General features: G+C 41.0%; 1 pseudogene; it reads right to left on the bottom strand.

The window, feature by feature from the left end:
- Positions 1 to 58,592: 58,592 nt before the first annotated feature.
- On the bottom strand, positions 58,593 to 119,236 carry LOC128580426 (zinc finger protein 846-like; annotated as a pseudogene).
- Positions 119,237 to 121,896: the final 2,660 nt, after the last annotated feature.

Here is a 121,896-nt window from a genome sequence, read left to right on the forward strand (position 1 = left end):
GCTCATCATCTTTAATCATCAGAGAAATGCAAATCAAAACTACTTTGAGATATCATCTAACTACAATGAGACTAGCCTATATCACAAAATCTCAAGACCAGAGATGTTGGCGTGGATGCGGAGAAAAGGGAACACTTCTGCACTGCTGGTGGGAATGAAAATTAATTCATTCCTTTTGGAAAGATATATGGAGAACACTCAGAGATCTAAAAATAGATCTGCCATTCAATCCTGTAATTCCTCTGCTGGGCATATACCCAGAAGACCAAAAATCACAACATAACAAAGATATTTGTACCAGAATATTTATTGCAGCCCAATTCATAATAGCTAAGTCATGGAAAAAGCCCAAGTGCCCATCGATCCACGAATGGATTAATAAATTGTGGTATATGTATACCATGGAATACTATGCAGCCTTAAAGAAAGATGGAGACTTTACCTCTTTCATGTTTACATGGATGGAGCTGGAACATATTCTTCTTAGTAAAGTATCCCAAGAATGGAAGAAAAAATACCCAATGTACACAGCCCTACTATGAAACTAATTTGGGACTCTCACATGAAAGCTATAACCCAGCTACAACTTAACAATAGGGAGAAGTGGGAAAGGGGGGGGTGGGTAGAGGGAGGGGAATCGGTGGGATCACACCTGTGGTGCATATTACAGGGGTATTTGCGAAACTTGGTAAATGTAGAATGTAAATGTTTTGGCACAGTAACTGAGATAACGCCGGAAAGGCTATGTTAACCACTGTGATAAAAATGTGTCTAATGGTTTATGAAGTGAGTGTATGATGCCCCATAATCATATCATTGTATACAGTTATGATTTAATAAAAAAAAAAGAACATGCGAAACTAATCAATGGTGAAAAAAAATAAAATAAAACTTGCATTCATTTATTTTTTTATCAGATAAAAAAATAAATAAATAAATCTTTAATCCAATGAGAGTCTATCTTAGTTAATGGTGAAAGGTGTGGGTCCAATTTCAGTCTTCTGCAGGTTGCCAGCCAGTTCACCCAGCACCATTTGTTCAATAGGGAATCTTTTCCCCACTGAATGTTTTTAATTGGCTTGTCAAAGTCAAATAGCGGTAAGTAGCTGGATTCATCTCTTGGTTCTCTATTCTGTTCCAGATATCTACTTCTCTGTTTTTGTGCCAATACCATGCTGTTTTGATCACTATCGATTTGTAGTAAAGTCTGAGGTCTGGTAGTGTGATTCCTCCTGTTTTGTTTTTATTTCTGAGTAATGTCTTGGCTATTCGAGGTTTTTTCTGATTCCATAAAAAATGAAGTAATGTTTTTTCAAGATCTTTAAAATATGACAGTGGAGCTTTAATAGGGAGTGCGTTGAAATTATATATTGCTTTGGGTAGTATGGACATTTTGATAATGTTGATTCTTCCTAGCCATGAGCATGGTATGTTTTTCCATTTGTTAACATTTTCAGCTATTTCTTTACTTAGAGTTTCATAGTTCTCTTTATAGAGATCTTTCACGTCTTTTATTAGGTAAATTCCCAAATATTTCATCTTCTTTGGCACTACTGTGAATGGGATAGAGTCCTTAACTCCTTTTTCAATTTGACTGTTGTTGGTGTATATAAAGGCTACCGATTTATGAATGTTGATTTTGTAACCTGAGACACTGCTGTATTCCTTGATCACTTCTAGGAGTTTTGTAGTAGAGTCCCTAGTGTTTTCCAGATACACAATCATATCATCTGCGAAGAGCGAGAGTTTGATTTCTTCTGACCCTATATGGATACCCTTGATCGCCTTTTCTTCCCTAATTGCAGTGGCTAAAACTTCCATTACAATGTTGAAAAGCAATGGAGACAATGGGCAGCCTTGTCTGGTTCCTGATCTCAGTGGAAATGATTCCAATTTAACTCCATTCAATATGATATTGGCTGTGGGTTTGCTGTAGATGGCCTCTATCCGTTTAAGAAATGTCCATTCTAGACCAATTTTCTTAAGTGTTCTGATCATGAAGGGATGCTGGATATTATCAAAAGCTTTTCCTGCATCAATTGAGAGAATCATATGATCTTTGTTTTTTAATTTGTTTATGTGCTGAATTACATTTATAGATTTACGTATATTGAACCAGCCTTGAGACCCTGGGATAAAACCAACTTGGTCATGATGTATAATTTGTTTGATGTGTTGCTAGATTCTGTTTGTTAGGATCTTGTTGAATATTTTTGCATCTATATTCATTAGTGATATCGGTCTATAATTTTCTTTTCTTGTTGGGTCTTTTCCTGGTTTGGGGATCAGGGTGATCTTTGCTTCATAGAACGTGTTGGGTAGTCTTCCTTCTTTTTCTACATTTTGGAATAGTTTGAATACTATAGGTACTAATTCCTCATTAAAGGTTTGACAGAATTCTGACATGAAACCATCTGGTCCCGGGCTTTTCTTTTTAGGGAGGTTTTGTATAGTTGATGCTATTTCTGAACTTGATATGGGTCCGTTCAATATTTCCACTTGATTCTGGTTAAGTCTTGGAAGGTGGCGTGCTTCCAAGTATTGGTCAATTTCCTTCAGATTTTCATATTTCTCAGAATAAAGTTTCTTGTAATATTCATTAAGGATTTTTTGGATTTCTGATGAGTCTGTTGTTATTTCGTCTTTGCTGTTTCTCATTGATGATATTAAAGATTTTACTCTTTTTTTTCTGATTAGGTTGGCAGAGGTTTATCTATTTTATTGACCTTTTCAAAAAACCAACTTTTTGATTTATTGATCTGTTGTATTATTCTTTGTTTTCAGTATCATTTAATTCTGCTCTAATTTTGGTTATTTCTTTTCTTCTACTGGGTTTGGGGTTTGAGTGTTCTTCCTTTTCCAGTTGCTTGAGATGTCCCATTAAGTTGTTAACTTCCTCTCTTTCTGTTCTCTTGAGGAAGGCTTGCAGTGCTATAAATTTCCGTGTTAGAACTGCCTTTGCGGTGTCCCAGAGGTTCTGATAGTTTGTGTCTTCATTGTCGTTTTGTTCCAAAATATTGGTGATTTCTTTCTTAATCTCATCTCTGACCCAGCTATCATTCAGCATAAGGTTATTTAACTTCCATATTTCTGTATGGGTATGCAGATTCCTGTTGTTACTCAATTCAAGTTTTATTCCATGATGGTCTGAGAAGATGCATGGAATAATTTCTATTCCATTAAATTTACTGAGGTTAGACTTGTGACCTAAAATGTGGTCAATTTTGGAGTAAGTTCCGTGGGATGGTGAGAAGTATGTGTATTCAGTTTTGTTGGGATGACATGTTCTGTAGATGTCTGCTAAATCTAAATATTGGATGGTTAGGTTTAAATCTAAGATTTCTTTGCTCAGCTTCTTGCTGGAATCGGTCCAACACTGCCAAAGGAGTGTTGAAAACTCCGACGATTATGAAGCTGGAGGAAATCAAGTTACTCATGTCTGTCAGAGTTTCTGTTATAAATTGAGGTGCATTCTGGTTGGCTGCATAGATATCAATAATTGAGATCTCATCATATTGAGTATTACCCTTAACAAATATGAAGTGACCATTCTTGTCATTCCTTACTTTTGATGGTGTAAAGCCTACTGTATGTGCAAATAAAATTGCAACACCTGCTTTTTTCTAATTACCATTTGCCTGAAATATGGATGACCATCCTTTCACCCTGACTCTGTATTTGTCTTTTAAGTTAGGATGTGACTCTTGCATGCAACAAACACCTGGCTTGAGTTTTTGTATCCAGTCATCTAACCTATGCCTCTTTAGAGGACAGTTTAAGCCATTCACATTGATGGAGAGTATTGATAAGTCCGGTGGAATTTTGGGAATCGAGTTTTTCAAAGGTCCAGTGGACATTTTTAATCCTTTCGCCAGTGTGGAAGTTGGAGTTTGATCCGAAATTTCTGAGTGAGCTTACTTTTGTGGTATAGGATTGGGTTGGTCATTGTGGAGGATAGTTCTGAGAATATCCTGAAGAGCTGGTTTACTTATGGCAAATTTTTTCAACATATGAATGTCGTTGAAGTATTTAATTTCTCTGTCATAGATGAAACTCAGTTTAGCTGGATACAAGATCCTGGGTTGAAAGTTATTTCGCTTTAGGAGATTAAAAATTGATGACCACCCTCTTCTGGCTTGAAAAGTTTCAGCAGAGAGATCTGCAGTTATTCTAATATTCTTTCCTTTGTATGTAATAGTTTTCTTTCACCGGGCTGCTTTGAGAATCTTCTCTTTCATATTAACTTTAGTGAAGCTAATTATGATATGTCTGGGGGATGACTTATTGGGGTTGAATCGTGCTGGGGTTATGAAGCTGTCTGCTATCTGAATTTCAGGTTATCTAGGCATGTCTGGAAAATTTTCTTTCATAATTTCATGCAAAAGGGCCTCTGTGCCCTTCAAGGCCACTTCATCATTCTCAGAAATCCCAATAATTCGTAAATTGCTTTTTTACAAATTATCTGAGAGTTCTCTGAGTGAGTGATCCATTTTTGCTCTCCATTTCTCTTCCTCTTTGAGAGATTGGGAGCGTTCGAAGACTTTATCTTCAATGTCAGAAATCCTTTCTTCTGCTTGCTCCATTCTGTTGCTGAGGGATTCTACTGTATTTTTCATATCTTTGAGGGCTGTAAATTCTTGCTTCAGTGTTTCTAAGTCTTTGGTAGTTTTGTCTTTAAATTCGTTAAATTCTTGAGACAACTTTTGAATTTCTCCTCGAATTCCTAATTCCATTTTATTAATCTTGTCCGCAATCCAAATTCTGAGTTGGATTTCTGACATCTCAGCCAGTTGTTTATGAATGGGATCTTCAATCACATCTGCCGTATCCTTTCTTGGTGGGGTTGATCTATTCTGGTTATTCTTGTTACCAGAGTTTTTCCACTGATTCCGCCCTATGGTTATTTTACTCCCTTTGATTTTTCCCCTGGGGCTTTAATCAAGGGCCCGTACAGTGTTGTGGCCTGAGAAACTGGGGCCCTGTCTTGTGTGGCTAAGTTGTTCTGTCTTGTTTTCAGCTGGTTTCTGTTCAATCCTACTGTAGCGTTTACTCTGGTTTGAAGTCTCAGCTGTGTGGAAAAGTCAGCAATTAAGTCACCCCACCCGCCCACCTCTGGCCCCAGTTGGAAAAGGAGAATCAAACCTTCCTACAACCGCACACCTAGGGCACCACCTGAAATGTCCTCAGTCTATTAGCTCAGTTCAAACGGTCCGAATCAACTGTTTCAATCGGCACCTGTCTCGGGTGGGAGAGTTCAAGAGGTCTCTGGGAACTGGATCACAGGGGCCTGGTGACTCCTCTGACACGGCTCACCCCAGTGCAGCGTGGAGTCCGGAGGAGCCACCCAGCAAACAGAGCAGTCTGGGCAGGTTGATGTCTCCTTCCCCACTTTGCCCCTCTGTCGGACCCAGTCACTGATATCTCTGCAGATGGTTAACCCAGTTGCCCGCAGTGAACAGACACTCCAGCGGTTTGCACCTGCCTGAATCGCAAGGAAGTCTGCCAGGCCCCTGCAGTCTGCTGCTATCTAGCAGGAGGAGATGGGTCCTGACATCTTTGAGTGCTTGATGCAGGTGATGGGAAGGAGGTGTTCACTCAGGCTTAGCCCCGTCCCTGATTGATGCTGCTAACAGAACAGAACAGATGACTTTGTGGGGTTCTGTCTCTGTTCCTGCCGAAATCGCCCATAGAAGATGGGCTGTTCTGAGTTCAAACGTCTTTGCTGCTGGAGGTTTGTGTCGTCTTTGCTGCTGGAGGTTTGCGTCCGATCACCTCTCTGGGTCGGCCCCGCCCTGGAAGCTTCCCGGGTTTGTGAGGAATATCAGGAAATATCCAGCTCACCGATGGCCTCCTCTGGTTGCCCAGGGAGACAGGGTGTGTGGCCTCAGAATATCCAGGAGTGAGCCGTTCTGCCGTTAAAGAAAAAACAGCTGTTTATCTGCCTCTAGGGAACTGCCACTCTGGTGTGGGCACTCAGCCAACCCTTTTCTCCTCTGTCTTGTGCCCCAGAGTCCGCACTGAGCAGCCGCAGTTTATGCTGGGTCCACACCCCTCGAGAGATCCCCCAAGAATCCGAACTCTTGGGGGACAGGGCCCCAGACCCCAAGTGGGAGTGTGGGGGAAGCTAGAGTTTCATTCAGTTTTATGCCCGGCCGTATTTTTGCCCGGGGCGGGCTGCTGCACCGCACCGCAGGGAAGTGCCGCCAAGGCGTGACTCCCCCTTAGCCGGGTGCCCTCTCCACACTCACGTGCCTCAGAGTCAGCGCTGACCAGTCGCAACTCGGGGACGGTCCACTCCCCTTGAGAAATCACTCAAGAATCCGAACTCCTGGGGGACAGGCCTCCAGACCTCAGTGGGCGGGAGGGGAGCGCCGGGGATTCAGGGTTGCCGGCAAAGGATTCCCAAAGTTTTATTCAGCCCTATGTCCGGCAGGAGAACGCCACGGCATCCCAGTAGGGGAGGTAGGTCCAGTTTTTAGAAGGTCTCTCCCGTGGAGTGTAGTGGGAGGGCCTTTAATTTCTGCCCGTTTGTTTAATTGTGGGGCTCTTGAGCCGGTCTCATGGGGGAGGGGGACTCCCATCCGCTTGGTGGTGGATTTTGTACCTTTTGTTGGCGTCCTTGTGATCACAGCTTGCCTCAGTGATGTTGATGTGCGTTCTTCAACCTTCTCTCTTGGTGTGGCTCAAGTCCACCAGGATACTTACTAAGTCCCTGTCCCTTAACTCTCCTTCTGTACGGGAGCCTCTGTTGAAAGCTGGCTTCAGTCCGCCATCTTGTCTCTCCCTCCCTTTTCTTAGAGTTTCATAGTTCTCTTTGTAGAAATCTTTCACGTCTTTTAAATATTTCATCTTCTTTGGCAATACTGTGAATGAAATAGTGTCCTTAACTGTTTTTTCAGCTGGACTATTGTTGGTATATATAAAGGCTACCAATTTATGAATGTTAATTTTGTAACCTGAGACACTGCTGTATTCCTTGATCACATCTCAATGTTTTGTAGTAGAATCCCTGGTGTTTTCCAGATGTACAATCATATCATCTGCAAAGAGTGAAAGTTTGATCTCTTCTGACCCTATATGGATACTCTTGATCACCTTTTCTTCCCTAATTGCGATGGCTAAAACTTCCATCACAATGTTAAACAGCAGTGGAGACAAGGGACAGCCTTGCCTAGTTCCTGATCTGAGTGGAAATGATTTCAGTTTAACTCCATTCAATATTGGCTGTGGGTTTGCTGTAGATGGCCTCTATCAGTTTAAGAAATGTCCCTTCCAGACCAATTTTATTAAGTGTTCTGATCATGAAGGGATGCTGGATATTATCAAAAGCCTTTTCTGTGTCAATTGAGAGAATCATATGGTCTTTGATTTTTAATTTGTTTATGTGCTGAACTATACTTATACATTTACGTACATTAAACCAGTCTTGAGACACTGGGATAAAACTAACTTGGTCATAGTGTATAATTTGTTTGATATGTTGCTGGATTCTGTTAGGATCTTGTTGAATATTTTTGCATCTATATTCATTAGTGATATTGGTCTATAATTTTCTTTTCTTGTTGGGTCTTTTCCTGGTTTGGGGATCAGGGTGATGTTTGCTTCATAGAACGTGTTGCATAGTCTTCCTTGTTTTTCTACCTTTTGGAACAGGTTGAGTAATATGGGTACTAGTTCCCCTGTAAAGGTTTGTTAGAATTCTGACATGAAGCCACCTGCTCCTGGCCTTTTCTTTTTAGGGAGATATTGTGTGGTTCATGCTATTTCAGAACTTAATATTGGCATGTTCAACATTTCCACTTGATTCTGTCTAAGTCTTGGAAGGTGGCATGCTCCAAGTATTGGTCAATTCCTTCAGATTTTTGTATTTCTGAAAATAATGTTTCTTGTAATATTCATTAAGGGTCTTTTGAATTTCTGAGGAGTCTTTTTTGTTTCTGATTTTATGCTCTTTTTCATGGTTAGGTTAGCCAAAGTTTTGTCCTTTTTATTGACCTTTGAAAAACAACTTTTAGATTGATCTGTTACATAATTCTTTTGTATTCAATTTCATTTAATTCTGCTCTAATTTTGGTCATTTCTTTTCCTCTACTGGGTTTGGGGTTCGAATGTTCTTCCTTTTCCAGTTGTTGAGATATCCCATTAAGTTGTTAACTTCCTCTCTTTTTGTTTTCTTGAGGAAGACTTGCAGTGGTTAAATTTCCCTCTTAGGACTGCCTTTGCAGTATCCCAAAGTATCTGATAATTTGTGTCTTCATTGTCGTTTTGTTCCAAAAATTTTGCAGTTTATTACTTAATCTCATCTCTGACCCAGCTATCATTCAGCATAAGGTTATTTAACTTCCATTTTTTGTGTGAGTCTGCCACTTCCTGTTGTTACTGAGTTCAACTTTTATTACATGGTAGTATGAGAAGATGCAAGGAATAATTTCTATTCCTTTAAATTTACTGAGGTTAGACTTGTGACCTAAGATGTGATCGATTTTGGGGTATTATCCGTGGGCTGAGGAGAAATATGTGTATTCAGTTTTGTTGGGATGAAATGTTCTGTAGATGTCTCCTAAATCCAAATTTTGGATGGTGAGTTTTAAATCTAAAATTTCTTTGCTAGCTTCTTATTGGAGGATCTCTCCAGCACTGCCAAAGTAGTGTTGAAAACTCCAACTATTATGGAATTGGAGGAAATCAAGTTGATCATGTCTGTAGAGTTTCTCTTATAAATTGAGGCACATTCTGGTGGGGTGCATAAATATTTATAATTGGAATCTCATCATATTGAGTATTACCTTTAACAAATATGAAGTGACCATTCTCATTTTTCTTTACTTTTGTTGGTTTAAAGCCTATTGTGTCAGCAAATTGAATTGCAACACCTGCTTTTTCTTCAATACCATTTGCCTGAAATATGGACAACCCTTCTTTCACCCTGAGCCTTTATTTATCTTTTATGGTAAGATGTGACTCTTGTATGCAGCAAATATCTGGCCTTAGTTTTTGTATCCAGCCAGCTAGCCTGTGCCTCTTTAGAGGACAGTTTAAGGCATTGACATTAATGGAGAATATTGATAGGTCTGGTAAAATTTTGGGTATTAAGTTTTTCGTAACTCCACTGAAAATTTTAATCTTTTTGCCACTGTGGAAGTTGGAGTTTGATCTAAAGTTTCTGAGTGAGTTTATTTTTGTGGTAGAGGATTGGGGTGGTCATTATGAAGGATAGGTCTGAGAATATCCTGGAGAACTGGTTTCGTTATGGCAAATGTTTTCAACATATGAATGTCATTAAAGTATTTAATTCCTCCATCATAAATGAAACTCAGTTTAGCTGGAAGATCTGGGGTTGAAAGTTGTTTTGCTTTAGGAGATTAAAAGTCTATGACCACCCTCTTCCGGCTTGAAAGATTTCAGCACAGAGATATGCAGTCATTATAATCTTCTTCCTTTTGTAGGTAATAGATATGTTGCATCTAGCAGCTTTCAGAAGATTCTCCTTCACATTGAAACTAATGAAGTTAATTATGATATGCCTGGGGGATGTCTTATTCAGATTGAGTCATACTGGGGTCCTGAAACCCTCTGCTACCTGGATTTCAGAATCTCTTGACATATCCATAATATTTTCTTTCATACTTTCATGGAGAAGGGCCTCTGTGCCTTGCAAGGCCACTTCATCACATTCAGGGATTCCAATGAGGCAGATAATAGCCTTCTTCGAATTATCCCAGAGCTCTCTGAGAGAATGATCCCTTTTTGGTCTCCATTGCTTTTCTTCATTGAGAATTTGGGAGCGTTCAAATGCCTTGTCTTCAATGTCAGAAACCTTTCTTCTGCCTGCTCCATTCTGTTACTGACGGATTCTACTGTTTTTCAGATATTTGAGGGCTGCAAATTCTTGCTTCAGTGCATCAAAATCTTGGGTCGTTTTGTCCTTAAATCCATTAAATTCTTTTTTTTTATTAAATCAAGCTGTGTACATTAGTATGATCATGGGGCACCATACACTTGGTTCATAGACCGTTTGACACATTTTCATCACACTAGTTAACATAGCTTTCATGGCATTTTCTTAGTTATTTTGCTAAGACCTTTACATTCCACATTTCCTAGGATTCACATATACCCTAATAAGATGCACCGCAGGTGTAATCACATTAATTCCCCTCCCTCCACCGACCTCCCCCCTCCCTCCCCTCCCTTTACCCCTTCTCCCTATTCTTAGGTTGTAACTGGGTTATAGCTTTCATGTGGAGGTCCTACATTAGTTTCATAATAAGGGTGAGTACATTGGGTACTTTTCTTCCATTCTTGAGACACTTTACTAAGAAGAATATTTTCCAGCTCCATCCATGTAAACATGAAATGGTTAAGTCTCCATCTTTTTTTAAAGCTGCATGATATTCCATGGTGTACATATACCACCATTTATTATCTATTCATGGATCGATGGCACTTGGGCTATTTCCATGACTTAGCAATTATGAATAGAGCGCCAATAAATATTCTGATACAAATATCTTTGTTATGATGTGATTTTTGGTCTTCTGGGTATATGCCCAGTAAAGGGATTACAGGATTGAATGGCAGATCTATTTGTAGATCTCTAAGTTTTCTCCATATCTCTTTCCAAAAGAAATGTATTAACTTGCATTCCCACCAACAGTGCAAAAGTGTTCCCTTTTCTCCAAATCCATGCCAACATCTCTAGTCTTGGGATTTTGTGATGTAGGCTAGTCTCACTGGAGATAGATAATATCTCAAAGTAGTTTTGATTTGCATTTCTCTGATGATTAAAGATGATGAGCATTTTTTCATATGTCTGAAGGCCGTGCGCCTGTCTTCTTCAGAGAAGTTTCTCTTCAAGTCCCTTGCCCAGCCCGTGATGGGATCCCTTGTTCTTTTCTTGCTAAAGCGTTTGAGTTCTCTGTGGATTCTGGTTATTAAACTTTGTCGGAGACATAACCTGTAAATAGCTTTTCCCATTCTGAGGGCTGTTTGCTTGCTTTACTTACTGTGTTCTTGGCTGTGCAGAAGATTTTTAGTTTGATTAAGTCCCAATAGTGTATTTTTGAAGCAGCTTCAATTGCCCAGGGGACCCTTCTCAAAAAACTCACCCAATCCAATTTCTTCAAGGGTTTTCCCTGCACTCTCTTCTAGTATTTTTATAGTTTCATGTCTTAGGTTTAAATCTTTAATCCAGTGAGAGTCTATCTTGGTTAATGGTGAGAGGTGTGGGTCCAGTTTCAGTCTTCTACCGGTTGCCAGCCAGTTCACCCAGCACCATTTGTTAAATAGGGAATCTTTTCCCCATTGAATGTTTTTAATTGGCTTGCCAAAGATTAAATAATGGTAATTTGCTGGATTCATCTTCTGGTTCTCTATTCTGTTCCAGACGTCTGCTTCTCTGTTTTTGTGCCAGCACCATGCTGTTTTGATCACTATTGATTTGTAGTATAGTCCGAGGTCTGGTAGTGTGAATCGTCCTGCTTTGCTTTTATTTTTATGTAATGTCTTGGCTATTGGAGGTTTTTTCTTATTCCATATAAAACGAAGTATTATTTTTTCAGAATCTTTAAAGTATGACAGTGGAACTTTAATAGGGATTGCATTGAAATTATATATTGCTTTGGGTAGTATGGACATTTTAACAATGTTGATTCTTCCCAACCATAAGCATGATATATTTTTCCATTTGTTAACATTCTCAGCTAACTCATTTCTTAGAGTTTCATACTTCTCTTCATAGAGATCTTTTACGTCCTTTGTTAGATAAAATCACAAGTATTTCATCTTCTTTGGCACTATTGTGAATGGGATAGAGTCCTTAATTGTTTTTTCGGCTTGACTATTGTTGGTATATGTAAAGGTTACCAATTCATAAATGTTGATTTTGTAACCTGAGATGCTGCTGCATTCCTTCCTCAATTCTAAAAGTTTTATGGTAGAGTCCCTAGTATTTCCCAGATATACAATCATATCATCTGCGAAGAGAGAAAGTTTCATCTCTTCTGACCCTATGTGGATACCTTTGATCACTTTTTCTTCCCTAATTGCAGTGGCTAAAACTTCCATTACAATGTTAAACAGCAATGGAGACAATAGGCAGCCTTGTCTGGTTCCAGATCTGAGTGGAAATGATTCCAATTTAAATCCACTCAATATGATATTGGCTGTGGGTTTGCTGTAGATGGCCTCTGTCAGTTTAAGAAATGTCCATTCTATACCGATTTTCTTAAATGTTCTGATCATGAAGGGATGTTGGATGTTATCAAAAGCTTTTTCTGCATCTATTGAGAGAATCATATCGTCTTTGTTTTTTAATTTGTTTAGGTGCTGAATTACATTTATAGACTTACGTATATTGAACCAGCCTTGAGACCCTGGGATAAAACCGACTTGGTCATGAAATATGTTGGTTATTTGTTGGATATGTTGCTGGATTCTGTTTGTTAGAATCTTGTTGTATATTTTTGCATCTACATTCATTAGTGATATTGGTCTATAATTTTCTTTTCTTGTTGGGTCTTTTCCTGGTTTGGGGATCAGGGTGATGTTTGCTTCATAGAACGTGTTGGGTAGTCTTCCTTCTTTTTCTACCTTTTGGAACAGGTTGAGTAATACAGGTACTAATTCCTCATTAAAGGTTTGCTAGAATTCTGACTTATAACCATCTGGTCCCGGGCTTTTTTGGGGAGATTTTGTATGGTTGATGTTATTTCCGAACTTGATATGGGCCTGTTCCACATTTCCACTTGATTTTGGTTAAGTCTTGGAAGGTGACGTGCTTCCAAGCACCGGTCAATTTCCTTGAGATTTTCATATTTCTGAGAGTATAGTTTCTTGTAATATTCATTAAGGATTATTTGGATTTCTGAGGAGTCTGTTGTTATTTCATCTTTGTTATTTCTGATTGATGAGATTAGAGATTTTACTGTTTTTTTCCTGGTTAGCTTGGCCAAAAGTTTATCTATTTTGTTGATCTTTTAAGAAAAGCAGCTTTTTGATTTATTGATCTGTTGTATTATTCTTTTGTTTTCAATTTCATTTAGTTCTGCTCTGATTTTGGTTATTTCTTTTCTTCTACTGAGTTTGGGATTGGAGTGTTCTTCCATTTCCAGTCTCTTGAGATGTCCCATTAAGTTCCTTACTTCCTCTCTTTCCCTTCTCCTGAGGAAGGCTTGCAGTGCTATAAATTTGCCTCTTAGAACTGCCTTTGCGGTGTCCCAGAGGTTCTGGTAGTTCGTGTCTTCATTGTCATTTTGTTCCAGAAATTTGGCAATTTCCTTCTTGATCTCATCTCTTACCTAGCTATCATTCAGCATAAGGTAATTTAACTTCCATGTTTTTGTATGAGTATGCAGATTCCCGTTGTTACTCAGCTCAAGTTTTATTCCATGATGGTCCGTAAAGTTGCATGGAATAATTTCTATTCCTTTAAATTTACTGAGGTTAGACTTGTGATGTAAGATATGATCGATTTTGGAGTAAGTTATGGTTGCCGATGAGAAGTATGTGTATTCAGTTTTGTTGGGATGAAATGTTCTGTAGATGTCTGCTAAATCTAAATGCTGGATGGTTAAATTTAAATCTAGAATTTCTTTACTCAGCTTTCTGTTGGAGGATCAATCCATCACTGCCAAAGGAGTGTTAAAATCTCCAACTATTATAGAGTTGGGGGAAATCAAGTTGCTCATGTCTGATAGAGTTTTTCTTATAAATTGAGGTGCATTCTGGTTGGGTGCATAGATATTAATAATTGAAATCTCATCAAATTGAGTCTTACCCTTAACAAATACGAAGTGACCATTTTTGTCCCCCCTTACTTTTGTTCTTTCAAAGCCTATTGTATCCGCAAATAAAATTGCAACACTTGCTTTTTTCTGATTACCATTTGCCTGAAATATGGATGACCATCCTTTCACCCTGAGTCTGTATTTGTCTTTTAAGTTAAGATGTGGCTCTTGTATGCAACAAATGTCTGGCCTGAGTTTTTGTGTCCAGTCAGTTAACCTATGTCTCTTTAGAGGGCAGTTTAAGCCATTCACATTAATGGAGAGTATTGATAAGTTTCATGAAATTTTGGGTATTGAGGTTTTCGAAAGTCTAGTGGGCATTTTTAATCCTTTTGCCATTGTGGAAGTTGAAGTTTGATCAGAAGTTTCTGAGTGAGTTTACTTTTGTAGTAGAGGATTGGGTTGGTTATTATGGAGGATAGGTCTGAGAATACCATGAAGAGTTTTTTGGTTATGGCAAATTTCTTTAGCATATGAATGTCATTAAAGTATTTAATTTCTCCAACATAAATGAAACTCAGTTTAGCTGGGTACAAGATGCAGGGTTGGAAGTTACTTTGCTTGAGGAGATTAAACGTTGATGACCACCCTCTTCTTGCTTGAAAAATTTCAGCAGAGAGATCTGCAGTCATTCTAATGTTCTTCCCTTTGAAGGTAACAGTTTTCTTTCACCTGGCCTCTTTGAGAATTTTCTCCTTCACATTCACTTTAGTGAAGTTAATTATGATATGCCTTGGAGATGTCTTACTGGGGTTGAGTTGTGCTGGGGTTCTGAAGCTATCTGCTATGTGAATTTCAGGTTCTCTAGGCATGTTTGGAAAATTCTCTTTCATAATTTCATGCAGAAGGGCCTCTGTGCCCAGTGAGGTTACTTCATCTGTTTCAGGAATTCCTATGAGTCAGATATTTGCCTTCATCGAGTTATCCCAGAGTTCTCTGAGAGAGTGATCCATTTTTGCTCTCCATTTCTCTTCCTCTTTGAGAGTTTGGGAGTGTTCATAGGCTTTATCTTCAATGTCCGAGATCCTTTCTTCTGCTTGTTCCATTCTGTTGCTAAGGGATTCTACTGTATATTTCATATCTTTGAGGGCTGCAAATTCTTGTTTCACTGTGTCTAAGTCTTTGGTGGTTTTGTCTTTAAATTCATTAAATTCTTGAGACAGCTTTTGAATTTCTCCACGAATTCCTAGTTCCATTTTGTTAATCTTGTTCGCCATCCAAATTCTGAATTCGATTTCTGACATCTCAGCCAGTTGTTTGTGAATGGGATCTTCAATTACATCTGCCGTATGTTTTCTTGGGGGGGGGGTGGATCTATTCTGGTTATTCATGTTACCAGAGTTTTTCTGCTGATTCCACCCCATGATTGTTTTACTCCCTTTGATTTCTCCCCTGGTGTTTTGTCGAGGACCCATACAGTGCTGTGGCCTGAGAAACTGGGGCCCTGTTTGGTGTATAGGGGCTAAGTTGTTCTGTCTTGTTTTCAGCTGGTTTCTATTTGACCCTGGTGAAACAGTTACTCTGGGTTGAAGTCTCAGCTGTGGAGAAATTCCAGCAATTAAGTCACCCCACCCACCACAGGGAACAAATGGAAAAGGAAAATCAAACCTTCCTACAACCACACACCCAGGGCACCACCTGGATAGTCCCCAGGTGAGTGACTCAGTTCAAAATGTCCAAATCAATTGTCTCAGTCAGTAGCTGCCTCAGGTGGGAGAGTTCAAGAGGTCCCTGGGAACTGGATCACAGGGGTCTGGTGACTGCTCTAATATGGCTTGCTCCAGTGCTGCGTGGAGTCAGGGAGAGCCACCCAATAAATAGATCATTCTGGGAAGATTGAAGCTTCCTTCCCCACCTTGCAGCTCTGTCACACCCAGTCACTGCTATCCCCACAGGGCTGTTACCCAGTCAGTTGTCTGCAGTAAGCAGATACTCCAGGGGGTTGCACCTACCTAAGTCACAGGGTAGTCTGTGTCTGCTCGTCTAGGCCGCTACTCTCTGTCTTTATCCAGCAGGGGATGGTGTGTCCTGTCAACCTCAGGCACTTGATGGAGGCTGGAGGTGTTCACTCAGTTCCAGCCCCACCCTTAGTTTATGTTACTGGGTGAACAGAACAACCCTGTGGGAGTTTGTTTCTGACCCTGCTAGATTATTCTGAAGAGGAGAGGCTGATTTGAGTTTCCAGAACCTGTACCTCAGGTCCTGTCTTTAGTCCTGCGGGTTTGTATTCACAGCATGATCAGTTTTGGGCTGTAGCCTCTTGGCCTCCTTTGTCTATAGGCTGGTGATCCCCTGAGGGCCAGGTGCATGTTAGGCTCAGTAAAGTGGTCCTCTGGTTCAGCCCCACCCTGGGAGTTTCCCGGCTCTGCGGGTGTGTTTTCTAGTCCCCATGTTCCACCCAGGTCAGTGCTGCCTCAGGCAAACCCTTTACTCACGGGGCCTGTGTTTCAGTCCCAGGTCTGTTCCATGGTGGTTGCCATCTGAGAAGATGCTCGGCCTCATCTGGTTGCCCAGGAAGTCAGGAGGAGAGGCTATGGGATATCTGGGGGGTGGGCCTTGTTATTGTTGAAGATGGCTGTTGCTCTGCACCTCGGGGCACCACCGCTCCAGTGTAATTCCCTCTTAGCCGACTGTCATCTTCTCGTTCCTTTGCTATAGAGTCAGCACTGGCCAGCTGCTGTCCAGGTCCTGTCTGCAGCTCTCAAGAGTTCACCCACGAATCTGGACTCCTGGGGGTCAGGTCTCCAGATCACGGAGTGAGAGTGGAGGAGAGTGTTAGGAGCTCAGAGTTGCAGGTCGTAACAGGAAGCTCATTGAGACCAAATGAAGAAACAAACAGATACAAAGGTTACCAGGCACATGGGCTCATAGATACAGAGATAGACGGAAACACATAGACATACTGGTAACAGCCCCAACAACAGCAATATAAGAACAACTGATGGCTTGGGAGAGGTGGGCTACACGTCTGTCCTGTCCGCTATCATGCTCCGCCCCCAAATTCATTAAATTCTTGAGATAATTTTTGAATATCTCCTCGAATTTCTAATTCTGACTTTTGAATTGCTCTTCAGATTTCTAATTTCACATTTTCCTCCATTCTGTTAATCATATTTGCGATCCAAATTCTGAATTCAAATTCTGACATCTCGGCCAACTGTTTATGAATGGGATCTTCCGTTACATCTGCCATATCTTTCCTTTCAGGGGGGCTGATTTATTCTGGTTATTCATGTTACCAGAGTTTTTCTGCTGATTGCACCCATGATTATATTACACTGTTTGATTTTTCCCCTGGAGCCTTGTTCAGGACCCATGCAGTGCTACGGCCTGAGATTTTGGGGACCTGCTTGATGTGGTGGAGCTAAGTGGTTCTGTCTTGTTTTCAGCTGGTCTCTGTGCACCCCTAGTGAAACAGTTACTCTGGGTTGAAGTATCAGCTGTGGAGAAATACCAGCAATTAAGTCACCCCGCCCACCACAGGCAACAATTGGAAAAGGAAAATCAAACCTCCTACAACCACACAACCAGGGCACCACTTGAATAGTCCTCAGGTGATTGGCTCGGTTGAAAAGGTCCAAATCAGTTGTCTCAGTCTGCACCTGTCTCAGCTGGGAGAGTTTAAAAGGTCTTTGGAAACTGGAACTCAGGGGTCTGCTGACAACTCAAATATGACTTGCTCCAGTGCTCCATGAAGTCCCGAGGACCCACCCAGAAAACAGATTAGTCTGGGAAGGTTGATGCCTCCTTCCCCACCTTGCAGCTCTGTCACACCCAGTCACTGCTAGTCCCGCAGGGCTGTGACCCAGTCAGTTGTCTCCAGTGAGCAGATACTCCAGAGGTTTGCACCTGCCTATATCACAAGAAAGTCTGTATCTGCTCATCCAGGCCACTGCACTCTGCCTCTATCCATCAAGGGATTGTGAGGCCTGTCAACCTCTGGCGCTCAATGGAGGCTCGGGGGTGTTCACTCAGTTCAGCCCCGCCCTTCACTGATGTTACTGGGAGAACAGAACAATCCTGTGGGAGTTTGTTTCTGTCCCTGCTAAATTCCTCTGCAGAAGAGGGGCTGTATTGAGTTCCCAGAACCTGTGCCTCATGCCCTGTCTTTACTCCTGCAGGTTTATATTCATAGCACAGTTAGCTGTCAGTTCTAGCCTCCTGTCCTCCTTTGTCTATAGGCTGATGATCCCCTGAAGGCCAGGTGCATCTTAGGCTCAGTAAAGCGGTCCTCTGGGTCAGCCCCACCCTGGGAGTTTCCTGGCTTTGCACATGCATTTTCTAGTCCCCGCGTTCCACCCAGGCCAGTACTGCCTCAAGCATATCCTTTACTCACGGGGCCTGTGTTTCAGTCCCACATCTGTTCTGCGGTGGTTGCAATCTGAGAAGATGCCCAGCCTCCTCTGGTTGCCCCGGGTGACAGGGGGAGTGGCCTCGGTATATCTGGGGGTGGGCCTTGTTATTACTAAAGTTGGCTGCTGTTCTGCACCTAGAGGCACTGCCACTCTGGCATGATTTCCTCTCAGCCAAGCGTTGTCTCCTCACTCCCATCCTGCAGAATCAGCACTGTCCAGCTGCAGTCCAGGTCCTATCTACACCTCTGAAGAAATAACTTAAGAATCGGGACTCCTGGAGGACAGGACTCCAGACCTCAGAGTGAGAGGGGAGGGGAGTGCTGGGAGTTCAGAATTGCAGGTCATAACACTAAGCGCATTGAGACCAAATGAGCAAAAAAAAGATACAAAGGCTACCAGACACATAAGCCCATAGATGCACAGACAGACAGAGACACATAGACATACAGACAGCACCCATGACAACAACAAAAAACAACTACAATAAAAATAGTGATAATCGTGAAACAATTTAAAAAAAAAGAAAAAAGTGGTGTTCATAGAAAAGTTAAAAAAGAAGAAAGGAGAAATTAATAATAGAAAAGAATAGAAACAAAAATATATATCTATAAAAAAAAATAATAAATTGCCAATAGCTCCTCCAAGAAAATTGTGAGGAAAAGGCAGAACAAAAACAAAGGCACCAACCACAAGAATATTATTCTTGTATATATGTAGAAATATACATCTGTATGTATGATATAGGGATCAACTTTCGTAGGAATATATTTATAATTCAATATACTTTCTGGACACCAGCTGGCGCTGTGAGTGGTTCCAAGGCTTGTACCAGATTCACAGTTTATACTGTTACCATCGTAACCACCCTACCTGGCCAATCGCCATTTTGGAGTTTCTGTAAAAGTTTGTCACCTAACTATTGTGCAACCTCAGTTGCTCTCTTCCAGATGGCTCTCCGACCTCCCCACTCAGTGCAGGAGTCCATACTTCACAAACTTTCCATTCTGCTCCCACTTTCTCCTGCAGACTGGCGACTGCAATCGGCTGTAGGGGGCAGGTGCTGCTGCCGGCTTGCATGGATGCTGGTGGCTCACATGGCTGCTGGCGGTCCCACGGCTGGTGGTGGGTCCCACGGCAACAGCCGGTTCCCGTGGCTGGGGTGCTTGGGGGCCTTATTCTGTTTTGTGGTTCAGAGTTTCCCTTTTGAATTGGGACCTGCCAGGTTGCTGTGCAGCCTGAACTTCCAGCCCCCTCCAACATTCCCCATCGGGAATGCTCCGGTCTATTTAATGACTCCTGTTGTTCTGGGGGAAGGCATCCACCACTTTTGATAGTTCAAAATGTCTGTTTCCAGGAATGGATCCCTTCCCTTCGATTTTCCATCAGGTTGCCCAGCTCCCCATGGTTTTGACTGGCTCTCCTTTCAGGTGCCACCCTCAGATCAGGAATAAATTTTCATCAATTGGGTTTTGCCAGTATTTCCAAGATGCTGTCCTCTGTAAAGGAGGGGCCAGCCGGCAAGCATGGCCAATAAGATAAAAAATCTCGAAAACAGAGTCCGTGGTTTTAAATTACCACTCATATACAGCAATATGCTGTGGATGGTCAGCTGTCCATCCACACCAATAATCCACACGTGGGAAAGGTCCAGACCACTCTTTCTCTCACCTGATGATTTGAAACTTTTGATCAAACTCCAACTCCACAGTAGTGAAAGGATTAAAAGTGTCCACTGGATTTTAGATCAACTTGATAACCAAAACATTTACCAGACTTATCAATATTCTCCATTAATGTGAATGGCTTAAACTATCCTCCAAAGAGGCACAGGTTGGCTGACTGGATACAAAAACTCAGGCCAGATATTTGCTGCATACAAGAGTCACATCTTACCTAAAAGATAAAAAAGACTCAAGGTGAAAGGATGGTCGTCCATATTTCAGGCAAATGGAAATCAGAAAAAAGCAGGTGTTGCAATTGTATTTGCACATACAATAGATTTTAAACCAACAAAAGTAAGAAAGGATAAGAATGGTCACTTCAGATTTGTTAAGGGTAATACTCAATATGATGAGATTTCAATTATTAATATGTATGCATCCAACCAGAATGCACTTCAATTTATAAGAGAAACTCTAACAGACATGAGCAACTTGATTTCTCCAGCTCTGTAATAGTCGGAGATTTTTACACAATTTTAGCAATGGTGGATAGATCCTCCAAGAAAAAGATTAGCAAAGAAATTTCAGACTTAAATCTAACCATACAATATTTGAATTTAATGGACATCTACAGAACATTTCATCCCAACAAAATTGAATACACATACTTCTCGTCAGCCCACAGAACATACTCCAAAATCGATCACATCTGAGGTCACAAGTCTAACCTCAGTAAATTTAAAACAATAGAAATTATTCCTTGCATCTTTTCAGACAACCATGGAATAAAAGCCGAACTCAGTAACAACAGGAATCTGCATGCTCATACAAAAACACAGAAGTTAAATAACCTTACGCTGAATGATAGATGGGTCATAGACGAGATTAAGAAGGAAATAAAGAAATTTATGGAAGAAAACAACAAAAAAGAAATGAATTATCAGAACCTCTGACATGCCACAAAGGTAGTCCTAAGAGGGAAATTTAGGGCAGTGGAAGCCTTCCTCAAGAGAACAGAAAGAAAAAAATTTAACAACTTAAAGGGACATCTCAAGCAACTGGAAAAGGAAGAACATTCCAACCCCAAACCCAGTAGAAGAAAAAAAATAACCAAACGTAGAGCAGAATTAAATGAAATTGAAAACAAAAAAATTATAAAACATATCAATAAATCAAGAAGTTGGTTTTTGAAAATGTCAATAAAATAGATAAACGTTTGGCCAACCTAATCAGGAAAAAAAGATTAAAATCTCTAATCTCATCAATCAGAAATGACAGAAGAAGAAATAACAGACGCCTCAGAAATTCAAAAATCCTTAATGAATATTACAAGAAACTTTATTCTCAGAAATATGAAAATCTGGAGGAAATTGACCAAAACTTGGAAGCACGTCACCTTCCAAGACATAGCCAGAATCAAGTGGAAATGTTGAACAGGCCCATATAAAGTTCTGAAATAGCATCAACCATACAAAACATCCGCAAAAAGAAAAGCCAGGGACCAGATGGTTTCACGTCAGAATTCTACCGAACCTTTACAGAGGAATTAGTACCTATATTACTCAACCTGTTCCAAAACGTAGAAAAAGAAGGAAGACTACCCAACACGTTCTATAAAGCAAACATCACCCTGATACCCAAACCAGGAAAAAACCCAACATGAAAAGAAAATTATTGACCAATATCACTAATGAATATACATGCAAAAATATTCAACAAGATCCTAACAAACAGAATCCAGCAACACATCAAACAAATTATACATCATGACCAAGTTGGTTTTATCCAAGGATCTCAAGGCTGGTTCAATATCCACAAATCTATAAGTATAATTCAGCACAAAAACAAATTAAGAAACAAAGACCATACGATTCTCTCAATCGATGCAGAAAAAGCTTTTGATAATATCGACCATCCCTTCATGGTCAGAACACTTAAGAAAATTGGTATAGAAGGGACATTTCAGAAACTGATAGAGGCCATCTACAGCAAATCCACAGTCAATATCGTATTGAATGGAATTAAATTGAAATCGTTTCCACTCAGATCAGGAACCAGACAAGGCTGTCCATTGTCTCCATTGCTCTTTAATATTGTAATGGAAGTTTCAGCCACCATAATTAGGGAAAAAAAGGCGGTCAAGGGTGTCTATATGGGGTCAGAAGAGATCAAACTTTTGCTCTTCACAGATGATATGGTTGTATATCTGGAAAACACTAGAGATTCTACTGCAAAACTCTAAGAAGTGATCAAGAAATACAACAGCATCTCAGGTTACAAAAATCAAAATTCATAAATTGGTAGCCTTCATATTTATACCAACAATAGTCAAGATGAAAAAACAGTTAAGGACTCTATCCTGTTCACGGTAGTGCCAAAAAAGTTGAAATATTTGGGAGTTTATCTAACAAAGGATGTGAAACATCTCCATAAAGAGAACTATGAAACTCTAAGAAAAGAAATAGCTGAAAATGTTAACAAATGGAAAAATATACCATACTCATGGCTGGGAAGAATAAACATTGTTAAAATGTCCATACTACTCAAAGCAATTATTATAATAATGCAATCCCTATTAAAGCTCCACTGTCATACTTGAAAGATCTTGAAAAAATACTTCATTTTATGGAGTCAGAAAAAACCTCAATTAGCCAAGACATTACTCAGAAATAAAAACAAAGCAGGAGGAATTACGCTACCAGACCTCAGACTATACTACAAATCGATAGTGATCAAAACAGCATGGTACTGGCACAAAAACAGAGAAGTAGATGTCTGGAACAGAATAGAGAACCAAGAGATGAATCCAGCTACTTACCATTATTTAATCTTTGACAAGCCAATTAAAAGCATTCAGTGGAGAAAAGATTCCCTATTTCAAAAATGGTGCTGGGTGAACTGGCTGGCAACCTGTAGAAGACTGAAACTGGATGCACACCTTTCACCATTAACTAAGATAGACTCTCACTGGTTAAAAGATTTAAACTTAAGACATGAAACTATAAAAATACTAAAAGAGAGTGCAGATAATACCCTTAAAGAAATTGGTCTGCACGAGTATTTTATGAGGAGGACCCCGCGGGCAATTGAAGCAGCTTCAAAAATACACTACTGGCACCTCATCAAACTAAAAATGTCTACACATGCCAGCACACAGTCAGTAAAGTAAGAAAACAGCCCTCAGAATGGGAGAAGATATTTGCAGGTTATGTCTCTGACAAAGGTCTAATAACCAGAATCCACAGAGAACTCAAACGTATAAGCAAGAAAAGAACAAGGGATCCCATCGCAGGCTGGGCAAGGGACTTGAAGAGAAACTTCTCTGAAGAAGACAGGCTCACAGCCTACAGACATATGAAAAAATGATCATCATCCTTAATCTTCAGAGAAATGCAAATCAAAACTACTTTGAGATATCATCTAACTCCAGTAAGATTAGCCTATATCACAAAATCCCAAGACCAGAGATGTTACTGTGGATGTGGAGAAAAGGGAACACTTCTACACTGCTGGTGGGAATGCAAATTAATACATTGCTTTTGGAAAGATGTTTGGAGAACACTTAGAGATCTAAAAATAAACCTGCCATTCAATCCTATAATTTCTCTATCAGGGGAGGAAGACCCAGAATACCAAAAATCACATTAAAACAAAGATATTTGTACCAGACGTTTATTGCAGCCCTATTCATAATTGCTAAGTCATGGAAAAAGCCCAAGTTCCCATCAATCCACGAATGGATTAATAAATTGTGGCAAATGTACACCAGGGAATATTATGCAGCATTAAAGAAAGATGGGGACTTTACCTCTTTCATGTATACATGGATGGAGCTGGAACATATTTTTCTTAGTAAAGTATCTCAAGAATGGAAGAAAAAGTAACCACTGTACTCAGCCCTACTATGAAACTAATTTATGGCTTCCACATGAAAGCTATAACCCAAGAATATGGGTAAGGTGGATAAGGAGGGTAGGGAGGGGGGAGGATGGGTGGAGGAGAGGGTAATTGGTGGGATTATACCTACGGTCTGTCTTACAAGGGTACATGTGAAACTTAGTAAATGTAGAATATAAATGTCTTAACACAATAACTAAGAAAATGCCAGGAAGGTTACGTTAACCAGTGTGATGAAAATATGTCAAATGGTGTATAAAACCAGTGTATGTTACCCCATGTTCACATTAATGTACACAGCTATGATTTAATTTAAAAAAAAAGAATATTTTTGCATCAATATTCCAATAGAGATATTGGTCTATAATTTTCTTTTCTTGTTGAGTCTTTTTCTGGTTTGGGTATCAGGATGATATTTGCTTCATAGAATGTGCTGGGAAGTATTCCTTCTCTTTCTATGTTTTGAAAAACGTTAAGTAATATAGGTACTATTTCCTCTTTAAAGGTTTGGTGCAATTCTGATGTGAGGCCATCTGGTCCTGGACTTCTCTTTTTGGGGAGATTTCGTATAGTTGATGCTGTTTCAGAACTTGATACAGGCCTGTTTAACAATTCCAAATCTTTCTGGGTAAGTCTAGGAAGGTGACATGCTTCCAAGTATTGGTCTACTTTTCAATTTTCATATTTCTTTTTTTTTTATTAAATCATAGCTGTGTGCATTAATGTGATCATGGGGAACCATACCCTGGTTTCATAGACCGTTTGTCACATTTTCATTTAATTCTGCTCTAATTTTGCTTATTTCTTTTCTTCTAATGGGTTTGGGGTTGGAATTTTGCTCCTTTTCCAGTTGCTTGAGATGTCCCATTAGTTGTTTACTTCCTCTCTTTCCATTCCTTTGAGAAAGGCTTGCAGTGCTATAAATTTCCCTCTTAGGACTGCCTTTGCGGTATCCTGGAGGTTCTGATAATTCGAGTCTTCATTGTCATTTTGTTCCAAAAATTTGGCACTTTCCTTCTTATCTCATCTCTGACCCAGCTATCATTCAGCATAAGGTTATTTAACTTCCATGGTTTTGTATGAGTATGCAGATCCCTGTTGTTACTGAGCTCAACTTTTATTCCATGGTGGTCTGAGAAGATGCAAGGAATAATTTCTATTCCTTTAAATTTACTGAGGTTAGACTTGTGACCTAAGATGTGATTTATTTTGGAGTATGTTCCATGGGATGATGAGAAGTATGTGTATTCAGTTTTGTTGGGATGAAATGTTCTGTAGGTGTCTGCTAAATCCAAATGTTGGATGGTTGGGTTGAAATCTAAAATTTCTTTGCTCAGCTTCTTATTGTAGGATCAATCCAACACTGCCAAAGGAGTGTTGAAATCTCCGACTATTATGGAGCTGGAGGAAATCAAGTTGCTCATGTCTGTTAGAGTTTCTCTTATTAATTGAGGTGCATTTGGTTGGGTGAATAGATATTAATAATTGAAATCTCATATTGAGTATTACCCTTAACAAATATGAAGTTACCATACTTATCATTCCTTACTTTCATTGGTATAAAGCCTACTGTATCTGCAAATAAAATTGAAACACCTGCTTTTTTCTGATTACCATTTGCCTGAAACATGGATGACCATCCTTTCACCCTGAGTCTACATTTGTCTTTTAAGGTAAGATGTGACTTTTGTATGCAACAAATATCTGGTCTCAGTTTTTGTATCCAGTCAGCTTACCTATGCCTCTTTAGAGGACATTTTAAGCCGTTCACATTAATGGAGAATATTGATAAACCTGGTAAAATTTTGGGTTTCAAATTTTTTGAAAGTCCAGTGGACATTTTTAATCCTTTCACCACTGTGGAAGTTGGAGTTTGATCAAAAGTTTCTGAGTGAGTTTACTTTTATGGTAGAGGATTGGGTTGGTCATTATAAAAGATAGGTCTGAGAATATCCTGAAGAGCTGGTTTGGTTAAGGCAAATTTTTTCACTGTATCAATGTCATTAGAGTATTTAATTTCTCCATCATAAATGAAACTCATTTTAGCTGGATACAGGATCTGGTGTTGAAAGTTATTTTGCTTTAGGAGATTAAAAGTCTATGACCACCCTCTTCTTTTTTTTATTAATTTTTTTATTAAATCATAGCTGTGTACATTAGTATGATCATGGGGCACCATACACTTGGTTCATCTCAAACGGTCTATGGACCACCCTCTTCTCACTTGAAAAGTTCTTACAGAGAGATCTGCAGTCATTCTAATATTCTTCCCTTTGTAGGTAATGGATTTATTTCATCTGGCTGTGTTGAAAATTTTCTCCTTCATATTAACTTTAGTGAAGTTCATTATGATATGCCTGGGGGATGTCTTATTGGGATTCACTCATGCTGGGGTTCTGAAACTGTCTGCTATTCAATTTCAGAATCTCTTGATATGTCTGGAAAATTCTCTTTCATAATTCCATGGAGAAGGGCCTCTGTGCCTAGTGAAGCCACTTCATCGGATTCAGGGAATCCAATGAGGTAGATATTAGTCTTCTTCGAATTATCCCACAGTTCTCTGAGAGAATGATCCATTTTTGCTCTCCATTTCTCTTCCTCTTTGAGAGTTTGGGAGTGTTCGAAGGCTTTGTCTTCAATGTCAGAAATTTTTTCTTCTGCTTGCTCCACTCTGTTACTGAGGGATTCTACTGTATTTTACAGATCTTTGAGTTCTGCAAATTTTTGCTGCAGTGTGTCTAAATCTTTGGTGGTTTTGTCTTTAAATTCGTTAAATTCTTGAGACAGCTTTTGAATTTCTCCTCGAATTCCTAATTCCAACTTTTGAATTGCTGCTCAAATTTCTAATTCCAAATTTTCCTCCACTTTATTAATCTTGTTTGCAATCCAAATTATGAATTCGATTTCTGACATCTCGGCCAGTTGTTTATGTTTTTTCTTTTTTATTTTTTTTTATTAAATCACAGCTGTGTACATCAATATGATCATGGGGCACCATACACTTGTTTCATAGAATATTTGACACATTTTGATCTCATTAGTTGACATAGCCCTCCTGGCATTTTCTTAGTTACTTTGCCAAGACATTTACATTCCACATTTGACAAGTCTCACATGTACCCTTGTAAGGTGCACCTCAGGTGTGATCCTTTCAATCCCTCTCCCTCTACCCACATCCCCCCTCCCTCCCCATGCTTTCCCCCTTCCCCCTGTTCTTAGGTTGTAACTTGGTTATAGCTTTCATGTGAAGGTCCTAAGTTAGTTTCATAGTAGGGGTGAATACATTGCATATTTTTTCTTCCATTCTTGACACACTTTACCGAGAAGAATATGTTCCAGCTCCATCCATGTAAACATGAAAGAGGTAAAGTCTCCATCTTTCTTAAAGGATGCATAGTATTCTATGGTGTATATATACCACAATTTGCTTGTTTTTCTTTTTATTAAATCATAGCTGTGTACATTAGTATGATCATGGGGCACCATACACTTGGTTCATAGATCGTTTGACACATTTTCATCACACTAGTTAACATAGCTTTCGTAGCATTTTTTTAGTTATTTTGCTAAGACCTTTACATTCCACATTTACTAGGATTCACATATACACTTGTAAGATGCACCGCAGGTGTAATCTCATTAATCCCCGTCCCTCCACCTACCTCCCCCCTCTCTCCACTCCCTTTCCCCCTTCTTCCTATTCTTAGGTTGGGACTAGGTTATAGCTTTCATGTGAAGGTCCTACATTAGTTTCATAATAAGGGTGAGTACATTGGGTACTTTTTCTTCCATTCTTGAGACACTTTACTAAGAAGAATATGTTCCAGCTCCATCCATGTAAACATGAAAGAGGTAAAGACTCCATCTTTTTTTAAGGCTGCATAATACTCTATGGTGTACATTTACCACAATTTATTAATCCATTCATAGATCAATGGGCACTTGGGTTTTTTCCATGACTTAGCAATTATGAATAGGGCTGCAATAAAGATTCTGGTACAAATATCTTTGTTATGATGTGGTTTTTGGTCTTCTGGGTATATGCCCAGCAGAGGAATTACAGGATTGAATGGCAGATCTATTTTTAGATATCTAAGTGTTCTCCATATATCTTTCCAAAAGAATGTATTAGTAGGAGGGGAGACAAGATGGCGGACTGAAGCCAGCTTTCAACAAAGGCTCCTGTCCAGAAGGAGAGTTAAGGGACAGGAATTTAGTAAGTATCCTGGTGGACTTGAGCCTCACCAAGAGAGAAGGCTGAAGAACGCACATCAACACCGCTGAGGCAAGTTGTGATCACAAGGAAGCAAACAAAAGGTACAAAATCCACCACCAAGCGGACGGGAGTCCCCCTCCCCCATGAGACCGGCTCAAGAGCCCCACAATTGAACAAGCGGGCAGAAATTAAAGCCCCTCCCACTACACTCCACGGGAGAGACCTTCTAAAAACTGGACCTACCTCCCCTACTGGGGTGCCGTGGCGTTCTCCTGCCGGGCATAGGGCTGAATAAAACTTTGGGAATCCTTTGCCAGCAACCCTGAATCCCCGGCGCTCCCCTCCCTCCCACTGAGGTCTGGAGGCCTGTCCCCCAGGACTTCGGATCCTTGGGTGATTTCTCAAGGGGAGTGGACAGTCCCCGAGTTGCGACTGGTCAGCATTGACTCTGAGGCGCGCCGAGTGAGGAGAGGGCACCGGGCTGAGGGGGAGTCACGCCTCGCGGCAGTTCCATGCGGTGCAGTGCACCAACCCTCCCCGGGCATAGGGGACCCAAGACTGAATCAGACTCTGGCCTCCCCGCTGAGAGCTGAGAACCCCTACTCTCACTCGGGGTCTGAGGGCCTATCCCCCAGGAGTTCGGCTCCTTGGGTGATTTCTCGAGGGGAGTGCACAGTGCCTGAGCTGCGTCAGGTCAGCGCTGACTCTGGGACACGTGAGCGAGGAGAGGGCACTCCGCTGAGGGGAAATCAAGCCTTGGCGGCACTTCCCTGCAGTGCAGTGCAGGAGCCCTCCCCGGGCACAAGACTGAATAGGACTCTGGCCTACCCGCTGAGAGCTGAGAGCCCCTACTCTCACTCGGGGTCTGAGGGCCTATCCCTCCGGAGTTCGGCTCCTTGGGTGATTTCTCGATGGGAGTGCACAGTGCCTGAGCTGCGTCAGGTCAGCGCTGACTCTGGGATACGTGAGCAAGGAGAGGGCACTCTGCTGAGGGGAAATCAAGCCTTGGCGGCACTTCCCTGCGGTGCAGTACAGCAACCCTCCCCGGGCATACGGGGCCCAAGACTGAATCAGACTCTGGCCTCCCCGCTGAGAGCTGAGAACCCCTACTCTCACTTGGGGTCTGAGGGCCTATCCCCCAGGAGTTCGGCTCCTTGGGTGATTTCTCGAGGGGAATGCACAGTGCCTGAGCTGCGTCAGGTCAGCGCTGACTCTGGGACACGTGAGCGAGGAGAGGGCACTCCGCTGAGGGGAAATCAAGCCTTGGCGGCACTTCCCTGCAGTGCAGTGCAGGAGCCCTCCCCGGGCACAAGACTGAATAAGACTCTGGCCTCCCCGCTGAGAGCTGAGAGCCCCTACTCTCACTCGGGGTCTGAGGGCCTATCCCTCCGGAGTTCGGCTCCTTGGGTGATTTCTCGAGGGGAGTGCACAGTGCCTGAGCTGCGTCAGGTCAGCGCTGACTCTGGGATACGTGAGCGAGGAGAGGGCACTCTGCTGAGGGGAAATCAAGCCTTGGCGGCACTTCCCTGCAGTGCAGTGCAGGAGCCCTCCCCTGACCGTAGTATTGCGAGAAACTGAATGAAACTCTAGCTTCCCCCCGCCCCACTCCCAATCCGGGTCTGGGGGCCAATCCCCCAAGAGTTCTGATTCTTGGGGGATCTCTTAAGGGGTGTGGACCCAGCACAAACTGCGGCCGCTCAGTGCTGTCTCTGGGGCGCGGGACAGAGGAGACAAGGGTCGCCTGAGTGCCCACACCAGAGCAGCAGTTCCCTGGAGGTAGATCAACAGCCGTTTTTTCTTTAACGGCAGAACGCTCACTTCTGGATATTCTGAGGCCACACCCCCGTCTCCCTGGGCAACCAGAGGAGGCCACCGGTGACACGGCTCACAAACCCGGAAGCTTCCAGGGTGGGGCCGACCCAGAGAGGTGTTCAGACGCAATTCTCCAGCAGCAAAGACGTTTGAACTCAAAACAGCCCGTCTCCTGTAGGCGACGACAGGAACAGGGACAGAACCTCACAAAGTTGTCTGTTCTGTTCTGTTCTGTTAGCAGCATCCATCAGGGACGGGGCTAAGCCTGAGTGAACACCTCCTTCCCATCACCTGCATCAAACACTCAAAGATGTCAGGCCCCATCTCCTCCTGCTAGATAGCGGCAGTCTGCGGGGGCCTGGCAGACTTCCTCGCGATTCAGGCAGGTGCAAACCCCTGGAGTGTCTGTTCACTGCAGGCAACTGGGTTAGCCATCTGCAGAGATACCAGTGACTGGGTCCGACGGAGGGGCAAAGTGGGGAAGGAGACGTCAACCTTCCCAGACTGCTCTGTTTGCGGGGTGGCTCCTCCTGACTCCACGCTGCACTGGGGTGAGCTGTCTCAGAGGAGTCACCAGGGCCCTGTGATCCAGTTCCCAGAGACCTCTTGAACCCTTCCACCTGAGACAAGTGCCGATTGAGACAGTTGATTCGGACCTTTTCAACTGGGCTCATAGACTGAGGACTTTTCAGGTGGTGCCCTGGGTGTGCGATTGTAGGAAGGTTTGATTCTCCTTTTCCAACTGGGACCAGAGGTGGGCAGGCGGGGTGACTTAATTGCTGATTTTTCCACACAGCTGAGACTTCAAGCCAGAGTAGAAGTTGCAATAGGATCGAACAGAAACCAGCTGAAAACAAGACAGAACCACTTTGCTCCACCACACCAGACAGGGCCCCAGTTTCTCAGGCCACAACACTGTACGGGCCCTCGATAAAACCCCAGGGGAAAAACCAAAGGGAGTAAACCATGGGGCGGAATCAGCGGAAAAACTCTGGTAACATGAATAACCAGAATAGATCAACCCCCCCAAGAAAAGATACAGCAGATGTGATTGAAGATCCCATTCATAAACAACTGGCTGAGATGTCAGAAGTCGAATTCAGAATTTGGTTTGCAGACAAGATTAATAAAATGGAATTAGGAATTCGAGGAGAAATTCAAAAACTGTCTCAAGAATTTAACGAATTTAAAGACAAAACCACAAAAGACTTAGACACACTGAAACAAGAACTTACAGCCCTCAAAGATATGAAAAATACAGTAGAATCCCTCAGTAACAGAATGGAGCAAGCAGAAGAAAGGATTTCTGACATTGAAGATAAAGTCTTCGAACGCTCCCAATCTCTCAAAGAGGAAGAGAAATGGAGAGCAAAAACGGATCACTCACTCAGAGAGCTCTCAGATAATTCGAAAAAAAATAACATAAGGGTTATAGGAATTTCGGAGACTGATGACGTGGCAGCCAAGGACACAGAGGCCCTTCTACATGAAATTATGAAAGAAAATTTTCCACACATGCCTAGAGAATCTGAAATTCAGATAGCAGACAGCTTCAGAACCCCAGCACGATTCAACCCCAAAAAGCCATCTCCCAGACATATCATAATTAGCTTCACTAAAGTTAACATGAAAGAGAAGATTCTCAAAGCAGCCCGGCGAAAGAAAACTATAACGTACAAAGGTAAGAATATTAGAATAACTGCAGATCTCTCTGCTGAAACTTTTCAAGCAAGAAGAGGCTGGTCATCAACTTTTAATCTCCTAAAGCAAAAAAACTTTCAACCCAGGATCTTGTATCCAGCTAAACTGAGTTTCATCTATGATGGAGAAATTAAATACTTCAATGACATTCATATGTTGAAAAAATTTGCCATAAGTAAACCAGCTCTTCAGGATGTTCTCAGACCTATCCTCCACAATGACCAACCCAATCCTATACCACAAAAGTAAACTCACTCAGAAACTTCGTATCAAACTCCAACTTCCACATTGGCGAAAGGATTAAAAATGTCCACTGGACCTTTGAAAAACTCGATACCCAAAATTCCACCAGACTTATCCTTACTCTCCATCAATGTGAATGGCTTAAACTGTCCTCTAAAGAGGCATAGGTTAGCTGACTGGATACAAAAACTTAAGCCAGATATTTGTTGCATACAAGAGTCACATCTCAACTTAAAAGACAAATACAGACTCAGGGTAAAAGGATGGTCATCCATATTTCAGGCAAATGGTAATCAGAAAAAAGCAGGTGTTGCAATTTTATTTGCAGATACAGTAGGCTTTAAACCATCAAAAGTAAGGAAGGACAAGAATGGTCACTTCATATTTGTTAAGGGTAATACTCAATATGACGAGATCTCAATTATTAATATCTATGCACCCAACCAGAATGCACCTCAATTTATAAGAGAAACTCTAACAGACATGAGTAACTTGATTTCCTCCAGCTCCATAATCGTTGGAGATTTCAACACTCCCTTGGCAGTGTTGGATCGATCCTCCAGAAAGAAGCTGAGCAAAGAAATCTTAGATTTAAACCTAACCATCCAATATTTAGATTTAGCAGACATCTACAGAACATTTCATCCCAACAAAACTAAATACACATACTTCTCATCAGCCCACGGAACTTACTCCAAAATTGATCACATTTTAGGTCACAAGTCTAACCTCAGTAAATTTAAAGGAATAGAAATTATTCCATGCATCTTCTCGGACCATCATGGAATAAAACTTGAATTGAGTAACAACAGGAATCTGCATACCCATACAAAAACATGGAAGTTAAATAACCTTATGCTGAATGATAGCTGGGTCAGAGATGAGATTAAGAAAGAAATTGCCAATTTTTTCGAACAAAATGACAATGAAGACACAAGCTATCAGAACCTCTGGGACACTGCAAAGGCAGTTCTAAGAGGGAAATTTATAGCACTGCAAGCCTTCCTCAAGAGAACGGAAAGAGAGGAAGTTAACAACTTAATGGGACATCTCACGCAACTGGAAAAGGAAGAACATTCCAACCCCAAACCCAGTAGAAGAAAAGAAATAACCTAAATTAGAGCAGAATTAAATGAAATTGAAAACAAAAGAATAATACAACAGATCAATAAATCAAAAAGCTGGTATTTTGAAAAGGTCAATAAAATAGATAAACCTCTGGCCAACCTAATCAGGAAAAAAATAGTAAAATCTCTAATACCATCAATCAGAAACAACAAAGACAAAATAACCACAGACTCATCAGAAATCCAAAAAATCCTTAATGAATATTACAAGAAACTTATTCTCAGAAATATGAAAATCTGAAGGAAATAGACCGATACTTGGAAGCACGCCACCTTCCAAGACTTAACCAGAATCAAGTGGAAATGTTGAACAGACCCATATCAAGTTCAGAAATAGCATCAACTATACAAAACCTCCCTAAAAAGAAAAGCCCGGGACCAGATGGTTTCACGTCAGAATTCTACCAAACCTTTAAAGAGGAATTAGTACCTATATTACTCAACCTGTTCCAAAATGTAGAAAAAGAAGGAAGACTACCCAACACGTTCTATGAAGCAAATATCACCCTGATCCCCAAACCAGGAAAAGACCCAACAAGAAAAGAAAATTATAGACCAATATCACTAATGAATATAGATGCAAAAATATTCAACAAGATCCTAACAAACAGAATCCAGCAACACATCAAACAAATTATACATCATGACCAAGTTGGTTTTATCCCAGGGTCTCAAGGCTGGTTCAATATACGTAAATCTATAAATGTAATTCAGCACATAAACATATTAAAAAACAAAGACCATATGATTCTCTCAATTGATGCAGAAAAAGCTTTTGATAATATCCAGCATCCCTTCATGATCAGAACACTCAAGAAAATTGGTCTAGAAGGGACTTTTCTTAAACTGATAGAGGCTATCTACAGCAAACCCACAGCCAATATCATATTGAATGGCGTTAAATTGGAATCATTTCCACTCAGATCAGGAACCAGACAAGGCTGCCCATTGTCTCCATTGCTTTTCAACATTGTAATGGAAGTTTTAGCCACCGCAATTAGGGAAGAAAAGGCGATCAAGGGTATCCATATAGGGTCAGAAGAGATCAAACTCTCGCTCTTCGCAGATGATATGATTGTGTATCTGGAAAACACTAGGGACTCTACTACAAAACTCCTAGAAGTGATCAAGGAATACAGCAGCGTCTCAGGTTACAAAATCAACATTCATAAATCGGTAGCCTTTATATACACCAACAACAGTCAAATTGAAAAAGCAGTTAAGGACTCTATCCCATTCACAGTAGTGCCAAAGAAGTTTAAATATTTGGGAATTTACCTAACAAAAGACGTGAAAGATCTCTATAAAGAGAACTATGAAACTCTAAGAAAAGAAATAGCCGAAAATGTTAACAAATGGAAAAACATACCATGCTCATGGCTAGGAAGAATCAACATTATCAAAATGTCCATACTACCCAAAGCAATATATAATTTCAACGCACTCCCTATTAAAGCTCCACTGTCATATTTTAAAGATCTTGAAAAAACATTACTTCGTTTTATATGGAATCAGAAAAAACCTCGAATAGCCAAGACATTACTCAGAAATAAAAACAAAACAGGAGGAATCACATTACCAGACCTCAGACTTTACTACAAATCGATAGTGATCAAAACAGCATGGTATTGGCACAAAAACAGAGAAGTAGACATCTGGAATAGAATAGAGAACCAAGAGATGAATCCAGCTACTTACCGCTATTTGATTTTTGACAAGCCAATTAAAAACATTCAGTGGGGAAAAGATTCCCTATTTAACAAATGGTGCTGGGTGAACTGGCTGGCAACCTGCAGAAGACTGAAATTGGACCCACACCTTTCACCATTAACTAAGATAGACTCTCATTGGATTAAAGATTTAAACTTAAGACATGAAACTATAAAAATACTGGAGGAGAATGCAGGGAAAACCCTTGAAGAAATTGGTCTGGGTGAGTATTTCATGAGGAGAACCCCTCGGGCAATTGAAGCAGCTTCAAAAATACACTACTGGGACTTGATCAAACTAAAAATCTTCTGCACAGCTAAGAACACAGTAAGCAGAGCAAGCAGACAGCCCTCAGAATGCGAGAAGATATTTGCAGGGTATAACTCTGACAAAGGTTTAATAACCAGAATCCACAGAGAACTCAAATGCATCAGCAAGAAAAAAACAAGGGATCCCATCGCAGGCTGGGCAAGGGATTTGAAGAGAAACTTCTCTGAAGAAGACAGGCGCAAGGCCTTCAGACATATGAAAAAATGCTCATCATCTTTAATCATCAGAGAAATGCAAATCAAAACTACTTTGAGATATCATCTAACTCCAATGAGACTAGCCTACATCACAAAATCTCAAGACCAGAGATGTTGGCGTGGATGCGGAGAAAAGGGAACACTTCTGCACTGCTGGTGGGAATGCAAATTATTACATTCCTTTTGGAGGGATATATGGAGAACACTCAGAGATCTAAAAATAGATCTGCCATTCAATCCTGTAATTCCTCTGCTGGGCATATACCCAGAAGACCAAAAATCACAACATAACAAAGATATTTGTACCAGAATGTTTATTGCAGCCCAATTCATAATTGCTAAGTCATTGAAAAAGCCGAAATGCCCATTGATCTACGAATGGATTAATAAATTGTGGTATATGTATACCATGGAATACTATGCAGCCTTAAAGAAAGATGGAGACTTTACCTCTTTCATGTTTACATGGATGGAGCTGGAACATATTCTTCTTAGTAAAGTATCCCAAGAATGGAAGAAAAAATACCCAATGTACACAGCCCTACTATGAAACTAATTTGGGACTCTCACATGAAAGCTATAACCCAGCTACAACTTAACAATAGGGGGAAGTGGGAAAGGGGGGGGTGGGTAGAGGGAGGGGAATCGGTGGGATCACACCTGTGGTGCATATTACAGGGGTATTTGCGAAACTTGGTAAATGTAGAATATAAATGTTTTGGCACAGTAACTGAGATAACGCCGGAAAGGCTATGTTAACCACTGGGATAAAAATGTGTCAAATGGTTTATGAAGTGAGTGTATGATGCCCCATAATCATATCATTGTATACACTTATGATTTAATAAAAAAATTAAAAAAAAAAAAAAGAATGTATTAGTTTGCATTGCCACCAGCGGTGCAAAAGTGTACCCTTTTCTCCACATCCGCGCCAACATCTCTGGTCTTGAGATTTTGTGACAGGCTAGTCTCACTGGAGTTAGATGATATCTCAAAGTAGTTTTGATTTGCATTTCTCTGATGGTTAAAGATGATGAGCATTTTTTCATATATCAGAAGGCCGCTCACCTGTCTTCTTCAGAGAAGTTTTTTTCCAATTCTCTTGCCCAGCCTGTGATGGTATCCCTTGTTCTTTTCTTGCTAATGTGTTTGAGTTCTCTGTGGATTCTGGTTATTAAACCTTTGTCAGAGACATAACGAGCAAATATCTTCTCCCATTCTGTGGGCTGTTTGCTTGCTTTACTTACTGTGTGCTTGGGTGTGCAGAATCTTTTTAGTTTGATCAAGTCCCAGAAGTGTATTTTAGAAGCTGTTTTAATCGCTCGGGGGGTCCTTCTCATAAAAAACTCACTCAACCCAATTTCTTCAAGGGTTATCCCTGCACTCTCTTCTAGTATTTTTATAGTTTCATGTCTTAAGTTTAGGTCTTTAATCCAGTAAGAGTCTATCTTGGTTAGTGGTGAAAGGCGTGGATCCAGTTTCAGTCTTCTACAGGTTGCCAGCCTGTTCACCCAGCACCATTTGTTAAATAGGGAATCTTTTCCCCACTGGATGTTTTTAATTGGCTTGTCAAAGATCAAATAATGGTAAGTAGCTGGGTTCATCCCTTGGTTCTCTATTCTGTTCCAGACATCTACTTCTCTGTTTTTGTGCCAATACCATGCTGTTTTGACCACTATCAATTTGTAGTATAGTCTGAGGTCTGGTAGAGTAATTTCTCCTGCTTGGTTTCATTTTTGAGTAATGTCTTGGCTATTCGAGGTTCTTTCTGATTCCATATAAAACTAAGTATTGTTTTTTCAAGATCTTTAAAGTATGACAGTGGAACTTTAATACGGATTGTGTTGAAGTATATATTGCTTTGGGTAGTATGGACATTTTAACAATGTTGAGTCTTCCCAGCCATGAGCATGGTATGTTTTTCCATTTATTAACATTCTCGGCTATCTCTTTTTTGAGAGTTTCATAGTTCTCTTCATATAGATCTTTCACATCCTTTGTTAGATAAACTCCCAAATATTTCATCTTCTTTGGCATTACTATGAATGGAATAGAGTCCTTAATTGTTTTTTCAACATGACTATTGTTGGTATATATAAAGGCTACTGATTTATGAATGTTGATTTTGTAACCTGAGATGTTGCTGTATTCCTTGATTACTTCTAAGAGTTTTGTAGTAGAGTCCCTAGTGTTTTGCAGATATACAATCATATCATCTGCAAAGAGCGAAAGTTTGATCTCTTCTGACCGTACATGGATGCCCTTGATGGACCTTTCTTCCCTAATTGCGGTGGCTAAAATTTCCATTACAATGTTAAAAAGCAATGGAGACAATGGGCAGCCTTGTCTGGTTCCTGATCTGAGTGGAAATGATTCCAATTTAACTCCGTTCAATATGACATTGGCTGTGGGTTTGCTGTAGATGGCCGCTATCAGTTTAAGAAATTTCCCTTCTATACCGATTTTCTTAAGTGTTCTGATCATGAAGGGATGTTGGATGTTATCAAAAGCTTTTTCTGCTGGGCGGCGCCTGTGGCTCAGTCGGTAAGGCACCGGCCCCATATACCAAGGGTGGCAGGTTCAAACCCGGCCCTGGCGTAACTGCAACCAAAAAATAGCCGGGCGTTGTGGCGGGCGCCTGTAGTCCCAGCTCCTCGGGAGGCTGAGGCAAGAGAATCGCTGAAGCCCAGGAGTTGGAAGTTGCTGTGAGCTGTGTGATGCCATGGCACTCTACTGAGGGCTATAAAGTGAGACTCAGTCTCTATAAAAAAAAAAAAAAAAGCTTTTTCTGCATCGATTGAGAGGATCATATGATCTTTGTTTTTTACTTTGTTTATGTGCTGAATTACATTTACAGATTTACGTATATTGAACCAGCCTTGAGACCCTGGCATAAAGCCAACTTGATCATGATGTATGATTTGTTTGATATATTGCTGGATTCTGTGTGTTAGGATCTTGTTGAATATTTTTGCATCTATATTCATTAGTGATATTGCTCTATAATTTTCTTTTTGTTGGGTCTTTTCCTGGTTTGGGGATAAGGGTGATGTTTGCTTCGTAGAACATGTTGGGGAGTCTTCCTTCTTTTTCTACATTTTGGAACAGTTTGAGTAATATAGGTACTAATTCCTCTTTAAAGGTTTGGTAGAATTCTGACGTGAAACTATCTGGTCCCAGACTTTTCTTTTTGGGGAGGTTTTGTATGGTTGATGTTATTTCCAAACTTGAAATGGGCCTGTTCAACATTTCCACTTGATTCTGGTTAAGCCTTGGAAGGTGACGAGCTTCCAAGTATCGGTCCATTTCCTTCAGATTTTCATATTTCTGAGAGTAAAGTTTCTTGTAATATTTATTAAGGATTTTTTGGATTTCTGAGGAGTCTGTTGTTATTTCATCTTTGTCATTTCTGATTGATGAGATTAGAGATTTTACTCTTTTTTCTCCTGATTAGGTTGGCCAACGGTTTATCTATTTTGTTGACCTTTTCAAAAAACCAGCTTTTTGATTCATTGATCTGTTGTATTGTTCTTTTGTTTTCAATTTCATTTAGTTCTGCTCTGATTTCGGTTATTTACTTCTACTGGGTTTGGGGTTGGAGTGTTCTTCCTTTTCCAGTTGCTTGAGATGTCCCATTAAGTTGCTAACTTCCTCTCTTTCCATTCTCCTGAGGAAGGCTTGCAGCGCTATAAATTTCCCTCTTAGAACTGCCTTTGCGGTGTCCCAGAGGTTCTGATAGTTCATGTCTTCATTGTCGTTTTGTTCCAAAAATTTGTCAATTTCCTTCTTGATCTCATCTCTGACTCAGCTATCGTTCGGCATGAGGTTATTTAACTTCCATGTTTTTGTATGCATATGTAGATTCCTGTTGTTACTCAGCTCAAGTTTTATTCCAAGATAAATAATGGTGGTCCGAGAAGATGCATGGAATAACTTCTATGCCTTTAAATTTACTGAGCTTAGATTTGTGACCTAAGATGTGATCGATCTTGGAGTAAGTTCCGTGGGCTGATGAGCAGTATGTGTATTCAGTTTTGTTAGGATGAAATGTTCTGGAGCCCAGAACTGCCGGGCAGCAAACAGACTCAGCTCCACGCAGTTCCTTGCCCAGCCACACGGCATGCACTCAGGTCTCCAGACCACCAGAGCGAGGGCAGGGTGGAGCACTGGGAGCTCTGAGCCAGAAGGGGCTCCGAGCCGCAGGGATCCTGGTCAACAGCAAGTAAATTCAGTTCCTCCCAGTCGCTCGCCCGGTTGTACCACCGCAGCTCAAGTCTTCAGGCTTCAGAGTCGGGGTGGGGTTGGAGGAGCAGCTGGAGCCCAGAACCACCAAGCAGCAAACAGACTCAGCTCCACCCAGTTCCCTGCCTGGCCACACGGCAGGCGCTCAGGTCTCCAGACCACAGAGTGAGGGGGAGGCACCAGGGACCCAGAGCCAGCAAGGGCTCAGAGCTGCAGGGAGCCCCGTCAGCAGCAAGTAAAGTCAGTTTCTCGCCTGGTCATACCGCCACAGCTCAAGCCTTCAGGCTTCAGAGTGGGGGCGGGGTGGGGGAGTGGCTGGAGCCCAGAACCACAGAGCAGGGAACAGACTCGGCTCCCCCCAGTTCCCTTCCCAGCCACACTGCAGGCGCTCAGGTCTCCAGAGCACAGCGTGAGGGCGGGGGAGTGCCTGGAGCCCAGAGCCAGCAGGGGCTCTGAGCCTTAGGGAGCCAGGTCGACAGCGAGCAAATTCAGTTCCTCCCAGTCTCTCACCCGGTTGTACCGTCACAGCACAAACCTTCAGGCTTCAGAGTGGGGGCGTGGTGGAGGGAGCGGCTGGAGCCCAGAACCACCGGGCAGCAAAAAACAGACTCAGCTCCACCCTGCTCCCTGCCCAGTCACACGGCAGGTGCTCAGGTCTCCGGGCCACAGAGCCAGGGCGGGGGGAGTGCCAGGAGCTCATAGCAGCAGGGAGCTCAGAGCAGCTGGTAGCAAGTTCAACTCAGTTATATGCCTGGTTGTATTGTTGCCCAAGTAGGGCTGCTGCACCTCACCTCAGGGAAGTGCCGCCCGGGTGAGGGTCTCCCTCTGCTGAGTGTCCTCACCTCTCTCCAGTGCCCCAGAATCAGCACTGACCAGCCGCAGCTCGGGGACTGTCCTCTCCCCTTTAGGAGTCACCCAAGAATCTGAACTCCTGGGGGACAGGCTTTCAGACCTCAGAGAGAGTGGAGGGAAGTTCTGGGAGCTCAGAATTGCCAACAAAGTATATTTACAGATTTATACAGTTTTATGCCTGGCAGGAGAATGCCTAGGCATCCTAGTAAGGGAGGTAGGTCCAGTTTGTAGTAGGTCTCTCCAATGAAGTGTAGTGGGAGGGCCTTTGATTTCCGCCCTTTTTTTTGTGGGGCCCTTAAGCCGATCAGGTGGGGGAGGGTGGACTCCCGTCTGCTTGGTGATGGGTTTTGTACTTTTTGTTTGCTTCCTTGTGGTCGCGGCTCTCCTCAGCAGGGTTGATGTGCATTCTTCAACTTTCTCACTTGGTGTTGCTCGAATCCATCAGGTTACTTGCTAAATTTTCGTCCCCTAACTCTCCTTCAGGACGGGAGCCTCTATGGAAAGCTGGCTTCAGTCCGCCATCTTCCCATTATCCCCCAAGAAATTTTAGACTTACCCTTAACCATTCAATAATTGGATTTAACAGACATCAACAGAGCATTTCATCCTAACAAAAGTGAATACACATTCTTCTCATCAGCACATGGAACATCCTCCTAAAGTGATCATATCATAGGTCACAAAACTCATCAAATTTAAAACAATAGAAACTATTTCTTATGTCTTCTCAAACCATCATGGAATAAAAATTGAACTCGGTAACAACAGCAATCTGCAAACCCACACAAAGACAAGGAAACTAAATAACCTTATGCTAAATGATAGCTGGGTATCAATGAGATTACAAAGGTAATTACCAAATTTTGGAGCTAAATGATAATGAAGAAACAAACTACCAGAACCTCAGGGATACTGCAAAGGCAGTCCTAAGAGGGAAATTTATGGCCTTGCAAGCCTTCCTCAAAAGAATGGAAAAAGAGTAAATCAACAACTTAAAGGGACAGCTCAAGCAACCAGAAAAGGAAGAACATTCCAATCCCAAACCCAGCAAAAGAAAAGAAATAACCAAAATTAGAGCAGAATTAAATGAAATTGAAAACAAAAGAATTATACAACAGATCAATGAATCAAAAAGTTGGTTCTCTGAAAAGGTCAATAAAATAGATAAACCTTTGGCTAACCTAACCAGAAATAAAAGAGTAAAATCTCTAATTTCATCTATCAGAAATGACAGAGACAAGATAACCACAGACTTCGCAGAAATTCAAAAAATACTTAATGAATATTACAAAAAACTCTATTCTCAGAAATATAAAAATATGAAGGAAATTGACCAATATGTGGAGTCACGCTACCTTCCTAGACTTAGCCAGGAAGAAGTGTAGATGTTGAACAGGTCTATATCAAGTTCTGAAATAGCATCAACTATACAAAATCTTCCCAAAAAGAAAAGCCTGGAAACAGATAGCTTCACATCATAATTCTACCAAACCTTTAAAGAGAAACGAGTACCTATATTACTTAACCTTTTCTAAAACATAGAAAAAGCAGGAATACTTTCCAACACATTCTATGAAGCAAACATCACCCTGATCCCCAAACCAGGAAAATACCCAAAAAGAAATGAAAATTATAGACCAATATCTCTAATGAATTTGATGCAGAAATATTCAATAAGATTCTAACAAACAGAATCCAGCAACAGATCAAACGAATTATACACCATGACTAAGTGGGTTTTATCCCAGACTCTAAAGCTGGTTCATACGTAAATCTGTAAATATAATACATCACATAAACAAATTAAAAAGCAAAGACCATATGACTCTCTTCATTGATGCAGAAATGGCTTTTGATAATATCCAACATCCTTTTATGATCAGAACACTTAAGAAAATAGGTGTAGAAGGGACATTTCTTAAACTGATACAGGCCATCTACAGCAAACCCACAGCCAATATTACATCGAATTGAGTAAAATTGAAATCACCTCCACTCAGACAAGGAACCAGGAAATATTGTCCACTATCTCCACTGCTTTTTAACATTGTAATGGAAGATTTAGCCATTCCAATCAGGCAAGAGAAGGCACTGAAGACTATCCATTTAGGGTCAAAGGAGATCAAACTTTCACTCTTCCCAGATGATATGATCATATACCTGGAAAACCCCAGGGACTCGACTACAAAACTCTTAGAAGTGATCAAGGAATACAGCAGAGTCTTAAGCTACAAAACCAATGCTCACAAATCAGTAGCATTCATGTATACCAAGAATAGTCAAGCTGAAAAAAAAGTCATGGACTCTATTTTCTTTACAGTAGTGCCAAAGAAAATGAAATATCTGGGAGTGTACCTAACAAAGGATGTGAAAGATCTCTATGAAGAGAACTATGAAACTATGAGAAAAGGAGTAGTGGAAGATGTCAACAAATGGAAAAACATACCATGGTCATGGCTGGGAAGAATCAACATTGTTAAAATGTCCATACTGCCCAAAGCAATCTACAGGCTTAATGCAATCCCCATTAAAACACCTCTGTCATACTTTAAAGATCTGGAAAAACTAGTACTCATTTTATATGGAAATAGAAAAAAATTCAAATAACCAAGACATTACTCAGAAATAAAACAAATCAGGTGGAATCACGCTATCAGACTTCAGACTACACTATAAAACTATAGTGATCAAACACTATGGTATTGACACACAAATAGAGAGGTAGATGTATGGAACAAAATAGAGAACAAAGAGAAGAATTCAGACACTTATCATCATTTGATCATCAATAAGCCTATCAAAAACTTAAATTGGGGTAAAGACTCCCTATTTAACAAATGGTGCTGGGTGAATTGGCTGACGACTTGTAGAAGACTAAAACTGGACCATACCTTCCACCTTTAGCAAAAACTGACTTTCACTGGATAAAAGACTTAAACCTAAGGCCTGAAACCATAAAGACTCTTGGAAAGAGTTCAGGGGAAACACTTGAAGAAATTGGCCTGGGAGAAAACTTTATGAGGACCCCCCAGGGCAATTGAAGCAATACCAAAAGTACATTACTGGGATCTGATCAAACTAAAAAGCTTCTGCACAGCCAAGAACACAGTAAGTAAAGCAAGTAGACTGCCCTCAGAATTGGGAAAGGATATTTGCAAGTAACGTTTCCAACAAAGGTCTAATAACCAGAATCCACAGAGAACTCAAACGTATTAATAAGAAAAGAACAATTGATCCCATTTCACTATGGGAAAGAGACCTGAACAGAAGCTTCTCTGAAAAAGACAGGTGCATGGTCTACAGACACATGAAAAAATACTCATCATCTTTAATCATCAGAGAAATGCAAATCAAAACCACTTTGAGATATCATTTAACTCCAGTAAGTTTAGCCCACATAACAAAATTCCAAAAATACAGATGTTGGTGTGGATGTGGAGTAAAGGGAACACTTATTCACTGCTGGTGGGAATGCAAACTAATACATTCCTTTTGGAAAGGAGTTTGGAGAACACTCAGAGATCTAAAAAATGACCTGCCATTGGATCCTGCAATTTCTCTACTATGTATCCAAAAGTCCAAAAATCACTTTGCAAAAAAGATACTTGCACCAGATTATTCATTGCAGCTCAATTTGTAATAGCCAACTCATGGAAGAATCCCAAGAGCCCACCAATCCATGAATGCATTAATAAATTGTGGTATCTGTATACCATGGAATACTATGGAGCCTTAAAAAAGATGGAGCCTTTACCTCTTTGATATTTACATGGAGAGACCTGGAACATATTCTCCTGAGTAAAGCATCTCAAGAATGGAGGAAAATGTATCCCATGTACTTAGTACTTCTATGAAACCAACTTATATTTACTCACACTTACTTTTGAAAGGTAGAACACAATTATAGCTCAGGATAAGGGAGAGAAATGGATTAAGAATGGGGGTAGAGAAGTTTGATAGAGGTAGGGCAAATGGTGGGACCAGACCTATGGAGCATCTTGCAAGGGTACAAGACAAATCTGTCAAATGTAGAACATAAATGTCTTAAGACAATAATCAAGTAAATTAGGTGAAAGCTATGTTGATTGATTTGAAGAAAGCACGTCACATTGTATAAAAAAATCGAAACTTGGTAAATGTAGAATGTAAATGTTTTGGCACAGTAACTGAGATAACGCTGGAAAGGCTATGTTAACCATTGTGATAAAAATGTGTCAAATGGTCTATGAAGCGAGTGTATGATGCCCCATGATCATATCAATGTATACAGTTATGATTTAATAAAAAAAAATAATAAAACCAGAAAAAAAAATCAACACATTGTACCCCACAGATGCATGATTGTATTCATGATCTATGTGTATATTGCTTTTTTTTAAAGCATCAGAAATGGTTCACATGATGAAATAAAAAGACATCAAACTCAAATGGATGTTACAAAAGAGCTTATTATAGTACCAGGCAATGTGGTGTTCCTGAAACATTTTTTTTAATTTTAGTATAACAGTTTATTTAACTACTTTATAACAGGAAGTGAAGATTATTTTTATTACATTTTTTACTTAATTTTCATTAAATCATAACCGTATACATTTATGGGGTACAATGTGATCATCATTTGATATACAATGTGGAATGCTAAAATCAAACTAATTAACATAACCATCACTTCACTTACCTATATTTGTGGCACAACATTTATAATATACTCTGAGTTGTTTTGAAATTTACCCTTGCATTGTGCAGATTACATGAGGTCCCTCCAAATACCATCCCTCCTCCGGCCCTCTTCCTTCCCCTCCCCTTTCCCTTATCTCCCTTCCTTCTTTCTATACTATATGTGTTTTATCATTCATATGAATGTGTATGTGATTATATATTGGTTTCATAATAAAATAGTATTGAGTACATTAGATACTTTTTTGCCCCATTCTTCAAATACTTTACTAAGAAGAATATGTTCCAGCTCCATCAGGTAAACAAAAGATGTGAATTCTCCCTCTTTTTATGGCTTCATAGTATTCCATGGTATACATATACCACAATTTGTTTATCCATTCAAGGGTACGTGAGCATTTAGGCTGCTTCCATGACTTGGCTATTGTGAACTGGGCTGCAGTAAACATTATGTGCGAATGTGCTGGTTGTAAAATGATTTTTCTCCATCTGGGTAGATACCTAGTAATGATATTGAAGGATAAAATGGTAGATAAACTTTTAGGTCCTTCAGAATTCTCCATACTTCTTTCCAAAAGGCTGTGTTAGTTTGCAGTCCCACCAATAATACCAACATCTGCAGTTTGAAGATTTTGTGATGTGGGATAATCTTACTGGAGTTAGGTGATATCTCAAAGTGGTTTTGATTTGCATTTCCCTGATGATTAAAGATGATGGGGCAGAGCCTGTGGCTCAACAGGGTAGGGCGCTGGCCCCATATGCTGGAGGTGGTGGGTTCAAACCCTGCCCCAGCCAAAAAAAAAAAAAGATGATGAGCACTTTTTCTTTTTCTTTTTTTATTAAATCATACCTGTGTACATTAATGCAATCATGGGGCACCATACACTGGTTTTATAGACCATTTGACACACTTTCATCACACTGGTCAACATACCCTTCCTGGCATTTTCTTAGTTATTGTGTTAAGACAGTTATATTCTGCATTTACTAAGTTTCACATGGACCCTTGTAAAATGCACAGCAGGTGTGATCAACCAATCACCCTCCCTCCACCCATACTCAACCTCCCTCCCATTCCTCTCCCCCTTCTCCATATTCTTAAGTTATAACTGGGTTATAGCTTTCATATGAAAGCCATAAATTAGTTTCATAGTAGGGCTGAGTACATTGGATACTTTTTCTTCCATTTTGAGATACTTTACTAAGAAGAATATGTTCCAGCTCCATGCATGTAAACATGAAAGAGGTAAAGTCTCCATCTTTCTTTAAGGCTGCATAATATTCCATGGTGTACATATACCACAATTTATTAATCCATTCGTGGATCGATGTGCACTTGGGCTTTTTCCATGACTTAGCAATTATGAATTGGGCTACAATAAACATTCTGATACAAATTTCTTTGTTATAATGTGATTTTTGGTCTTCTGGGTCTTCCCCACCTAGTAGAGGAATTGTAGGATTGAATGGCAGATCTGTTTTTAGATCTCTAAGTGTTCTCCAAATATCTTTCCAAAAGGTATGTATTAATTTGCATTCCCACCAGCAGTGTAGAAGTGTTCCCTTTTCTCCACATCCATGCCAACATCTCTGCTCTTGGGATTTTGTGATACGGGCTAATATTCCTGGAGTTACATGATATCTCAAAGTAGTGTTGAGTTGCATTTCTCTGATGATTAAGGAAGATGAGCATTTTTTCATATGTCTTTAGGCTGTACACCTGTCTTCTTCAGAGAAGTTTCTCTTCAAGTCCCTTGCCCAGCCTGCGATGAGATCATTTGCTCTTTTCGTGCTTATACGTTTGAGTTGTCTGTGGATTCTGATTATTAGACCTTTGTCAGAGACATAACCTGCAAACATCTTCTCCAATTCTGAGGGCTCTCTTCTTGCTTTACTTACTGGGGTCTTGGCTGTGCAGAAGCTTTTTAGTTTGATAAGGTCCCAGTAGTGTATTTTTGAAGCTGCTTCAATTGCCTGGTGGGTCCTCCTGATAAAATACTGGACCCAGACCGATCTCTTCAATGGTTTTCCCTGCATTCTCTTCTGGAATTTTCATAGCTTCATGCCTTAAGTTTAAACCTATAATCCAGTGACAGTTTATCTTAGTTAATGGTGAAAGGTCTGGGTCCAGTTTCAGTCTTCTACAGGTTGCCAGCCAGTTCACCCAGCACCATTTGTTAAACAGGAAATCTTTTCCCCATTGAATGTTTTTATTGGTTTGTCAAAGATCAATTAACGGTAAGTAGCTCAGTTCATCTCTTGGTTCTCTATTCTGTTCCATACATCTACCTCTCTGTTTTTGTGCCAGTACCATGCTGTTTTGATCACTATCAATTTATAGTATAGTCTGAGGTCCCATAGCATTATTCCTCCTGCTTTGTTTTTATTTTTGAGTAATGTCTTGGCTATTCGAGGTTTTTTCTTATTCCATATAAAATGAAGTATTATTTTTTCAAGATCTTTAAAGTATGACAGTGGAGCTTTAATAGGAATTGCATTAAAATTGTATATTTCTTTGGGTAGTATAGATATTTTAACAATGTTGATTCTTCCCAGCCATGAGTATGGTATGTTTTTCTGTTGATTAACATTTTGAGCTATTTCTTCTCTTAGAGTTTCACGGTTGTCTTTATAGAGATTTTTCACGCCCTTGTTTAGATAAACTCCCAAATATTTCATCTTCTTTGGCACTACTGTGAATGGGATAGAGTCCTTAACTTGTTTTTTAGCTTGACTATTGTTTGTATATATAAAGGCTACCGATTTATGAATGTTGATTTTGTAACCTGAGACACTGATGTATTCCTTGATCACTTCTATGAGTTTTGTAGCAGATTCCCTAGTGTTTCCCAGATATACGATCATATCATCTGTGAAGAGCGAAAGTTTGATCTCTTCTGACCCTATATGGATACCATTGATCGCCTTTTCTTCCTAATTGTGATGGCTAAAATTTCCATTACAAGGTTAAAGAGCAGTGGAGACAATGGGAAGACTTGTCTGATTCCTTATCTGAGTGGAAATGATTTCAATTTAACTCCATTCAATACGATATTGCCTGTGGTTTGCTGTAGATGGCCTCTATCAGCTTAAGAAATGTCCTTTTTATATCAATTTTCTTAAGTGTTTTGATAATGAAGGGATGCTGGATATTATCAAAAGCTTTTTCTGCATCAATGAGAGAATCATATGATCTTTGTTTTTTAATTTGTTTATATGCTGAATTATACTTATAGATTTACGGATATTGAACCAGCCTTAAGACCCAGGGATAAAACCCACTTGGTCATAATGTATAATTTGCTTGATGTGTTGCTAGATTCTGTTTGTTAGGATCTTGTTGAATATTTTTGCATCCATATTCATTAGTGATATTGGTCTATAATATTCTTTCCTTGTTGGGTCTTTTCCTGGTTTGGGGATCAGGGCGATGTTTGCTTCATAGAACGTGTTTGGTAGTCTTCCTTCTTTTTCTACATTTTGAAACAGGTTGAGTAATATAGGTACTAGTTCCACTTTAAAGGTTTGGTAGAACTCTAATGTGAAGCAACATGGTCCCAAGCTTTTTTTTTTTTTTTTAGGAAAACTTCGTATGGTTGATTCTATTTCAGAACTTGATATTGGCCTGTTCAACATTTCCACTTCATTCTAGCTAAGTCTTGAAAGGTGACGTGCTTCCAAGTATTGGTCAATTTCCTTCAGATTTTAATATTTCTGAGAATAATGTTTCTTGTAATATTCATTAAGGATTTTTTGAATTACTGAGGAGTCTGTTGTTATTTCGTCTTTGTTGTTTCTGATTGATGAAATTAGAGATTGTACTCTTTTTTTCATGGTTATGTTAGTCAATGGTTTATCTATTTTATCCTCCTTTTCAAAAAATCAATTTTTTCATTTATTGATCTGTTGTATACTTCTTTTGTTTCAATTTCATTTAATTCTGCTCAAATTTTGGTTATTTCTTTTCTTCTACTGGGTTTGGGGTTGGAATGTTCTTCCTTTTACAGTTGCTTGAGATGTCCCATTAAGTTGTTAACTTCCTCTCTTTCCATCCTCTTGAGGAAGGCTTGCAGTGGTATGAATTTCCTCTTAGGACTGCCTTTGCACTATCCCAGAGGTTCTCATAATTCCTCTCTTCATTGTCGTTTTGTTCCAAAAATTTGGAAATTTCTTTATTAATCTCATCTATAACCCAGCTATCATTCAGCATAAGGTTATTTAACTTCCATGGTTTTGTATGAGTATGCAGATTCCTGTTGTTACTCGGCTCAAGTTTTATTCCATGGTGGTCCAAGAAGATGCATGGAATAACTTCTATTCCTTTGAATTTACTGAGGTTAGACTTGTGACCTAAGATGTGATCAATTTTGGAGTAAGTTCCATGGGCTGATGAGAAGTATGTGTATTCAGTTTTGTTGGGATGAAATGGTCTGTAGATGTCTGCTAAATCCAAAGGTTGGATGGTTAGGTTTAAATCTAAGATTTATTTGCTCAGCTTCTTCTTGGACGTTCAATCTCTTCAAGAAAATGGAAAGAGAGGAATTTAACAACGTAATGGGACATCTCAACACTGCCAAAGGAGTGTTGAAATCTCTGACTATTATGGAGCTGAAGGAAATCAAGTTGCTCATGTCTGTTAGAGTTTCTCATATAAATTGGAGTGCATTCTGGTTGGGTGCATAGATATTAATAATTGAAATCTCATCATATTGAATATTACCCTTAACAAATGTGAAGTGACCATACTTGTCCTTCCTTACTTTTTTTGGTTTAAAGCCTATTGTGTCTGCAAATAAAATTGCAACACCTGCTTTTTCCTGATTACCATTTGCCTGAAATACAGATGAGCATCCTTTTACCCTGAGTCTGTGTTTGTCTTTTAGTGAAGATGTGACTCTTGTATGCAACAAATATCTGACCTGAGTTTTTGTATCCAGTCAGCTAACCTATGCCTCTTTAGAGGATAGTTTAAGCTGTTCACATTAATGGAGAATATTGATAAGTCTGGTGAAGTTTTGGGTATCGAGTTTTTCAAAAGTCCATTGGGCATTTTTAATCCTTTCACCAGTGTGGAAATTGGAGTTTGATCAGAAGTTTCTGAGTGAGTTTACTTTTGTGGTATAGGATGGGGTTTGTCATTATGGAGGATAGGTCTGCGAATATCCTGAAGAGCTGGTTTGGTTATGGCAAATTTCTACAACATATGAATGTCATTAAAGTATTTATTTTCTCCATTATAAATGAAACTCAGCTTAGCTGGATGCAAGATCCAGGGTTGAAAGTTATTTTGCTTTAGGAGATTAAAAGTTGATGACCACCCTCTTCTGGCTTGAAAAGTTTCAGCTTAGAGATCTGCAGTCATTCTAATATTCTTCCCTTTGAAGGTAATGGTTTTCTTTCCCCTAGCAGCTTTGAGGATTTTCTCCTACATATTAACTTTAGTGAAGTTAATTATGATATGCCTAGGGGATGTCTTATTGGGGTTGAGTCGTGCTGGGGTTCTGAAGCTGTCCGCTATCTGAATTTCAGAATCTCTAGGCATGTGTGGAAAATTCTCTTTCATAATTTCATGCAGAAGGGCCTCTGTGCCCAGCAAGACCAGTTCATCTGTTTCTGGAACTCCAATGATTCGGATATTCACCTTCTTCGAATTATCCCGGAGCTCTCAGAGAGAATGATCCATTTTTGCTCTCCATTTCTCTTCCTCTTTGAGAGTTTGGGAGCATTCAAAGGCTTTATCTTCAATGTCAGAAATCCTTTCTTCTGCTTGCTCCATTCTGTTGCTGAGGGATTCTACTGTATTTTTCATATCTTTGAGGGCTGCAAATTCTTCCTTCAGTGTGTCTAAGTCTTTGGTGGTTTTGTCTTTAAATTGGTTAAATTCTTGAGACAACTTTTGAATTTTTCCTTGAATTCCTAATTCCATTTTGTTAATCTTGTCTGCAATCCAAATTCTGAATTCAATTTCTGACATCTCAGCCAGTTGTTTATGAATGGGATATTCAATTACATCTGCCATATCTTTCCTTGGGGGGTTGATCTATTCTGGTTATTCATGTTACCAGAGTTTTTACGCTGATTCCGCCCCATGGTTGTTTTACTCCCTTTGATTTTTTCCCCTGGGGCATTGTCAAGGGCCTGTACAGTGTTGTGGCCTGAGAAACTGGGGCCCTGTCTGCTGTGGTGGAGCTAAGTGGTTCTGTCTTGTTTTCAGCTGGTTTCTTTTCCACCCTAGTGAAACAGATACTCTGGATTGAAGTCTCAGCTGTGGAGAAATATCAGCAATTAAGTCACCCCACCCCCCCACCGGCAAACAATTGGAAAAGAAAAATCAAACCTTCCTACCACCGTGCACCCAGGGCACCACCTGATTTGTCCTCAGGCGATTGGTTCAGTTCAAAAAGTCCAAATCAATTGTCTCAGTCTGCACCTGTCTCAGGTGAGGGAGTTTAAGAGGTCTCTGGGAACTGGATCACAGGGGTCTGGTGACTAGTCTGGTGTGGCTTGCTCCAGTGCTACATGGAGTCAGGAGGTACCACCCAGCCAATAGATCAGTCTGGGAAGGTTGCTGCCTCCTTCCCCACCTTGCACCACAGTCAAACCCAGTCACTGATAGCCCTGCAGTTGGCTGACCCAGTTGCGTGCAGTGAATCAGTACTCCAGGAGTTTGCACCTGCCTGAATCAGAAGGAAGTCTGCCAGGCCGCTGTGCTCTGCCTCTCTCTAGCAGGAGGAGGTGAGGCCTGACAACCTCGGGCGCTTGATGAAGATTGGGGGGTTTTCAATCAGGTCCAGTCTCACCCCTGATTAATGTTACTGACAGAACAGAACAGAACAACTCTGCGGTTCCCCTGCAGAAGAGAGCTAAATTGAGTTCCAAATCAGCTTGTCTTTGCTCTTGTATTGTCTATAGGCTAACAATCCCCTGAGGGCCAGGTGCATCTTAAGTTTAGTTAAGCAGACCTCTGGGTCAGCCCCGCCCTGGGATTTTCCCTGGTTTGCAAGTTGGAGTTGCCTCAGGCAAATCCTATACTCAGAGCCTCTGGTTGCCCAGGGAGACAGGGGGTGTGGCTTCAGAATATTCGGTAGTGAGCCGTATTGCTAGCAAAAGAGGGCTGCTGTTTTATGGCTAAGGCAACCACTGCTCCTCTGTAGCTCCCTTCCGGCCAACCGTTCTCTCTCCGCTCCTGTACCCCAGAGTCTGCACCGACCGGCTGCAACCTAGCACTGTCTACACCCCTCAAGCAATCGCCCAAGAGTCTGGACCCCTTGGGGACAGGCCTCCAGACCTTGAAGTGAGAGCAGAGGGGAGTGTGGGGAGCACTGGGAGCCTGGGGTTGTGGGCAAAGAACACACACAGCTTTACACAGTTTTATGCCTGGCGTATTGTCACCAAAAGACGGCTGTTGCACTGTGCCTCAGGGAACTGCCACTCCGGTGTGGTCCCCTCTCCACCAACCGGGACTGGCCTCCAGACATCAGTGTGAGTGAAGGGGAGCGCTGGGAGCTCAGAATTCCAGGTAGAGACTATATACAGTTTATACAGTTTTATGCTTTGCAGGAGGACGCCGTGGCACCCTAGTAGGGGAGGTAGGTCCAGTTTTTAGAGGGTCTCTCCCATGGAGTGTAGTGGGAGGACCTTTGAACTCTGCCCGATTGTTTGGGGGGCACTCTGAGCCATTCTCATGGGGGAGGGGCTTTGTGATGGATTTTGTACCTTTTTTTTTGTATCCTTGTGGTCGTAACTCGCCTCAGCGGGGTTGACGTGCGTTCTTCAACCTTCTCTCTTAGTGCAACTCAAATCCACCAGGTTACTTGCTGAATTTTTGTCCTTTAACTCTCCTACTGGACGGGAGACTCTGTGGAAAGCTGGCTTCAGTCAGCCATCTTGTCTCCTCCCTTGGCAATTTCCTTCTTAATCTCATCTCTGACCCAGCTATCAATAAGCATAAGGTTGTTTAACTTCCATGTGTTTGTTTGAGTATGCAGATTCTTTTTGTTACTGAGTTCAACTTTTATTCCATGGTTGTCTGAGAAGATGCAAGGAATAATTTCTATTCCTTTAAATTTAATGAGGTTAGACTTGTGACCCAAGGTGTGATTGATTTTGGAGTATGTTCTGTGGGCTGATGAGAAGTATGTGTATTCAGTTTTCTTGGGATAAAATGTTCTGTATATGTCTGCTACATGCAAATGTTGGATGGCTGGGTTTAAATCTAAAATTTCTTTCCTCAACTTCTTATTGGAGGATCAATCCAACACTGCTAAAGCAGTGTTGAAATAATCGACTATTATGGAGCTGGAGGAAATCAAGTTGCTCATGTGTGTTAGAGTTTCTCTTATAAACTGAGGTGCATTTTGGTTGGGTGCATAGATATTAATAATTGAAATCTCATCATATTGAGATTATGAAGTGATATTAACAAATATCAAGTGACCATTGTTATCCTTCCTCACTTTTATTGGTTTAAAGCCTATTGTATCTGCAAATAGAATTGCAACACCTGCTTTTTTCTGATTACCACTTGCCAAAAATATGGATAACCATCCTTTCACCCTGAGTGTATATTTATCTTTTAAGGTAAGATGTGACACCTGTATACAGCAAATATCTGCCGTGAGTAATGTATCCAGTCAGCTAACCTGTGCATCTTTAGAGGACAGTTTAGGCCATTCACATTAATGGAGAATATTGATAAGTCTGGTAAAATTTTGTGTATCGAGTTTTTCAAAAGTCCAGTGGACATTTTGAATCCTTTTGCCACTGTGGAAGTTGGAATCTGATCAAAAGTTTCTGAGTGAGTTTACTTTTGTGGTAGAGAATAGGGCTGGTCAATATGGAGGATAGGTCTGAGAATATCCTGAAGAGCTGATTTGGTTATGGCAAATTTCTTCAACATATGAATGTCATTAAAGTATTTAATTTCTCCATCATAAATGAAACTCAGTTTAGCTGGATACAGGATCCAGGGTTGAAAGCTATTTTGCTTTAGGAGATTAAAAGTCGATGACCACCCTCTTCTAGCTTGAAAAGTTTCAGCAGAGAGATCTGCAGTCATTCTAATATTCTTCCCTTTGTACGTAATGGATTTCTTACGTCTGGAAGCTTTGAGAATTTTCTCCTTCACATTAACTTTAGTGAAGTTAATTATGATATGCCTGGGGGATGTCTTATTCAGATTGAGTCATGCTGGGGTTCTGAAACTCTCTGCTATCTGAATTTCAGAATCTCTTGGCATGTCTGGAAAATTCTCTTTCATAATTTCATGCAGAAGGGCCTCTGTGCCCTGCGAGGCGACTTCATCACTTTCAGGGATTCCAATCAGGTGGATATTAGCCTTCTTTGAATTATCCCAGACCTCTCAGAGAGAATGATCCGTTTTTGCTCTCCATTTTTCTTCCTCTTTGAGAGTTTGGGAGCGTTCAAAGGCTTTATCTTCAATGTCAGAAATCCTTTCTTCTGCTTGCTCCACTCTATTACTGAGGGCTTCTACTGCATTTTTCAGATCTTTGAGGGCTGCAAATTCTTGCTTCAGTGCATCAAATCTTTGGTGATTTTGTCTTTTAATTCATTAAATTCTTGAGACAACTTTTGAACTTCTCCTCGAATTTCTAATTCCAACTTTTGAATTATAACTCAAATTTCTGATTCCAAATTTTCCTCCATTCTATTAATCTTGTTTGCAATCCAAATTCTGAATTCAATTTCTGACATCTTGGCCAGCTGTTTATGAATAGGATCTTCAGTTACGTCTGCCATATCTTTCCTTGGGGGGTTGAACTATGCTGGTTATTCATGTTACCAGAGTTTTTCTTCTGATTCTGCCCCATGATTGTTTTACACCCTTTGATTTTTTCCCCTGGAGTTTTGTCGAGGACCTGTACAATGCTATGGCCTGAGAAACTGGGGACCTGTTTGGTGCGGTGGGACTAAGTGGTTCTGTCTTCTTTTCAGCTGGTCTCTGTTTGAGCCTAGTGAAACAGTTACTCTGAGTTGGAGTCTCAGCTGTGAAGAAATACCAGCAATTAAGTCACCCCGCCCCACACAGGCAACAATTGGAGAAGGAAAATCAAACCTTCCTACAACCACACACCCAGGGCAGCACTTGAATAGTCCTCCGGTGATTGACTCAGTTCAAAAAATCTGAATCAATTGTCTCAGTCAGCACATGTCTCACATTGTTGGGTTTAAAAGGTCTATGGTAACTGAATCACAGAGGTCTTGTGACTACTCAAAGATGGCTTGCTCCGGTGTTCCGTGGAGTCAGGTGGACCCACCCAGCAAACAGATGAGTCTGGGAAGGTTGATGCCTCCTTCCCCACCTTGCACCTCTGTCACACCCCATCCCGGATAGCCCTGCAGGGCTGTGATTCAGTTGCCTGTAGTGAACAGATACTCCAGGCATCTGCACCTGCCTGAATCACAAGGAAATATATTTCTACTCAGGCAGGCCACTGCACTCTGCCTCTATGTAGCAGGGGGAGGTGAGGCCTGACAACCTCAGGCACTTGATGGAGGCTGAGGGGTGTTGACTCAGTTCCAGCCCCACCCCTGATTGATGTTACTGACAGAACAGAACAGAACAACTTTGTGGGAATTTGTTTCTGTCACTGCTAAATTCCCCTGCAGAAGAGAAGCTGTTTTGAGTTCCCAGAGCTGCGCCTCAGGCCCTGTCTTTGCTCCTGCAGATTTGTACTCAGTTAGCTGTCAGTTCTAGCCACCCATCTTCCTTTGTCTATAGGCTGACAATCCCCTGTGGGCCAGGTGCATCTTAGGCTCAGTAAAGCGGTCCTCTGGGTCAGCTCCACCCTGGGAACTTCCCAGCTCTGCACGTGCATTTCTAGTCCCCACGCTCCACCCAGGCCAGTATCGCCTCAGGCAAACCTTTTACTCACGGGGCCTGCATTTCCATCCCAGATCTGTTCCGTGGTAGTTGCCATCTGAGTAGATGCCTGACCTCCTCTGGTTGCCCAGGGAGACAGGGGTTGTGGCTTTGGAATATCCAGGATTGAGCCCTATTGCTGCCAAAAGACAGCTGCTGCTCTGCACCTCGGGGCACCGCTGCTCTGGCATGGTTCCCTTTCAGTGTACTATCCTCTCCTCACTCCTGTGCCACAGAGTCAGCACTGTCCAGCTGCAATTTAGGCCCTGTCCACACCCCTCGAGAAATCACCCAAGAATCTGGACTCCTAGGGGACAGGCCTCTCGACCTCAGACTGAGAGTGGAGGGGAATGCTGGGAGCTCAGATTTGCAGGTAGAGAATATATACAGTTTTATATAGTTTTATGCCTGGCAGGAGAATGTCATGGCACCCTAGTAGGGGAGGTAGGTCCAGTTTTTAGAGGATCTCTCCTGTGGAGTGTAATGGGAGGACCTTTGAACTCTGCTTGTTTGTTTGTGGGGCACTCCAAGCCATTCTCATGGGGGAGGGGAGTCCCATCCACTTGGTGATGGATTTTGTACCTTTTGTTTGTATCCTTTGGGTCACAGCTGTCCTCAGCGGGGTTGATGTGCATTCTTCAACCTTCTCTCTTGGTGCAGCTCTAATCCACCAGGTTACTTGCTATATTTCTGGCCTTCAACTCTCCTTCTGAACTGGAGCCTCTTCTCATTATCTGTGTCCGACTGCCCTGGAGTCAACTCCGGATGAGAGATTGTTTCTGTCTGGTGTCCAGTCAATATGTTGAGGGCACCTGGTACTTGGAGAGAAGGACAGCGTCCTTGTCCCATTGCAGGAGTTTCTCTCTGTGTCCCCTTTCTTGTTTTTTTAACATGGACAGCTCAGTGGTCCTGGGTGTGGTAGTTTAGACACATAATCCTAGCACTCTCGGAGGCTGAGGTAGATGGATCACCTGAACTAAGGAGTTCGAGACCAGTCTGAATGACACCAAGACCCCTCTCTACTAAAAATATAAAAATCTATCCAGGTATTGTGGTACCTGTAGTCCCAACTACTTGGGAAGCTAGGCAAGAGGATCACTTGAACCTAATTGTTTGAGGTTGCTGTGAGCTAATGCCAAGTCACTCTACCCACACAGAATTTTTTTCTTTCTGTTTCATCTCCTACTTGATTTAGTTTATATCCTTTCCACCACTCTTCTGTTTGAACTGCATTTCAGAAGATCTTTGTGATCTTGTTTTTAAACTTGAGTACTTACTGCTATAAATTTCTCTCTTAGCACTACTTTCACGGTATCTGTCTTTATCCTCAGGCTGCTAAGTACATATAACAAAGTACTATAGACTGGGTGGATAATACAAAACACAAATTTATTTCTCACAGTTTTGGAGACTGGAAAGTCCAAGATCAAGACAGCATCAGATTGAGTTCCAGGGAAGGGCCCTACATAGTGCAAGTGGCAAAGAATCTCTCTGGGGTGTTTTTCACAAGGACAAGCCCACTCTGCAGAGTCCTCATGACCTTCACCTCTTAATATAATTATCCTATGTATTAATATTTCAACATATGAATATTAAGAAGACAAAAACATTTAGATAACAGCACCATCTCAGAAGTTTTTGTATGCCATGTTTTTCTTTCCATTTGTCTCCAAGTACTTTCAACTTTCCTTTGTGATTTTTTTGCTCCATTAGTTGGTCAGGAGTGTGTTTATAGTAAAACACTTGTGAATTTTCATTTTCCTTCTATTTTTCATCTCTAGTTTTGTCCTATTGTGGTGGAAAAAATACCTTTTATCTTAGTCTTCTACATTTCGTTAAATCTTATTTTGTGGCCTGACATGGGTTCTATCCTAGAGACTAATACTAAAAACATGAGGAAAATATATTCTGAGAAAAATGTATATCCCGCCGTTGTTGGGTGTTCTGAATGTTGGGTGCTAGGTCCAACTGATAAATAGTGCTTTCCCTTTTTATTATGTGTGGCTGTACTATCAACATAATTGAAAGTGGTGTATTACAGTCTCCAACTGTGAATATAGAACTATTACTCACTTGGTCAGTGTTTGCTTTATGTATTTTAGGCTCTGATGTTTGATATATGTAATTGTTACATCTTCATAATGAATTGCACCTTTTGTCAATATATACTGTTCTTATCTCTTCTAACAGACTTTTAATTCAAATTTGTCTATTTAGTATACCCAGCCAAGCTCTTTATGTTACTATTTACATGGAATATTTTTTTCCATCCTTCTGCCTCAGCCTCCATCCTTCTGCCTCAGCCTCCTGCCTCACCATGCCTAGCTAATTTTTTTCTATTTTTAGTAGAGGTGGGGGTCTTGCTTTTACTCAAGCTGGTTTCAAACTCCTAAGGTCAAAAGATCCTCCCACCTCAGCCTCCCAGAGTAGTAGGATTACAGACATGAAACACTGTTACTGACCTGGGTGAGGTCTTTTAATCCATTCCACCAAATTATGCCTTTTGATTGAGGAATTCAATCCAATCACCTTTCACATAGTCACCAATAAAAGACGTCTTTTGCAATTTTGTTACTTGTTTTCTGTCTTATTACTTTTTATTCCTTTTATTGCATTCTTTTTGCTTAGTTGACTTATTTTGTAGTGACATTGTTCTTTTCTTCTCATTTTGTGTATAGATATTTTCTCTGTGGTTACCATGGGGATTAAATATAACATCCTACCACCACTGCACAGTTCACTACTACAGTCCCAGCTCTTCTTTCATCCTGTTCTGAGTATAGTATACGAAAAATCCTGCTTAGAAGGAATTTTAAAACTTCTTAACCACAGAATACTGAGGGGCCAGGTGCCTTCACTGACAATAAGACACAATCTCATTTTCATTATCATTTATTTCTATTTCTCCTCTAATATGAATTTTCTTGGTATAGTTAGTGAAGAATAGTACCTGAAAACTTCCCCAAATTCCTGATTCAGTTTATCCTTCTAGAGTCCTTTCCAAGTCTCATATGGGCTGTGTATTTAGTAAAAACATTTCCACGTTTTTACATTCATACAGCTTCTTTGCAGTGTGGGTTTACATGTGTATAACAAGATGTGTAACACAGATGCAGGATTTTCCTCATTTCCTACAATCACAATTCCTCTAGTGCAAATTATCAATTTTACTAAAGGATGAAAGCAGAATACGTGTGTGTATTCTATATGAACATACTTCCATATTTCTAACATTGCTAACCTCTGTGAAATTACCAAATACTAACATATATATATGACACACAAGAAAGCATTCCCACATAGTTTACCTTCTAAGGTTTCTCTCCACTGTATGTTCATTGAACACCCGAAGATTTAAAAAAATTTTTTTGTTTTGTTTTTTTTGAGACAGTCTCCCTATGTCACCCTGGGTGGAGTGCTGTGGCATCACAGCGCACAGCAACCTCAAACTCTTGGGCTTAAGGGATTCTCTTGCCTCAGCCTCCCAAGTAGGTGGGACTACAGGTCAGCCAGCCAGCCACAACACCCGGCTAATTTTTGGTTGTAGTTGTCATTGTTGTTTGACAGGCCTGGGCTGGATTCAAGCCCTCCAGCTCCAGTGCATGTGGCTGGAGCTCTAACTGCTGAGCCACAGGTGCCAAGCCTTTTTTTTTTTTTTTTGAGAGTCTGGCTCTATTGCCTGGTGCCTGGGCTAGAGTGCTGTGGCATCAGCCTAGCTCACAGCATCCTCAAACTCCTGACCTCAAGAAATCTTCCTGCCTCAGCCTCCTGAGCAGCTGGGACTACAGGTACCCACCAGCACACCCAGCTAAATTTTCTATTTTTAGTAGAGAGGGGGTCTCACTGTTGCTCATGCTGGTCTTGAACTCCTATGCTCAAGCAATCCTCCCACTTCAGCCTCCCAGGGTGCTAGGATTACAGGGTAGGATTTTTTTTTGGCAGTTTTTGGCCAGGGCTGGGTTTGAACCCACCACCTCCGGCATATAGGGCCAGTGCCCTACTCCTCTGAGCCACAGGCACCACCCTAGAATTTTTTTCTTACATTCTTGAGGCTTTTTACACATAAACCTATCAGAATTTCTGAACTATGTCTTAGATTTCTTACCTTTATAGGGTATTTCTCCACTGAGAGTTCTTAAATGTTGAATTAAAAGATATAAGGAAGTGAGGATCCTGTTGTTGTCTACACTTGCAGAGTTTTATAACACTGTAAATTTTTGTATGGATACAAGACCCTACGCACTAAGTAAATGTTTGAGGACACTCCTTACAGAGGGTTTTTCTCATTTGTGGGTTATGATGTGTTAATAAGGCATGTGAAGTATTTTAAGGCTATATCTCAGTCTTCTGGCTTTTACAATAATTTTAGATATGTGAAATAAACAATGATGGAACAAAAAAGAGGGCTTTCCCATATGTTCTAGGGCCAGAAGTATTTTCCCTCAAATAAGTTTGTACACTTTGTAAGGTATAAAGAATTACTGTTTCCCCATATTCTTTATATGAATGGGCCTTCTGCCTATGGTAAATTCATTGATAGCTGTTATGTAAGAAATGAAAACTGAGTGTAGGTTTCTCATATTCTTTACACTGATTAGGGTTTTTTCCCACATCAGTTTAGTTTTAAATACTAAGGTTGAAGAAAATTTCAGGTTTTTTCACATGCTTTAGTTCTTAGATGTTTAGCAAGTGCTGAAGATTGAGTGAAGTTTTTTTCCACATTCCTTACATTCATATGGTTTTGTTCCTGTGTGAATTCACATATGAACATTCAGACATGTGGAATATCTGAAGGCTTTCCCACATTCTTTCATAGGGCTTTTCTACTGTGCGAGTTCGCATGTGCATATTAAGATTTGTTGACCGAGCAAATACTTTCCCACACTCCTTAAATTCATAAGCCAGTGAGAGTTCTTAAATGTGTACTAAGGCCTGATGATTGAGTGAAAGCTTTCCCACATTCTTTACATTCATATGGCTTCTCTCCAGTGTGAGTCCTTACATGATGATTATGCATTGAGGAATTATTAAAGGCTTTCCCACATTCTTTACACTTACAGGGTTTTTCTCCAGTGTGTGTTTGCATATGTAAAACAAGTCCTGAGGAATGAGTAAAAGTTTTCCCACATTCTTTACATAAATATGGCTTCTCTCCATTGTGAATCCTTATATGTTTTGTAAGGTATAAGAATGAATAAAAGCTTTTCCACATTCCTTACATTCATATGGTTTTTCTCCAGTGTGAATTCGTATGTGTAAAATAAGTCCTGTGGATTGAGTAAAGGCTTTCCCTCATTCCATACATAAGTAGGGTTTCTTTCCACTGTGAATTCTTATGTGATCTGTAAGGTATGAGGAATGGGTGAAGGCTTTCCCACAGTCTCCACATGTATATGGTTTTTCTTCCACATGAGTTCTGATGTGTAATTTAAGTAGTGTGGACAGAGTGAAGGCATTACCACATTCTTTACAGACATAGGGTTTCTCTCCACTGTGAATTCTTATATAAGAAGGTAAGAATTCTTTACATGTCCTATAAAGTATGAGGAATTACCGAAGGCTTTCCCACATTCCTTAAATACACAGTGTTTTTCTCCATCATGAGACCTCATAGGTACCTTAAGGTGTGACTAAGAAAAGTTCTCTGACAATCTCTGCATTCACACAGTTTCTCTTGTGTATGAGTTTTCTTCTTTAAGATTTGGAAACTGGCTAACAGCTTTTTCATATTGAACAAACTTAGAAGTTTGTTCCCCTACCTGAATTTTCTTGTAAGAGTTAAAAATGAAGTTCTTTCTTAAGGCTTTTCCACTTTGATTATCCTCACAAGTTTTCTCTCCAATGTGAGTCATAAGAAATGGGTATTCACTAAAGGCTTTTCCACAATGGTTAGGGCCACAGAGTTTCTCCGCAGTATTGCTTCTCTCCTGTTGATTAAGATATGAATGATGACTAATGATTTTCTCATATTCAGTACAGTAGCAGAATTTCTCCCCTTCACAACATTAATACATTGGAAACACAGTTAAATTTGAACATTTTGACATTTCTGTGTGTATAGCGTTCCTACCTTGTTTTTGAGATATTTTAAGTTGAATAATCCAGGAGCTTGACTATGTTCTCTATGTTGAGAGAGCTTCTTAGTGAATTTGTCTGATAATTATTTAGACTGAATTATATACCCAAAACTGAATATCTGAATCATGTATATGTGAATGTTTGTGAGATCTTTAAGAAGAAACAGGTTCAGAGAAATTTTAGAGTGTTGTCTAGATTCATGATATTCAGAGAATCCCTTCACAAACTGCTTTCTCTGGGTAAATGCCATTTTCATCATATAACTCTCCTGGATATTATGCTTCTTGTCCTAGGGTGGAAGATTTAATCCCTGGGAAATCTTACCAGTTGTATTCCATTTGAAGGATTTGTCTGCATAAATGTCTGGAGGCAGTGGGAGTCTTTCATTTTGCGTTGCAAATTCAATTCTGAAATAAAGTGAAAAATTCTGATTTAGAGTAAAACTGTGGGATAAAGTTGTTTAAAATCATAAGGTACAGGAATGGCATTACCAAATGTAATGGGCAGAGTGGGGAGCACCATGGCTCCCACCACAAGATAACAAACTCAGAAAAGCTATCAGAATCAACCATTGCAGAACTTTGAAATCTAGTCAAAAATTTACAACAATCAGGGGACATTTAAGGAAGATAAAATAGTTGTATTTCACTAGAAGAAGACTGTGGCATTTTAAATTGGAGAGTACCATCCACATTGTCCTACAGAGCTACTGCTGTGTAGACAGCAGGACAAACTCCCTGTGCAAGCTGGTAGTGCCAAAAGGAGCAATATGGGCCATTGTGTGTTTGAAGTGTCTGATCGCTTCCTCAAGTACAAATGCAAGGGCTTGCTTTTATTTCACCCAACTCAGAGTTCCCAAGACCAAAGCAGCATCTCATGCAGCTTCTGTTCAAAGTGTTATCCAATGGTAAAATGTTGCCTGTAGCAACCTGAAGAAAGGAAAAACAGTTGGGACAGACAGACTGCAAACCCTAGTAAGGAACAGGTTGGGAATGCTGACACATAGACAAATAAGTGCTTGAAAAGCTCCAGTGTTCACCTGGGAATCGAGAAGCCCACAAGCATACTCAGGGTTGGACTGCTCAGAAAGTTCTAAAAGACCCTAAGTTTTCACCTCTGGCTGACCATCAAGATCCATATAAGCAGCAAAGGAAGAGTAGGAAAAGTTGTAAGCAGCCTGGCTAGGCAATGAAGAAGTGACCCAACACACAGGCCATCAGCAAAAAACAAAAGAGTATGTTTATTTTTCATTTCTTGGCTGTAGGCATTTAAGGAAACACTGTCATTCTAATGTGATCACTAAGTTAAAGAACACAGCTCTTTGGAACTGCACTAAAAAGAATGCAGACTCTACAAAAATAATTTATGAAAGTCACTATACAAACATTAGCAAAAAACAAAAAAAGCAGCAACAATGAACCCCAAGGAGAGAGAAATAGATTTCCAAAAGTATGATGTTAAAATACTTTTTTTTTTTGGCAGTTTTTGACCAGGGCCAGGTTTGAACCTGCCACCTCTGGTATATGGGGCCAGTTCCCTACTCCTTGAGCCACAGGCACTGCCCCATTAAGATACACTTTTAGCAAAAAACTACAAAGCATCCAAAAGAACAAGGGGGGGAAACTGTACAAGGGATTCTGGGATTACTAGATAGACTTTAAATCAATTACCTTAAACATGATCAAAGAGCTAACATTAATAGAGACAAAAAACTGAACGAAGAGCTGGGCATAGTGGCTCACACCTATAATCCCACTACTTTGAAGTACAAGAGCAAAGGACTGCGTGAGGCCAGGAGTTCAAGACTAGCCTAGGCAACATAGAGACCAGATCACTATTAAAAAGTAAGAATAATTAGTTGGGCATGATGGCACATGCCTGTAGTCCCAAGTACACCAGAAGGGGGCTGAAGCAGAAAGAATACTTGAGCCCAGGAGTTGGGTAAGCTATGATCATGCCACTGTGTTCCAGCCTAGCTGATACAGCAAGACCTTGTCACTTCAAATAAATAAATTAAGGAAACCAGTAAAATGATGCCTCAACAATAGACAACACCAACAAAGACATAGATACTATTTATTCTATTTTTAGAGACAGTGTCTCACTGTCACCTGGGCTAAACTTTAGTGAGTAATGTGATCAACCCCAACTCCTAGGTTCAAATAATCCTCCTACCTTGGCTTCCCAAAATACTGGGATAACAGGCATGACCTGCTTAGCCCAGCCAAAGACATAGTTATTATTTGAAACCAAATAAAAATTCTGGAACTGAAAATTACAGTATCTAAAATGTGTGATAAAGGCATAAAGACAAAGATGGACACTGTGGTGAGTGCCTGCAGTCCCAGCTACTTGGGGACTGAAGTAAGAGGATCACTTGAGCCCAAAGACTTTGACATTGCTGTGAGCTATGAAGCCCAGCACTCTACCTAGGGCAATAGAGTAAGATTCTGGCTTGAGGGGAAAAATGCATAAGGGCAGACATATACATGAATGGAACAGAATTTAAAATTTAGAAACAGGCTCAATGCCTGTAGCTCAGCAGCTAGGGCGCCAGCCACATACACTGGAGCTGGCAGGTTCAAATCTACTCTGGGCCTGTCAAACAACTATGACAACTGCAGCAACAACAACAACAAAAAAAAATAGCCAGGTGTTGTAGCAGGCACCTATAGTCCCAGCTACTTGGGAGGCTGAGGCAAGAGAATCGCTTAAGCTCAAGAGTTTGAGGTTGCTGTGATGCCATGGCACTCTACTCAGGGCAACAGCTTAAAACTGTCTCAAAAAAAAAAAGAATTCAGAAACAAACCACCAAGATCTTAGCGCCAAGATCATTCAATGGAGAAAGAATAATCTCTTCAATAAATAATGCTGGAACAACCAAATATGCCCATGCAAAAGGATGAAGTTGGATCCCTACTTCACACCATATGTAAAAATTAATTTCAGGCAGCGCCCATAGCTCAGTGGGTAGGGTGCCAGCCACATACACCAAGGCTGGCAGGTTTGAACCCAGCCTGGGCCAGCTTAAACAACAATGACAACTGCAACAATAACAAAAAATAGCTGGGCATTGTGGCAGGCACCTATAGTCCCAGCTACATGGGAGGCTGAAGCAAAAGAATCACTTAAGCCCAAGAGTTTGAGCTATGACAAGCCCAAGTTGCTGTGAGCTATGACACCAGAGCACTCTACCGAGGGTGACGTAATAAGACTCTGTCTCAAAAAAAAATTAATTTCAAATGGATCAAAGACCTAATATAAATCTTAAAAGTATAAAACTCTTAGGAAAAAACACGGGGGTAAATCTTCATGATCTTGAAGCTGACAATGTCAAATCTATTTATTCTTAGATACCTAACCAAAACCAGACAAGAAAAAAATAGATAAACTGGACTTCGTCAACACTAAAAATGTGCATTAAAGAATGCCATCAAAAATTGAGAGGAATCAGCTGGGCGTGGTGGTGTCACACCTATAATCCTAGCAATCTGGGACAGCTAGGTAGGATGATGGCTGGAACTCAGGAGTTCAGGACCAGCCTGAGCAAAAGTGAGAGTCTATCTCTACTAAAATTAGAAAAATTAGCCATGTATTTTGGCAGGTGCCTGTAGTCCCAGCCACATGGGAGGCTGAGGCAGGAAGATTGCTTGAACCCAGGATTTGAGGTTGCTGTGAACTAGGCTGATGCTATGGCACTCTAGCCAGAGGCAACAGAGTGAGACTCTCTCAAAAAAATAAATAAATAAATAGAGAGGAAAACCCAAAAATGTGAGAAAGTATTTACAAATCATAAGGGCCAAGGGTCTACAATATAGCAGAACATCTGTAAGCTGACCACCCAAGGCACTGTAACAAAATGGTCAACATGCAGATGTGGTCAACATAAGGAATTAGGCCTTTTGCACTGACATGTACATGTCCAATCTATGAAAATTAGGTCAATTTAAGGAAGTGGTCAAGTAGGGAGGAGGTTCTATTGTATATAAAAAACACCTACAATTCAAAAACAAAATGAGAAACAATCCAATTTAAAAGACATGAATTGGCATTTCTCTAAAAAAGGTAGGGAAATGGCCAACGAGCACATGAAAAGATGCTTAACACCAATAATCAGTAGGGATATGCAAATCAAAATTACAAAAGATACCCCTTCATATCTAAGAGGAGGGCTTGTATTATTTATTTATTTATTTATTTATTTATTTATTTATTTATTTAGAGACAGATTCTCATTTGGTCACCTGCAGTAGAGTGCCATGGCATTTTAGCTCACAGCAACCTCAAACTCTTGGGTTTAAGCAATTCTCTTGCCTCAGCCTCCCACATAGCTGGAACTACAGGCACCCACCAGAATGCCCAAATGTTTTCTAGAGACAGGGTCTTGCTCTTGCTCAGGCTGCTCTCAAACCCTGAGCTCAGGCAATCCACCTGCCTTGGCCTCCCAAGTGCTGGGATTATAGGCATGAGCCACTGCAGCTGGCAGGGCTTGTATTTAAAGAAAAAGGAAATAAGTGTTGGTAAGGATCTTGAGAAATTGAAAACCTTGTACTTTGCTGGTGGGAATGTAATATGGTACAGCCAATGTGGGTAACAGTCTGGTGGTCTTTAACAAGTTAAATGTAATTACCACATAATCAAGCAATTTCACTCCTAGGTATGCAACCAAAAGAATTAAAAGCAGGTATTCAAGTATTTTTAAATATTCTTTGCAGCACTATTTGCAATAGCTAAAAGGGAGGAAAATGCCTATCCATGGGTAACAATAAATATACAATATAAACATACAACATAAAAATATCATATGTTTATGCAACTGAATATTATTGAGCCATAAAAAAGGAACACTGATATACGCTACAACATGGAAGAATTCTAAAAACATTAGGCCAAGTGAAAGAAGGCAAACATAAAAGGTCACATTGCATGATTCCATTTATAGGATACATACCGAATAGGTTAATCCATAGAGAAAGAAAGTAAATTAGCAGTTGTAGGGATTTGGGATAGGAATCCAATGACTGCTTAATGGGTACAGGGGGTTTCCTTTTGGGGTTATAAAAAATGCTTTGGGGGGGCACCTGTGGCTCAAAGGAGTAGAGTACTGGCCCCATATGCCGGAGGTGGTGGGTTCAAACCCATCCCAGCCAAAAACTGCAAAAAGAAAAATTCTTTGGAAATAAAAAGAGCTAATATTTGAACAACGCTGAATGCATTCAATGCCAATGAAGTATATTCACTAAAATAGTTAAATTTTGTGTAAAAATAAAGCTCAAATAGAGTGCCAGAGGTGGAGCATCATGGCAGATGGGACAGATGTATACCCATCTCTCCCAAGTCATCAGGTGAGAGGGAGGGGGCTCTGGATCTTTTCCCTGTGTGGATTATTGGTGTGGATAGACAGCTGGAGACATGCAGCGAATTGAGAGAATGCTGTATTTGAGGTGTAATTCAAAACCACAGACTCTGCTGTAGAGATTTCCCCTGCCCGTAGGTGGCCGGCAGCCAGCAGCCAGGCCCTCCCTTACAGTAGTTTGAAGTTTGTGGGGAAACCTAATTGATAAAAGTGAAGTGTGAAGTGTGGATTCCTCAGTGGAGATTGGTGACTAGATAGAGGTGCCGCTCAGAGCCACAGAGGGCTAGGCAGCCCAATAAAAAATTGAGGGGAGCAGGGAGACAAGATGGCGGACTGCAGCCAGCTTTCAACAGAGGCTCCCGTCCAGAAGGAGAGTTAAGGGACAGGAATTTAGTAAGTATCCTGGTGGACTTGAGCCACACCAAGAGAGAAGGTTGAAGAACGCACATCAACACCGCTGAGGAAAGCTGTGATCACAAGGACACAAACAAAAGGTACAAAATCCACCACCAAGCAGACGGGAGTCCCCCTCCCCCATGAGATCAGCTCAAGAGCCCCACAATTAAACAAACGGGCAGAAATTAAAGGCCCTCCCACTACACTCCACGGGAGAGACCTTCTAAAAACTGGACCTACCTCCCCTACTGGGATGCCGTGGCGTTCTCCTGCTGGGCATAAAACTGAATAAAACTTTAAAAATCCTTTCCTGGCAACCCTGAATCCCCAACACTCCCCTACTGCCCACTGAGGTCTGGAGGCCTGTCCCCCAGGAGTTCGGATCCTTGAGTGATTTCTCAAGGGGAGTGGACAGTCCTCGAGTTGCGACTGGTCAGCGCTGACTCTGAGGCACGCAAGTGAGGAGAGGGCACCGGGCTGAGGGGGAGTCACGCCTCGGCGGAACTTCCCTGTGGTGCGGTGCAGCAGCGCGCCCCGTGCATCAATACAGCCAGACATAAAACTGAATGAAACTCTAGCTTCCCCCCCCACTCTCACTCAGGGTCTGGGGACCTGTCCCCCAGGAGTTCGGATCCTTGGGTGATTTCTCAAGGGGAGCGCACAGTGCCCGAGCCACGACTGGTCAGTGCTGACTCTGAGACACACGAGCGAGGAGAGGGCTCCGGCTGATGGGGATTCACGCCTTGGCGGTACTTCCATGCGGTGCGGTGCAGCAGCCCGCCCCGGGCAACATTACGGCCAGGCACAAAACTGAATAAAACTCTAGCTTCCCCGCTGAGTGCCCATACTCTCACTCGGGGTCTGGAGGCCTATCCCCCAGGAGTTCGGATCCTTGGGTGATTTCTCGAGGGGAGTGCACAGTGACCGAGCTGCGTCAGGTCAGCGCTGACTCTGAGACACGTGAGCGAGAAGAGGGCACTCTGCTGAGGGGAAATCAAGCCTTGGCGGCACTTCCCTGCGGAGCGGTGCAGCAGCCCTCCCCGTGCATCAATACAGCCAGACATAAAACTGAATGAAACTCTAGCTTCCCCCCCACTCCCACACGGGGTCTGGGGGCCTGTCACCCAAGAGTTCAGATTCTTGGGGGATCTCTCGAGGGGTGTGGACCCAGCATAAACTGCGGCTGCTCAGTGCAGTCTCTGGGGCACGAGACAGAGGAGAAAAGGGTTGGCTGAGTGCCCACACCAGAGCGGCAGTTCCCTGGAGGCAGAGCAACAGCCGTTTTTTCTTTAACAGCAGAACGGCTCACTTCTGATTATTCTGAGGCCACACCCCCTGTCTCCCTGGGCAACCAGAGGAGGTCACAGGTGAGCGGAGGATTTCCTGACACTGCTCACAAACCCGGGAAGTTTCCAGGGCGGGGCCAACCTAGAGAGGTGATCGGACGCAAACCTTCAGCAGCAAAGAGGACACAAACCTCCAGCAGCAAAGACTTTTGAACTCAGAACAGCCCGTCTTCTGTAGGCGATTTTGGCAGGAACAGAGACAGAACCCCGCAAAGTTGCGTGTTCTGTTCTGTTCTGTTAACAGCATCCACCAGGGACGGGGCTAAGCCTGAGCGAACACCTCCTTCCCATCACCTGCATCAAGCACTCAAAGATGTCAGGCCCCATCTCCTCCTGCTAAATAGCGGCAGTCTGCAGGGCCTGGAAGAATTCCTTGAGATTCAGGCAGGTGAAAACCCCTGGAGTGTCTGTTCACTGCAGGCAACTGGGTTAGCCATCTACAGAGATACCAGTGACTGGGTCCGACGCAGGAGCAAAGTGGGGAAGGAGACGTCAACCTTCCCAGACTGCTCTGTTTGCTGGGTGGCTCCTCCGGACTCCACGTTGCACGGGGATGAGCCATGTCAGAGGAGTCACCAGGCCCCTGTGATCCAGTTCCCAGAGACCTCTTGAACTCTCCCACCTGAGACAGGTGCCGATTAAGACAGTTGATTTGGACCTTTTGAACTGGGCTAATAGACTGAGGACTTTTCAGGTGGTGCACTGGGTGTGCGGTTGTAGGAAGGTTTGATTCTCCTTTTCCAACTGGGGCCAGAGGTGGGCGGGCGGGGTGACTTAATTGCTGATTTTTCCACACAGCTGAGACTTCAAGCCAGAGTAGAAGTTGCAATAGGATCGAACAGAAACCAGCTGAAAACAAGACAGAACCACTTAGCTCCACCACAAAAGACAGGGCCCCAGTTTCTCAGGCCACAACACTGTACGGGCCCTTGATAAAGCCCCAGGGTAAAAATCAAAGGGAGTAAACCATGGGGCGGAATCAGCGGAAGAACTCTGGTAACATGTATAACCAGAATAGACCAACCCCCCCCCCAAGAAAGATACGGCAGATGTGATTGAAGATCCTATTCATAAACAACTGGCTGAGATGTCAGAAATCAAATTCAGAATTCGGATTGCAGACAAGATTAACAAAATGGAATTAGGAATTCGAGGAGAAATTCAAAAGTTGTCTCAAGAATTTGACGAAATTAAAGACAAAACCACCAAAGACTTAGACACACTGAAGCAAGAATTTACAGCCCTCAAAGATATGAAAAATACAGTAGAATCCCTCAGCAACAGAATGGAGCAAGCAGAAGAAAGGATTTCTGACATTGAAGATAAAGTCTTCAAACGCTCCCAATCTCTCAAACAGGAAGAGAAATGGAGAGCAAAAACGGATCACTCACTCAGAGAGCTCACAGATAATTCGAAAAAAAAGCAATATAAGACTTATTGGGATTTCTGAGAATGATGAAGTGGCCTCGAAGGGCACAGAGGCGCTTTTCCATGAAATTATGAAAGAAAATTTTCCAGACATGCCTAGAGAATCTGAAATTCAGATAGCAGACAGCTTCACAACCCCAGCACGATTCAACCCCAATAAGTCATCCCCCAGACATATCATAATTAGCTTCACTAAAGTTAACATGAAAGAGAACATTCTCAAAGCAGCCCGGTGAAAGAAAACTATTACATATAAAGGTAAGAATATTAGAATAACTGCAGATCTCTCTGCTGAAACTTTTCTAGCCAGAAGAGGGTGGTCATCAACTTTTAATCTCCTAAAGCGAAATAACTTTCAACCCAGGATCTTCTATCCAGCTAAACTGAGTTTCATCTATGATGGAGAAATTAAATACTTCAATGACATTCATATGTTGAAAAAATTTGCCATAAGTAAACCAGCTCTTCAGGATATTCTCAGACCTTTCCTCCACAATGACCAACCCAATCCTATACCACAAAAGTAAACTCACTCAGAAACTTCGGATCAAACTCCAACTTCCACACTGGCAAAAGGATTAAAAATGTCCACTGGACCTTTGAAAAACTCGACACCCAAAATTCCACCAGACTTATCAATACTCTCCATCAATGTGAATGGCTTAAACTGTCCTCTAAAGAGGCATAGGTTAGCTGACTGGATACAAAAACTCAAGCCAGATATTTGTTGCATACAAGAGTCACATCTCAACTTAAAAGACAAACACAGACTCAGGGTGAAAGGATGGTCATCCATATTTCAGGCAAATGGTAATCAGAAAAAAGCAGCTGTTGCAATTTTATTTGCAGATACAGTAGGCTTTAAACCATCAAAAGTAAGGAAGGACAAGAATGGTCACTTCATATTTGTTAAGGGAATACTCAACATGATGAGATCACAATTATTAATATCTATGCACCCAACCAGAATGCACCTCAATTTATAAGAGAAACTCTGACAGACATGAGTAACTTGATTTCCTCCAGCTCCATAATCGTCGGAGTTTTCAAAACTCCTTTGGCACTGTAGGATCGATCCTCCAGAAAGAAGCTGAGCAAAGAAATCTTAGATTTAAACCTAACCATCCAATATTTAGATTTAGCAGACATCTACAGAACATTTCATCCCAACAAAACTGAATACACATACTTCTCATCAGCCCACGGAACTTACTCCAAAATTGACCACATTTTAGGTCACAAGTCTAACCTCAGTAAATTTAAAGGAATAGAAATTATTCCATGCATCTTCTCGGACCGTCATGGAATAAAACTTGAATTGAGTAACAACAGGAATCTCCATACTCCTACAAAAACATGGAAGTTAAATAACCTTATGCTGAATGATAGCTGGGTCAGAGATGAGATTAAGAAAGAAATCGCCAATTTTTTGGAACAAAACGACAATGAAGACACAAACTATCAGAACCTCTGGGACACCGCAAAGGCAGTTCTAAGAGGGAAATTTACAGCACTGCAAGCCTTCCTCAAGAGAACGGAAAGAGAGGAAGTTAACAACTTAATGGGACATCTCAAGCAACTGGAAAAGGAAGAACATTCCAACCCCAAACCCAGAACAAGAAAAGAAATAACCAAAATAAGAGCAGAATTAAATGAAATTAAAAACAAAAGAATAATACACAGATCAATAAATCAAAAAGCTGGTTTTTTCAAAAGGTCAATAAAATAGATAAACCTCTGGCCAACCTAATCAGGAAAAAAAGAGTAAAATCTCTAATATCCTCAATCAGAAACAACAAAGACGAAATAACAACACACTCATCAGAAATCCAAAAAATCCTTAATGAATATTACAAGAAACTGTATTCTCAGAAATATCAAAATCTGAAGGAAATTGACCGATACTTGGAAGCACGCCACCTTCCAAGACTTAACCAGAATCAAGTGGAAATGTTGAACAGACCCATATCAAGTTCAGAAATAGCATCAACTATACAAAACGCCCTAAAAAGAAAAGCCCAGGACCACATTTCACATCAGAATTCTACCAAACCTTTAAAGAGGAATTAGTACCTATATTACTCAACCTGTTCCAAAATGTAGAAAAAGAAGGAAGACTACCCAACACGTTCTATGAAGCAAACATCACCCTGATCCCCAAACCAGGAAAAGACCCAACAAGAAAAGAAAATTATAGACCAATATCACTAATGAATATAGATGCAAAAATATTCAACAAGATCCTAACAAACAGAATCCAGCAACACATCAAACAAATTATACATCATGACCAAGTTGGTTTTATCCCAGGGTCTCAAGGCTGGTTGAATATACATAAATCTATAAATGTAATTCAGCACATAAACAAATAAAAAAACAAACACCATATGATTCTCTCAATTGATGCATAAAAAGCTTTTGATAATATCCAGCATCGCTTCATGATCAGAACACTCAAGAAAATTGGTCTAGAAGAGACTTTTCTTAAACTGATAGAGGCCATCTACAGCAAATCCACAGCCAATATCATATTGAATGGAGTTAAATTGGAATCATTTCCACTCAGATCAGGAACCAGACAAGGTTGCCCATTGTCTCCATTGCTTTTCAACATTGTAATGGAAGTTTTAGCCACCGCAATTAGGGAAGAAAAGGTGATTGCCGCGGACCGCCGGTCGATGGGCCTCAGTCCGAGGGTGCTCAGGGCGAACGGTACAGGTTGGTTGAGAGGTCGACGCAGGATAAATGACAGACTGCCACACAGCAAGATGATGAAGGAAGCAGCTGTACTTTACTGAATTTTGAGTTGGTATTTATACATTTTTGACAAAGCATTACAAATTACAAAAGGTATTTTTACAACTTGCTGAGCCTTACAAGTTATTATCTAACCTTGTAGATGTGAGTATTCAACCATCCCACTTGCACAATGTCCTGCCCGCAAGGGGTTCTGCCCGCAAGGGGGAATAAAGGTTATTGGTTATCAGTCGTGTCTTTCACTTCCCCTTATCTGAATGTTTTCAAGTTTTAAACTGTAAGGCTTCTTCATTAGTTTTGTCTTATTACTATTAGAATTAGTAGTAATTTACAAATTACTCATTTTTATTATGATTACTATACTTATATGTGTGATAATCATGTAAGTGATTATAGTGTTAGGAAATATATGAAATGTAAGAGTATGTGGAAAGTTTTAAGTCGTGGGTGGCTGTGGGTTGTGTAAGTACATATCTAGATGGAACATCTTGTTTGCTGTTCCTGCATTGTCTCAATGCACTGTCTCAACTCACTGACATTTATGATAGGAACGTGCTCTTACATCGTTCCCCCTGGAGACATTGAGTCTTCACAGGCATTCTTACTATGTTTAATTATGGATCAGTAAGTCATTATGTTTATTCTTAGTTTCTCAAGACAATCAGGCATTCAACTGAACAGACAGGTTTCAGAGCAAAGGTTTCTTAGGCTTTTATGCCGCACCTCGTGAGTCATTACGTTCAACAAAAAGCATGCTAGGCAACTTATGCGCTGCTGTCGCATACTAGGGGTGCTGGGGGCTTCGCTCCGGGGAGCACAGACCACCTACCCATGCGTCTTACAACGCGGACAGCGCCACCTCGCTGCGGCTTGATGCCGAGGGTGCGGCAGTTCCCCCTTTTTTGTTTGTGAAGCGTAATTCAAAGAGGTCTTGGCGAACAGCCTTAATGGAGGAGAACACACAACGTAGAAGACATGGTAACAGCAAAATAACACAGAATATCAGACACCCAATAATAGCTATAAACACAATGTACTGAATCCAGGTTAAAGGATTTAAAGCCTTGAAATTATTAGTCAGTGATTGAGCTAATGCATCTAGAGATGTAGTAGGTAGATGAGCTTCACTTATGGCTGTGATGTCTTTCTGGAGGGTGTGTAAATCATGTGTTATGTCATTGTCTTTCCAGACACCTTGTAAATGTGCCTTTGTTTTCTCCCATGATGTAGAAAGATTGTAAGGTAAAGGTGTAACACAGATGGCTTGAAAAGCTGAGTGACACTTAGTCTGTAGTTTATGTTGTATGAACTTTATATCTTGTCCTAAAGCTAATACTACTTCTTCTAAGATATTTAATTTTGCTTCAAGTTTATTATCTATACTGGCCTGTGTCATCAAGGCTAAGGTAATATTGCTACTTAAAGAATTAACAAAATGTGCAGTGTGCACTTCCTGCACCAAGGCAGTTGTAGCTACTGCAAACGTAGTAACTATGGAAATTAAAGCTAAGATTCCTAAAATTAATGCTGCTATAAATCTTTTAGGTCTAATTAATTCATTAACAGTATGTAAAACTTGTAAGGCAGAGTTATCATACCATGGATCATCTTGTAAGTCTACAGGTAACATTACATAAGAAGGTCTTTTAACAATTAACACCGAATTAAACAGTCTTTCATTAAACAAATCAGTAGAAGTGAGACAATTAGTTACTTTACATGCAGTACAAGTTATGTGATAAGAATTTTTTAGTTGAGTAATATTCAAATATTTATTAGGAGCTAAAAGTAAAGCATATGGATATCTAACACAAACTCTTACTGATATTGCTGCAGGTTTGGTCATGCCAGGTTTCTTCTCTAATATTAAGTTTGATGCAGCGACAAGTCTAAATAAGTCATAATGTATTTGAGTTTTATTCTGACCTTGTGCCACCCATATGGGTTCAACTAAACCAGGTGTAAACCATCGTCGTATAGGTTGAGGGGCACCAGACCATCTATACCGATGGAATTTTTCAAAATTCCATTCATGATCATAACAAGAAGTAGGTGAATAATCCCAAATGATTGTTTCTGAATTTACAGGAAAATGTTTATTGACTGCATCTGGGAATCCACAAGAAAGCCAAGTAGGTGTTTTAGTTAAAGATGATTCCCAGAATTGATTTTTATCTCTATATTTTTCTTTACAATTAGGAATAGGCAGCCAGTTCACTGCTAAGCAAGTTTCATTATAATTAGATGTCCCAATAGTTTGTAACTCATATTCCCAAACATAACGCCTTTCTGCATTATTAGGATCTGGAGCATCAGTTAAGAACACTCTATAGCTTGTAGGTAAACAAAAAGGAGGTGCTTTGCCTCTCAGGGTAAAGCAAATAGGTATTGAATCGGCTTTACCAGTGAAGTTAATTAACGCCGCAGCATGGCTTCTAGACTCTGAGTCTTGTAGGCCTCCCAGCCGGAGGGAATCATTAGTTAAAATTTTAACAGGATCTTGATCTAACCAACCCACTGGGTGGAGCAGCGGTGGGTTAGGAATGTATGACCAATATGCTGCACCCTCCGCTATGGGAGTAGATATGAGAGATAGAAAAGCCACAAAATACATGGTAGGAGTCAAAGGATTATTTTGTGCTAAAATAAGTTGTTTAGCTTGTTTTACTAGAGTCCTGACTTGAGTCCACGTGATCTTGGGAGGTCTTGGCAGCACCTTCACTTTGTTCATCTGTTCTGTTAGGTTCCTCATGCGCCGCAGGCGTCGTCTCCTGTGTCTGGACCTCCGGGGGAGCCGGTTTGATGAGCCGGTCCGGAATCCAGATGGGGGATTTGGCATCCTGGGGGAACACACAAGCATAGCCTCGTCCCGAGGTTATCAATATATCGGGACCCTTCCATTGGCCCGATAACAAATCCTTCCACATTACTCTTGGAAAGATTGTTGTGATTGTGGTTGCCAGTGGACTGAGGCTGGCGTTAAATTGTTAGCATTAACATTTAAATGATTTAAAACAAATAAGGCATGAGCCAGAATATGATGAGGAGAAAAATACTTATGAGCTTTTTGTAGGCGTTCAATTTGTAGTTTTAATACCTGATTGGTTCTTTCTAATAGCTTGACCTTGGGGATTGTAGGGGATCCCCGTAGAATGAGCAATTTTCCATTGTACACAAAACTTTTCAAATGCCCGTGAGGTATAAGCTGGAGCATTATCTGTTTTTAGTTGAAGAGGGACACCTAGCTGTTGGAAACAGCTAAACAGGTGTTGCACAACATCTTTATAGGCTTCACCAGTTCTTGCAGTGGCACAAATATAATGTGAGAAGGTATCCACAGTGACATGTACATATGTTAATTTTCCAAAACTTGGTACATGTGTAACATCCATTTGCCACAATACATTGGGGCGAAGACCCCGAGGATTGACACCAAATTTTAAGGGATGATGAGTAAGAGGACAAGCCTTGCATTTTAAGACTATTTGTCTTGCTTGTTCCCTAGTAATATGAAACATTTTTCTTAATGCATTAGCATTTTGATGATGCAAAGCATGACTTTCTTCAGCCTCTGTTACTGATGCCACTATGGTACGTGTTAAAAGATCTGCAGTGGCATTTCCTTGGGCCAAAGGCCCAGGTAAGTTTGTGTGTCCTCTTATGTGACCAATATAAAATTGATTATTTCTTTGTTGAATTAAAGTTTGTAGTCTTTTTAATAAAGGTAAAATAGTTGAAGTTCCTGTTAAAAGAGCAGTCTCAAGGGCTGGAAAAAGGGAAGCAACATACTTAGAGTCTGTGTATAGATTGAACTTCTGCTTAAAGTTATTAAAGGCAGTAATCAAAGCCCACAATTCTGTTTGTTGAGCAGAAGCCTGTGTTACTTCCTTAACGAGAGGAGACAGACCTGGGCTGAAAACCACAGCCTTTCCTGTAGAAGAGCCATCTGTGAATAAGGTTATTGCATTGGACAGTGGCTGTTTAGAACACATAAGAGGAAACACAAGTGAAACTGTTTTTGTAAATTCAATTAATGGATGTTTTGGATAATGATATAAAATTTGACCTGTATAGCCTTGTAAGGCTAAAACCCAATCTTCATTATTTTGAAACAACTGATCAATTTGATTTTTATTGTAAGTAGTTACAATTATATGAGGATCTTTACCAAACAATTCTCGAGATCTTTTTCTTCCTTTATCTATGAGCAAGGAAATTAAATGTGGATAGTCCGCAATAATTTTTGCTTGAACATGTGGTAAATGAATCCATTCTAAAATACCTTCCTGCCATAGGCAGGCTGTAGGAGTATATTCAGTAGAAAAAACAAGCAAAGACCATGGGTTTTGATAGTTAATTTGTTTTACCCTGGCCTGGGTTAAAGCTTGTTCAACAACTTCTAAAGCCTGTAAGGTTTCTTTGGTTAAATATCTTGGGGAACGCGGATTTGAGTCCCCCTGTAAGATAGCAAATAAAGGACTAAGAGTTCCTGTAGTAATTTTTAAGAAAGGTCGAATCCAATTTATTTCTCCTAATAACTTTTGATAATCATTGAGTGTCTGTAGCTTATCTCTCCGTATTTGTACTTTCTGTGGTGTGATGTAATCTGAATGAATCCACTGCCCCAGGTAACTAAGTGGCTTATCTTTTTGAATTTTTTCTGGGGCAATAACCAAGCCAAACTTAGTTAGTTGTTCTATAGCTCTTTCCAAGATAAATTGTACTTGTGATAGCTGTTGATGAGCCAATAAAATATCATCCATATAATGAATAATGTAAGCATCAGGAAATTGCTCACGTAGTGCTGCCAATGCAGCTGCCACAAATTTTTGACATAATGTAGGACTATTTTTCATGCCCTGTGGTAAAGTTTTCCATTGATATCTTTTAAATGGTTCCCGTAAGTTTAAAAAAGGAACACTAAATGCAAAGCGAGGGCAGTCATCAGGATGTAAATTAATGGTGAAAAAGCAGTCTTGTAAATCAATAATTATAAGTGACCATTTTTCAGGTACCGCTACAGGAGACGGGAGCCCAGGTTGAAGGGCTCCCATGTCTTCCATAATGGCATTCACTGCTCTTAAATCTTGTAAAAGTCTCCATTTGCCAGATTTTTTCTTAATGACAAACACAGGAGTATTCCACGGACTAGTGGACTCCTCCAAATGTCCTTTATCTAATTGTTCTTGTACTAAAATTTGTAATGCCTGTAATTTTTCCGTTGTTAGAGGCCACTGACTAACCCACACAGGAGTGTCTGTTAACCATTTTATTTTACAGGCATAGTTTTCTGCAGTGGCCCCTATGAAAAACATTGATCATTTAATTGATCAGCAGTAACTAACTTCATGTCCATAACATGCAAAAGATCTCTGCCCCACAAGGTATAGGGTAGAGAGGGCAACACATATGGTTGAATATAACCTTTCTTGTCTTTGTACTCCCAGGCTACATAAGATGTGCTGCGCATAACACCAGAAACCGAACCCAAACCTATCAATGAAGAACCGGTTCTATGAACCGGCCAAGACTTTGGCCAGTCAGAAGCTGCTATGCAAGTTACATCAGCTCCTGTATCCATCAAGCCTTTAATAGGCCTGCCTTCTATTTTTATTTTTAAAAATGGTCGATCATACAAGTCATGAATAAGAGCCACACAATCTTGATCAGTGGATCCAAACTGACCTTCCCCCCTTGCATCGTGTAGGTGATAGTTAGGGAGTGGCACATATGGCAACAACAGTAATTGAGCAATTCTCTGCCCTTTGTGAATTTGCGTAGTCTCTACCAAGGCTTTCACCATAACTTTAATTGTATTTTCAGTATCTGAGTCAATTACTCCCGGAACAACTTCAAAATGTTTAGTATAATTAGAACTGCGCCCTAATATGACGCCAACTGTGCCTGGTAATAATTTACCTTTAATACCAGTGGGAATGAGAGTGACACCATCCCATTTAGATAAAATTACATCTTTAGAGCTGGCAAGATCTAAACCTGCACTGCCAGGAGTTCCTCGTGGGAGGTCATGAATAGTAAATTCAGGGGCTAGAGGGTTTAATGTAGGTGAAGGCTGTAAACCAGGCTGCACTTCAGTAAGCGCAGCCAATTCTCCCTTGGGGTTAGGGCTGGGAGAATGCCCCTCATCTAGTTTTTTGACTTGTTGCCTTCAGTAGAATTAGCACCCTTGTCTGACAAGGGGGTCCCATCCTTATGAAACTTAGATTTACACTCATTTCTCCAGTGTCTGCCCTTCTTACAGCGAGGGCATGGACCCGGGGGAATTCCACGGGTCTTGTTCCCATTATTGTTATTAGTAAATTTCTTACAATCCTTTTGCATGTGACCCGGTTTTCCACAGTTATAACACGTGGGCACAGCGTGCGGGGGGTCACAACTGTAACACGTATTACTAGGGTCTCTATTAAAAGCATTTTTAACATATGAACTGAATTTTTGACCTTGCATTGCTGCAGCAAACGCCATTCCCTGGACGATTGCCGGTGAGGCATCCATACATGCTTTAATGTAATCCTGTAATGTGCCTGTCTTCCTGACAGGGCGTATTAAGTCCTGACACAGCGTATTAGCATTTTCCCAAGCCAGTTGCTTGAGCAATAATGTTGTACCCTCAGATGGCGGGAGCATTCTAGTAATGGCTTCTTCTAATCGAGAAATAAATTCAGGATATGATTCTTCCACACCCTGCTTTATTCCTGCTAAGGTAGTACTTTTGGTTCCCGGAGGAGGGAGCTTGCGCCATGCAGCAACAGCATTCTGCGTAACCAGTTCCAAAAGCTGACGGGGAATAGCAGTTTGAGCTTCGGTAGAAGCAAAGTTATCAGTCCCTAACAGCATTGCCATGGTTGGTTGTACACCTCTCTTTCCCTTATGCTGTTTAATGCTTTCTCTCGATCTATCTTCATACTCCGTTCTCCATAAGATGTAATCCCCTGGAGAAAGTGTGGCTTTAGCTGTTTGTTGCCAATCATAAGGAGTAAGCCACAAGCTACCTATTGACTCAACAATTTGCAGGGTATAGGGAGCAGAGGCTCCAGATGTACGGACAGCCTGCTGCAATTCTTTAAGTGTTTTTAAAGGCAGAGGCTCCCAGACCGGGGCAACTCTTTCATCATCAGAAAAGCGTACCGGGAAAGCGAAAGTAAAATCACCTTGCTGGCGGGCTTCACGAACGGCGGCCTGAAAACCCCCGGGGGGTAAGGGAGGCACACGAGGGCGTGGAGCCCACAAAGCCGGTCTAGGTTTTGCCATAGGGATGCGAACTGCTGGGTAAGGACGCCGATGATCAATAAAATCATCTTCCTCATCCTCCTTGGCCATTTCATCTACCACATCCCACTCATCATTATCAGAGAAATCATCATTAGCTGGCGGAGGCGGCGGCAAGAGTTCCTTGAGTGTTGGTGCCGAGGGAATTACGCCCTCGGCATCTGGTGCCGGTTCAGGTTCCTTTAGAGCCTCCGGAGAGACCTCATCATAAATGGGGGCCACCTTAGTTTCGGGGCCTCCAGCCTCCGAGGCAGTCTCCCTTATAAAAGCCTCCAAAAAGGTATTATCGGCCAGAAGTTCCCTGACCTGTAGCCATAAGGGAAAAGCCTGTGGGGGCAGAACCTGCTCCCCATGTTCTTGCACATAAGCTCGCATTTCTCGCCCCACTCGCTTCCAATCGGAGAGAGATAGGGAGCCCTCCTCCAGAAACCAAGGACTAACCAGTTTTATGAAATGCATAAGCTCCTCCAACTTTTTGAGGGACACATGAAAACCATTTTTATCCAATAAACGCTGTAACATGATGCTGAGCATACGCTCTTCCTTAACTAATGCGTGCCCCATGATACCTGCGGATTGCTCACACGTAACCGGTCAGCCTTTACCGGCGGGACTGCAGCTCCCTGGTGAGAGTCGCCTTCAACCTGAAAAGAAGGAAAGAAAGAAAAAGAAAGATCACCTGTCCTTCGAGTCCCTGTTCGAGGGCGCCAGCTGCCGCGGACCGCCGGTCGATGGGCCTCAGTCCGAGGGTGCTCAGGGCGAACGGTACAGGTTGGTTGAGAGGTCGACGCAGGATAAATGACAGACTGCCACACAGCAAGATGATGAAGGAAGCAGCTGTACTTTACTGAATTTTGAGTTGGTATTTATACATTTTTGACAAAGCATTACAAATTACAAAAGGTATTTTTACAACTTGCTGAGCCTTACAAGTTATTATCTAACCTTGTAGATGTGAGTATTCAACCATCCCACTTGCACAATGTCCTGCCCGCAAGGGGTTCTGCCCGCAAGGGGGAATAAAGGTTATTGGTTATCAGTCGTGTCTTTCACTTCCCCTTATCTGAATGTTTTCAAGTTTTAAACTGTAAGGCTTCTTCATTAGTTTTGTCTTATTACTATTAGAATTAGTAGTAATTTACAAATTACTCATTTTTATTATGATTACTATACTTATATGTGTGATAATCATGTAAGTGATTATAGTGTTAGGAAATATATGAAATGTAAGAGTATGTGGAAAGTTTTAAGTCGTGGGTGGCTGTGGGTGGTGTAAGTACATATCTAGATGGAACATCTTGTTTGCTGTTCCTGCATTGTCTCAATGCACTGTCTCAACTCACTGACATTTATGATAGGAACGTGCTCTTACATCGTTCCCCCTGGAGACATTGAGTCTTCACAGGCATTCTTACTATGTTTAATTATGGATCAGTAAGTCATTATGTTTATTCTTAGTTTCTCAAGACAATCAGGCATTCAACTGAACAGACAGGTTTCAGAGCAAAGGTTTCTTAGGCTTTTATGCCGCACCTCATGAGTCATTACGTTCAACAAAAAGCATGCTAGGCAACTTATGCGCTGCTGTCGCATACTAGGGGTGCTGGGGGCTTCGCTCCGGGGAGCACAGACCACCTACCCATGCGTTTTACAACGCGGACAGCGCCACCTCGCTGCGGCTTGATGCCGAGGGTGCGGCAGGTGATCAAGGGTATCCATATAGGGTCAGAAGAGATCAAACTTTCGCTCTTCGCAGATGATATGATTGTGTATCTGGAAAACACTAAGGACCCTACTACAAAACTCCTAGAAGTGATCAAGGAATACAGCAGCATCTCAGGTTACAAAATCAACATCCATGAATCGGTAGCCTTTATATACACCAACAACAGTCAAGTTGAAAAAGGAGTTAAGGACTCTATCCCATTCACAGTAGTGCCAAAGAAGATGAAATATTTGGGAATTTACCTAACAAAAGGCGTGAAAGATCTCTATAAAAAGAACTATGAAAGTATAAGAAAAGAAATAGCTGAAAATGTTAACAAATGGAAAAACTTACCATGCTCATGGCTGGGAAGAATCAACATTATCAAAATGTCCATACTACCCAAAGCAATATATAATTTCAACGCACTCCCGATTAAAGCTCCACTGTCATACTTGAAAGATCTTGAAAAAACTATACTTCGTTTTATATGGAATCAGAAAAAACCTCGAATAGCCAAGAAATTACTCAAAAATAAAAACAAAACAGGAGGAATCACACTACCAGACTTCAGACTTTACTACAAATCGATAGTGATCAAAACAGCATGGTATTGGCACAAAAACAGAGAAGTAGATATCTGGAACAGAATAGAGAACCAAGAGATGAATCCAGCTACTTACCGCTATTTGATTTTTGACAAGCCAATTAAAAACATTCAGTGGGGAAAAGATTCCCTATTTAACAAATGGTGCTGGGTGAACTGGCTGGCAACCTGCAGAAGACTGAAATTGGACTCACACCTTTCACCATTAACTAAGATAGACTCTCATTGGATTAAAGATTTAAACTTAAGACATGAAACTATAAAAATACTAGAGGAGAATGCAGGGAAAACCCTTGAAGAAATTGGTCTGGGTGAGTATTTCATGAGGAGAACCCCCCGGGCAATTGAAGCAGCTTCAAAAATACACTACTGGGACTTGATCAAACTAAAAAGCTTCTGCACAGCTAAGAACACTGTAAGTAAAGCAAACAAACAGCCCTCAGAATGGGAGAAGATATTTGCAGGGTATATCTCTGACAAAGTTTAATAACCAGTATCCACAGAGAACTCAAATGCATCAGCAAGAAAAAAACAAGGGATCCCATCGCAGGCTGGGGAAGGGATTTGAACAGAAACTTCTCTGAAGAAGACAGGCGCACGGCCTTCAGACATATGAAAAAATGCTCATCATCTTTAATCATCAGAGAAATGCAAATCAAAACTACTTTGAGATATCATCTAACTCCAATGAGACTAGCCTACATCACAAAATCTCAAGACCAGAGATGTTGGCGTGGATGCGGAGAAAAGGGAACACTTCTGCACTGCTGGTGGGAATGCAAATTAATTCATTCCTTTTGGAAAGATATATGGAGAACACTCAGAGATCTAAAAATAGATCTGCCATTCAATCCTGTAATCCCTCTGCTGGGCATATAACCAGAAGACCAAAAATCACAACATAACAAAGATATTTGTACCAGAATGTTTATTGCAGCCCAATTCATAATTGCTAAGTCATGGAAAAAGCCCAAGTGCCCATCGATCCACGAATGGATTAATAAATGGTGGTATATGTATACCATGGAATACTATGCAGCCTTAAAAAAAGATGGAGACTTTACCTCTTTCATGTTTACATGGATGGAGCTGGAACATATTCTTCTTAGTAAAGTATCTCAAGAATGGAAGAAAAAGTACCCAATGTACTCAGCCCTGCTATGAAACTAATTTGGGGCTCTCACATGTAAGCTATAACCCAGTTACAACCTAACAATAGGGGGAAGTGGGAAAGGGTGGGAGGTGGTGGGTAGAGGGAGGGGGATCGGTGGGATCACACCTGTGGTGCATCTTACAGGGGTATTTGTGAAACTTGGTAAATGTAGAATGTAAATGTTTTGGCACAGTAACTGAGATAACGCTGGAAAGGCTATGTTAACCATTGTGATAAAAATGTGTCAAATGGTCTATGAAGCGAGTGTATGATGCCCCATGATCATATCAATGTATACAGTTATGATTTAATAAAAAAAAAAAAGAAAAAGAAAAAAAATTTGAGGGGAGGGGATCCCACCCAGGAAACAGACATTTTGAATTGTCCGAAATGGCAGACAACTTTTTTCCCAGAACAATATGAGTGATTAAATAGACCAGACCAGACCTGGCGGGGAACATTGGTGTGGACTGGCAGTTCGGGGTGTGCAGCGAACTGACAGGTTGCTGGACTTCAAAGTGAGACTCTGAACCGACGAAACTGAGGAAAAGGTCTCCGTGCACTGCAGCAGCAGGAGCCAGGGGCAGCCAGCCCCTCCCCCACAGCCAATTGTAGTTGCCAGTTTGCGGAACAACCTGGGAGCATAATGGAAAGATTTGTGAAGCGTGGACTCCTACACCGATAGAAGTACCGTCTGCAACAGAGCAGCCGAGGTTGGGCAACAGTTTGGAAACAAACCTACCTAGAAACTCAAAAAAAATGGCCACCGGTAGGGTGGTTACCATGGTAACAATGTAAACTATGAATCAGGTATAAGCCTGGGAACCACTCACCGCCACCTGGTGTACAGGAAGTATATTGCATTACAAATATATTCCTACTAAACTTGACCCTTACATCATAAGTATAGATGTATATTTCTATATATATACAAGAATGATATTTTTGTGGTTGGTGCCTTTTTTTTCTCTTTTTTTTTATCCTTTTCTTGGAGGAGCTATTGTTAATTTTATTTTTGTTTTCTTTCTTCTTCTTTAACTTTTTTATGAACACTACTTTTTTTCTATCTCTCTTCCTCTTCTTCCCTTCTTATGGTTTCTGAGAGTGCTTACATCAGATTTCTAGAGGTTTTTTTTCTTTTCAATTGTTTTACAATTATAATTATTTTTATTGTAGGGTTTGTTTGTTTGTTTTTGTCTGTATGTCTATGTGTTTCTGATTGTTTTTACATCTGTGGGCTTGTGTGTCTGGTAGCCTTTCTGTTTGTTTGCTCATTTGGTCTTAATGTGTTTGGTGTTTTGCTAAATCCTTGGATTGGTTATTTTCCCTAACCCCAATTTTCACATTCAACAAGAGGGGGAATGGGGGACAATGGCTGATTGGAGCCAGCTCTCAACAGAAGCTCCAGTCCGGAGGGAGAGATAATGGCCAGAAAGAACCCAACAAAGCCAAAGGAGGGGAGCTGAGAGATGAAATAGATAATTGCTCATCTCCCTGCTGAGGTTTGGACTCAGCTCAGATAGAACTTTCTTCAGCTGCCGTTGAGCACCTGAAGCAGGCAGGATGGTGGTAGACTGTGGTAACAATGAGAAGAAGGCAACAACCTCACTTTGACTCTGGCAGGCACATAGCCCTGGCACACTTGCTTACTGGACAGAACAGGGCCATAGAGACTGGGTTAATAGAGACTGCCAGTGGGACTACCAGAGACTGGGGTGACCAGAGTCCGGTGGTAAAGGACAACCAAGGTGGGGTATGAGGCTTCAACCCCCTGGCTCTAAACCTCCTACTGGATGGGCCTTTCTGAACCCTCGGAGCACCAGAGGCAATTAAATCACACTTGAGCTGCCAATAGACCCCTAACATCTAGTTGCTGGAGTCCTCTTGAACTCTCCAGCTAGAGAGTGGGGGCTGTCTAGGACAATTGGTCTGGAACTCTTCAACTGCACAAACTACCCGAGGATCCTCCAAGGTGGGACCCAGGTTTTACTGTAGTGGGAAGGTTTGATTGTCCTCTTCCAGATATTACCAGTGGGGGAAGGGATGTCCTAGTTGCTTATATTTCACCAAAGCCAAGACTGCAACCCATAGTCACTGATTCACTAGGATTGGACAGAGATCAGATGAATACAAGGCAGAGCCACCTAGCCCCATTACACCAAGCAGGTTTCTAGAGTCACAGACTGTAGTACTGCACCAGTCCTTTGCAAAATTGTATAGGAAAAGCTGCAGTCACCAGTCCCAGTTCCTAGGGGCTGGTCAACCACAAATGTAGAAGTTTCCAGTCCAATTCCACCTTACCTGCTTATCTAGCTAAACACTGAAAAACAATCATGGGGCAGAATCAGCAAAAAAACTCTGGCAACATGAATGAACAGAACAGTTCTACTCCCCCAAGGAATGCAAAACAGCCAATCCAGAGGATCCCATTCACAAACACATAGCTGAGATGTCTGAAATTGAATTTAGAATTTGAATGGCAAACAAGATCAACAGAATGGAAGTAAAGATGGAGGTAGAAATTGTAGGATTAATTCAGAAGATGTCTCAAGAATTCAATGATTTTGTCAAAGTCAAAATCACCAAAGATTTAGACACATTGAGAAAAGAAGTTGCAGCCTTACATGATATGAGAAATACAGTATAATCCCTCAGTAATAGAATGGAACAGGCAGAAGAAAGGATTTCTAACATCGAAGGCAAAGCTTTTGAACAATCCCAAACGTTCAAAGAGGAAAAGAAATGGAGAGCAAAAACAGATCATTCTCTCTGAGAGCTCTGGGATAACTCGAAGAAAATCAATATTCACCTTATTGGAATCCCTAAAGGTGATGACGTAGCTTCACAAGGCACAGAGGCCCTTCTCCATGAGATTATGAAAGAGAATTATCCAGACATGCCAAAAGATCCTGAAACCAGATAGCAGATTGTTTCAGAACCCCAGCCCAACTCAACCCAAATAAGACATCCCCCAGGCACATCATAATTAACTTTACTAAAGTTAATATGAAGGAGAAAATCCTGAAAGCAGCCAGATGTAAAAGAACCTACAAGGGGAAGAATATTAGAATGATTGCAGATCTCTCCGCTGAAACCTTTCAAGCTAGAAAAAGGTGGTCATCAAATTTTAATCTCCTAAAACAAAATAACTTTCAACCCAGGATCCTGTATACAGCTGAACTGAGTTTCATTTATGATGGAGAAATTAAATACTCTAGTGACATTCATGTTGAAGAAATTTGCCATAACTAAACCAGCTCTCCAGGATATCCTCAGACCTATCCTCCATAATGGCCAGTGCAACTCTCCATCACAAAAGGAAACTCACTCTGAAACTTTGGACCAACTTCCAACTTCCACAGTGGCAAAACGATTAAAAATGTCCACTGGTCTTTTGAAAAACTCAATAGACAAAATTCAAAAAGGCCTATCAATATTCTCAACTAATGTGAAAGGATTAAATTGTTCTCTAAAGAGGCAGAGGCTGGCTGATTGAATACAAAAACTCTGGCAAGATATCTGCTGCATACAAGAATCTCATCTTACCTTAAAAGATAAATATAAACTCAGGGTGAAGGGATGGTCATCTATATTCCAGGCAAATGGAAAACAGAAAAAAGCAGGTGCTACAATCTTATTTACAGATACAATAGGCTTTAAACCAACAAAAGTAAGGAAAGATAAGGAGAGTCACTACGTATTTGTTAACAGCAAGACTCAATATGATGAGATTTCAATTATTAATATTTATGCCCCCAATGAAAATGCACCTCAATTTATAAGAGAAACTCTAACGAACAAGAGCAACTTGATTTCCTCCAGCTCTTTAGTAGTCGCAGATTTTAATACCCCTTTAGCAGTGTTGGATAGATCCTCCAAGAAGAAGGTAAGCAAAGAAATTTTAGACTTAAACTTAACCATCCAACATTTGGATTTAACAGACATTTCAAGAACATTTCATCCTAAGAAAATTTAATACACATTCTTCTCATTGGCTCATGGAACATACTCCAAAATTGATCACATCTTAGGTCACAAATCTACCCTCAGCAAATTTAAAAGAATAGAAATTATTACTTGCATCTTCTCAGACCATTATGGAATAAACGTGAAACTCAGTAACAACAAGAACCTGTGTACTCATACAAAAACATGGAAACTGAATAACCTCACGATAGCTGGGTCAAAGACGAGATTAAGAAAGAAATAAATTTTTGGAACAGAATGACAATGAAGACACGAATTCTCAGAACCTCTGGGATACCACAAAGGCAGTCCTAAGAGGGAAATTTATAGCACTGCAAGCCTTCCGCAAGAGAATAGAAAGAGAGGAAGTTAACAACTTAATGGGACATCTCAAGTAATAAGAAAAGGAAGAACATTCCAACCCCAAGCCCAGCAGAAGAAAAAAATAACTAAAATTAGAGCAGAATTAAATGAAATTAAAAACAAGAAAATTATACAACAGATCAATAAATAAAAAAGTTGATTTTTTGAAAAGGTCAATAAAATAGATAAACCTTTAGCTAACCTAACCAGGAAAAAAAGAGTAAAATCTCTAATTTCATCAATCAGAAATGGTAAAGACAAAATAACAACAGACTCCTCAGAAATTCAAAAAACCCTTAATGAATACTACAAGAAACTTTATTCTCAGAAATACAAAAATCTGAAGGAAATCGACAAATACTTGGAAGTATGCAACCTCCCAAGACTTAGGCAGAATGAGGTGGAAATGTTGAACCGGCCTATATCAAGTTCTGAAATAGCATTAACTATACAAAGTCTCCCTAAAAAGAAGAGCCCAGGACCAGATGGCTTCACGTCAGAATTCTACCAAACTTTTAAAGAGGAATTGGTACCTATATTATGCAAAATTTTCCAAAATATAGAAAAAGAAGGAATACTACCCAACACATTCTATGAAGCAAACATAACCTTGCTCCCCAAATCAGAAAAAGACCCAACAAGAAAAGAAAATTATAGACCAATATCACTAAAGAATATTGACGCAAAAATATTCAACAAGATCCTAGCAAACAGAATCCAGCAACACATCAAACAAATTATACATCATGACCAGGTGGGTTTTATCCAAGGGTCTCAGGCTGGTTCAATATGCATAAATCTATAAATGTAATTCAGCACATAAATAAATTAAAAAACAAAGACCATATGATTCTCACAATTAATGCAGAAAAAGCTTTTGATAATATCTAGCATCCCTTCATGATCAGAACTCTTAAGAAAATTGGTATAGAAGGGACATTTCTTAAACTGATAGAGGCCATCTATAGCAAACCCACAGCCAATATTGCATTGTATGGAGTTAAATCAAAACCATTTCCACTCAGATCAGGAACCAGGCAAGGTTGCCCACTGTCTCCACTGCTCTTTAACATTGTAATTGAAGTTTTAGCCATCACAATTAGAGAAGAAAAGGCGATCAGTGTATCCATGTAGGGTCAGAAGAGATCAAACTTTCACTCTTCGCAGATGATATGATTGCATATCTGGAAAACACCAGGGATTCTACTACAAAACTCTTAGAAGTGATCAAGGAATACAACAATGTCTCAGGATACAAAATCAACACCCATAAATCTGTAGCCTTTATATATACCAATAATAGCCAAGCTGAAAAAACAATCAAGAACTCTATTCCATTTACACTAGTGCCAAAGAAGATGAAATATTTGGGAGTTTATCTGACAAAGAATGTGAAAGATCTCTATAACAAGAACTATGAAACTCTAAGAAAAGAAATAGCTGAAGATGTTAACAAATGGAAAAACAAACCATGCTCATGGCTCGGAAAAATCAACATTGTCAAAATGTCTATACTACCCAAAGCAATACACTTTTAATGCAATCCCTATTAAAGCTCCATTGTCATACTTTAATGATCTCGAAAAAATAATACATCATTTTATATGGAGTAAGAAAAAAAACTCAAATAGCCAAGACATTACTCAGAAATAAAAACAAAGCAGGAAGAATTATGCTACCAGACCTCAGACCATCCTACAAATTGATAATGATGAAAACAGCATGGTACAGGCAGAAAAACAGAGAGGTAGATGTATGGAACAGAATAGAGAACCAAGAAATGAACCCAGCTACTTACCATTATTTGATCTTTGACAAGCCAGTTAAAAACATTCAATGGGGAAAAGATTCCCTATTTAACAAATGGTGCTAGGTAAACTGGCTGGCGACCTGTAGAAGACTGAAACTGGACCCACACCTTTCACCATTAACTAAGATAGATGCTCAATGGATTAAAGATTTAAACCTAAGACATGGAACTATAAAAATACTAGAAGAGAGTTCAGGGAAAACTCTTGAAGGGATCGGCCTGGGGGAATATTTTATGAGGAAGACCTCTCAGGCAATTGAAGCAACATCAAAAATACACTACTGGGACCTGATTAGACTAAAAAGCTTCTGCACAGCCAAGAACACAGTAAGTAAAGCAAGCAGACAGCCCTCAGAATGGGAGAAGATATTTGCAGGATATGTCTCTGACAAAGGTTTAATAACCAGAATCCACAGAGAACTCAAATGTATTAGCAAGAAAAGAACAAGTGACCCCATCTCAGGTTGGGCAAGGAACTTGCAGAGAAACTTCTCTGAAGAAGACAGGCACATGGCCTACTGACACATGAAAAAATGCTCATCATACTTAATCATCAGAGAAATGCAAATCAAAACTACTTTGAGATATCATCTAACTCCAGTAAGATTAGCCCACATCACAAAATCCCAAAACCAGAGATGTTGGCCTGGATGTGGAGAAAAGGGAACGCTTCTACACTGCTGGTGGGAATGCAAACTAATATGTTCCTTTTGGAAAGAGGTTTGAAGAATACTTAGAGATCTAAATATAGACCTGCCATTCGATCCTATAATTCCTCTACTAGGTATATATCCAGAAAACCAAAAATCACATTATAACAAAGATATTTGTATCAGAATGCTTATTGCAGCCCAATTCATAATTGCTAAGTCATGGGGAAAGCCCATCACCCATCAACTCACGAATGGAATAAACTGTGGTATATGTACACCATGGAATATTATGCAGCTGTAAAGAAAGATGGAGACTATACCTCTTTTATGTTTACATGGATGGAGCTGGAAAATATTCTTCTTAGCAAGGTATATCAAGAATGGAAGAAAAAGTACCCAATGTACTCAGCCCTAATATGAAACTAATTTATAGCTTTCATACAAAAGCTATAACCCAATCTCAGCACAAGAACATGGGGAAAGGGGCAAGGGAGGGGAGGGGAAAAAGGAGGATGGGTGGAGGTAGGGTCATTAGTGGGTCCACACCTATGGTGCATCTTAGAAGGGTACAGGTGAAATTTACTAAATGTAGAACATAAAAGTCAGAACACAATATCTAAGAAAATGTCATGAAGGCTATGTTAACCTGTTCAATGAAACTGTTTCAAACTGTATATAAAACCAGCACATTGTACCTCATGATTGCATTATTGTACACAGCTATGATTTAAAAAATAAAAGAAAATATAAAAGAAATCTGGCAATGATAAAGATATGGTGTCAAAACTGTGGGTAATTTACCAAGTAAAACTACTCTGGAAAACTGAGGCTAACAGTAAGCAAAAAGATGACAGAGGCCAGGCGCTGTGGCTCATGCCAGTAATCCTAGCACTCCAGGAGGCTGAGGTGGGTGGATTGCTTATGTTCATGAGTTCAAGACCAGCCTGAGCAAAAATGAGACTTCATCTCTAAAAATAGGAAAACTGAAGCAAGAGGATTGCCTGAGCCTGAGTTAGAGGTTGCTGTGAGCTATGACTCCATGGCACTCTACCCAGGGCGAAAGCTTGAGACTCTCAAAAAAAAAAAAAAAAGACAGAAAATAAGATGGTGTTGACAAAGGAGCTACATGCATAAAATGAATTTTTTTTTTGTTTGTTTGCAGTTTTGGCCAGGGCTGGGCTTCAACGCGCCACCTCCAGTATATGGGGCCAGAGCCCTACTCCTTGAGCCATAGGTGCTGCCCTAAAAGGAAATTTTAAAATAAAGTGGACCAAAAAAATAAAAAATAAAGCGGACAGATCTTTCCAAGAACAGAAAAAGTTGAGAAGATCAATGGAAATTTAAAGGTGAAAAGGAATCGAAGGTACCTGACGAAACTCAGAAACCAAATGGCTGGGGGAGACAAGATGGCGGACTGAAGCCAGCTTTCAACAAAGGCTCCCGTCCAGAAGGAGAGTTAAGGGACAGGAATTTAGTAAGTATCCTGGTGGACTTGAGCCTCACCAAGAGAGAAGGCTGAAGAACGCACATCAACACCGCTGAGGCAAGCTGTGATCACAAGGACGCAAACAAAAGGTACAAAATCCACCACCAAGCGGACGGGAGTCCCCCTCCCCCATGAGACCGGCTCAAGAGCCCCAAAATTGAACAAGCGGGCAGAAATTAAAGGCCCTCCCACTACACTCCACGGGAGAGACCTGCTAAAAACTGGACCTACCTCCCCTACTGGGGTGCCGTGGCGTTCTCCTGCCAGACATAGGGCTGAATAAAACTTTGGGAATCCTTTGCCGGCAACCCTGAATCCCCGGCGCTCCCCTCCCGCCCACTGAGGTCTGGAGGCCTGTCCCCTAGGACTTCGGATCCTTGGGTGATTTCTCAAGGGGAGTGGACAGTCCCCGAGTTGCGACTGGTCAGCATTGACTCTGAGGCGCGCGAGTGAGGAGAGGGCAACGGGCTGAGGGGGAGTCACGCCTCGCGGCACTTCCCTGCGGTGCAGTGCACCAACCCTCCCCGGGCACAAGACTGAATAAGACTCTAGCCTCCCCGCTGAGAGCTGAGAGCCCCTACTCTCACTCGGGGTCTGAGGGACTATCCCCCAGGAGTTCGAATCCTTGGGTGATTTCTCAAGGGGAGTGGACAGTCCCCGAGTTGCGAATGGTCAGCATTGACTCTGAGGCGCGCCGAGTGAGGAGAGGGCACCGGGCTCAGGGGGAGTCATGCCTCGCGGCACTTCCCTGCGGTGCAGTGCACCAACCCTCCCCGGGCATACGGGCCCAAGACTGAATAAGACTCTGGCCTCCCCGCTGAGAGCTGAGAACCCCTACTCTCACTCGGGGTCTGAGGGCCTGTCCCCCAGGAGTTCGGCTCCTTGGGTGATTTCTCGAGGGGAGAGCACAGTGACTGAGCTGCGTCAGGTCAGCGCTGACTCTGGGATACGTGAGCGAGGAGAGGGCACTCTGCTGAGGGGAAATCAAGCCTTGGCGGCACTTCCCAGCTGTGCAGTGCAGGAGCCCTCCCCGGACCGTAGTATTGCGTAAAACTGAATGAAACTCTAGCTTCCCCCCGCCCCACTCCCAATTGCGGTCTGGGGGCCCATCCCCCAAGAGTTCTGATTCTTGGGGGATCTCTTAAGGGGTGTGAACCCAGCACAAACTGCAGCCGCTCAGTGCTGACTCTGGGGCGCGGGACAGAGGAGAAAAGGGTCGCCTGAGTGCCCACACCAGAGCAGCAGTTCCCTGGAGGTAGATCAACAGCCGTTTTTTCTTTAACGGCAGAATGCTCACTTCTGGATATTCTGAGGCCACACCCCCTGTCTCCCTGGGCAACCAGAGGAGGCCACCGGGTGACGCGGCTCACAAACCCGGGAAGCTTCCAGGGCGGGGCCGACCCAGAGAGGTGTTCAGAAGCAATTCTCCAGCAGCAAAGACGTTTGAACTCAAAACAGCCCGTCTCCTGTAGGCGACGACAGGAACAGAGACAGAACCTCACAAAGTTGTCTGTTCTGTTCTGTTCTGTTAGCAGCATCCATCAGGGACGGGGCTAAGCCTGAGTGAACACCTCCTTCCCATCACCTGCATCAAACACTCAAAGATGTCAGGCCCCATCTCCTCCTGCTAGATAGCGGCAGTCTGCGGGGGCCTGGCAGACTTCCTTGCGATTCAGGCAGGTGCAAATCCCTGGAGTGTCTGTTCACTGCAGGCAACTGGGTTAGCCATCTGCAGAGATACCAGTGACTGGGTCCGACGGAGGGGCAAAGTGGGGAAGGAGACGTCAACCTTCCTAGACTGCTCTGTTTGCTGGGTGGCTCCTCCTGACTCCACGCTGCACTGGGGTGAGCTGTGTCAGACGAGTCACCAGGCCCCTGTGATCCACTTCCCAGAGACCTCTTGAACCCTTCCACCCGAGACAAGTGCCGATTGAGACAGTTGATTCGGACCTTTTGAACTGGGCTAATAGACTGAGGACTTTTCAGGCGGTGCCCTGGGTGTGCGATTGTAGGAAGGTTTGATTCTCCTTTTCCAACTGGGGCCAGAGGTGGGCAGGCGTGGTGACTTAATTGCTGATTTTTCCACACAGCTGAGACTTCAAGCCAGAGTAGAAGTTGCAATAGGATCGAACAGAAACCAGCTGAAAACAAGACAGAACCACTTTGCTCCACCACACCAGACAGGGCCCCAGTTTCTCAGGCCACAACACTGTACGGGCCCTCGATAAAACCCCAGGGGAAAAACACAAGGGAGTAAACCATGGGGCAGAATCAGCGGAAAAACTCTGGTAACATGAATAACCAGAATAGATCAACCCCCCCAAGAAAAGATACGGCAGATGTGATTGAAGATCCCATTCATAAACAACTGGCTGAGATGTCAGAAGTCGAATTCAGAATTTGGTTTGCAGACAAGATCAATAAAATGGAATTAGGAATTCGAGGAGAAATTCAAAAATTGTCTCAAGAATTTAACGAATTTAAAGACAAAACCACCAAAGACTTAGACACACTGAAACAAGAACTTACAGCCCTCAAAGATATGAAAAATACAGTAGAATCCCTCAGTAACAGAATGGAGCAAGCAGAAGAAAGGATTTCTGACATTGAAGATAAAGTCTTCGAACGCTCACAATCTCTCAAAGAGGAAGAGAAATGGAGAGCAAAAACGGATCACTCACTCAGAGAACTCTCAGATAATTCGAAAAAAAACAACGTAAGGGTTATAGGAATTTCGGAGAATGATGAAGTGGCTGCCAAGGTCACAGAGGCCATTCTACATGAAATTATGAAAGAAAATTTTCCAGACATGCCCAGAGAATCTGAAATTCAGATAGCAGACAGCTTCAGAACCCCAGCACGATTCAACCCCAATAAGCCATCTCCCAGACATATCATAATTAGCTTCACTAAAGTTAACATGAAAGAGAAGATTCTCAAAGCAACCCAGCGAAAGAAAACTATAACGTACAAAGGTAAGAATATTAGAATAACTGCAGATCTCTCTGCTGAAACTTTTCAAGCAAGAAGAGGGTGGTCATCAACTTTTAATCTCCTAAAGCAAAAAAACTTTCAACCCAGGATCTTGTATCCAGCCAAACTGAGTTTCATCTATGATGGAGCAATTAAATACTTCAATGACATTCATATGTTGAAAAAGTTTGCCATAAGTAAACCACCTCTTCAGGATGTTCTCAGACCTATCCTCCACAATGACCAACCCAATCCTATACCACCAAAGTAAAATCACCCAGAAACTTCGGATCAAACTCCAACTTCCACACTGGCGAAAGGATTAAAAATGTCCACTGGACCTTTGAAAAACTCGACACCCAAAATTCCACCAGACTTATCAATACTCTCCATCAATGTGAATGGCTTAAACTGTCCTCTAAAGAGGCATAGGTTAGCTGACTGGATACAAAAACTCAAGCCAGATATTTGTTGCATACAAGAGTCACATCTCAACTTAAAAGACAAATACAGACTCAGGGTGAAAGGATGGTCATCCATATTTCAGGCAAATGGTAATCAGAAAAAAGCAGGTGTTGCAATTTTATTTGCAGATACAGCAGGCTTTAAACCATCAAAAGTAAGGAAGGACAAGAATGGTCACTTCACATTTGTTAAGGGTAATACTCAATATGACGAGATCTCAATTATTAATATCTATGCACCCAACCAGAATGCACCTCAATTTATAAAAGAAACTCTAACAGACATGAGTAACTTGATTTCCTCCAGCTCCATAATCATTGGAGATTTCAACACTCCCTTGGCAGTGTTGGATCGATCCTCCAGAAAGAAGCTGAGCAAAGAAATCTTAGATTTAAACCTAACCATCCAATATTTAGATTTAGCAGACATCTACAGAACATTTCATCCCAACAAAACTGAATACACATACTTCTCATCAGCCCACGGAACTTACTCCAAAATTGATCACATTTTAGGTCACAAGTCTAACCTCAGTAAATTTAAAGGAATAGAAATTATTCCATGCATCTTCTCAGACCATCATGGAATAAAACTTGAATTGAGTAACAACAGGAATCTGCATACCCATACAAAAACATGGAAGTTAAATAACCTTATGCTGAATGGTAGCTGGGTCAGAGATGAGATTAAGAAAGAAATCACCAATTTTTTGGAACAAAATGACAATGAAGACACAAACTATCAGAACCTCTGGGACACTGCAAAGGCAGTTCTAAGAGGGAAATTTATAGCACTGCAAGCCTTCCTCAAGAGAACGGAAAGAGAGGAAGTTAACAACTTAATGGGACATCTCATGCAACTGGAAAAGGAAGAACATTCCAACTCCAAACCCAGTAGAAGAAAAGAAATAACCAAAATTAGAGCAGAATTAAATGAAATTGAAAACAAAAGAATAACACAACAGATCAATAAATCAAAAAGCTGGTTTTTTGAAAAGGTCAATAAAATAGATAAACCTCTGGCCAACCTACTCAGGAAAAAAAGAGTAAAATCCCTAATATCATCAATCAGAAACAACAAAGACGAAATAACCACAGACTCATCAGAAATCCAAAAAATCCTTAATGAATATTACAAGAAACTTTATTCTCAGAAATATGAAAAATCTGAAGGAAATAGACCGATACTTGGAAGCACGCCACCTTCCAAGACTTAACCAGAATCAAGTGGAAATGTTGAACAGACCCATATCAAGTTCAGAAATAGCATCAACTATACAAAACCTCCCTAAAAAGAAAAGCCCGGGACCAGATGGTTTCACGTCAGAATTCTACCAAACCTTTAAAGAGGAATTAGTACCTATATTACTCAACCTGTTCCAAAATGTAGAAAAAGAAGGAAGACTACCCAACACGTTCTATGAAGCAAACATCACCCTGATCCCCAAACCAGGAAAAGACCCAACAAGAAAAGAAAATTATAGACCAATATCACTAATGAATATAGATGCAAAAATATTCAACAAGATCCTAACAAACAGAATCCAGCAACACATCAAACAAATTATACATCATGACCAAGTTGGTTTTATCCCAGGGTCTCAAGGCTGGTTCAATATACGTAAATCTATAAATGTAATTCAGCACATAAACAAATTAAAAAACAAAGACCATATGATTCTCTCAATTGATGCAGAAAAAGCTTTTGATAATATCCAGCATCCCTTCATGATCAGAACACTCAAGAAAATTGGTCTAGAAGGGACTTTTCTTAAACTGATAGAGGCTATCTGCAGCAAACCCACAGCCAATATCATATTGAATGGAGTTAAATTGGAATCATTTCCACTCAGATCAGGAACCAGACAAGGCTGCCCATTGTCTCTATTGCTTTTCAACATTGTAATGGAAGTTTTAGCCACCGCAATTAGGGAAGAAAAGGCGATCAAGGGTATCCATATAGGGTCAGAAGAGATCAAACTTTCGCTCTTCGCAGATGATATGATTGTGTATCTGGAAAACACTAGGGACTCTACTACAAAACTCCTAGAAGTGATCAAGGAATACAGCAGTGTCTCAGGTTACAAAATCAACATTCATAAATCGGTAGCCTTTATATACACCAACAACAGTCAAATTGAAAAAGCAGTTAAGGACTCTATCCCATTCACAGTAGCGCCAAAGAAGATGAAATATTTGGGAATTTACCTAACAAAAGACGTGAAAGATCTCTATAAAGAGAACTATGAGGTTCAGGAGACAAGATGGCGGACTGAAGCCAGCTTTCAACAAAGGCTCCCGTCCAGAAGGAGAGTTAAGGGACAGGAATTTAGTAAGTATCCTGGTGGACTTGAGCCTCACCAAGAGAGAAGGCTGAAGAACGCACATCAACACCGCTGAGGCAAGTTGTGATCACAAGGACGCAAACAAAAGGTACAAAATCCACCACCAAGCGGACGGGAGTCCCCCTCCCCCATGAGACCGGCTCTGTAGCCCCACAATTGAACAAGTGGGCAGAAATTAAAGCCCCTCCCACTACACTCCACGGGAGAGACCTTCTAAAAACTGGACCTACCTCCCCTACTGGGGTGCCGTGGCGTTCTCCTGCCGGACATAGGGCTGAATAAAACTTTGGGAATCCTTTGCCGGCAACCCTGAATCCCCGGCGCTCCCCTCCCGCCCACTGAGGTCTGGAGGCCTGTCCCCCAGGACTTCGGATCCTTGGGTGATTTCTCAAGGGGAGTGGACAGTCCCCGAGTTGCGTCTGGTCAGCATTGACTCTGAGGCGCGCCGAGTGAGGAGAGGGCACCGGGCTGAGGGGGAGTCACGCCTCGCGGCACTTCCCTGCGGTGCAGTGCACCAACCCTCCCCGGGCATACGGGGCCCAAGACTGAATCAGACTCTGGCCTCCCCGCTGAGAGCTGAGAACCCCTACTCTCACTCGGGGTCTGAGGGCCTATCCCCCAGGAGTTCGGCTCCTTGGGTGATTTCTCGAGGGGAGTGCACAGTGCCTGAGTTGCGTCAGGTCAGCGCTGACTCTGGGATACGTGAGCGAGGAGAGGGCACTCTGCTGAGGGGAAATCAAGCCTTGGCGGCACTTCCCTGCAGTGCAGTGCAGGAGCCCTCCCCGGGCACAAGACTGAATAAGACTCTGGCCTCCCCGCTGAGAGCTGAGAGCCCCTACTCTCACTCGGGGTCTGAGGGCCTATCCCTCCGGAGTTCGGCTCCTTGGGTGATTTCTCGAGGGGAGTGCACAGTGCCGGAGCTGCGTCAGGTCAGCGCTGACTCTGGGATACGTGAGCGAGGAGAGGGCACTCCGCTGAGGGGAAATCAAGCCTTGGCGGCACTTCCCTGCGGTGCAGTGCAGGAGCCCTCCCCGGACCGTAGTATTGCGTGAAACTGAATGAAACTCTAGCTTCCCCCCGCCCCACTCCCAATCCGGGTCTGGGCGCCCATCCCCCAAGAGTTCTGATTCTTGGGGGATCTCTTAAGGGGTGTGGACCCAGCACAAACTGCGGCCGCTCAGTGCTGACTCTGGGGCGCGGGACAGAGGAGAAAAGGGTCGCCTGAGTGCCCACACCAGAGCAGCAGTTCCCTGGAGGTAGATCAACAGCCGTTTTTTCTTTAACGGCAGAACGCTCACTTCTGGATATTCTGAGGCCACACCCCCTGTCTCCCTGGGCAACCAGAGGAGGCCACCGGTGTCACGGCTCACAAACCCAGAAGCCTCCAGGGCGGGGCCGACCCAGAGAGGTGTTCAGACGCAATTCTCCAGCAGCAAAGACGTTTGAACTCAAAACAGCCCGTCTCCTGTAGGCGACGACAGGAACAGAGACAGAACCTCACAAAGTTGTCTGTTCTGTTCTGTTCTGTTAGCAGCATCCATCAGGGACGGGGCTAAGCCTGAGTGAACACCTCCTTCCCATCACCTGCATCAAACACTCAAAGATGTCAGGCCCCATCTCCTCCTGCTAGATAGCGGCAGTCTGTGGGGGCCTGGCAGACTTCCTCGCGATTCAGGCAGGTGCAAACCCCTGGAGTGTCTGTTCACTGCAGGCAACTGGGTTAGCCATCTGCAGAGATACCAGTGACTGGGTCCGACGGAGGGGCAAAGTGGGGAAGGAGACGTCAACCTTCCCAGACTGCTCTGTTTGCGGGGTGGCTCCTCCTGACTCCACGCTGCACTGGAGTGAGCTGTCTCAGAGGAGTCACCAGGCCCCTGTGATCCAGTTCCCAGAGACCTCTTGAACCCTTCCACCTGAGACAAGTGCCGATTGAGACAGTTGATTCGGACCTTTTGAACTGGGCTAATAGACTGAGGACTTTTCAGGTGGTGCCCTGGGTGTGCGATTGTAGGAAGGTTTGATTCTCCTTTTCCAACTGGGGCCAGAGGTGGGCAGGCGGGGTGACTTAATTGCTGATTTTTCCACACAGCTGAGACTTCAAGCCAGAGTAGAAGTTGCAATAGGATAGAACAGAAACCAGCTGAAAACAAGACAGAACCACTTTGCTCCACCACACCAGACAGGGCCCCAGTTTCTCAGGCCACAACACTGTACGGGCCCTCGATAAAACCCCAGGGGAAAAACCAAAGGGAGTAAACCATGGGGCGGAATCAGCGGAAAAACTCTGGTAACATGAATAACCAGAATAGATCAACCCCCCCAAGAAAAGATACGGCAGATGTGATTGAAGATCCCATTCATAAACAACTGGCTGAGATGTCAGAAGTCGAATTCAGAATTTGGTTTGCAGACAAGATTAATAAAATGGAATTAGGAATTCGTGGAGAAATTCAAAAACTGTCTCAAGAATTTAACGAATTTAAAGACAAAACCACCAAAGACTTAGACACACTGAAACAAGAACTTACAGCCCTCAAAGATATGAAAAATACAGTAGAATCCCTCAGTAACAGAATGGAGCAAGCAGAAGAAAGGATTTCTGACATTGAAGATAAAGTCTTCGAACGCTCCCAATCTCTCAAAGAGGAAGAGAAATGGAGAGCAAAAACGGATCACTCACTCAGAGAGCTCTCAGATAATTCGAAAAAACATAACATAAGGGTTATAGGAATTTCGGAGGCTGATGACGTGGCAGCCAAGGGCACAGAGGCCCTTCTACATGAAATTATGAAAGAAAATTTTCCAGACATGCCTAGAGAATCTGAAATTCAGATAGCAGACAGCTTCAGAACCCCAGCACGATTCAACCCCAAAAAGCCATCTCCCAGACATATCATAATTAGCTTCACTAAAGTTAACATGAAAGAGAAGATTCTCAAAGCAGCCCGGCGAAAGAAAACTATAACGTACAAAGGTAAGAATATTAGAATAACTGCAGATCTCTCTGCTGAAACTTTTCAAGCCAGAAGAGGCTGGTCATCAACTTTTAATCTCCTAAAGCAAAAAAACTTTCAACCCAGGATCTTGTATCCAGCTAAACTGAGTTTCATCTATGATGGAGAAATTAAATACTTCAATGACATTCATATGTTGAAAAAATTTGCCATAAGTAAACCAGCTCTTCAGGATGTTCTCAGACCTATCCTCCACAATGACCAACCCAATCCTATACCACAAAAGTAAACTCACTCAGAAACTTCGGATCAAACTCCAACTTCCACACTGGCGAAAGGATTAAAAATGTCCACTGGACCTTTGAAAAACTCGATACCCAAAATTCCACCAGACTTATCCTTACTCTCCATCAATGTGAATGGCTTAAACTGTCCTCTAAAGAGGCATAGGTTAGCTGACTGGATACAAAAACTTAAGCCAGATATTTGTTGCATACAAGAGTCACATCTCAACTTAAAAGACAAATACAGACTCAGGGTGAAAGGATGGTCATCCATATTTCAGGCAAATGGTAATCAGAAAAAAGCAGGTGTTGCAATTTTATTTGCAGATACAGTAGGCTTTAAACCATCAAAAGTAAGGAAGGACAAGAATGGTCACTTCATATTTGTTAAGGGTAATACTCAATATGACGAGATCTCAATTATTAATATCTATGCACCCAACCAGAATGCACCTCAATTTATAAGAGAAACTCTAACAGACATGAGTAACTTGATTTCCTCCAGCTCCATAATCGTTGGAGATTTCAACACTCCCTTGGCAGTGTTGGATCGATCCTCCAGAAAGAAGCTGAGCAAAGAAATCTTAGATTTAAACCTAACCATCCAATATTTAGATTTAGCAGACATCTACAGAACATTTCATCCCAACAAAACTGAATACACATACTTCTCATCAGCCCACGGAACTTACTCCAAAATTGATCACATTTTAGGTCACAAGTCTAACCTCAGTAAATTTAAAGGAATAGAAATTATTCCGTGCATCTTCTCGGACCATCATGGAATAAAACTTGAATTGAGTAACAACAGGAATCTGCATACCCATACAAAAACATGGAAGTTAAATAACCTTATGCTGAATGATAGCTGGGTCAGAGATGAGATTAAGAAAGAAATCACCAATTTTTTGGAACAAAATGACAATGAAGACACAAGCTATCAGAACCTCTGGGACACTGCAAAGGCAGTTCTAAGAGGGAAATTTATAGCACTGCAAGCCTTCCTCAAGAGAACGGAAAGAGAGGAAGTTAACAACTTAATGGGACATCTCACGCAACTGGAAAAGGAAGAACATTCCAACCCCAAACCCAGTAGAAGAAAAGAAATAACCAAAATTAGAGCAGAATTAAATGAAATTGAAAACAAAAGAATAATACAACAGATCAATAAATCAAAAAGCTGGTTTTTTGAAAAGGTCAATAAAATAGATAAACCTCTGGCCAACCTAATCAGGAAAAAAAGAGTAAAATCTCTAATATCATCAATCAGAAACAACAAAGACAAAATAACCACAGACTCATCAGAAATCCAAAAAATCCTTAATGAATATTACAAGAAACTTTATTCTCAGAAATATGAAAATCTGAAGGAAATAGACCGATACTTGGAAGCACGCCACCTTCCAAGACTTAACCAGAATCAAGTGGAAATGTTGAACAGACCCATATCAAGTTCAGAAATAGCATCAACTATACAAAACCTCCCTAAAAAGAAAAGCCCGGGACCAGATGGTTTCACGTCAGAATTCTACCAAACCTTTAAAGAGGAATTAGTACCTATATTACTCAACCTGTTCCAAAATGTAGAAAAAGAAGGAAGACTACCCAACACGTTCTATGAAGCAAATATCACCCTGATCCCCAAACCAGGAAAAGACCCAACAAGAAAAGAAAATTATAGACCAATATCACTAATGAATATAGATGCAAAAATATTCAACAAGATCCTAACAAACAGAATCCAGCAACACATCAAACAAATTATACATCATGACCAAGTTGGTTTTATCCCAGGGTCTCAAGGCTGGTTCAATATACGTAAATCTATAAATGTAATTCAGCACATAAACAAATTAAAAAACAAAGACCATATGATTCTCTCAATTGATGCAGAAAAAGCTTTTGATATTATCCAGCATCCCTTCATGATCAGAACACTCAAGAAAATTGGTCTAGAAGGGTCTTTTCTTAAACTGATAGAGGCTATCTACAGCAAACCCACAGCCAATATCATATTGAATGGAGTTAAATTGGAATCATTTCCACTCAGATCAGGAACCAGACAAGGCTGCCCATTGTCTCCATTGCTTTTCAACATTGTAATGGAAGTTTTAGCCACCGCAATTAGGGAAGAAAAGGCGATCAAGGGTATCCATATAGGGTCAGAAGAGATCAAACTCTCGCTCTTCGCAGATGATATGATTGTGTATCTGGAAAACACTAGGGACTCTACTACAAAACTCCTAGAAGTGATCAAGGAATACAGCAGCGTCTCAGGTTACAAAATCAACATTCATAAATCGGTAGCCTTTATATACACCAACAACAGTCAAATTGAAAAAGCAGTTAAGGACTCTATCCCATTCACAGTAGTGCCAAAGAAGATGAAATATTTGGGAATTTACCTAACAAAAGACGTGAAAGATCTCTATAAAGAGAACTATGAAACTCTAAGAAAAGAAATAGCTGAAAATGTTAACAAATGGAAAAACATACCATGCTCATGGCTAGGAAGAATCAACATTATCAAAATGTCCATACTACCCAAAGCAATATATACTTTCAACGCACTCCCTATTAAAGCTCCACTGTCATATTTTAAAGATCTTGAAAAAACATTACTTCGTTTTATATGGAATCAGAAAAAACCTCGAATAGCCAAGACATTACTCAGAAATAAAAACAAAACAGGAGGAATCACACTACCAGACCTCAGACTTTACTACAAATCGATAGTGATCAAAACACCATGGTATTGGCACAAAAACAGAGAAGTAGATATCTGGAATAGAATAGAGAACCAAGAGATGAATCCAGCTACTTACCGCTATTTGATTTTTGACAAGCCAATTAAAAACATTCAGTGGGGAAAAAATTCCCTATTTAACAAATGGTGCTGGGTGAACTGGCTGGCAACCTGCAGAAGACTGAAATTAGACCCACACCTTTCACCATTAACTAAGATAGACTCTCATTGGATTAAAGATTTAAACTTAAGACATGAAACTATAAAAATACTAGAGGAGAATGCAGGGAAAACCCTTGAAGAAATTGGTCTGGGTGAGTATTTCATGAGGAGAACCCCCCGGGCAATTGAAGCAGCTTCAAAAATACACTACTGGGACTTGATCAAACTAAAAAGCTTCTGCACAGCTAAGAACACAGTAAGCAGAGCAAGCAGACAGCCCTCAGAATGGGAGAAGATATTTGCAGGGTATAACTCTGACAAAGGTTTAATAACCAGAATCCACAGAGAACTCAAACGCATCAGCAAGAAAAAAACAAGGGATCCCATCGCAGGCTGGGCAAGGGATTTGAAGAGAAACTTCTCTGAAGAAGACAGGCGCACGGCCTTCAGACATATCAAAAAATGCTCATCATCTTTAATCATCAGAGAAATGCAAATCAAAACTACTTTGAGATATCATCTAACTCCAATGAGACTAGCCTATATCACAAAATCTCAAGACCAGAGATGTTGGCGTGGATGCGGAGAAAAGGGAACACTTCTGCACTGCTGGTGGGAATGCAAATTAATACATTCCTTTTGGAGGGATATATGGAGAACACTCAGAGATCTAAAAATAGATCTGCCATTCAATCCTGTAATTCCTCTGCTGGGCATATACCCAGAAGACCAAAAATCACAACATAACAAAGATATTTGTACCAGAATGTTTATTGCAGCCCAATTCATAATTGCTAAGTCATGGAAAAAGCCGAAGTGCCCATCGATCCACGAATGGATTAATAAATTGTGGTATATGTATACCATGGAATACTATGCAGCCTTAAAGAAAGATGGAGACTTTACCTCTTTCATGTTTACATGGATGGAGCTGGAACATATTCTTCTTAGTAAAGTATCCCAAGAATGGAAGAAAAAATATCCAATGTACACAGCCCTACTATGAAACTAATTTGGGACTCTCACATGAAAGCTATAACCCAGCTACAACTTAACAATAGGGGGAAGTGGGAAAGGGGGGGGTGGGTAGAGGGAGGGGAATCGGTGGGATCACACCTGTGGTGCATATTACAGGGGTATTTGCGAAACTTGGTAAATGTAGAATATAAATGTTTTGGCACAGTAACTGAGATAACGCCGGAAAGGCTATGTTAACCACTGGGATAAAAATGTGTCAAATGGTTTATGAAGTGAGTGTATAATGCCCCATAATCATATCATTGTATACACTTATGATTTAATAAAAAAATTAAAAAAAAAAAAAAAATAAAAAAAAAAAATAAAGAGAACTATGAAACTCTAAGAAAAGAAATAGCTGAAAATGTTAACAAATGGTAAAACATACCATGCTCATGGCTAGGAAGAATCAACATTATCAAAATGTCCATACTACCCAAAGCAATATATAATTTCAACGCACTCCCTATTAAAGCTCCGCTGTCATATTTTAAAGATCTTGAAAAAACATTACTTCGTTTTATATGGAATCAGAAAAAACCTCGAATAGCCAAGACATTACTCAGAAATAAAAACAAAACAGGAGGAATCACACTACCAGACCTCAGACTTTACTACAAATCGATAGTGATCAAAACAGCATGGTATTGGCACAAAAACAGAGAAGTAGATATCTGGAACAGAATAGAGAACCAAGAGATGAATCCAGCTACTTACCGCTATTTGATTTTTGACAAGCCAATTAAAAACATTCAGTGGGGAAAAGATTCCCTATTTAACAAATGGTGCTGGGTGAACTGGCTGGCAACCTGCAGAAGACTGAAATTGGACCCACACCTTTCACCATTAACTAAGATAGACTCTCATTGGATTAAATACTTAAACTTAAGACATGAAACTATAAAAATACTAGAGGAGAATGCAGGGAAAACCCTTGAAGAAATTGGTCTGGGTGAGTATTTCATGAGGAGAACCCCCCGGGCAATTGAAGCAGCCTCAAAAATACACTACTGGGACTTGATCAAACTAAAAAGCTTCTGCACAGCTAAGAACACAGTAAGCAGAGCAAGCAGACAGCCCTCAGAATGGGAGAAGATATTTGCAGGGTATATCTCTGACAAAGGTTTAATAACCAGAATCCACAGAGAACTCAAACGCATCAGCAAGAAAAACAAGGGATCCCATCGCAGGCTGGGCAAGGGATTTGAACAGAAACTTCTCTGAAGAAGACAGGCGCACGGCCTTCAGACATATGAAAAAATGCTCATCATCTTTAATCATCAGAGAAATGCAAATCAAAACTACTTTGAGATATCATCTAACTCCAATGAGACTAGCCTATATCACAAAATCTCAAGACCAGAGATGTTGGCGGGGATGCGGAGAAAAGGGAACACTTCTGCACTGCTGGTGGGAATGCAAATTAATTCATTCCTTTTGGAAAGATATATGGAGAACACTCAGAGATCTAAAAATAGATCTGCCATTCAATCCTGTAATTCCTCTGCTGGGCATATAACCAGAAGACCAAAAATCACAACATAACAAAGATATTTGTACCAGAACGTTTATTGCAGCCCAATTCATAATAGCTAAGTCATGGAAAAAGCCCAAGTGCCCATCGATCCACGAATGGATTAATAAATTGTGGTATATGTATACCATGGAATACTATGCAGCCTTAAAGAAAGATGGAGACTTTACCTCTTTCATGTTTACATGGATGGAGCTGAAACATATTCTTCTTAGTAAAGTATCCCAAGAATGGAAGAAAAAATACCCAATGTACACATCCCTACTATGAAACTAATTTGGGACTCTCACATGAAAGCTATAACCCAGCTACAACTTAACAATAGGGAGAAGTGGGAAAGGGGGGGTGGGTAGAGGGAGGGGAATCGGTGGGATCACACCTGTGGTGCATATTACAGGGGTATTTGCGAAACTTGGTAAATGTAGAATGTAAATGTTTTGGCACAGTAACTGAGATAACGCCGGAAAGGCTATGTTAACCACTGTGATAAAAATGTGTCAAATGGTTAAAAAAAAAAAAAAAAAAAGAGAGGTAACATAACAAAAGATATCTTTAAAATGGAAGAGTATAATTATGATAATGTTTATAATCCTTGTAATAACTATAAATAAATTACTCCATTTCAAAAACAAATACAGCAACAAAGAATCTCCAAAACTTCAATGTAAATTTTAAGAGAGAACATTAAAGTTTCAATCCGTGCTAAAAAAAAAAAAAAAAAAGAAACCAAATGGCTTTCTCAGGAAAAAAGAGTATACCCTGAGAAGTTTACAACGTTACCTTTCCAAATGTACTGCAGGTTTCCCCGACTAGCACTGCTCTTCATAACACCACATATGCTTGTGAACTCATCCTGAAGAACTCTTCTCACTCCTGTTCTCAACTCTTCCCCTAGTTCCAATGGAGACATGAGAACTGGTTTACATAGTTCAGAACCTGATGGAGGGAAAAATACATAAAGGAGAGGACCATGCAAGATATCATGTCCTTGAATTAGGAGACAACACTTTTTGCCTTCAGGGTTTCTGAAAATGAACAAGTGTAACTTTACAAACAGAAAACTAATTGTGCAACTTTTCCAATAAATGCAGTAAACTCATTTAAAAATCCAAGCACCAATTGTCTCTCAAATGCCCTCAAAAGACTGGGGAACCTTAAGACCTGACACCAATGTCTGATCTTGTACATGCTTAAAACCTCAAAGTTTTTAATCCATAAAGAAAATAGGATCATTTATTTAGATAGCTCTTCATTTTCACAGGGAATCCTGTACATCTGTAGTACTCAAACCCTGGGCTGCCCATAGGTACCCATCTGTGGCCTGTTGGGAATCGGGCCACACAGTAGGAGGTGAGTGGTGGGTGAGTAAGCAAAGCATCATTACAGCCACTTCCCATCACTCACTTCATCACCTGAGTTCTGCCTCTGGTCAGGTAAATGACAGAATTAGATGCTCATAGGAGCCCTGGCACAGTGGCTCATGCCTGTAATCCTAGCACTCCAGGAGCCAAGGCATGTGGATCCCTTGAGCTCAGAAGTTCAAAACCAGCCTGAGAAGACCCTTCTCTAAAAACAGCCAGGTGTTGTGGTGGGTGCCTATAGTCCCAGCTACTTGAGAGGCTGAGGCAAGAGGATTGCTTGAGCCCAGGAGTTTGAGGTTGCCGTGAGCTCAACTCAAGGTGACAAAGTGAGACTCGTTTTAAAAAAAAAAGTCTCTCATAGGAGCATGAACCCTATTGCAAATTGAGTATGCAAGGGATCTAGGTTGCACACTCTTTATGAGAATCTAATGCCTAACCCCCCTACCCCCAGTCTAAGGAAATATTGTCTTCTGTGAAATTAGTCTCTGTTACCAAAAAGGTTAGGGACTATTGCTCTATATAATAATGCCCATTGACCAGAGCCTATGTCTGTCTTATTTACCACAGTATTCTCATCTGTCAGCAAACATTTAAGCATTCATTTTCTAATGAGCTCAGTGAAGAAATTAATATTGCTCTTACCTACCGTAGTAAGATTCTTGTAGTTTTCCAAGCTTACATTTCTGTAGCGATCTCTCTGTTTTTGATCCAACAAAGTCCACTCTTCCTGAGTAAGTCCACAGCTACATCCTCAAAGGTCACTAAGTGCTAAATCATCAAATACATGCTGACTTCAGCTAAGTACCATCTTCTTTGATGGCATCTAAGAAAGATGTATGAAGGACTAAGGAAGACTAGAAACCTGCAGCACTTGTGGACCTCAGACCTCTTCTCCTATCTACAGATTATGTCTGGTATCTACATCTGGTGACACAGATTTACTAGTATCACTGGCACATGACTAAACTTACTTCACCACAACTTTACTGTGGGCTCTTGCCTTATTCCTCCCTATTTATAGGCTGCAGTTAAAACTGAGCACACTGTAGCACTATGTAAAACCTGATAACGGGGCGGCGCCTGTGGCTCAGTGAGTAGGGCGCCGGCCCCATATGCTGAGGGTGGTGGGTTCAAACCCAGCCCTGGCCAAACTGCAACAAAAAAATAGCCGGGTGTTGTGGCGGGCGCCTGTAGTCCCAGCTACTCGGGAGGCTGAGGCAAGAGAATCGCATAAGCCCAAGAGTTAGAGGTTGCTGTGAGCTGTGTGACGCCACGGCACTCTACCCAAGGGCGGTACAGTGAGACTCTGTCTTTACAAAAAAAAAAAAAAAACTGATAACAAAGGAATTATTTCCACAATGATACACAAAGTCCTTGAGATTACCCACCTTCATCTCCTTCTTATGATTCGTCATAACTAGGCAAAACAAGGAGTTAGCAAGCATGATTTAGGATCAGAATTAGCAAATGCTGAGATAAAACAAAAGCGGGCAGTAGGACGGAACCAGAAATCCTCCTGCTCGCGGACAGCACCATTTCCGGTTCCGCCTGCGTTGACGTGGGGGGCGGAGCCTCAGGAGCTTGAGTATCAGAATGACAAGAGGTGGAACCAGAACTGCAGCGGAAAAGTCCCAGAGAACTGAGTTTTGAGGACTGGATTGGAGGGAATCAGCATGAAGGACCGGGACAGGGCATCTAAGGCTTGGGAGCCAGGCGTCAGATTACTCATCAAGGCTTTCTGTATGGGCATTTCTTCTTGTTTCTTCAGCCTTCTACAGAGATGTGCACATGTTTATGAAAATAAATTTGCCAAACCATAAAATGATCTATGCTTTGATATATTCAGTCCCCTCTTTAGGCCTTTAATTTTGCTTGAGGTAGAATTCTCAAAGCATGTGAAGTATACAATTCCGTGGCTTTTGTGTATGCAAAGACTGGTGCATCCATCACCACAACTGATTTTAGAACATTTTCCTGACCACAAGAAGAAACCTCGTGAGCCATAATCTCCCACTCCTCCCACCCAGCCCCACCTCCACTACCGCAGTCCAAAGAAACAACTCATCTTTCTGTTTCTAGATTTGCCTATCCTGGCTGGACATGTCATTTAAATGGAATTACAGTACAAAATATGTGGTCATTGTGTGTGGCTGTTTCTTCACTTATCTAAAGTTTTCAGGGTACATCTATGTTGTAGTATATATCCATACTTAATTTCGTTTTATTACTAAATAATATTCCATTGTATGGCTGTATCACTATCCATTGATCAGTTGATGGACATTGGGTTTTTTCCTGTCTTTTATGGATAATACAGTACACCTCTTCCAGCGGTTCTCAACCTGTGGGTCACAACCCACAGGAACTGTATTCAAGGGCCATGGCATTAGGAAGGTTGAGAACCACTGTGTGACCTAAGGAAAATTCATATTCCTAAACACCTTGTCAATAAAAATGAGAGTAATATTTTAAAAAGTAAATCCCTAGATCAAAAATAAACCTAGAAAAAAAATTTTTTAATCTAGGGAAAGAACATCAATGTAAAGGAAAGTAGAAAAAGTTATACAGGAACTTAATACAAAGTACCCTGTTTCCCCAAAAATAAGACATCCTCGAAAAATAAGACCTACTTACAGGAAAGACAAGATGTCCCATGAAAATAACACCTAGCGTATCTTTGGGAGCACACCTTAAAATAAGACACTGTCTTATTTTCGGGGAAACAGGGTAGCATCAAGCTGGGTGTGGGGCACCAGAGACCTTTAGTCTGAACTATCAGGGAGGCTGAGAAAGGAGGATCATTTGAGCTAAGAAGTTTCAAGCTTCAGTGTCCTATTATTGCACCTGTGAATAGCCATTGCACTCCAGCCAGGGCAACATACATGGGTTGTTTGAGAGTCGGGACTGGGGGGTGAGCAGCTTTACTTAGATATAATTATCACACTACATGATTCACCCATTTAAACTGACCAGGCTCGGGTGCAGGATTTTTCTGTTGCTATGGCTACTAAGTTCTAGTCTTCTCTTCACTGTGGCATCTCCGGGGGCACCCAGGCTCCAAGCTGTGGTCTCCTCTTCACCGTAGCATCTCCAGGAGGACCCAGGTGTCTTTGCTGCAGCTTCTCTCACCTTGTGACCTGCAGGTCCTAGGAGATCTGTAGGACACCTTGGAAACAGAGAAATGGTTAAGAATAATATACTGGACTACTGGAGCAAGACGGCAGCCAAGTAACAGCTTCCTTGCATCTGGGCACCATGAGTCTGGGGAGATAGGACTCCAGGCACCTCTGGCTGGTGGGATCTGCCTATCATCCCCCCTGTGAGGATACAGGGAGTCAGCAAGAGACTTCTGGACCCCAAGAGGAGGACTAAAACAGTAGAAAAATGGCAAGTGGTCGCGTGTATTCAATCGGTCTAAACCCACCCACAACTGTAAGTTCAGTAGCAGCGAGAATGCAAACCGAAAGGCCTTACCTATGAACTGTTTTGGTGTCTTTGGACTTGGCACTCAGTTTAACTGCCTTGGGGAGAGCCTGAGCAGGAGTGTGGAGAACTTTGGCCTTTGTCTGGGGCCCCAGTCTGAGCCGCTGAGCCAGACGGAGCTAATAGTGTTTGGCTGTGGACCACAGGGAGCCATTGTGAGTGACCTGCCCTGGAAAGCTCCGCCCTCAGGGTCACAAAGCTAGAATCCAGGTGGGAGCTGGTAACCTAGCGACTGAGTAGCCTAAGGGTGGGGTCTGAGCCACCTTGCAGCCCTAAACCGCAGGGGCAGAGTGAGACTGGTTTTGACACACTGGGTAAGTGGATAGCCACTTCAGCAGTGATTCCAGCGACAAGCACTTTCCTGGGAAAGCTTCTGCTCAGCAAGTTTACAAGTTCAAAGTGCCTTTTAAGTGGCTGAAGAGAGATTCAGGGTGTCCACCTGCTGCGGTTTGAGAAATCAGCAGCCTCCAGTCGTACCAGAACTGTGATTAACATCTCATACCCCAGAAGACCACGTGTTGCCCAGACAATATTCAACAACATATACATACTGCTTTGTTTTGGGTTGTGTGTTTTTGTTTTTTGTTTTTTTTTCTTTTTTGGTTTGGTTGTTTTTTGTTTATTTTGATGTTGTTGATGTTGTTTTGTTTTTTAATTTTAACTTTTTTGTACAGATCTTTTTTCTTTCTCAATTTTTCTAGTTTAATTATAATCTCCCATTGCTGCCTTTTTCAATAACTACAACTTCATTTTTGCTAGTGCTTCTACCACTATTATTTGGTTTTTCACCCACTTTTACACCATAAAGCTTTTTGGTTGCTTGTTTTGGTCTGATTTATAGCATTTTTGTCTTTCCTCTCTACTTGGTGGGGGTGGGGTACTGTGTCTGATCAGGTTACCAAAGAGCTGCTGACCTCAAGGGAAGCCCCCAACTGGGCACCCCCAGAAGGTGGGTTTTTTTTAAGGTTGTGTCAAAGTACCCTACTGCACACCTATATTGCTCTGTCTCACTCTTTTTGTGCCTCTCTTCTTTTTGTCAATATTCCTTTTACCCACCCCCTCTCCTTTCTCGATTTTTTTTTCTTTTCACTTGGTCCTCCTTTATTTCATCCCTTTCTTGCTCTTCAACCTTCTCACCCTTCTGGTCCTCTACCAAAAGGACTCACCAAACACTTAGTACACAGGCACGAGAACTTAAAGAGCAAGAGGAAGTGAAAGGAAAATTAGGGCAACAAAACAGATAAAAGAAATCACTCATGAGGAAGAATCAGCAGAAAACTCCAGGCAACATGAAGAACCAGTCCAGAACAACTCCGCCAAGGCACCATGAGGTAGCTACTGCAGAGCATTCCACCTATAAAGAAAAGTTAGGAATGACAGAAAGGGAACTTAGAATACACATGTTGAAAACAATGATATAAATAATGGAAACAATGAAGGAAACTGCTAATAAAGTGGAAAATAACCAAAAGGAAATCCAAAAACAGAATCAAATAAGAGATGAACGAAATGAAGAATATAAAAAGGATATAGCAGAGCTGAAGGACCTGAAACAGTCAATTAGGGAACTTAAAGATGCAATGGAAAGTATCAGCAACAGGTTAGACCATGCAGAAGAAAGAATTTCAGAAGTAGAAGACAATGTTCTTGAGATAACTCAGATAGTAAAAGAGGCAGAAAAGAAGAGAGAGAAAGCAGAACGTTCACTGTCACAATTATGGGACTTTATGAAGCGTTCCAACATACGAGTTATAGGAATCCCAGAAGGGGAGGAAGAATGCCCCAGAGGAATGGAAGCCATACTAGAGAATATTATAAAAGAAAATTTCCCAAATATCACCAAAGATTCTGACACACTGCTTTCAGAGGGATATCGGACCCCAGGTCGCCTCAACTCTAACCAAGCTTCTCTAAGACACATTGTGAGGAACCTGTCCAAAGTCAAAACAAAAGAAAAGATTATGCAAGCTGCCAGGAGTAAGCGCCAGTTAACCTACAGGGGCAAATCCATCAGAGTGACCACAGACTTCTCTAATGAAACTTTCCAAGCAAGAAGACAATCGTCATCTACCTTTAATCTACTTAAACAGAACAATTTACAGCCCAGAATTCTGTACCCTGTAAAGCTCAGCTTAAAAATTGACGGAGAAATCAAATCATTTACAGATATACAAACATTGAGGAAATTCACCACAACAAGACCAGCTCTATAGGAAATACTTCAACCTATTCTGCACACTGACCACCACAATGGATCAGCAGCAAAGTAAGAATTGAGAAATTAAAGGACAGAACTTAACCTCCACACTGATGCAAAAGATAAAACTAAGCAATAGACTCTCACAAAATAAGATGAATAGAATACGACCACACTTATCAATTATCACAATAAATGTTAATGGCTTGAATTCCCCACTAAAGAGACATAGATTGGCTGACTGGATTAAAAAACACAAGCCATCCATCAGCTGTCTGCAAGAAACACACCTGGCTTCAAAAGACAAATTAAAGCTCTGAGTCAAGGGTTGGAAGACAATTTCTCAGGCAAATGGAATTCAGAAGAAAAGAGGAGTTGCAATCTTATTTTCAGATATATGTGGATTTAAAGCAACTAAAGTCAAAAAAGACAAAGAGGGTCACTTTATATTTGTCAAGGGAAAAATAAAAACAAGAAGATGTTTCAATTCTAAATATTTATGCACCCAATTTAAATGCTCTCAGATTCTTGAAACAGACCTTACTCAGTCTGAGCAATATGATATCTGATAATACCATAATGACAGGGGACTTTAACACTCCTCTTACAGAGCTGGACAGATCCTCTAAACAGAAAGTAAACAAAGATATAAGAGATTTAAATGAGACCCTAGAACAACTGTGCTTGATAGATGCATATAGAACACTCCATCCCAAAGATAAAAAATATACATTCTTCTCATCACCCCATGGAACATTCTCCAAAATTGATCATATCCTGGTACACAAAACAAATATCAACAGAATCAAAAGAATTGAAATTTTACCTTGTATCTTCTCAGACCATAAGGCACTAAAGGTGGAACTCAACTCTAACAAAAACGCTCGACCCCACACAAAGGCATGGAAATTAAACAATCTTCTGTTGAATAACAGATGGGTGCAGGAAGAAATAAAACAGGAAATCATTAACTTCCTTAAGCATAACAACAATGAAGACACAAGCAACCAAAACCTGTGGGATACTGCAAAAGCAGATTTGAGCGGAAAATTTATCGCTTTAGATGCCTACATTCGAAAAACAGAAAGAGAGTGCATCAACAATCTCACAAGCCATCTTATGGAATTGGAAAAAGAAGAACAATCTAAGCCTAAACTCAGTAGAAGGAAAGAAATCTCCAAAATCAAATCAGAAATCAATGAAATTAAAAACAAAAGAATCATTCAGAAAATTAATGAAACAAGAAGTTGGTTTTTTGAAAAAATAAATAAAATAGATAAACCATGGGCCAGACTAATGAGAAATAGAAAAGTAAAATCTCTAGTAACCTCAATCAGAAATGATAAAGGGGAAATAACAACTGATCCCACAGAAATACAAGAGATCATCTCTGAATACTACCAGAAACTCTATGCCCAGAAATTTGACAATGTGAAGGAAATGGATCAATATTTGGAATCACATCCTCTCCCTAGACTTAGCCAGGAAGAAATAGAGCTCCTGAACACACCAATTTCAAGCACTGAGATCAAAGAAACAATAAAAAAATCTTTCAACCAAAAAATGCCCTGGTCCAAATGGCTTCACACCAGAATTCTATCAAACCTTCAAGGAAGAGCTAATTCCTGTACTGGAGAAATTATTCCAAAAAATTAAGGAAGAAGGAATCTTCCCCCAATACATTCTATGAAGCAAATATCACCCTGATACCAAAACCAGGAAAAGACCCAAACAAAAAGCAGAATTTCAGACCAATCTCACTCATGAATATAGATGCAAAAATTCTCAAAAATACTCCTAGCCAATAGATTATAGCTTACCATCAAAAAAGTCATTCATCATTATCAAGTAGGCTTCATCCCAGGGATGCAAGGCTGGTTTAACATACGCAAGTCCATAAACGTTATCCACCATATTAACAGAGGCAAATATAAAGATCATATGATCCGGGCGGCGCCTGTGGCTCCTTGAGTAGGGCGCCAGCCCCATATGCCGAGGGTAGCGGGTTCAAACCCAGCGCCGGCCAAACTGCAACAAAAAAATAGCCAGGCGTTGTGGTGGGCGCCTGTGGTCCCAGCTGCTCGGGAGGCTGAGGCAAGAGAATCGCATAAGCCCAAGAGTTAGAGGTTGCCATGAGCCATGTGACGCCATGGCACTCTACCTGAGGGCGGTACAGTGAGACTCTGTCTCTACAAAAAAAAAAAAAAAAAGATCATATGATCCTCTCAATAGATGCAGAAAAAGCATTTGATAAAATCCAGCATCCTTTTCTAATTAGAACACTGAAGAGTGTAGGCATAGGTGGCACATTTCTAAAACTGATTGAAGCTATGTATGACAAACCCACAGCTAATATTTTACTGAATGGGGTAAAACTGAAAGCTTTTCCTCTTAGAACTGGAACCAGACAAGGTTGTCCTCTGTCACCTTTACTATTCAACATAGTGCTGGAAGTTCTAGCCAATACAATTAGGCAAGACAAGGAAATAAAGGGAATCCAAATGGGAGCAGAGGAGGTCAAACTCTCCCTCTTTGCTGACGACATGATCTTATACTTAGAGAACGCCAAAGACTCAACCACAAGACTCCTAGAAGTCATCAACAAATACAGTAATGTTTCAGGATACAAAATCAATGTCCACAAGTCAATACCTTTTGTATACACCAGTAACAGTCAAGATGAGAAGCTGATTAAGGACACAACTCCCTTCACCATAGTTTCAAAGAAAATGAAATACCTAGGAATATACCTAATGAAGGAGGTGAAGGACCTCTACAAAGAAAATTATGAAATCCTCAGAAAGGAAATAGCAGAGGATATTAACAAATGGAAGAACATACCATGCTCATGGATGGGAAGAATCAACATTGTTAAAATGTCTATACTTCCCAAAGCAATCTACCTATTCAATGCCATTCCTATCAAAATACCAACATCATACTTTCAAGATTTGGAGAAAATGATTCTGTGTTTTGTATGGAACTGGGAAAAAACCCATATAGCTAAGGCACTTCTTAGTAATAAAAATAAAGCTGGGGGCATCAGCATACCAGATTTCAGTCTGTACTACAAAGCCATAATGGTCAAGACAGCATGGTACTGGACAAAAACAGACATATAGACACTTGGAATCAAATTGAAAACCAAGAAATGAAACTAATATCTTACAACCACCTAATCTTCGATAAACCAAACAAGAACATACCTTGGGGGAAAGACTCCCTATTCAATAAATGGTGTTGGGAGAACTGGATTTCTACATGTAAAAGACTGAAACTGGACCCACACCTTTCCCCACTCACAAAAATTGATTCAAGATGGATAAAGGACTTAAATCTAAGGCATGAAACAATAAAAATCCTCAAAGAAAGCATAGGAAAAACACTGGAAGATATTGGCCTGGGGAAAGATTTCATGAAGAAGACTGCCATGGCAATTGTAACAACAACAAAAATAAACAAATGGGACTTCATTAAACTGAAAAGCTTCTGTACAGCTTAGGAGACAATAACCAAAGCAAAGAGACAACCTACACAATGGGAAAGGATATTTGCATATTTTCAATCAGACAAAAGCTTGATAACTAGGATCTATAGAGAACTCAAATTAATCCACATAAAAAAAGCCAACAATCCTATATATCAATGGGCAAGAGACATGAATAGAACCTTCTCTAAAGATGACAGACGAATGGATAACAAACACATGAAAAAATGTTCATCATCTCTATATATTAGAGAAATGCAAATCAAAACAACCCTGAGATATCATCTAACCCCAGTGAGAATGGCCCACATCACAAAATCTCAAAACTGCAGATGCTGGCGTGGATGTGGAGAGAAGGGAACACTTTTACACTGCTGGTGGGACTGCAAACTAGTACAACCTTTCTGGAAGGAAGTATGGAGAAACCTCAAAGCACTCAAGCTAGACCTCCCATTTGATCCTGCAATCCCATTACTGGGCATCTACCCAGAAGGAAAGAAATCCTTTTATCATAAGGACACTTGTACTAGACTGTTTTTTGCAGCTCAATTTATAATCGCCAAAATGTGGAAACAGCCTAAATGCCCACCAACCCAGGAATGGATTAACAAGCTGTGGTATATGTACACCATGGAATACTATTCAGCTATTAAAAAAAATTGGAGACTTTACATCCTTCATACTAACCTGGATGGAAGGGAAGACATTATCCTTAGCAAAGCATCACAAGAATGGAGAAGCATGAATCCTATGTACTCAATTTTGATATGAGGACAATTAATGACAATTAAGGTTATGGGGGGGAGGAAAAGCAGAAAGAGGGACGGAGGGAGGGGGGTGGGGCCTTGGTGTGTGTCACACTTTATGGGGGCAAGACATGATTGCAAGAGGGACTTTACCTAACAATTGCAATCAGTGTAACCTGGCTTATTGTACCCTCAATGAATCCCCAACAATAAAAAAAAAAAAAGAAAGTTTTAAAGACAGTAAGAATGATATCTCTTTGTCCTTTTTAGGGATAAACTTTGGACTCAGTCTCTTTTTCTTTTTTAGATGAATTAAAATTATTAATGACAATATATGTTAGGACAGACCAATGTCTTATACATTAGGACAGACCAATGCTTTATAAAGTTTTAGTAAAGTTTCTCTAAAAGTCTATATAAATAGTGGGGGAGGATAGTTAAACTTTATTTTCCTAGAGGCGAGGTAGTTGTGGACTACACAGGGCGTTGTATTTTACCTTTTACTTCAAAGTTGGAGTTAACAAAAGTAGGTTCATTGTCAGAGCCTGCTCTTCCCCTGCATGTTCATTCCTCTATTGGTGGGCTGCTATCACAGAGGACCACCGTGGGACCTTCCTGCCACCCTACTGGGCCCTCCTGTCCATGTAATTAGTATGGGAGGGCTCTTAGGGAATGGCAGGAGTCAGAGTGCTGGGGAGCACTCTCATCAGGGAACCAGAATGTTGCAGGAAACAGTGAATTAAAATAAACAGACATTTATATTAACAATATAGAGGAAGAAACCTCTAATTGCTGACAAAACTAGAACTCAGGTGTCTCAAGTTATAAAATGCTGAGTTCTAGGGAACCTTTTTAAACTCTTTTATATTTGTTCTCTTTTTCTCTTCGGTTTACATTTACTTTTACATTTTCATATTCTCAAAACCAGAACCAGAACACTTTGTCATATAGTTTTTAACAGGCCCGTGGGTGATCTAACACTCTGAGTTTTTATTGGATGCCCACTTTCATTTTAATGGTTTTTTTGGTGACGGGTGCAAATATACATTTTTGTGAGCCCCCAACTGACCAGTAGGGCTGAGGCTTCTCATGCCTCCAAAAGCTTTTGACAGGCCAATATTCCCGCAACCTGAGGTCCCTGTCTCTTTGGCCTTCCCTCAGAGGCTCTATACAAACAACAATTGAATTCAATAAACAGTTACATATTTATCTAATAATTTACAACAAATAAGCACAGCAAAAATACTATGAATAATTATATTAATGTCTGCTGACATTAGCCAAAATTAGATGTTAAAGTGGCTTACCTCTGGAGGAAGACTTACAGGTGAATTTAAGAGTGATCATCAGCCGGTCTCCTGAGGAGCTACAGGTTCTCAGGGGACCCTGGGATGTTTCCAGGGGGCGCCTCCCCTCAGAGGGACACAGCCTGCCCACCTCCTGGAGGTCACCTGAGAATCAGCACAATAAGAACCAAACAGAGTAACGCCAAAAGGCTGCTGTTTTGTTTTTTGTTTTTTTTTTCTTTTTTATAAAATCATAGCTGTGTACATTAGTATGATCATGGGGCACTATACACTTGGTTCATAGACTGTTTGACACACTTTCATCAAACTAGTTAACATAGCTTTCGTGGCATTTTCTTAGTTACTTTGTTAAGACCTTTACATTCCACTTTTATTAGGATTCACATATTCCCTTGAAGATGTACTGCAGGTGTAATCATATTAATCCCCCTCCCTCCGCCTACCTCCCCCCTCCCTCTCTTCCATTTCCCCCTTCTCCCTATACTTAGGTTGTAACTGGGTTATAGCTTTCATGTGAAGGTCCTACATTAGTTTCATAATAAGGGTGAGTACATTGGGTACTTTTTCTTCCATTCTTGAGACACTTTACTAAGAAGAATATGTTCCAGCTCCATCCATGTAAACATGAAAGAGGTAAAGTCTCCATCTTTCTTTAAGGCTGCATAATATTCCATGGTGTACATATACCAAAATTTATTAATGCATTCATGGATCGATGGGCACTTAGGCTTTTTCCATGACTTAGCAATTATGAATAGGGCTGCAATAAATATTCTAATACAAATATCTTTGTTATGATGTGATTTTTGGTCTTCTGGGTATATGCCCAGTAGAGGGATTACAGGATTGAATGGCAGATCTCTTTTTTGATCTCTAAGTGTTCTCCATATCTCTTTCCAAAAGGAATGGATTAATTTGCGATTCCACCAGCAGTGCAAAAGTGTTCCCTTTTCTCCACATCCATGCCAACATCTCTGGTCTTGGGATTTTGTGATGTAGGCTAGTCTCAATGGAGTTAGATGATATCTCAAAGTAGTTTTGATTTGCATTTCTCTGATGATTAAAGATGATGAGCATTTTTTCATGTCTGAAGGCCATGTGCCTGTCTTCTTCAGAGAAGTTTCTCTTCAAGTCCTTTGCCCAGCCTGCGATGGGATCCCTTGTTCTTTTCTTGCTAATGCGTTTGAGTTCTCTGTGGATTCTGGTTATTAAACCTTTGTCGCAGACATAACCTGCAAATATCTTTTCCCATTCTGAGGGCTGTTTGCTTGCTTTACTTACTGTGTTCTTGGCTGTGCAGAAGCTTTTTAGTTTCATTAAGTCCCAATAGTGTATTTTTGAAGCAGCTTCAATTGCCCGGGGGGGGTCCTTCTCATGAAAAACTCACCCAACCCAATTTCGTCAAGGGTTTTCCCTGCACTCTCTTCTAGTATTTTTATAGTTTCATGTCTTAGGTTTAAATCTTTAATCCAGTGAGAGTCTATCTTTGTTAATGGTGAGAGGTGTGGGTCCAGTTTCAGTCTTCTACAGGTTGCCAGCCAGTTCACCCAGCACCATTTGTTAAATAAGGAATCTTTTCCCCATTGAATGTTTTTAATTGGCTTGTCAAAGATTAAATAATGGTAAGCAGCTGGATTCATCTCTTGGTTCTCTATTCTGTTCCAGAAGTCTACTTCTCTGTTTTTGTGCCAGTACCATGCTGTTTTGATCACTGTCGATTTGTAGTATAGTCTGAGGTCTGGTAGCGTTATTCCTCCTGCTTTGTTTATATTTTTGAGTAATGTCTTGGCTATTTGAGGTTTTTTCTGATTCCATATAAAACGAAGTATTGTTTTTTCAAGATCTCTAAAGTATGACAGTGAAGCTTTAATGGCGATTGCGTTGAAATTATATATTGCTTTGGGTAGTATGGACATTTTAACAATTTTGATTCTTCCCAACCATGAGCATGGTATATTTTTCCATTTGTTAACATTCTCAGCTATCTCTTTTCTTAGAGTTTCATAGTTCTCTTTATATAGATCTTTCACGTCCTTTGTTAGATAAACTCCCAAGTATTTCATCTTCTTTGGCACTACTGTGAATGGGATAGAGTCCTTAATTGTTTTTTCAACTTGACTATTGTTGGTATATATAAAGGCTACCGATTTATGAATGTTGATTTTGTAACCAGAGATGCTGCTGTATTCTATGATCCCTTCTAAGAGTTTTGTAGTAGAGTCCCGAGTATTTTCCAGATATACAATCATATCATCTGCGAAGAGAGAAAGTTTGATCTCTTCTGACCCTATGTGGATACCCTTGATCACCTTTTCTTACCTAATTGCGGTGGCTAAAACTTCCATTGCAATATTGAAAAGCAATGGAGACAATGGGCAGCCTTGTCTGGTTCCAGATCTGAGTGGAAATGATTCCAATTTTACTCCATTCAATATGATATTGGCTGTAGGTTTCCTGTAGATGGCCTCTATCAGTTTAAGAAATGTCCCTTCTATACCAATTTTCTTAAGTGTTCTGATCATGAAGGGATGTTGGATGTTATCAAAAGCTTTTTCTGCATCAATTGAGAGAATCATATGGTCTTTGTTTTTTAATTTGTTTATGTGCTGAATTACATTTATAGATTTATGTATATTGAACCAGCCTTGAGACCCTGGGATAAAACCGACTTGGTCATGATGTATGATTTGTTTGATATGTTGCTGGACTCTGTTTGTTAGAATCTTGTTGAATATTTTTGCATCTATATTCAT

Source organism: Nycticebus coucang, chromosome 3 (genome assembly GCF_027406575.1).
Source record: "Nycticebus coucang isolate mNycCou1 chromosome 3, mNycCou1.pri, whole genome shotgun sequence".
Lineage (NCBI taxonomy): Eukaryota > Metazoa > Chordata > Mammalia > Primates > Lorisidae > Nycticebus > Nycticebus coucang.